General features: G+C 43.7%; 2 protein-coding genes across 6 annotated transcripts in view; both read left to right on the top strand.

The window, feature by feature from the left end:
• eif1 (eukaryotic translation initiation factor 1) overlaps positions 1 to 1,018 on the top strand; it is a 2,723-nt gene extending 1,705 nt beyond the window's left edge. Inside the window, exons 2-4 of the mRNA XM_010874682.5 lie at positions 1 to 30; positions 115 to 216; positions 384 to 1,018. The exon at positions 1 to 30 is cut by the window's left edge and continues 134 nt beyond it. Of these exons, the coding sequence (XP_010872984.1) occupies positions 1 to 30; positions 115 to 216; positions 384 to 428 (177 nt within the window). The 3' untranslated portion in view covers positions 429 to 1,018. The remainder of the gene's footprint in view (positions 31 to 114; positions 217 to 383) is intronic.
• A 49,634-nt stretch (positions 1,019 to 50,652) lies between these two features.
• Positions 50,653 to 140,384, top strand: jupb (junction plakoglobin b). 5 transcript variants are annotated; one of them, XM_010874677.5, is made up of 16 exons: positions 50,653 to 50,781; positions 105,256 to 105,310; positions 107,317 to 107,481; positions 109,643 to 109,896; positions 111,271 to 111,509; positions 114,649 to 114,850; positions 117,500 to 117,644; positions 117,742 to 117,845; positions 117,958 to 118,296; positions 126,069 to 126,221; positions 131,126 to 131,245; positions 131,412 to 131,562; positions 132,454 to 132,575; positions 133,333 to 133,375; positions 138,408 to 138,557; positions 138,722 to 140,384. In XM_010874677.5, exons 2-15 carry the CDS (start codon positions 105,295 to 105,297, stop codon positions 138,542 to 138,544), a joined length of 2,190 nt encoding a protein of 729 aa, XP_010872979.1. In that variant the 5' UTR covers positions 50,653 to 50,781; positions 105,256 to 105,294; the 3' UTR covers positions 138,545 to 138,557; positions 138,722 to 140,384. The 5 variants fall into 5 exon arrangements, with proteins under 5 accessions (XP_010872979.1, XP_019906634.1, XP_010872980.1 ...); XM_010874678.5 differs by lacking the exon at positions 50,653 to 50,781 and adding an exon at positions 60,785 to 60,835; XM_010874679.5 differs by lacking the exon at positions 50,653 to 50,781 and adding an exon at positions 103,855 to 105,143.
• The last annotated feature ends 3,795 nt before the right edge of the window (positions 140,385 to 144,179 follow it).

The following is a 144,179-nucleotide window of genomic DNA, read 5'->3' as shown; positions in this document are numbered from 1 at the left end:
AAGAAGAAGCTAGTCAAGGCCTTCAAGAAGGTATGTTGAGGTTGCCCACCTTTACTGGTATACATAACACCACTGTTTGGGCCTTTTCTATAACACATTTTTATCTCTGAGCAGAAATTTGCCTGCAATGGGACAGTGATTGAGCACCCAGAGTATGGTGAAGTGATCCAGCTGCAAGGTGACCAGCGCAAGAATATCTGCACATTTCTGATTGAGGTATGTCTGACTCCCTGCCCTGACTCTGTATAATTCTTAGGGTGTGTGCCTGAGGGCCAAAGCCCCTTTCTTGTGAAGATCCCAGTTGACTTGGTAGTTAATGGTCTTGGTGACTGTTGTGCCAAATTCCTTTCTCAAATCTCTCTTTACCATCCCCCCGCTCACAGATTGGCCTGGCGAAGGAGGAGCAGCTCAAGGTCCACGGATTCTAGAAGCTGTCGGCAGCCCTACCCCCCACCCCCTCCTCCCCTGGTCCCGACACTTCCGGCCCCACCCCCGCGCGCTGCCATCACTGCAGCCCCTCTAAACTAATGATAATGAATACCTCTGAATTGAGACTCTTTGCTACCAGTATAACTCCCCCTCATACGGGAGAAGTCCAGTGCAAACATGGACACACGGCTCAACAGATGACGCGGGATGAATGGTGATTTTGTTTTCTTCACTTCCTTTTTTTTTTAAGTTCACCGTGTGCCACGTGAAGGGCACGATTTCATGTAACTTTGTTTTGTACAACATGTTTCAATAAAAATGATCAGCCCCCCACCCCCAGGATCCTGTTCTGGTGGGGTGGGATTTAGGCAGTTGTGGTTTGGTTGGTGGAGCCCTCAACTGCAGTTCCAACGCGTTGCAGGGCTGCCTGCTTCAAAGTTACAGAGTGCAACTGATGTTCTAAGCATTGCAGCCTCCCGTCTAAGGTGGTGCCTAACATTTGTTTTAACAATATGCATGATTTTCTAAAGCTGTAATACTATGATTTTTATTTTGACTGGAATAAAACACAATGTCCAATATCTCCTGATTGCGCGGTTGTCTGGGTTACTAGGCGGGGGAGCGCGCTTGCTTAAAGCCATGTTACGGATGACACTGAGCTCCTGGTAGTGGAGGTGGGAATTGTTTTGCAAATTCCACGTTTTATTCAATAAATATTTAAAATTGACCTTGTTGTTTGTGTTAACTGGGATTTTAGCAATTGGGTGGGAGGAGGGTTTGCACAGAAGGCAGTTAATAAATAAATGGTATGTTTTAGGTGTACTTCAGTTTGCTTTATCAATGTTTTGGAAGCACTAAGATACAAACTGACCTAAAATAAATAGCATTGCAGTCAAAGTGAGTTGTTGGTGAAGAGGTTCAGTTAGGATCTCAAGCTTGAGAAGTGCAATCTAGCGGCTGCAGGGTTTGGACTTGTAATTCAAAAACATTAATGGGACCTTTCATTATAAGGAATGTGGTACTGAAACAGCCACAAAAGCTGGAAATAAGAACCCAACATGATTTAAGGGGAAATTGTGTTACCTGGTGTATTTTCTTTGGGGAGGTTAGGAAATACTCCATCACTACTGGAATTATTTCTGAAGCAGTGCTGATACCTTCGTCAGTTAATTTGAAGCTGTCTAACGAGGTCTACCCGGCCTGTCCTTAACTTCAATCCATAAGGGTGTTTTTATGATTAACAACCAGGCAATTCACTGGTTAGCGCTGCTTGAAATCAGCTATTTGTCTCCTGTATCATGTGTTTTATTATAGTAGTTTGTCACGTCTGGAAATACAAATGGCGCAATCATAACCTGGGCACACAGAAGAGGGTTTTTATGACGGAAATTCCCATTAGCCAAATATACCAAAACAATATGTCAAAATGAGTTGCCGAAACATGGCTATTACCTTACTGCCGTTACTCATGGTATGTAGTGTAATTCCCGAAAAGATTATCTGCATTTTTTACTGTTGATACTTCTGCACCTACAATAACAATTGTTTTATTGTACACACCATGGGTAACAGCAATAGGGATGGTATTGCTCTGCACAACCGTCATCAGAATCTCTTCTGCCCAGGTTCTTGTTAAAGACTCAAGGGAAACAATTTGGGCCATGGGTTTTCCTTGCCTTTCTTTACTGGCCAAAGTAAATTTTTCTCGACTTACAAATGAATGATATACCCATTAACTCTTGAACAATGTAACTCAGTATGCCTCATTTGCTCAGTTCAACTGTCAGTTAGAACCCAACTGCACAAGCTTGTTCAATTCCAATGTTTGTAAAAATTTAATAAAAATCTATATTATACGTCTTCTCTCATGCAGAAAAAAAACATCAAAAACAAACAGAATCCGAATAATAACACTATATGTAGAACGGGTGTGTAGTCATCAAAATGTATATATACTTCAGTTATTTCCTGCTGGTTGGACCTCCTGGAGTCCAACTGTGACACAGCTGAAATAGATAAAAAAGTATACTTCACATTTTCGCTAGGGGGCACTACAACAACAAAGTTGTTTTTAATCCAACCGTGAAATGGACTGTATTTAAAGCACAAATGTTCTTTTTCTCTTAAGAGTGTGCAGTGTTGGAGGGGATTGTATCTATGTATGGGAGAGTCTGACATGTCGCCATGCTTAAATGTGATTCAATTTGCTTATTTGTTTTAATAACCAAAAAAAACCAAAGGCCAATACTCAGTGGGACATTTCTATAACCTTTATCGGACTCAAAACCCAGTGTTTCAAATTATCTTGAATTGGTGTTTCTGCAGTTTTTAAACTGCAGACTATTCCCGCAATTCCTTTCCAGTATATGAAGCAGCGACGGATAGGGGAACCAACAGGCTTTTTTGTTTTCAAAAACAAAAGGTATGCGTTATATGAAAGCGTTTAATTCATCTGAAACGGGGCACACAAGCTATGGACGATTCAACGACCGGTTTACGTCCCGGTTTGCTCTCCGGTTTACGTCCCGGCAGTGCAACAACATTGTGGTTTGAGAGCAGAGATGACAGCATTGTGCAGTAGTGACGGTGACAGAGTCCGAGCGTTGATGAATAATACGGGGGACTCGTGACAGCAGTCAGGAAGTGTGTGTGTGTGTGTTGTTATGGAAATTCTTGATCAAATGTTTTGCCTCTGTACTGACTTCCATTAAGAGTTCCTATCGATAGAATTACCATCACCGTGTGTATTGTAACGGAGAGACACAACGAACGGATACAGGAAAAGTGTTCTGGGCCCCGGAGGGCGTTTCATTAAAGCAAAACAGGTCGAGGGGAGGTGAGGGTAAAAAAATCTAAAGCAGACGACAAACATCTCTCCGGGGGTGACTGTGCTGTCTGAGGTGCTACCACCGCCCCCCAGTTTGGGAGGAATGGGTGCGGGCGGTTATCGTATGGCCGTCCATCCACACTCCTTCTCCTGGCTCTTGAGTCGTTGGTGCAGGGCAGCGTCGTGGGCAGTGTAACTTGGCAAATAGAAGTCATCAATGAGCCTGCTGGTATTGGACTCGTGCTCCAATACAGACCAGTATGAGTGTGAGCTTGGCACTAGTGAGGTATTATACAGCCTTTACTACCCGCTGGGAGGCCTTGCGGCCATTGGCGTGGCAGTTTACGTACCAGGCCATGATGCTGCCATCCAGGCTGCTATCGATGGTGCAGCAGTGGCATTTGGAGGGAACCATGAATGCCGTACTTCATCTGTGTCTGATGTGTCTGTGTTGACAAAACCCTTCTTGAAGTGATGACTCATAGCTTTTCAGACATTTGACAATGCAAACGTAAACAGTTAGGTCATCCTTACTGTTTACAACAAGAAGTTGTTGTCCTTTCTTTTGCAATGAGTGACATTCTGTAGGCAGTGGCAGTATATCATGTATAGGATTGGTTGGACAGAGGAAGAAACAGTTCTGTTAAACACAATTTAAACCCATTTAAGGCTTACGATAAGAATCCTGGGTGACAGACTGTCATATTGGAATGGCTAATCATCTTCTTCCAAACCTAGTGTTGCACATTTCCCACCAAAGGAGCATTGCCGTTTTTGTGCCGCTAAAACCAAACATGGGACAAAACATCTGGACATCTGGGACAGCTGAAAGTCTTGATCACTAGACCTCAGTTTGGTCTAACTTAAAACCACCCACAACCTCAAAGTAAAAATAAGTTTCACACAACACTCTTTTTGTATTGTAACAATATACATGTTTTAGCACTTCGCAGTCATAAATGGCACAGTAGAAATGATGATTACGATCACACATAACACTAACGATTGCAAGCCAGTGTTTAGAAGCAGGGATATGAACATTGCCTCTTCAGCAAGTTTTGTTGGCAGAGTCAGTGCGATGCAGGGCTGTGGGCCAGGAGGTGGAGAGCGTGTCTGCCTGTGTTGCCACACTGTGATCCAATCCCAAACGACCAGTTAGGGGAAATCACATTTGCAATGTAAACTAAGGGGGAAAAAAAAACACACTACAATGAACCCAATAAAATAACAAACAAAAATAAACATTTGACAACTCTTCCATATACTGGACCAAAAACACTATACCACCAAATGTTCAACTGTCCCTCGTATTCAATGTGACAATGTGATTGTGAAAATAATTTCACTGTAGATTTACCAACACTGTAGATTTTCATGCCTCCGAACCAGTCGCCCTGCTGTTGTTCTGCCAACTCAGGGGTTGTTGACTGCTACAAAGTGTTTGTGTAAGCCAGTAAGATTGTTTCTGAAAACTGCTGACTCGTTTTGGTGTGTGGAGAGAGGCTGTTAGTCACAGTAGAGACATACATACCAATGATTTGGCTGGTTTCCTGAGGCCACTGCCAGTCACTGGGTGCTTGGTACTGTGCACGGGGCCCCGGGGCCCCAGTCCTCTGGTCAGAGAGGGCCATCATTGGGGTGGGCAGAATCGCCTAGAGCTGTGAAACGGGAGTCACTGGGAGTGTGACTAAACAGTTGTGACTCAATCTGGTCAGTCTCACCAATTCGCAGTGACAGAGTTCAGTGTTTATTGCCAATATTCAGGCGTTGAAACACGGACCGAGCAGTGGCGGCTCCTGATTGGTTGTGCGGTGAGGGGCGGTGCCACTCAGCAATGCTTTATTCAAGTCCAATAAAGATTCTATCTTTCCAGGTTATTATGAGCATATTGCTTTCCTCTGTCTTCTGTAATTTGATGCTCCAGCTTGTTTGATGCAAATGTGCTGTTTATCTTGTCCGACCTCTAGTTTTCTAGACCTGTCGTAATTGCCACAATTACCGTGACCATATTGCTTGTTCTTTAGGGCCATCTAGGCAATATCTGGTACAGAGACCTACCTTCATGAATACATACAGAACCAACCTGGTCATTAATTTCAACTCTCCAGTAGTTCATTTACACTGTGTTGTAAAATGTAATGTGATGAAATCCCTAGTATCTCATTAGTGCAGACTTCACTCACAGGCAAATAACTGATATGCAATATGCAATCCGCCGGTTCTGTTCGTAATTTTTATGGACAGAATTTCTAGGCGCAGCCAGGGGCCGGAGGGTGTCAGGTTTGGGGACCACACGATTTCGTCTCTGCTCTTTGCGGATGATGTTGTCGTGTTGGCCCCTTCAAACCAGGACCTTCAGCATGCACTGGGACGGTTTGCAGCCGAGTGTGAAGCGGTGGGGATGAGAATCAGTACCTCCAAATCCAAGGCCATGGTCCTCAGTCGGAATAGGGTGGCTTGCCCACTTCAGGTTGGTGGAGAGTGCCTGCCTCAAGTGGAGGAGTTTAAGTATCTAGGGGTCTTGTTCACGAGTGAGGGAAGGATGGAACGGGAGATTGACAGACGGATCGGTGCAGCTTCTGCAGTAATGCGGTCGATGTATCGGTCTGTCGTGGTGAAGAAAGATTGACTCGTTTTACCGGTCAATCTACGTTCCTACTCTCACCTATGGTCATGAGCTTTGGGTCATGACCGAAAGGACAAGATCCCAGATACAGGCGGCCGAAATGAGCTTTCTCCGCAGGGTGGCCGGGCGATCCCTTAGAGATAGGGTGAGAAGCTCGGTCACCCGGGAGGAGCTCAGAGTAGAGCCGCTTCTTCTCCACATCTAGAGGGGTCAGCTGAGGTGGCTTGGGCATCTGTTCCGGATGCCTCCGGAACGCCTTCCTGGGAAGGTGTTCCGGTCCTGTCCCACTGGGAGGAGACCCCGGGGAAGACCTAGGACACGCTGGAGGGACTATGTCTCCCGGCTGGCCTGGGAACGCCTCGGTGTCCCCCCAGAAGAGCTGGAGGAAGTGTCTAGGGAGAGGGAAGTCTGGGCATCTCTGCTTAGACTGCTGCCCCCGCGACCCGGCCCCGGATAAGCGGAAGATGATGATGCAATCCCATATAAATAATTTTGTGTTTTTCTATTTAGAAAGAATTCCAGAATTTATTATTCACTTCGACATCATTAACTTTTTTATGATGATCAGTTTTTCATGTTGCAACACAAGAAAAGGTGGAAAAGTCCAAGGGTTGCAAACATTTTTGATCCAGTGCAATATTGTGGTCATATTGTTCTTACATCTACTATGTTGTGACATTATGCACATACAGGGTAATTGGATTATAAAGTATTTATCTGTAACGGAAACAGTTTCTAGGTCTTATGGGCTTGATCACAGTAGGCGCAAAAGGCAGACTGGTTTTCAGAGCGCAGAATGTAGTCTGGCGACTGTCCTAATAGCTTTTCTACTGAATATTATCAAAGTCCGGCACACTGCAGAACTGTGGCTGCCGGGTTCAAATCAGAGGTAATTGGTTTGAAAAAGGTCAGCCATCTGGTATTTAAATGTCACAGATAAAATGTGTCCTTTTAGGTGGCTTATGCCGGTGATCTCGTGGTGTAATCCAGAGTGTATCTGATCTACTTTCGGCTGTATAGATCTTATCTGAATGCTGGGCGAGCAAAGCAGAAAACACTTGTAGATTCTACAGAAAACAGAAATACACTTGACACTGATACTAACACTACACTAACAGGGATTTGACTGAGGAGGAGTCTTGGAGGCGGATTTTGATGACAAACCAGTGGTGCTGCTCTGATACAGTAGAGTTAGTGTGGAGAACAAGTATTTGATACACTGACGATTTTGCAGGTTTTCCCACTTACAAAGCGTGTAGAAGTCTATAATTTTTATCGTAGGTACTCTTCAACTGTGAGTGACGGAATCTAAAACATAAATCCAGAAAATCACATTGTTTGATTTTTAAGTAATTAATTTGCATTTTATTGCATGACCTAAGTATTTGATACATCATAAAAGCAGAACTTAATATTTGGTACAGAAACCTTTGTTTGCAATTACAGAGATCATACGTTTCCTGTAGTTCTTGACCAGGTTTGCACACACTGCAGCAGGGATTTTGACCCACTCCTCCATACAGACCTTCTCCAGATCCTTCAGGTTTTGGGGCTGTCGCTGGGCAATACGGACTTTCAGCTCTCTCCAAAGATTTTCTATTGGGTTCAGGTCTGGAGACTGGCTAGGCCACTCCAGGACCTTGAGATGCTTCTTACGGAGCCACTCCTTAGGTTCCCTGGCTGTGTGTTTCGGGTCGTTATCATGCTGGAAGACCCAGCCAAGACCCATTTTCAATGCTATTACTGAGGGAAGGAGGTTGTTGGTCAAGATCTCGCGATTCATGGCCCCATCCATCATCCACTCCATACGGTGCAGTTGTCCTGTCCCCTTTGCAGAAAAGCATCCCCAAAGAATGATGTTTCCACCTCCATGCTTCACGGTTGGGATGGTGTTCTTGGGGTTGTACTCATCCTTCTTCTTCCTCCAAACACGGCAAGTGGAGTTTAGACCAAAAGGCTCTATTTTTGTCTCATCAGACCACATGACCTTCTCCCATTCCTCCTCTGGATCATCCAGATGGTCATTGGCAAACTTCAGAGGGGCCTGGACATGCGATGGCTTGAGCAGGAGGACCTTGCGTGTCCTGCAGGATTTTAATCCATGACGGCGTAGTGTGTTACTAATGGTTTTCTTTGAGACTGTGGTCCCAGCTCTTTTCAGGTCATTGACCAAGTCCTGCTGTGTAGTTCTGGGCTGATCCCTCACCTTCATCATGATCATTGATGCCTCACGAGGAGAGATCATGCATGGAGCCCCAGACCAAGGGAGATTGACCGTCATCTTGAACCTCTTCCATTTTCTAAAAATTGTTGCCTTCTCACCAAGCTGCTTGCCGATTGTCCTGTAGCCCATCCCAGCCTTGTGCAAGTCTACAATTTTATCCCTGATGTCCTTACACAGCTCTGTGGTCATGGCCATTGTGGAGAGGTTGGAGTCTGTTTGATTGAGTGTGTGGACAGGCGTCTTTTATACAGGTAACGAGTTCAAACAGGTGCAGTTAATACAGGTAATGAGTGGAGAACAGGAGGGCTTCTTAAAGAAAAACTAACCGGTCTGTGAGAGCAGGAATTCTTACTGGTTGGTAGGTGATCAAATACTTATGTCATGCAATAAAATGCAAATTAATTATTTAAAATTCATACAATGTGATTTTCTGGATTTCTCTCACCGTTGAAGTGTACCTATGATAAAAAATTACAGACCTCTACATGCTTTGTAAGTAGGAAAACCTGCAAAATCAATGTATCAAATACTTGTTCTCCCCTCTGTAACTCTGACAGACAGATCTCGGGGTGCCGACATCTCAGCTGCTACGATCTTCTCCGATCCTTCACGTCTCGCGATTATGCGGATGGGAAAATATCCTGTATCAGCAGCCTTGGCCATTAAACAGCCAATGAACGGATGAGGCCTAGACAAAAAGAGAGAGTGTGAGAAACGGCAGACTCCAGGAACACAGCCGACAGAGTGATTGTGCTCTTTCATGTCTTGCCCTATTATTTTCCCTTCAAGTTCATCAGAACCCTTTTCTCACAGAAAAGCATTTGGCATCGCGCATAATCTTGTCATCACAATAAAGCTGTCCCTCTGTTGGGAATATTGTGGCAGGGCCAAATTGCCAGCCACATTCGGAATTCCCTAACATCACCGTGCAAAGCCTCTTAGCGCCATGGCAACTCAAGAGGCTTTGATTTGGGCAGCGTTCAATACGTGGATACACTTTGTAGCCTTTCCTTTGATGAATGGGATCACCTCCTGAAAGGTCCCACAGTATTGGGCTACAGCCTCCGTTGCTGGCGGAGTGCTGAAATCAAAAGGTCTGCAGTTATTTTTACATGACTGCATTGCAACAGGACGAACACTTATGGGTCATGGGACACATTAGTGTACATTAACACACACATACACAATAATGGGTATTAACCACTGCTGTGCTGTACACACCCACACACACACAGAGCAGGAGACAAAGTGAGAGCGAAGTGAGATATATGGCCAGGACAGGAGTCTGTTCCATCTGTTTCCGACCCTGCCAGACCAACCCGGGGGGGTGAGGGGTGGGGTATGGTGAGTCCAGACAGAGCCCCGTCTGCAGCCTCCCCAGAGATACTTAATTAACTCCCCAAGGTAACAATTAGGCCCCAGCCCTCCCCCTTCTCTCTATCCTCTCCACTGGCACTCTCCCCTGGAGGGATGGGTGACAGCAACACCTGGGTTTTGATGGGTGCATGGCAGAGCCGATGGGCCGAGGTGATACCTGACACAGGCTGGGTACTACAAGCGCACGGTGGATTTAGGAAGTTCCCCAGAGAGAAGTCCATTCTAGTTGTCTGGCATTATTATGCATATGACAGGATGTCCGTGAACAGTGAAAGAGAGGCACATCCGGTCCGTTGGCAGGTCCGGAGTGGTGTGTGCTGGCGCTGGGATTTGTTTTCACGTTTGCTGGGCAAAGGACAGTTTAAAGAAGACAGCTTGATTGAGTGCAAATACGCCCTCAGAGTTTCTACAGTTTCAGAGCTCTTCTGGGTTTGTGACCTGTTTTCATGTTGACAAAGTATTGTATGACACTGCAATAAACCACTGCTGAGGAAGATGGATGGATGTGCGTGCCCTGCTAATTGTTTTTAATGGAACATAATCAGAATGACTGGTATGAATCACAACCCTCTGACACAAATGGCATTGAGGTGGAAATTAGTTTATGGATGAAATTTTATGTAATTATTTCATGATTTTAATATTTCAAAATGTAATTTATGAGGGGACTTGAGTTTCAATGTTTGTCGGAGGGTTGAACAGTACACTAGACCAAAAATGTCATGTTAAAGCTACACTAGGTAGGCTTTTCAGTGAAAAACAATTACAGCACCTTGAAATTACACACTGGTCAGAAAGCAGTTCTGCACCAATGCCTGATAGAGAATGAATAAGTTCTGAATAATAATATGAAAAATAGAATTACTTGCTCCAAAAAAAAAAAGCACTCACTCAGAGTTCTATGTTCTTTTTAGCTTTGCAAACGTTAGCATAGGGTTCCTATTGCTAGCTATAGAGAGCTAGTCTAAGCCTTCTTTCACTTCCTTGCAGTTTTCGTAGTGTATGCTGTAGTAGACAAGGGAGGAATTGTCAGTTTGTTGTCCTGTACTCTCTAGCTGCCATTATAGTTTCTTACAGTAAGTGAACTTCGCTCCCTACTGCGTACTTATGCTATATATATCTTCCATGGAAGGCCCGCCTCGCAGAAGGCGATTGGCTGGAACAGGATTGCTGGAACAGAATTGACTGGAAAATAGTGGCACACACTGCAAGTGGAATGTCAAATTATAAATTGACATTCCACTTGCACTGGGATGTCAGTGTTACTAAACAACTCTTAGAGGGTCTCGTTAGCTTACGCAACAGGTTTACAGGGGACAAAATCCTACCTAGAGCAGCATTAAGATCACAATTGTCAATTTTGTGGTTTAACTTAAAAAGTGCATTTATCAAGCCATTTAACAAATTAGTAAAACTCTTAAGCAAATTAAAGGTAAATATCAGATTCTGAGAAATATTTATCACAACTGAAAATGGATGATGAATTTGACCATGTTAAGGGACTATAAAGAAAATTCATAGATTGTCTGTCTTGTCATGCAAGATAGTGAATGAAAACAAGAAATCTAGTAAAAAAAAATGTTTACAACAAAGCTATGGCTTGTTTGTTGAAACAGGGTAAATTGGTAGGCCATTGAGTTTCTTTTGATTGAATACATTTTATTCATTTTATTATTGAGCTAATATTCTGAATCTGAAAAACATCACTGGCCTAACTATTCTCTGTCTAGTGTTTTGTCATCGGTGTCTTTTAGCAAGGATTATGGACTGTTATATTTTATTTAAATTCTGTGTCCTTGTGAAACAGAAGGATGAACATACTGATTTCCAAGTGATCATAAGAGCACAGCAGCATAGCGGATCATTGCACAGAATAGAAAAATACCCATCATCCTACTTAAATAAAACAACACTTTAGAATTGAATGACATGAAAACAAAGGAAATATCCACTTTTCCAGATTATGATAATGGTCGCAGTGACTATGCAGAGCAGAAAGCTTACTGTTGCATCACTATCCATTCCAATCTCTCACCAAATAAGCTGTTCAACAAAAGGCAGCCAAAGCTGGCAACCATATAGCAGTAGCCCTGGACTGCAAATGTACTGGCAACCCTTCTATCTAGGTCTCAAAGCCTTATACCAGCGTAATAATCAGAGAGATTTCCTTCTCTGTTTCTGCTCATATTTACTGTAAACAATGGATGGACCGGGGATTCACCAGGCAGCTGTGGGACAACTTCGCACAGTTTAAATCCATAAACCAGTGGCAGTCTTGCCGTCACCGAGCCCTCCGGACCTCAATGGACGCGGAGTCACTGAAGCGGCCCCTTCCTTACAGTTTCCATTCAACTAAACCTCTTACGTTTAATCCCAATTAATTAGCCTCTCTTTGAATTAATTTTACGAGAGAGACGGCTATTCTCAGGGAACCGCGGCGCCCTTCATCTCGCGAAACAGAGCTGACGCGTAGGAGGCAGAGCGGTGGACGTATTATGCGGTGTGTAGTAGGAAATACCATACATTATGCATCAAAGCGTTCATTATTTAGGATCGCTCATGTAATATAAAGCCCTGGAGGTCACGTGAATGCATATGCTAATCTGAAGAGTTACCATACTTAGGCAGTGCAGATAGTATTGAATGGATTTGACTTGAATATGTTCTTGGATTATGTACCTATTTAGATATGTGCATTTCTCATAAGGGGATTGTCTGTCTATTTGGCTTAATAATAAACCTTCCCACCACACACCTTTTTTCACTTTCTCTTTCTGTCCCTTGTTTGTCTTTCACTGTTTATCTTGATTCTTTTTTTATGGAGGCATTGCTCTCTTGCTGGCTTGTCACAGACCAATAAATGTTCATAGTCTGTCCAATAGACTGGTCATGGCTCCTTCGTCCTTGAGGTGAACTTAACCAGTGAGGACTTAATAAGACACGCACACACACTACTGTATCCTGCAAACACGCATGCACACACACATGCACACACACCCTAATCTTAACCCTAAACCTAACCCCAAACCTTACCCTAACCTTAACCTAGCCCTAATCTAAACCTAACCCTAACCTTAACCTCAATAAAGTAACATTTATGCCTGAAATTTACCTAGATGTAATGCCTAACCTTAACCCTAAACATAACCTACAATGCCTGGACCTTAACGAAACCCCAATTCTAACTCTGAAATGAATTGTAAGTTTGACCCTAAACCTTTTCAAAAAATTTCTGGTTTTACTATATTCATTGGGACATTTGGTCCCCATGAGTATAATTAGACCTAAACACACACACTCACACATAAAGACAGAAATAGAAGAGACACCATTTTAGCAGTATGCAAAAGCATTTTGGCAGTTCTACATTAGAATTTCTTAATTTTGATTTAAAGGGATAGTTTTGGATTTTGCTAATAATGCCATTTATCTTCTTCCCCCGTGTTGGGTTACCTTTGATCCCATTTTGTCTCTGTGTGCAGTTTGAAATAAATTGCTAACATGCTTTTTGCTAACTAGGTTCTGCAACGACTGGAAACAAATAGGTGCACAATCTTAATGCTAAATTAGTTAGCATATTCTTGCAAAACTTTCTCTAACTTCCTCAATAATAGACACAGACAATATATTTTTATTAATCCAGAAGCACATGTGGCCCAAGGTTAACAGTGAAGGTCTTCATTGACAAAATCCCCAACAATCCCTTTAAAGGTATAAGACATTATGCTCTTAGTTACTTTGACAGCCTAGGAAGCCACTGATTGGTCACAGCAATTAGTCACTAGAAGCATGTTTAGACTACAACAGTTGTCCCAATGACAAATTAATTTAAATAACATTTGCATCATGTGTAAATACTATTTTCTATTCACACAATGTAACGAGAAACTCTCGCTGGGCCACAGCTATGGGGTAAGGGCTCAACACATGCAAGGGCGTATATACTCTGGAAGGTGTATAAACTCTGGAAGGTGTATACACTCTGGAAGGTGTATAAACTCTGGAAGGTGTATAAACTCTGGAAGGTGTATAAACTCTGGAAGGTGTATGCACTCTGGAAGGTGTATAAACTCTGGAAGGTGTATAAACTCTGGAAGGTGTATACACTCTGGAAGGTGTATAAACTCACCGGCTATGCTGTTTGCTTGGTAATTAACGTGGTGCTCTCCATTGAACAAGTGCTGTTAATGCTGAGTAAAATTTTTTAGATTTCTTCAGTCATAATATTTTTTTTCTGATTCCGTTTATACATGGAACGGAGACAAACTTGATCTCCGATAAATCCACTCCAATACAGACAAGACATATGTCTTTAGACCTTAGCAGCCGCAGGAAGCACCTGTCAGGAAAGTAAAACCTTTAGAAAGCAGCATGAAATAATTGATTTTCAAACAAATGTACCTTAGACACAAATCTAGCCATAAGTTTTTTTCATGCCTGTGCCACGCCGGTCTACACTCACCTAAAGGATTATTAGGAACACCTGTTCAATTTCTCATTAATGCAATTATCTAATCAACCGATCACATGGCAGTTCCTTCAATGCATTTAGGGGTGTGCTCCAAACTGAATGTCAGAATGGGAAAGAAAGGTGATTTAAGCAATTTTGAGCGTGGCATGGTTGTTGGTGCCAGACGGGCCGGTCTGAGTATTTCACAATCTGCTCAGTTACTGGGATTTTCACGCACAACCATTTCTAGGGTTTACAAAGAATGGTGTGAAAAGGGAAAAACATCCAGTATGCGGCAGTCCTGTGGGCGAAAATGCCTTGTTAATGCTAGAGGTCAGATGAGAATGGGCTGACTGATTCAAGCTGATAGAAGAGCAACTTTGACTGAAATAACCACTCGTTACAACCGAGGTATGCAGCAAAGCATTTGTGAAGCCACAACACGCACAACCTTGAGGCGGATGGGTTACAACAGCAGAAGACCCCACCGGGTACCACTCATCTCCACTACAAATAGGAAAAAGAGGCTACTTCACAAGCTCACCAAAATTGGACAGTTGAAGACTGGAAGAATGTTGCCTGGTCTGATGAGTCTTGATTTCTGTTGAGACATTCAGATGGTAGAGTCAGAATTTGGCGTAAACAGAATGAGAACATGATCCATCATGCCTTGTTACCACTGTGCAGGCTGGTGGTGGTGGTGTAATGGTGTGGGGGATGTTTTCTTGGCACACTTTAGGCCCCTTAGTGCCAATTGGGCATGGTTTAAATGCCACGGCCTACCTGAGCATTGTTTCTGACCATGTCCATCCCTTTATGACCACCATGTACCCATCCTCTGATGGCTACTTCCAGCAGGATAATGCACCATGTCACAAAGCTCGAATCATTTCAAATAGGTTTCTTGAACATGACAATGAGTTCACTGTACTGAAATGGCCCCCACAGTCACCAGATCTCAACCCAATAGAGCATCTTTGGGATGTGGTGGAACGGGAGCTTTGTGCCCTGAATGTGCATCCCACAAATCTCCATCAACTGCAAGATGCTATCCTATCAATATGGGCCAACATTTCTAAAGAATGCTTTGAGCACCTTGTTGAATCATCCTGGTACAGACCTGGCAGCCACATTTACTGGCCATGCCAGGCAATAGCCAGACACCACTGACAAAATCCAATTAGTATAAAATCCCATTAATGTTTCCTTAAAGCAATTTGACAAAATGGCTGGTTATCTAGCTTCCAAACATTGAATAGGTGCAGAACTATCTGTGGTGAACTGAAGAGAACTGGGCTGTGGCCATGCCAGCCTCTGAAGGGGGTGTTCCTGAAATAAAGATGCAGCATCTATTTTGCCTGTAACTGTAATTTTGTCCCCTCTCATGGCAAAAACTCCATAGCATCCGGGAGAGTTGAAGATCGCAGAAATCTTTCCTACTGGGCATCTACTTGCCAAGCCATTCTGCTGTTTTTCCACACTGCGACAAACCGGTAAATTGCCGCTCAATCACCTAACAACCTTGGTTAGATTTGCAAGCGCAAGAGGAGCCTGAGAAATCTACTAAAGCCTGAAGGGAGCAAAAAAAATTATTGTGAAAATGCCTCCTTCTCCCTGGGTCGGGAATCTACATCGCCTGTGGGGCTTCCCAGCCCCTTGTCACCTAGCTGCAGTCAAGGCTTGCTTTCGAAGCCTGTCAAAATGTTTATCTGAAATCCGAAACAAAGTTTGACTCACTTCAGAAATTTAAAAAAAAAATCCAGCAAATTCTTTTATAATATAGACATAATATGAATAATACAACATTATTCCACTCTTCCAATCAGAGTGGGGAAACAGAAAAGGGATGTTTGTCAGTTTACACACAAGGTTTCGACTGATATTTCCCTTTCGCATCTGACCCAACCCCTTTGAGAGATGCTGGGAGCTGACACAGTTAGGGGCTGGGAAGCAATCAAGTTTAACTGCCTTGTTCAGGGATAGAACTACGGATTTCTCAAACATCAACAAAAAAGAATAATGCTGGCTCTAAAACTTGAACTAGCCACTTTTTAGTACACTGGTCAAATGCTCCAACTGCTTGGCTACCTACTGCTCCATGTTGTACATACTGTAAATAATCCTAGAATGAACTTTCCATAAATCTTTTGGTTGAGTCTGGGAGGACCGTGGTGGGTGGGACTGGGAGGGCCATCCATTCTGATTGGGTGAATCCATGTGCCAGTAATAGGTGGCCTGGTCCCATTCAGCATTCACTCCTCTCCCCATGTCAACAACTTTGATTTAATGTTAACAAAGTGCCATTTGTTTTCTTTTATCCATGTTTTATCTCCCTTTTTGTTGTCACGGCTTAAGAGCTGAGTTGTGACAAGGTCAAGCATTGATCATCTTTTCTTTTTTTTCCAAGACCCCCCTTGGCGTGCTTCACAGAAGTGTTTCCAGTCTTAAATGGTCTGGACAGGAGACAGTTGTTAGTTGAACAAGGCCTCGTCTGATTGGTGGTTGAGGGGCTCCTGCTATCTCCATATCTGACAGCATGCTAATGCTGAATAATATATGTGCACGAGCAAGAGCCAAACTGCATATAAATCAATTATTCAAACTGCCTCTGTGCTTCCCTTCTCCTCCCCTCCTTCCTATTCATTTCACCCTCCGTTCCCCCTCCTCCTCCTCACTCTCTTCCTCCCCCTTCCTGCCCTCTCTTCCCCTTCTCTTTCCTCCCTCCTTTTATTCCCTCACTCCTCCCATGTCGGCTATGATATGGTCCCCCCCTTTTCATTTCTTTACTTCTCTCAACGTTTGTCACTTGTTTCTGCATGAGCGATAGCAGCGACCCGTCCCTGCGGAGGAATTTGAATATTAGCTTTCTTATCGAGCTGTGAGGGAGCCTGTCATCACTTTCTTTCCTTCTCCTCCAGTTGGCCCATGGTCTCGCTTATCTGGGACTTCCACACACCGAACAGTGGGGACGTGCATCCTCTCCCGGAGACATGCTTGCACCAACTTGCCCTCGCCACACTCCCCGGCGCTCCCTCCCTCTCTCTTTCTCTCCCACTCTTCCTCCCAAGTCCCCTTTCTCGGTTTTTCTTGTCACAAATCCATCGTCCCTGTCTTTCTCTCTTCGTTTCCTTCCTCCTCTCCCTCCCCTCCCCGTTGTCTCATCCGTCCTGAAGTGTATCCATCCGTTTGTCCCGCACTCGCTGGCAGTTTTGGCCCGGTATCCTCATCCATTTCCCCAGGCTTCTTCTGTCGCCGTGTCTCCTCCAGGCCCGACACATTCCCCCCGTGCCAGTGCCCCTGTCGAGTGTCACCACGTTAGCAATGTAATGTACACAACACAGTCCGTGTCTAGAAATGACCCACTGCTCCTGTGGCTGACTGACACCGGACAGGAAGTATGGGTCAGGTCATGACCTAACGATAACCTGCAACCTGAACCTCCCACCCATGTTGCGACCCCAGCTAGCGGCCACCTGTCCACAGAGGCTGACGGGACTTCGTCCACCACATGACGCCGTCCACAGACGGTTGCATGTTAATCAAACAAAGGCACAGTGTTGTGCTCAAGACCCAGCTCATGAAAAGATTTGTCCACCAGATGTGCTTGTGTGTGTGTCCACTGTGAAAGCTTGTAAAGGACGTACGCTCTCCCGTTGTAAATAAACTGTCAGCTTTGCGTGGGATTGTGTGTGTATTCTGTCCCTGTAAGTTGCTGACCACCAGCAGCAACGTCACACTAAATGTAAATGTGTGAATGTAGTTGATTCTGATGGTCAATCGGTTGACTGAGGCGTGGCGACCAATAAGGGGCAGGTTTGTACAGTTATTGGAGATAATGCAATGCAACAGAGGAAGGGGAAACTTCAGATTTATTTACACAGTCAGTACATTTCACAGTGGAATATCCCTCTTTTTGAAATCAGCAGAAAGGCCTCAACCGACACTAGTAAACTAACTTTGCTGTGTTTTGGGCACTAGTCATGCTAGTGATGCTGACATGCTGTTAACTAAGATGGTCCATGGTTGGACAGTTCTGGCCTGGTCTGGTTTGGGAATAGGCATCTTTGGGGATTGGGGGCCGTAGAAATTATTTGAAATGTATCATGAGGAGGTGCAGAGACCCACTGGTCTGTGTACCTCCATTACTTTTCATTCAGTTAGAGCAGGCCCAGGCCTTTTGGGGGGCCCTAAGGACATTTTGTGGATGGCAGCTAGCTAGTATCGCTAAGCGAACAAAACAAATTATATCCATAAATTTGTCAGACTTTGGTTAGGTAGGAAAAGTTAGGTATTTTATGTATTGTCAGTTCGTGACTCAATGTTGTTGCTAGCAAATCCCACTTACATTGATTGCACAACTTACGACCGTACATCACACTTTTATTTTTGATAAATCATAATGTATGAAAAAAAGCATGTGTCATGTGCAAGCATGTGCCATCAAGTGCAAATATGTGCAAATATAATAAAGGGGAAAAAGTGTGTACCAGTTTTTTGTTTTCTTTTAAAGAATTATTTGCTCAGAAATCTTTTCTCATTTGGATGGAAACCTTGCCTCTGACTTCCGTAAAAAGAGAAAAACAAATTAAATGTGGACATTGCACCAATGCACGATACGTGTTCTAACTCCCCAACGGTATGGAAACCCTTTTCTATCTTCAAGCAGGACTTTCAGACCAGGCTTATTCCCCAGTCGGTGCTTGTTCACAACTTTTGGATGAAAATAGATATGATTTCTGACTAAAAGATTCAGAACTCGTCACAGACTTACAACTTAGTATTCCGCGTCTAAGTGATATTGCAATTGTTTGATGGCTCCGCAATGGGGATTCAAAAGGAGACAAATACATAGGCAGACAGAGTTTCAGAGTGGAAAAGTAAAAGGGAGAGTCTTTACCCTTGGAGCTCACACAAAGAGACACACGCACGCACATTGGGCCAAAGGCAATAACAGAGCTTTATGATCCGTGAAAGAGGCCTTATCAACAGGTGAGTTATCATCTGAATGACCAGGTAGTGTCCTAGGAGACCCCCTCCACTTGCCCGCGTCCCTCTGATCATGCAAGGGAAACAGACCCAGGTTAGAGGTCATCTCCATTTGTGAAGCCTGCTAATGTCCGTTGCATTGTCCTTTGGTTGATAGATGACATATCCAAGCTTCAATAGAGCCTTGATTACTGGAGCAATTTTTCCAACTGGTTTCACCCCAAGAGGTACCCAGTAATATGTTATATCATACCGTTAGGGCCAATATCTAACAAAAGTAGATTATGTCATAAAGTAATATATAAAGTAATATTTGAATGGTACATAAGGTAATGTACAAAAGGCAGACAGGTCAGAACCATGGAGATTAGACATAGGCTGCACCAACTTCTTCAGAATAGCAAGAAAGTAAACAAAAAACCATAAATAATTCAAGAGCAGATAGACAGTTATTTTCAACAAAACTAGACAGCAAACAAATGAATACATATCATATTGCGTGTCAGGTACATCAAAGATTTTTTTCGGGCATTCCTGTGTGCTTTATTGAATAGAGAACGTAAGGAAACACAGAGGAGACAGTCTCTTCTGAAACAGCAGAGTAATAGATTCAAATCAATATTACAGCAGCATGTGCTTCCGAGCCAGGGGCTACTGGACCCCCCCATGCCCAGTCCAGAGCAAAGCTTAAGACATTATTGTTCACATATTTGCAAAAATTAACATGCCTGACATAATTCAAATCTTATAATCCAGTGTAGAAGTGCATTTGGCAACTTTTGCCTGCCGATGCCATCTATAAAAATTTAAGGGAAAAACATTAAACCATACTTCATCTTACTTCTCATTCCCCAGTGGGGATGACACCAATAACGCTGGTGTTGAATGCACCATGCTCTACAGTTGAACTACAAAGGACCCCAATAAACTACAAAAGACCCCTATGCATTGCTCACACATTCTTAGACATAAAACTCTGAAAACAACAGTTATGGACTGGACAGATATCTTAGGAGAGTGGGCATGGATCAGATAAGGATATTATATTATGTTGTGAATCATTCTGCTTTCGGTCATGTTCTATAGGCCATTGGGTATAGCCTATGTTTGATATCTCCACATTTTCATTTGTCTTTTGTCCATTATAACAAATATATAATAATATGCTGTAATCCATTGCAGATAGAGGGACAAAGGTGGTAGGTATGATATACTGCTTTCACAAAATATGATATGAAACAAAACACATTGCTGATTTGTTTCCTCATACAGAACACAACCCACTGTCCCGAAAATACTATTAAACTAAATAAAATGTGATCCTGCGATTCAGTTACACACAAGATAGAAACACTAAAATGTGATTGAACAGTATAATCAAAACTGGCACCAACTGTACAGCACGTGCCTCACTCTCAGCCTAGACACTCATTGCCCTTTTCCCACTCCTACACATTTCCACCCCTTCAATTAGAGGGGGCTGACCTTTAGGCCTCCTCTGAAGGCCAATTTGACGCTTTCTGGATGGAGCCACTTAAATCACCTCACCCGTCTCCATCCCCATGTCATTGCACGTGGAGGAAAAAGGGTTTTGCGTTTTCGGTCAGCGCGTTGTGAAGCCTTTATTTAGGAGTATGTAGGTGAATGCTTCTGAGGAGGACGTGGGGAGGAGCGGCTGTTCCAAAGCCACGGGTTTATCCCGGCTGACACGCACCTTGTAAAAGGACTAATTGTTCAAATGCATTCAGTTTAATCAGTGTGATAGGGAATGGGTTGAGAGTGACAAAAAGATACACACACACACACAGTATATATTTGTGTCCGAATACTTATGTATAATTTTATAAATGAGCAAGAAATTCCAACTCTATTTGGCTTGGTCATTTTTGGGTATGGTGTGCAGATTGTTGTTATATTTGTTCACCAGATTGGTGACATGATAACATGTGGAAAAAGTGCCAAGGCATCTGAGTACTTTGTGAATACACACAACTCACACATACTCACACACACACCTCACACATACACACAACTGATACACACCACACACACGCCTCACACATACTCACACACACACCTCACACACTGGGCCACAAAGTCTTTGTAGTACAAGCTATGATATGTCAATGTACTGAAAATGTATTGGAACTAGAGGAGACCATGCTACTGAATGTATAATTGCACTTTAATTAAGTCTACTACTTATTAACGTAGAGGGACAACAATCCACTCATAGCAATGAAGGGGGACAATGATCTATTCCATTACACTGCTTATGCAAGATGTTTAATTAGGTTCCCCGAACTTCTGGAGTCAAAAACTGGCGCTTGAATAACAATATATTTGCTGCGTGACAGTTGGTAATGTATGCTGCCAGGATCACCCTTGTTCAGCTGAGAAAAACGGCACTGCCAGTCTGCAGCAAGTGCACCTGGAGCCAAGTGTAGTGCTGGTTGGCATCTCATGGGTTTTGCAGTACAATGCCAACATACCGTGGCAAAGTGCTGCATCCAGACATTCCGCGACACGTCTTGCCAAAGAATAGATATTTGCCATGGTATGTTGGTCGCATACTACACCCCCTCCGAGCCCATTGCTCACATCTAACCCAGAGAACAATTAGATAAGGTATGCTCACAGATGTGTGTGTGTGTGTGTGAGAGAGAGAGTTTGCTTGTCATGTTCAAGATTCCCTAAGTAAAGAACTGTCTGCCCAAGCAAAATCTACGTCCAAGATAATACATCACTCCCGAGTGTGCAGAAGAGATGGGCCGATAAGATCTGTCTCTCCTTCAATAATAACCGTCGTCTGAGTGATCCTGAACAAAGGCCTGTAGAGACTAAAGTCTGTCCTAGGGCTCCTTGAGGAAATATACACTGCATTATAATCATCCTATTATATAATATAATCACCATTATGGTGTACATGATAATTCACCTTTACACAGGCGTGAGGGAGCGGCGTTTAACATCTGAATATCGTGTGGGTTCCAAATGTCCTCCTCTTTCTGCAGGTAGCTCAGCTTCCCAGGCCACGCTGTGTCCGACAAACAGACCAACACAATAATAAAAACATAGACGCCAAGGTCCTGCAGGTAACCTGGTCAAAAGAGCCAGGGCATGTCTCTTTGGTTCTTGTCTGTTCCCTGGGTTACTAGGGTAAATGAGAGGAAAATAAAAAACTGATATGCCTAGTTTCTCCAGATTTCTATTGAAAATGACCTATAATTACAGTATTATTTCCAAAAAATGCTAATTAATTATGTTAAATAGTACACATTTACTGGCTATCAAACATCTGATGATGTGAGCTTTGATAGCCCAGCACATTGTTTTATAGACTAATGATTTGCCAACATAAACCGGATACTGTCATTCTCCTTAGCATTCTTCAAATGCACTTCCATCTCTTTGATATATATATTTTTAAATACTTTTTAAAAACTCTTATTCAGGATTTGGCTATAAATTAATAAATTACTTGAAAAATATGCATTTTTAAGACAAAGAAACAGATAAAATGGTTTGAAGTTTGTGTTTGATTTAAAACATTTTAGTTCAACCCTCAAAGAATTACTGTAATTTATTTCATAACATTGAGACAGGCAACATACATTTTCTTTTCTCTATAGAAATAATAAAAAATGTATATACATGAGTAGGTTCTATTCATTAAATATGTATTATTTCTGTTAATTCACTAAACAGATTCTGGTCCACATTTAACTAAAATTGTATTGACAGAAGGCATTAATATTTCTATAGATTGAGTGAAAAAGGCAGAACAGTTGCTTCTACAATTGATATTATGAAAAGAATCAAGAGAGATACAGCTCTGCTGTTAAGTATTATTTCTGTTGACTTGAATGGCAGAGAAACTAAAAGTTGATACAGAACTGATGTCAAAACATCACATTCCTGTCAGTTTCCAATGATTCTGTCTCCCATAGCAGGATCCTGCAGCTGTCTTGTCAAGCTGTTACCTTCTATTCTATTTATACTTCCTGTCTACTTTTTTGACTGAGGAAGCCGCCCGCCGCTCCTCTACCCCCAGGAAATGACAGAGACAAACCAATCAGGAGGAGCACATCTGTGACCTCAGCTCTTGTCTCTGTCTCTTCAGTAGAACCGTGTGGTAATTGGAAATATTCCATGAAAAAAAGTCCCCTTACCATTTGGACGATATGCATAGTTCGCCTCATTGTAAAAATAAACGCGTTTGATTCTGAGCTAATTTTAAACATAGTCTAGGAAGGATGTCACCAGAATAGGCACAGGAGATGAAAGACTTGTCTCTCACACGTGACAGCCACAGGGCCTCAACAGTGAAGAAGGATACCATCCTGTATTGACCATACATGGATACAAACAAAGCCAACAATGACGTCAGCTTATGGTTGCCTCAGTAAATGCTCAGATGCAATATAATTTGATTTTAAGGCAACTTGTTATGCACGCTGAATGCGTTGGATACGAAATACCTATGTGAGACAAGATTGCATGTCCAAAGTAATTATATAAATAAAAATCAAACAGGAATGCATATAATGACTACAGCATTGTAATATTATTAAGGGGTTTCTTTCTCTCCCCTTGCAGGGGATTAGCTAGATGAACCAGATGCCCAAGCTTTTAAAATCTGAAACATGTGGAGGCGTTTGTCATTTATTAAATGTTAACATTTTCAAGGCTTTTCATGTGTCTATGCATGAGTCCTTTGAACCTAATCCATTGTACAAAATTAGTAATTTCCAAGTGAGGGAAGTGAAAGCGATTAACCTCCAATATTTATAAGCTGGTTAAGTACATGAAGACAAAGGTAGTCAGACATTTGTTTCTACAATGACAGGAGTTCATAGGAAGTTTGTTCTGGCCCTTCACTGGTACCTCACTGAACCAATTGTGGTCTAAATGAAAAACAATACATTCCCTGGGATAGAAATGTCTATTAAATGAGTTTGCCTGCGAGACAGCAAGATTCTAGCTCAAAATATCTTTTTTGTTTTGGGGAAATATTGAGCACATGGGCTCTAATCAAAGCAAAACATCTTTCAACCAGCTAGCTGTGGTCTGTGTGTCTTTAATTTGAACTAGCTAGCTGTAGTCTGTGTCTTTCATTAACATATTTTTAGGGACAAGGTGAATATTGACAGCAAGCGGTTTACCAAGCACACCGAAGATTAGTGCCTTTACTTAATTTCTATGCACTTTAACAGAAATCTCCCCTTCCACTGTAATTTCCAATTAGTTTCACACAACAAAAACTGTGTTGGCTGCCTGTTTGCTTGTCTGTCTGTGAGTCCACCTGTCTGTGTTAGAGTACATGTCTCTGTCTGTGAGTCCACCTGTCTGTACCTGTCTGTGTTAGAGTACATGTCTCTGTCTGTGAGTCCACCTGTCTGTACCTGTCTGTGTTAGAGTACATGTCTCTGTCTGTGAGTCCACTTGTCTGTACCTGTCTGTGTTAGAGTACATGTCTCTGTCTGTGAGTCCACCTGTCTGTACCTGTCTGTGTTAGAGTACATGTCTCTGTCTGTGAGTCCACCTGTCTGTGTTAAAGTACATGTCTCTATCTGTGAGTATGTCTTTATCTCTGTACATCTACAGTGAGTTTTGAAAGTCTAAAACCCTGTTGAACTTTTTCACATTTTGTCATGTCAGTGCCATAGAGTTTCATGTATATAAATTAGGATTTTTTTCCTTTTATTTACACACCAAGCTCCACACTTTTAAGGTAACTTTTTTTTGTGTATTAGAAACCAAATATAATAATTGGACAAACCACCCACCATAAGAGCAATCTTTAATTAGCTCAAAGAAACCAATAAATCACACACCAAGTTAACTGGCCCTCAACTAAGCCCTGAATGTATTGTGATCCTAGCAACGCCTCTGAGTGTGTCTGATGTGTCTGTAGAATAACATACTAGTAGTTACACATAGACTAACAGTCGGGTGCCTCTTTCACTAGGCGGTTTGTGATTCATCGTCTTGACTGGCGTACTCCTCAAACTGAATCTGTGCACTTGTTTTAGATGGGACAGGGATTGAGGCAGTTATTCCTGCAGGTGTCCCCAGTTGTATCTGATTGGCCCAAACTCACGAGGCAGGCGGGACTGGGTCCCAAATCCACCCCACCTCAGACCTACCACAGGGTAGATGAAGTGTCTCTCTAGGTAGTGGGAAAGATTTCACTTTTCCACATTTTATTGTGTTACAACAAGAAATCAAAATGGTTTTAATCAGGAGTTTCTGACCCAGATCAACGCAAGAACAAAGTCCATAATGTCAAAGCGAAAAATTAAATCAGATTTCTAAATCAATTACAAATATAAAACAGAAAATAATTGATTGCCTAAGGGTTCACCCCTTTTGCCGTGACAGACCTGAATAAGCTTTTGTGGAAGTCACGTAAATAGTTGCAAATCGGTGTGCAATTAAGTCCTTTCACATGATTTCAGGTTAAATACACCTGTCCTGGAAGGTCCCACAGTTGGTTAGTACAATTCCTGACATAAACAACATCGTGAAGATGAAAGAACATTCAAAGAAAATCCAGATTGTTGAAGGTTCTTCAAAAGCACCAATCAGGGGTAGGATATAAGGACATTTCCAAGGCACCGAATTTTCCCTGGAGCTCAGTAAGGTCCATTATTAAGAAATAGAGAATATGGCACTAATGTGAATGTGTCTGGAACACGCCGTCCTGATAAACTGAGTATACAGGCAAGAAAGGCACTCATCAGAGAGGACACAAAGATGCCTATGGCCACTCTAAAGAACTTACAGTCCTTTAAAGCTGAGCTAGCTCATCCTGAGAACACCATCCCTACCATGATGCATAGTTGTGGTTGTATCATGCTAGGAGGTTTCCTCTCCAAGTCAGGGCTTGGGAAGTTTGTGAAGATGTAAGGCAAAAATTGATGCAGCAAAGTACCAAGACATCCAGGAATGAAAACCTGCCATCAATGAATGTACCTCAATCCACTTCAGAATCTATGGAAAGAGTTGAAAATTACTTAGAAATGAGCGTTAGACATTTTTGCAAAATACAGGCAAAAATGTCAGTGTCCAGATGTGCAAAGCTGGAGGAGACTAATTCAAATAGACATTGGCTGTTATTTCTGCCAAAGATGCCTCTACCAAATATTGACTCAAGAGGGTGAATGCATCATGTAACATAATAAAATGCGGAAATGGGGGGTGATTACTTTTTTACATTTAGAAAAAATTTATATATATTTAATTTCTATACTTTAATGGGATTACATTGTTATTCTGAATGTCCCCCTGTGAAATTATGAGCTCAATCATAAAAGTGTTAATGGAACGCCACGACAACAATGGAAATGTCATGGCAACGCATGGGGAAGGTTGCCATGGGGAAAGCTTGTGAATCTCCTTGTTGACCACCAGCTACATGAGTCAGCATTCAGGTTATTATTTGTATTCACTCAAAACCTTCCTTTTCGACTTTTTAAGAAAGGAAAGAAAAAGGTGTAGTGGTCTCTTAATTTTTTCTGGAGCTGTATAAATATATATATATATATATATATATATATATATATATATATATATATATATATATATATATATATATATATATATATATATATATATATATATATATGTATATATACATATATATATATATATATATATATGTGTTTGTATATATATACACAAACAAACCAAAAATAATACACACACACTCACACTAAAAAACAGCATCTATAAATCTTCTGATTTTACAGGGAGAGACAGAGGAAATGGACACAGGTGTTCAGGGCCCTGGAGGGCCTTCTATTCATTGAAGGGAGGAGGTAATGGGGAATGAATCAGAACTTGAAGCTATACACTGGGGCTGGGTTAGGTTTAACATCTTGGCATTGCCTGACACAACCTCACAGGGGCCCAATCCCAATGTCCACACTCACAGACACACAGACTTTGAACCGCGTTCTCGCTTTCGCAGACATTTTAAACCCTTCATGCATCCTTTTCGTAAGTCCGCATTTCTGCAGTCTTGAGGGAATTGCCCACAGTTCATAGCATTGTGACGTGAAACATGGGGGTTACCAGGGGAAGCCCGGATGCGAGAGAAAAATCCCAGTAAACCCGCTTTATAAGAGAAGTACGGTAAACTGCACTACAAAGGATTCAAGATGTCACATAGAACACCTGAAATCAGAGGAGTGTAATCACCTTACAGACCTAGTATATTAAATTATTTTTTTTAGTTTTTGATTAACAATGCTGTTTTGACCAAAAATAGTACATTGATTATTGACAAATATAGATTATTATTGACAATGACCTCTTGTCCACTCTGTAGGGCAAGAGCCTGCAAGACATAAATCAGGCAGTTGGTCTATTAAGTGCCTTGACCGCGAAGAAAGTAAAAAACTTTAAATATAAAGTCCCAAACCCACAATAGTGTGCAACATGTTTCAGCGTCGTCAAGGTAACATAATGAAGTCGCAAATTGCTGTCCCATCACTATTTATAGCATTTCGAGCCCTAGCAGCCTCTTGCACTCAATCACTTACCAGGTGATGTCAGTTAAGTCTGTGAGGGTTCAGGGCTTGGGGTTTAGGGGGGACATTGGGATTGGGCCAGGGGCCTTTTTGGAGTTGTGGGTGCTGATAGTCACCCTCCATCTCTTGGTTTTCTCCTGGCCTTCCTCTCCTTCTCCTGGCCTTCCTTTTTTCATTCTCCTTTCCTCCTTTCCTTCTCCGGGCCTTCTTCTAGTCTTCCTCCTCTCTTCATCCTGGCCTTCTCCTGTCTTCCTCCTGGCCTTCCTCCTGTCTTCCTCCTGGCTTTCCTTCTGGCCTTCATCCTGGCCTTCATCCTCCTATGGCTTCTGCATCTCTGTAGTTCAGTGGAGCAGTAAAGGCTGTGTGACTCGACATTCTGGCTCCTGCCTTCTTGGTCTTCTTTTCCTCCGGCATCTTTCTCTGCCTTAAATACCTTTCCTGACAGGGAACTGATGTGTGGCAGCTGTGCAGGGGATGCATTGGCCCTGCCAACTGCATCTGGAATTTTCCGGAACTTTCCAAATTCTTCTCTTGGTGCGACCCTGATTCAGGAGTGGGCGCCCCACTTTTGAATTAGAACACAGAACAGAAATGTCTCTTGCCAATCAAAAGTATAAGTCATATGCATTTCAATATATTCAAAGTCTTTCTCATATTCATTCATTGCTATGTCCCTTGAATTATATATTGTTAGTTCTGTATTAAAAAAAAATCAGACTGGCTACTCGCCCTGGTATGTTGCCAGTGTTATTCCGCTCACTGACAACAAGGAGTTGACACCTCTTGCTTGTCCATAGAGACTGCATGGATATGCATATTGAAATACAGATTAAATGTGGCTCCTGGGATGTGGCGTCAACACTGTATCAACCCTGAGAACCAGGCTCAGTGGAATATTGTACCTGCGTTAACAGCAACGTGTGTTTACACTGAAAGAACTTAATTGACCTTAAAGCCATGAAATTGTTGTATAGTTTATTTGGGTGACATTTTGAGGCATTCATTACGCTTTGTCCAGCAGCTGTGGTATATGGATCGTGGACACATCTAGAAAGCCAAAGAAATCTCAGAAATGGAACTTTGACCAAAACAACTGTCTGGGGGAAGCTTCAACACAAAAAGTATGTGAGAAATGAGCTCTCTCTTGATTATTACATTCACTGCCTCAACCCTGTCAATCCCCCTGCAAACGTACTTACCACAGTTTATCTGGATAGACAACATGACGACAGGGATGGTAGGAGGGACTCTAAGATAGGCTGCAAAGGCAAGCTACAAAATTCTTGACCAACTGTTGGGAAAGGCATCAGTTACAGCAGAACATAAGGGTGTCTTTGTTCTCAGAGAAAAATGGCTGACAAAAAACACCCCTGACAAATCCTTCCAGGCAGATGCTTGTTCAATCTTCTTCTGCCAGATCCAGTGCATTGCAAGGTACAGATCACATGACCTATGTCACATTTCCACTGATGCTTTATCCCGAAACCTGGGCTACACTGGTGATTTATGCTAATGTTGCCTCTAGACTTTCCTGTTTCGACTATACTTTTGATACCAAGGACTTAAGGAGGGGCTCATGTGGGGAGGGAAACTATCAACGCAATTTGGTTTTCCGGTGACAAAAAATAAAAGGCAATATTTTTCTTGTAGTAAAATAAAATAAACAATTACGCCATGCTCAGTTTGTTTATAATATGGAGTTTGAAGTTGAGTAATTAAACTAAACCTCAAACTCCTGCGACCGGCTCCTTCTCTACCTACACTTGTGACACTGCAACTGTAAGCCAGTGTATTCATTATTTAGTTTAATAAGTATTTTGTCACAACTAGCTACCTATAATAGAAGAATTTTGGAGAGTTCTGAGGTAATTTTGTGTTGTTTTATGTTCTGCAGCTATGCCTCGGTCTCAGCGCACTTTCTATTGAGTCAATGGCATGGCATATCACCTTCGGTCATTCCAACTCTGTCCGTTTTGAGTCTTTACTTCCCTGTACTGTTGCTTCATTTTCTTTATTTTATCAGGGATCTGTTTGTTAGATGATGAAATCTGTAATGGATGAAAAACCATTACGAGAAGACTAAAGACTAAGCAAATGACACACATCACGATTCATATAGCACAACATGCGTTTTCGCAACATCCGTTTTCACATCGTAATGCATCAACCCGCAAACCCCGCCCAAAGTCCTAAAGTCCGGGACCAAGTGAGAGCCGGGCTACTCGGCCATGGCCTAGTTGCCGACTGGCGCTGGCCTGTGTCAATGGAAACAGAAACATTTCTGGACTTGAGGGTAAAACATCAGTGTTTGGCAGGGGAAACGAGGCACTGGAGTACTTCAAACTAAACTGTCGTCCTCACCACTGGCGGAGGGAGTTAACCTAACGTTAGCTTATCACTCAGAATACGAAACTGCACTTCAGTGCAGCTTCTATCATTGCAGGAAATTGTAATCACAAAAAGGTAAATACATTTGACTAGTGCATCCCCAACTTGCAATATGCCCATATAAGTGACAAAAACTCTCTAAACCATATACAGATATTTGCAATGTCTGTGAGCCACCCGCCATTTGGAGAAATCAGATCATGTCTCCCCGTTCCTACACCCTGCGTGTAACTCAGTAGGGAGCCACCTAAACTTCACACAGTGAAACGGTGGACAGAAGAGGCTGACCTTATTCTTCAAGATTGCTTTGAGAATACAGGCCGGGTGATGTTTTGAGGTTCATCCACCTACCTAGGACACCATCACCACAACAATATCCCTTTGGATAAGGTGTGTCCTAATGGAAGACCTTGGATGAAAAGGGTGACCCGGAACTTTCTGAAAGCCTGAGGGGCTTGCCTTCAAAGTCCCCATAAACCACCCCAAATGACCAGTGACGCGCAACATGCGCAAGACGAGTAAATACAACATTCTCCATGTATCCATACGGTTTGTGTAGCACCCATGTGTTTAGCACTATTGTTCCATCCAATACTCATAGGCAAGCTCAGAGCACTGCTTCTGGACATCCCCATGTGCAACTGGATAGTGGACTTTCTGAAGGGCAGATGGTGAACAGTGAGGACTGGCAACGAATCATATTTCTCACCAGCTCTTAAAACTGAGGCCTCCCGGAGGGTGTGTCCTCAGCGGATGTCGTGGCTCTGAACAAATCCATCGACCAAAATCCATCATTAAGTTAAAACCTGGAAAGGTCCAAGGGGGTGAACCGTTTTGAGAGCCACACTGTAAGTGAGAATTAATTGGTTTACGTTATGACTTTTTGCAAATACGTGCTGGGATAACGTTTTAGGGTTGATAATGAACTGAAATTATTCATGCTTAAAATGCAGTTCCTTGCTCCTGACATTTTGTCAAAGGTGCAGTATACTCAAGGCTACCTCTGTCCTCTTGGCTGTTATTCTGTCTGTATCTCTTCATTTCTACCGATCCATCTTTCTCTATTTATCGATCAATCAGTCTGTCAATCTGTCTGGGTTTTTGTTATCATCTTCCTGACTATTTTCCTTTTTGTCCCTGTCTGTATATTCCCCTGTCTGTCTACATGTTTATTTACCTGTCTGTCTGCTTTTACATTTGCCTGTCTGTCTCCCTGTCTATTCACCTGTCTATCAGCGTTTCTAATCACCTGTCTGTCTCACTGTCTTTATGTCAGTCTCTCTGTCTATCTTTTCGTCTGTCTGTCTCACTATTCACCTGTCTGTCTGTCTGTCTATATGCCTGTCTGTCTATTCACTAGTATGTCTGTCTGCCTGTCAATTCACCTGTCTGTCTACCTGTTTGTGTCTGTCTACCTGTCTTTTCACCTGCTTATGTCTGTCTGCCTGTCTTGTCACCTGTCCGTTAGTCTATATGCCAGTCTGTCATTTTGCATGTCTGTCTGCCTATATGCCTGACTGTCTACTGTCACCTGTATGTCTGTCTGTCCCCCTGCCAATCCCTCAGTCTGTCTCTATCTATTTCTCGGCACATGGATGCCTGTTTATCTGCCTGCAAATATGTGGCCTAGTTGTCTCACCATGGCCTGGTCTGTTCATATGTTTCCCTGTTTGCCCCCATTTGCTTTCCCAGGCTGACTGCCCTCTCACAGTGAACATACACATATTCCACTGCTGATGCTGTACTTTGGCTGGCTTCTTTCCTCCCCATAGAATCATTTCTGTTTGTCTCATTCCTCTCTCTCCCTCTCTCTCTCTCCCTCTCTCTCTCTCTATGGTATTCATTATTCCCGGTCACCCCGCTCTCTCTCTGTATCCTTTTCTCTCTCGTCCCTTTCCATCTCTGTCTCTAATTCTTTTTCTTTCACTTTTTTTCCTCTTGCTCTCTTTTTTTACTCTAGCTCTTGCACTCTCTTGTGAATCTCTCTCTCTCTCTCACTCTCTTTCACTCATTCCCCCTCTCCCTATTCGGTACCCTTTCTTCTTTCTCTCTCTCGTTCTCTCTCCCTCTCCTGCACTCTCTTTCACTCATTCTCCGCCTGGCTCTCCTCTCTCAATGTTTCTCTCTCTTCGTGTACCTCTCTGTCTCAGGGTGCATTTCGCTGCCAGGCAGATTAAACCAGCTGTCAGTCAGCGAAGGAAAGGGGAGGGGAGGTTGGTGTCAGCTGGAGGGCTGGGAGATAGTAGAATTGTGTGTATCTGTGTGTGCGTCCACATGCATGTGTGTGTGTATGTTACAGGTGAGGGCATTTCAGTGTTTTGAAAATATATGGTTTATCTATATGCATGTACGTGTTGATGGCTCGTGTTTGGAAGTTGATTGTGTGATTCTGGGCATGTTTCTGTTCACATGTGTATGTGTCAGAGCTAATGTACAGTGTGTTCAAAGTGTGTGTGTGCGTGTGTGTGTGTGTGCATTGGACTAGAGGCTGTGGTTCCACTCCTCCTGTCTGTTTATTGGATCAGATAACACTGCCTGCATGGCACACCACAACGCAATTCCTGTTATAATTACGCCACTCTTTGACTGAAGCGGCAAGCTTTGCCAAGAGCACTCTGACATGACACTGTGTGAAGTGTGTTTGGGTGGATGGGATATATTTTTAACCCTAATGCAAGAACAAATGACTGCCCACGCCCATTAAACAGATACTGAAAGAGGCCCTGGTGCTCCCTCTACTGTAGCACAAAGTCATAGTGATGCTACAGTAGGCATTCTTCCCTGCGTTCTTTGCCTGCTGCCTGCGAGACAATTTGAAAGACCCCCATCGCCTCCATTTTCCCCTATAGTGAATCATTTAAGTAATAGAAATAAAAGCATATGTCTTTGCCCGTAACCATGGTGACGAATGAAATTGTCAGGAGCTGTAGAAGGGAGATGGGGAGTAATGGGGAATCAAAACATTTATCTTCACTAGAACTGCGAAAGTAATTGCCAGGGATTCTTGTGAATTTCATCTTGAGGCCTATGTTCGGGACAACAGCAAGACAACCTGACTGCATGATGGCAGGAAGAAGCAGGACTGCGTCTACATGGAGACGCTGCAAACATTTTTCTTCCTGTGTGTCATTTTCTACTTCATAATTGTGTGTGAGTGTGCGTGTATGAGTGTGTGCGTGCGTATGTGAGTGCCTGTGTGGGTGCACGTGTGTGTGAGTGAGGGAGTGCATGCGTAAGTGCATGCATGTGTGAATGCCTGAATGCACGTGCTTATGGGAAACACATTCTAAAAGTCTGGGTCTGGTGCCAATAGAGGAACCGTGTGTCCATGGCAGACATTGTCCAGACACACTTATCAGCCCCTTCATCTCCCCTTGCCGCCATCCATCACGCTAGCACAGATCTCATGGCTACCCAGACAAAAACAGCCACTGTACCGGGCTTAACCGGCCCCTGTTGTGTTGGAAACTGTAGCTGGGTCAGGGATGGCTGGTGACTGGTGGAGAGTGGAAGGCTTCATTGTCAGCCAGCCATCCAACTGCAAAAAGCTGGTTCTCAGATCAGCCTCCCGGGGCCGGTCCACAGACAGCTCCTGATCCCCCTACCTCCTCCAGTGCCGGACCACAAACAGCTTCCAAACCTCCACCTCCCCCCACCTCCTCCAGTGCCCAGGGCCGGACCATAGACAGCTTCTGATCCCCTACCTCCCCCCACCTCCTCCCAGTTCCCAGGGCTGAACCACAGACAGCTTCTGATACACCCCCACACCACCTTCCAGTGTCTAGGGCTAGGGCAGAGGGCCTGGGGCAGAGGGCCTGGGGCAGAGGGCCTGGGGCAGAGGGCCTGGGGCAGAAGGCCTGGGGCAGAGAGCCTGGGGCGTGTCAGGGAAGGAATGTAGAGCTGGTATGGGGAGAGTTCAGAATACAGTGGTGACGGAGAGGCATACTGTCACTGCTCTAATGCCGTGCATCATGGGGGAGAGGCGTAACATGGACACTCCGATGCCGTGCATCATGGGGGAGAGGCGTAACATGGACACTCCGATGCCGTGCATCATGGGGGAGAGGCGTAACATGGACACTCCGATGCCGTGCATCATGGGGGAGAGGCGTAACATGGACACTCCGATGCCGTGCATCATGGGGGAGAGGCGTAACATGGACACTCCGACACTGTGCATCATGGGGGTGAGGCGTAACGTGGATGCTCCAACACCGTGCATCATAGTGGAGAGGTGAAATGTGGACGTTCTGAAGCCATGCATCTCGGATTGTTTGCAACAGGGATGGACAGAGGGCGTGTTTAATCATTGCATCATCGAGATGTAACGTTCATCACAACAACAACACAGGGAGACAACAAAGAAACGGGTGTCTGGGGGGGACGTTCCGACGCCATCAGAGCGTCCACGTTACGCCTCTCCCCCAGTGTCCAACACATAAACCTGTGAATGAAGTTGCTCACAGGATGTAGAAAAGAGTATCTCTGTGCTTATTATACCTTTTGTGCACACAGCCATTGCCAGGTCCTCTGTTGATGAATAGTAAGCTTCCCTCTCAACAGAGACACTCATGCTGCATTTCCACTGGTGCCAAACACTGTTGTTTTACCCTAAAGTCCAGAATTTTTTTCTGTTTCCAATGACACGGGCCAGGGCCAGTCGGTGACTAGGCCATGGCTGAGTAGCCTGGATCTCACTTGGTGCCAAGCCCCAGACTTTAGGACTTGAGGCAGGGTTTGCAGATTGGCACGTTGTGGTGTGAAAACGCGGCATGTTGTTCTATTTGAATGGCGATGTGTAGCCTCTCATTTGCTTAGTCTTTAGGCTTCTCGTAATGGTTTTCATCCGATCCAACAAACAGATCCCTGAAAAAATTAATTAAATAAAGCAACAGTACAGGGCAGCAAAGCCTCACAACGGAAAGAGTTGGAACGACCGAAAGGTGTTACGATGCCATTGACTCAATTGAAAAAACGGATCGCTAAGAAGTATCCTGCAGAATTTATAACAACGCAAAATTACCTAAGAAGTTAGTTAGCTAGCTGACAAAAGCCAGTCTGCTGTGGTGATGATTCAGAAAACCTGCCTTTGGGTTCTATACTTTTAGAAGGAAAGATTTCAACACACAGTATGTTTTTCGCTGTGTGGCAAAGAGAAGAAAGGAGGCACAGTGTTTTCTTTGGATTTCCCCCGAAAGGGTTGCATTTTAATAGAGGCAGCACATGGTACCAAACATAGCATAAAAGGAAAACTAACTTCTACCCAAAAATAACTGACACATCTGGGACGGCGCCAAACAAAACAATTTAAAAGAAAGTACAACCCCCGGAACGGTCAGCGTCTGTCCTTGTCGTCTTGGCGCGGCCTCCTCTTAACATTATCCTACTGATGGGACACATGAAGCCAAGGCTCGAAGGCCTGCTTCATAATTTCAACCCAGTTTTTGCTCGAAGCAAAAGGGCTGCAGCTTGTTTCTGAGAAAAAACACCACGTAATGGCGGACGTCACAAATTTCGGAACATCTTTCCAACTAGTAGGCTGTAGGGCGTTCTAAGCCTTTTCGGCGAGCATGGTCGTTGAAGGTGAAAGGAAGAAAGGAAGAAAGAACATTTGCCTCGCGTTAAGCAATTTTGGGGAGATTGCAGGCTTTGCGTTAAATAGTATGATTAACCTTCAAATCACAGGGATTGTATTTTTATGGTTTTTAATTCCTCACGTCAGGAAGACAAATTTGTTATCGAACGGCTACTAGAATAATGTCCGTGTCTTTTCAATGAGACATCTCTTTTGGCTGTGTTCATTTAAAAGATGGCTAATATATTACACTTTGAAATAATACACTGTGGCTTGTCTGATTGGGTAAATTAGCATGGAAATACATGAAACAGCATTTGGAAATAAAATATCCTCCTGAGGCAGGATACGAACGCACTTACATAGAGCATCTAATATATGCTCAACCCACTCTGCAACCAAATCTTAACAGTAGTTACGGTACGCACAAACACGAAGCTCGGAAGCTTGCTCTGAAATTTCAATCCATTCAGCTCCAAGCAAAAGGGCTGAGGCGTGTATCCGAGCAACAATGTCATGTGATTGATGACGTGTGAAGCGTCACGACGTCACGCCACCATCTAATGTATTTTTTTTAAACATGGCGCATTCCAACCGTGCTTTAAAACATATGAAACTAAATTAGTCTACAGCCTAATTATCAATAACTAATGAAATTCACAAGCCGGTGAATGTCAAAACATATTTCATTATCTATAGCTATCTAATCTAGACTATTCTTAGAATTGTCTTGTAATTTCGGGAGGAACATTACCTTGCCGATAGCACAATGTGTCGACCTGTGGATGGCTACAAAGTTGTTTTACAAAGCCTGGTTCGAGTCCCAGTGATTATTTTCTCATATATGGTTTTGATGATAACACTGGCAACACTACATTTGTAATTCCTACATCGGGAATATTTGCTTGTCAATTTTAATATCACATCTTAAATCAAGCATTGAGTTTATGAATGTTTTAACACCAGCATTTCTCTCACAGAGATGTATAATTCAGATTTATGATCACCAGGTGATTGATGACATCCAAAGCTTTGTTTGATCTCTACTGACAGGCACCAAGGCTATCCTCCATGCTCAGTTATTTACAAGTGCTTCTCATACACTCACCTAAAGGATTATTAGGAACACCATACTAATACTGTGTTTGACCCCCTTTAGCCTTCAGAACTGCCTTAATTCTACGTGGAATTGATTCAACAAGGTGCTGAAAGCATTCTTTAGAAATGTTGGCCCATATTGATAGGATAGCATCTTGCAGTTGATGGAGATTTGTGGGATGCACATCCAGGGCACGAAGCTCCCTTTCCACCACATCCCAAAGATGCTCTATTGGTTTGAGATCTGGTGACTGTGGGGACCATTTCAGTACAGTGAATTCACTGTCATGTTCAAGAAACCAATTTGAAATGATTCAAGCTTTGTGACATGGTGCATTATCCTGCTGGAAGTAGCCATCAGAGGATGGGTACATGATGGTCATAAAGGGATGGACATGGTCAGAAACAATGCTCAGGTAGGCCGTGGCATTTAAACAATGCCCAATTGGCACTAAGGGGCCTAAAGTGTGCCAAGAAAACATCCCCCACACCATTACACCACCACCACCAGCCTGCACAGTGGTAACAAGGCATGATGGATCCATGTTCTCATTCTGTTTACGCCAAATTCTGACTCTACCATCTGAATGTCTCAACAGAAATCGAGACTCATTAGACCAGGCAACATTCTTCCAGTCTTCAACTGTCCAATTTTGGTGAGCTCGTGCAAATTGTAGCCTCTTTTTCCTATTTGTGGAGATGAGTGGTACCCGATGGGGTCTTCTGCTGTTATAGCCCATCCGCCTCAAGGTTGTGCGTGTTGTGGCTTCACAAATGCTTTGCTGCATACCTCGGTTGTAACGAGTGGTTATTTCAGTCAACGTTTCTCTTCTATCAGCTTGAATCAGTCGGCCCAATCTCCTCTGACCTCTAGCATCAACAAGGCATTTTCGCCCACAGGACTGCCGCATACTGGATGTTTTTCCCTTTTCACACCATTCTTTGTAAACCCTAGAAATGGTTGTGCGTGAAAATCCCAGTAACTGAGCAGATTGTGAAATACTTAGACCAGCCCGTCTGGCACCAACAACCATGCCACTTTTCAGGAGATTGTCTTGACCAGGACCACACCCCTAAATGCATTGAAGCATTGGTTGTGATTGGTTGATTAGATAATTGCATTAATGAGAAATTGAACAGGTGTTCCTAATAATCCTTTAGGTGAGTGATAACTAAGTAGCCTATGTAAAGTAGGTAATTAAATAATCTGGCATCACTGTCATAGTATTGAATCCAGTTTTAGTTTAGGTTTTATGTGCCAGCACACTTATTGAAATTATTATATTTATTTTCGTAATGTTAATATTTTCTCTTCCGCAGCCTCAATAATACCAAGGATGCAAACGTTTTCAAATTATTATTGATCAGGAGATTGGAAATTTCAACCCATTCTAATCCATGCGAAAGGGCAGATGCTTGCGTCGGTGTAATACCACGTGATTGATGATGTTCAAAGCCTCGTTTAATCACATGCTTTTTCCAAAGCCTCTTTAGAAAATGCAGGCCTCTAAGGTTGTTCGGTGCGGTTTGGTACACATCCACTACGGCGGCGCGAATTCGCATGCAAATGCACTGCCTTGCCCCATACGGTTGCTTATGGGCGTATCCGCTATGGGTGTTTGTTTTTCTGCGGGGGAGGGCTGTGTTGACATCCGAGGGCTCTGTTGACATCTTTTTTTAATTTAACAAGAAAACAAACCCCCAAAAAAATCTCACTCATGGGCTAAATAAAAACTCTCGTTATAATGAGCACTATGCTAGCAGGCAACGTATTTCTACGGTGCTGCCATATAAAACAAACAACTCAATGCTAAATAAACACAGCACATTTAGCAACATATAGCTAAATTATAAAACTGACCTGAATAACCAATAATCTCCACCATCCTCCAAGCATTATTGCGCTTGTCCCCCACTATAATTAGCTTTTCCTCCAGTTGGTAGCAGAACGTTTCACATGTTCCTTTACAATACAACAATGGACCAACTAGAAAGACCGTCTCTTGTTTATGAAAGACTCTACTTAAACTCCTTGCGTTAGCCGGATTCGTTTGCATAATATTGACCGTGGTCCAACTTCTTGACGCGCCGGAACAGCTCAAAAGGTCACGCTGCCATCCCAAGATGCTTTGCCCAACTGTCTACAACGCATTGACGCTATTCATAAAAAAAAAGATTGTATCCGTCCGAGGCAGTGGGCATGCAGGTCCAGTGGATGTCCACCGTGAGACTTTCTGACAGCAATCTCTACTGGTCACCATAGTTAGTCATTTATTTCAAAAAGTTGTTAGCATTACAAATCCAGCAATGGCGCAGTTGGTAGTGTCGTTCACTCCCACTTCCTTAATTGTTATGGTGTGAGATCGAATCCAGGTCATGTTTGACTTTTTGAGTGCAAAGAATACTGTTTATTGTTGTTTAAATAATTCGTTTTATTTTATTTATCTTATGAGACTTAGCTTATCAATACAAAACTAGATGAAATTAGAATGGATACAGAGTTGAAAAATGCTGGCTGGGAAGGCAAGAAGAACACGGAATACGAACCGGGCATTTTCCAATTTCCCTTCAGAAGGAGCATGCCTAACCACTGTGCTAAGAAGTTTTGTTGGATGGTGTGGAAAACATTCAACATTGGATATTTATTCCTGACCTATAGGTGACACCACTGTGCAGTGTGTTTCAAAGCCTTGAGAAATCAAACCGATTTTCGAACCATTTTGATGAAAGCCTCAAATGCTTCAGAAAGCCTCAGTTGCCCATCACTAACTCTAGGCTAAGGCCAGAATAGACAAGAAACAACAAACATTACCTCCAGTGTTACCAGCCCCGAACTGTTCTCCCCTCAACTCTTTTACAGCATGGCCGACGAGCCTCAATCCGATGCAGGTGTGTTTGCTCATTAGTGCTCGCCACCCATGCCCTGTGCTTGAGGGTTGTGAGGAGGGAGCTGTCCATGGTCCTGACCGGTGCACCTTTAGTTTTTCCTCTGTTTGTTTTCCTCTCACTGGACCCAGGCTTATTCTGTACCTGGTGGTGACGTACTGTCACAGCTGATAGGAACATCACTGAAAGAAGTCCAATGAGGCATCCAACGAGAACAGCCGTGACCACGCACAACCGGACTTCTAACAACATCAGGAAAGCAAAACATGTCTGCATTCGTTTTTCATATCTCGCACGGCCTTCTGTACATGTTCTGACATACCAGAGTGTGATGTTTAGTGCGCGAATCCCATTCCTGCACTCTTTCTGGCAAGTTACGTGTGAAACAAGCCTCACTGACGTGGAAACCTCTCAAACATGATACAAACAACCAAAGGGTCCTGCGGGGTTGAAATGCCCTTTTAAGAGAGTGCCCCCGCTTGTCGCAGGATTTACAGTGACAACAGGGACTTACTCTGATATAAAGTTGTTGTTTTTACACGTTGCTGGGTTGTCATGTGTTTATATAACTTAGGTTGCAACAACCTCAGCAGCATTACTAAACGTCTATTAGATCAAGTAAGCAAAGTGTTAATTTTTTTAACTAACCCCAGATGAAAAATGGACAGATTTTTTGCTGAAGTTAGAAACTCTCTTAGCTACTCTGGGCTGATCATAATAATGATTTTTTCCTGTGAAATCTGTCTGCTGCTGGGGACAACAAATCTCCCCCGTTTGGGCGGAGATATTATGATCTTGTCATAACATCCAATATTTCTGCTAAGGCCCCCTTGGAAGCCTGGTTTCCTTGAAACTAATAAATGAAAGACCATAGGTAATGGATTTGCCATGTTTCCTGTGTAGGGTAGGATGAGTCCCATGGGACATCATTGCCCTTGATGTTCCTGTTACTTGTTTTTCAGTCAGAGAACTACACAGCAACATTGGGAGTGTCTTAGTGGTCATTTAACCCATTTATGGTGTGTGTATTTCCATCAACTCTCATGATGGTGGACTTTACATATTCAAAAGTGTTCAGATGTTAGCCAACCATGTTTCTGTGACCCCTCACAGAGCAGAACATTAACACTGGCTGTGTGAAAGTCACATTACACCGGTGTGAAATATTTAATCAATGAATGAATGCTGTATCGTGAATTCAGTCACTGGTGAATGGCGTCATTCAGCTTACAGCAATAGTGGAGACCAGTCAACCCATTTTCCCTGCAGACAGCACCACCTTGGCTGTCTGCTTCCTATTACAAAACAATACCAGCAATGCATCTGTTTCAAATGTTGTACTTTCGTGAAAACCCTATTTGGACAGGTCAAATCAAACAATTCACAGCAACAACAAGATCGATGAAACATTTTGCCTGGCTTAGTTGTCTTATCTGCACCACACACAAACTGTTCACTCGTCGCTCACTGATCCAGGCAAGGGATTTCACATTTCAAACGTGAAACTAATCTTACATGGTCAGACCAACACACTGTTAAGCTTCAATTAATCAGTACTAGGCTAGAAACAAGGAGACTTAGTAAATGAATGGATAACTACCAATAGATGCAATTCAGACAGGAACATGTCCTCTGTATGGAAACGCAACGACTGTCTTCAGCGATGAAATCGTCGTCAGGCAGAGGTGTGTCTGTGACAGCCAATTGAACAGGGCTTTGAACACCGCTCATCCAATCAGCGTCCAATATCCAAACAACCTGTTTGATAACAAGGATTTCAACACAACAAGAATGGCATTTCAAAGTCATCCCAACATACACCAAGTCTGCATTCTCAAGCCAGAGTAGTTGTCTGCATTTTGTTCAGTCAATTTAGCAAATGGCAAATGGTTTGGCTAAAACACCATGTCATTGCTGTAACACATGGTATACTATTATCTGAATATGTATGTATGTATTCTAATGAAGAAAGCACTGTCATTTTTTCTATTTCCCACTCACAAACGCACACATGCACACACACAGTCCAGTGTTATTAACCTTGTGTTTATGCAAAAACAAAACATTTCATGTTCCCCAAACCTAACCCTAAGTATAAACCTAACCTCTATACCCTAACCTTTAGACCTACACTTAACTGTGCCCTAATCACTAACCCTTAACCTAACTTGTAATGCCTAAACCTAACTTAGGCCTAATTGCCTAACCCCGATTTAAAGTTTCACCTTAAACCTAACTACAAAGCCAAAAAAGGAAGCGTTTCCTAGTGCCGACGTCCCGACATGGTACATTTTTCATGTTTTACTTATCTGACGTTTTGTCCCCAGAGGGTAAGTAAAACATGCACATATACAGATTCTCACAAACACACATACACCCGCACAAACATGCATACTCCCACACAAACATACACCCACAGATACACACACACACACATCATAAGAGACAACCAATCATTTGTTGTGAGGATTGACGGGAATGTCAGTGAAAAGAGACAAAACAGACATTTTATTAATGACCTGCCTCAGAGGAACTCATCACCTATCCCAAACTCATTCACAGAAAAGCAATGATTATTCTGGGGAGCGGCTTTTGAGATTAGGTTTTCCACTACTGTCCATGCGCCACGTCTCGGGGAAGGTCATTCTCACCTTGTGCTGACAAGTTGTGTTTGGGATGATTTCTATGCCTGGCACAGAGTCAGTGCTCTGAACGGCTCTCAAAAATAACTGCAGGGTTGTTGGCATTTCTTCTGGAGAGTCAGGTGTTAAACTCCACACTCAGCTCAGCTCTAAGCCGACAAAGATAAGTGATTTCTCAACCCGGTGGGCTAGACTGAAGAATAGAAAGCGTGTGGAAAAGTTAAAATAATAATTGCGATGAAAGACATGTAAGAACCTTGCTTCTGAATTTGTTAGAACTTTATGTTCTTTTCCAATTATTTTTAGTGAACTATAAGAACACAGTGTTTTTTTTTCTTCTTGCCACCGTATCTGAATAAATACACACAAGGGTTTGTTAAGTGTAAGTCACCGCAGTGGTGATCGGTCTCAATCTGGCATCAGTCAGACTCTGGCTCCGTGTACCGAGACGCAGTCTGCCATCATAGAGGTCTGACACTTTACACTGAGCAGTTCATGTTCCACTGTGTCAACTCTCCCTTTGTTCTGTGAAGGATCGAACAGCTACACTCCTTTGAATCCCTTTTTGGAGATAGAAGGCGTTGTGTGTAGTTTGGCTGTGGCGGGTAAAAACATTCTTCTGTTCTAAATAAGGGATGTTTTGAGATGTGATAACACATTAGGCAGTGGTTCGTAAACCTTTCTGTGACGGGCCCTCCAAACTAACACGACGAATTCACCTGTAAGGGCTTTTATGCTCAGTTGACAATTGGCATCAGGTGTGCCAGCTCTGGGATGGATTCAGTCTGAGAGGAGGAGATTCAACTTTGGACTCAACAAAACATGCACAACCTCATAAAATATCACGCTTGTTTTTTGTAATATCATATCATTTAGGAATGGTGATATAATGTACTTTTGGGAAGAAGAAAGAAGGTTCTCAACTCATACTTTGACTGTCTAGAAGGGCTTTCTATTATCTTAGCAACATGAAGCAATACAGTGATAGTCTGTTACCAATCGTTCACCGCTGAGATTCCTATCTATCTACTAATTTATGAGTTTGTGAACAATGATCCCTATTGTTAGGTCGGAGACAAAAGTATCATCATTATATCCAGTACCTCTGATTGAATAAACCGCAAAGCTGGGGGTCCCTGAGGAGAGAGTTTGAAAAGCATTGACCTGCAGAGATATTGATTGTCTGGTGATGATACAAATTCCCAAGAACCTGAGGCGTAATTTTACCCTGCTCCAAGACCTAGTGAATATCCTCTATAAAGACCCACTGTGTTCAGAGTTTCTCTGGCTTTCCTCCAATCAATTTAATCTGAAAGTAATTCTCTATTACAAAATTGTTAAAGCTGCACTAATCTTTTTAAATGTCCAATCAAGATGAACCAGAGCCTTGAGTGGAGCACACCGTGCTTCTAACTGACCCTCTGAAATACCACGGGCCATCTAGGGTGCCTGGGTTTGGGTGCTCTTGTCAATTTAATAAGGAAGATTCCTTAAACAATATAATGTATTATTATGTTACGTAAGTGATTTTTATTTTCACCAGGCAATGTAGCTACTTCAATGAGCCAATAGAAAAGGTCCGCCTTCCCCTTTAAGGCATTTATACCTGTCCTGCAGGGCAGAGTCAGCCAGATGGAACGTGAAGTGTGGCCAGCGTCAAATTTAAACAAGGAGTAAGAGATTGTGCTAATTGGGTAGGAGGAAAGCGTAAAGAGTAGCCACGTCTGAAAGGCCTGTAACATCAGCGACTTTCATAACTGTAAAAAATGTGTGTGTGTGTGTGTGTGTGTGCGCGGGTTCAGTGGCATGTCTGTGTTGGCCTCAGTGTGTGTGTGCGTCTGTGTGTGTGTGTGTAGATCGTTTCAGTGATTGAGGAAATGTATGCGTGAAAGCACCTGAGCGTGACTCTTTAGTCACAGGAGGATGTGTACCTGACAGACATTGACAGGATCCTTCTCCCTGCCTCCTGTTTTATGGGCGCAGGTGTACATCAGTCAGAGGAAAGGTGAGGAGAGGCAGAGCAGCAAGCCAGGAGGGAGGCGCTCTTGTTTGTCTGTTTGTGTCAGAGAAGCAAAATAACAGCATTGTGCGCGTGCGTGTGTGCACGCTGAGAATTTAAACAAGTCAGATTGGGGTTTGTGAGGGTGGTATTTTTGTGGACTCTCTCCCCTCCTTTCTCCTTACACCTTGTTATTGTCTTCTTCCAATTAAGTGAATTAGTAAATAATCAAAGACACACAGCCAGGATCAACAAGGCCTGTAATTATCACCAGCTGTAATCCATTGTCACGCAACAGCACAGGTGAGACACACGGGGAACCGAGGAATTATGGAAATGCATTTGGTGGTTGAATGGTGTTTCAGTTGCACTGGTTTGAAAGGGTGTGGGTGGAATTCTCCTTTAAACATAACGAGAAAAAATATCTGTTTCATGCAGGGATGTGGCCCATTCAGCTGTAATGAAAATGTATTGTTTGAATTTAATTAAACTCTGAAATTCTGAATTATCCCCAACCCTGGTATATACTGAGTGTGTGTGTGTGTGTGTGTGTGAAAGGGAAGGACTTAACAAAAGGTCATTGAGAGTAAAGGCAGCTAGAAGATGATAAGCCCTGAGGCACTTAAAGCTCACCAGCTTTATCTTAGAGTGGTATCAGAGATGGTAGGCTTCTGCTGGGTTACAGGACTGTAGAGCTACAACGCTTATGACAGATTCACACACACATTGACACACACACACACACACACAAATGAATGCATGATGTGTAATTGATTTTCTTTGTATTTTCTTGTTTCATCCCTTCATTTTTTATCAGGATATAACTAATGAGATCTCTCTTGTCAGTGCATCAACACTTGCTTGTCCGCGTACATGCAAACACACACACAAACAAACATAAACTTGTGCATGAATAAGCAAACACACACAGGCATGCTTGGACGGCTCTCAGGAGATTTAACAGGAGTACAATCTTCTGGCCGATAAATTTAGCAACGATGCACATTCTCAATACCCCCAGGGTTAGACAAACACAAGCCAACCGAGTGAGAAAAGGAGCAAGGCTTCATTTTCTACAGCCTACAACCACAAACAGGCTCAAATGAGATTTCCCAACACATGTGCAACCAATGACTTGTTGTAAGGACTTTTTGTTTTCATTCCGCTATCAGCCACTGGGGGGGAATTAGACGGAGTCTGTGTGGATGGGGTCAGGGGTCAGAGTTCAAGTGGTGGTGGGGAGAACTGGAAGGCAACGTGGCTCACTAAAGGCACAAAGCATTACTGTATGTTGCAGTCCATCCTCCCAAGTGACCGTTATCACCCAGGTGAATTACAGAGGGACAAGCAGTGGTAACAGAAAGGACTGGAAATTAGGACGACACAAAAGACGGTTTACTCAGGTTGCTTCGTACCCAATCAGTAACGCACTAACCACACAGCACCAACTTTAATCGTCTTCATGAGAGTCAACTGTGTCATTGGGACACAGATATTTTGAATAGTTTCTGGTCGTTTTTCCAGATGTGGGAATGAACTCTTCACATCGCCTGTTCTGGTAACACTTACCACAGTACATTCACTCCTGTGGAAGAGGCGCAGTCAGAATGGAACACGCTGTTGTTTTGTCCTAACAACCAGAAAACCAAAGAGAAAAACAAACCTGCCGACCTTTATTTAACCTTGCATTTGGAATAAATGACTATCGAGCAATCAATATGCGTTCACCATCACTATTGCAGTTATTTTATAACATGGAAAATTGCCCACGGTGGGAGGCGGGGCATGGGCACATAATCGTAATTAATGCACTGTGTTTTCAGATGTGCATAATGGCAGTGATATGAGCAATTGCTCCTCCTGTGGTTATTTTTTTCCTGACTGAAAACAACCGTGAGTCTCTCTCCACTGTGGCTGAATGTTAATTACACTGATAATGGCTCCTATCTGCCGGCTGCAAAGCCACAGCCTGGTTTTTCATTTCTCTTTTTCCCCCCCGTTTGTTTGCTTTTTTTGTCGCGGGCGTAGGAGTACACGCTCGTCGCGGTAGTTGTTGTCATTTTCCTACGCTGACAAGCACTGCGATGATAAGAATAAGTCCTAATTGAAACACTTTTATTATTTATGCAAATTGCCACCGCCTCAAATGTAATGCTGGTTTCCCGCACCGCCGGCAGGGACAACGGCCGTTGCCCAGCTCCCCTCAGGCCTCTTGACAACAGGAGCCTGCAGACGTGGTCGCGACGGGCCAAAGTGCCAGGGCAGCTTTGCGCGCCTTCAATCGTTAAGGGATTGGTGGTCGCTGAATGCAGCAGAGGTGTTCTCTAGCCGCCTAGACGGGTGATAATAATGGATGAATAGCATTTATGGCCAAGCACTTTCCGCTGGGTCCGCAAAGCACTTAAACACTGGGGGGGGGGGACTCTCAGGGTCCACCAACTGGCTGGAACGGCTCGACAAATCACCAGCGGTAGCTCTGTAACAACGCCAAAGGCTCTTTGGCGTAAAACTGTGCTTGTAGCAAGGAATAGTTGGACAGTGGACTGTGCCTGGTGGTTGAATAACTGCAGCACAGTTTCACTCGTTGATTCGCAATGTCAAATCTCGCTGACTCGCTGTCCTCTGTCGTCTCACTCTTCTCCCGTGAAAACCCTGAACTATCGAAAAGGCCCTCAGAACCTTCTACAACCCGCCCGCCCACATTCACATTAAACCGAGCACACTGATATCACTTTGGGCAGAGCACATCACATTTTCTAACGCAGGTCCCCAACAATGGCCCCCGCTCTTGCCGACGCTAATATGTCTTTGATAGATATGTCTTAAAAAGCCTCACCCGCTGCACAAATCCAGACACAATTAAAAAGTAATGGTCTCAAGGCCTGGCAAATGGAACAGCCCCGCTCCGGAAATGAAGCTATTTTCAAGGGTATAAAGGAATAGAGAGAGTCTTCATAAGGCACTCGTGGCTATCTCCCCGCCGGCAGGGGAGTAACAGTCCTCACCATGGCAACAAAATGGAGGCCTTTCGTCATGCTAAAAGGGGGGGGGGGGGGGTTCCAGTCGAGACATCAGTAATCAAAGGGGAAATTTAGCTGACATTTTGTGCTGTCGTGTGAACTGCACAGACAGTTGATATGATTGTGTTGAGTCCTTGAGTGGGCTGAATGAGGGAGCTAGTCTTTTACTGTCTGGTTTGGGAATTGCCTCGTTCACCACTGGGTTTAACTGTAAAGACCTCGCTGCTGACAGAAAGAAATTGCTCAATCTGTTCTAAAAAAGAAGAGCAGTGAGTCTGATTGAGTGTGCACCAAGATACACAGCCATTGGGACTATTGTCGGTTCTGGTCTAAAAGCAGAACCAGTGTTTGTCTTCGTTCCAACCTGGGAGGATTTAGGCGGTCTCTGTTGGTGCTAGAAACATAAGCCACAATCTTCTTTATTCTCTGTGACTTTCTACCACCCTGCCTCCAGAGTAGTGGATGAAGGTTAACTTCTTTCTCATTACTTTTTTACTACCAGACCGTCTGAGTGTTTGCTATTCCCATATCATTATGTAAATTATCCTATAGTTATCGTTTTTTATTTTATTTTTGTCTATTTGAAAAATTTTACTGTTAGTCTACTTGCTGTTTTCAAATCTGACCTACAAATCTCCTGTGTAGCTCAGTTGGTAAATACCCACAGGATAGTGTGTTTGATTATGCCGGCAGTCACTACAGAAAGTATACACTAACTACTGTAAGTTGTAAAGTTCTAAATTACTTTAATGTAAAAGAAACCCCATATTTTTGCAGCATTTTCTCACCGCGGTGGACCTTGATCTTCCGTGGGTCTGTTTGTGTCTCACAGAGGTCGGGATGAAGGCTGAAGACAAATCTCTGTGACAGTTGGCCATAATGCTCTTCTTCATTCCTATCTCACATGGCCCTTTTGATGACTTCAGTCTGGAAGAGTGGCCTGAAGCCTTGAACTATGACCACATTGGCCCAAGGCTGAGCAATGAACAGGTCTAAGCAGACACTGCAGATCAAGGAAATTCACCCTCACTTCACCCAATTGAAACCCCTTTTGTAGATAAAAACTAGAAATGGGTTTGAACCTTTAAAAAAATTATGCTTGTGGACAGAGATATGAACAAAATAATTTGTTTTATTCTGAGTGACACTCGTTTGTGGTATTTCTGGCACTGTTAATTTTGAACATATTTTGAGATGCATACCATCTCACCTTAACACCTATATAAACCCTTTTTATCATGCTTATTTATTTAGAGATACGTGACTAGTAGCATTACAGCCATTGGCTCAGCAAATAACTGCCAATTAAACAGGACCTTTCAGACTACAGTGGAAGGAAGTCACTTGGAAAGGGACAGATGCTTGCCTCTCACAGCTCTTAGACGGGCAGCCCGGTGTGAAATTGTTTGAGTTAATTTTCTCAATTCAAGCCGGAGTCATGGACCAACACACAGAAATATGTTCTCACAGATTGTGGGTTTCCTTCCCATCACAGAAGCCGGCAAAACATGCTCCCCCCCCTCCCCCCAAATCCAAATTCTTCTTCATACTGGCCACATGAAAGACTCATGTCTTCCCGGAAAACCGTGACTCACAGTCGTTTTGTGATTAGATATGAGTTGTTGTGTAAAAAAATAATAAAACAGCTTGCTCGTATTTTGAAGGGTCACAGATTCCCGCTGTACTTCTGACTGATGTGTACAGATGAATGCACTTATTCACAGAGCCAGAAATAGAGACATCCAAATGTCATACCAGATGCCTGATAAGCAAACTGAAATGGTTAGCGACTCGTACATCACGTGACCAAGCCTCAAGTCGGCAGAGGACTGAACCCGGACGCTCAGATAAAACCGATGCCCCAGACCGAGGGAGATTGACCGTCATCTTGAACTTCTTCCATTTTCTAATAATTGCGCCATCAGTTGTTGCCTTCTCACCAAGCTGCTTGCCGATTGTCCTGTAGCCCATCCCAGCCTTGTGCAGGTCTACAATTTTATCCCTAATGTCCTTACACAGCTCTCTGGTCTTGGCCATTGTGGAGAAGTTGGAGTCTGTTTGATTGAGTGTGTGGACAGGTGTCTTTTATACAGGTAACAAGTTCAAACAGGTGCAGTTAATACAGGTAATGAGTGGAGAACAGGAGGGCTTCTTAAAGGAAAATTAAGAGGTCTGTGAGAGCTGGAATTCTTACTGGTTGGTAGGTGATCAAATACTTATGTCATGCAATAAAATGCTAATTAATTACTTAAAAATTCCGTCTCTCACAGTTGAAGAGTACCTATGATATAATTTACAGACTTCTACATGCTTTGTAAGTGGGAAAACCTGCTAAATCTGCAGTGTATCAAATACTTGTTCTCCCCGCTGTATTTAAATATGTATCTGTGGTTTAGATATCTGACCTCTGTAAAATACATTTTACCTTCCAATCAAAGTCTCTACATCAAGTTCACATGTCTCTTCCTTCAGATGCAAGTGGAACAGAGTTGACAGCCAGTGATCAAAGGTTGGACATCCAGGTCGCCAGAATGAGTAAGCCATCTGATTGGTCCTGAAACGAATGGGTTTCCAGAGCCATAACCTAGTAAACCCAAGTTTAGAAATATGATATTGGCTTTGACATTGACACTCTGACTGGGCTCTGAAGATGACAGAAACACATCAATTTCAATGAGTGTTCAAAACATGAGGCCATGGACTGATCCAAACTTTTTTGTAACACAAAATGATACTATGAATGTGTGATAAAAAGCGTAGGCTACATACTTATTTTGTGGAATTTAAACTAGTTTATTAATCATAACCATTATCCTAACCCTGAACCTAAACCCTAATGCCCAAACCAAACTATCAGCCCAATTCTGACCCTAAATTCAAATATAATTACCACAAATCTTACACATAAATTAGTATAGGAGAAATGCATTATTCATTGGACACTACAGTCCAAGGAAATGTTCGTCCCCATGAATAAAGTGAATCCGGAGGACACAACATTCTCTACAAGGCACAAGATCATAAATTACTTTCACAATGATTCAGTTGCCTTAGTGACAATCACCCATCCCGATCTTCGAGAGGAAAGGCTGGCAGTGCAGAGGATTTAAGAGGGATTATTTTGGTCATAATATCTAATGAGGACACTGGAAGTTTAATAAGATTACATTTACATAAGAGAGGAAGAGTTATTAAATGATATTGCCAACATATTTCCTTTGGCTGTAATTACGGTGGCAGGTTCTGAAGATGTTTATGGGTGATATGCAAGCAAATAGGAGACTAGCAGTCTCAGCGAGTAAATGAAATCAAAACAATTCAATTGCTGCATTTGGAAAATGTTGTTTGCATCGTTTTAAATTGTTCCTTGATGTCTGTCCTGTGTCACAATGATTTCAATAATGCGTAGGGCGAAACATAAAGCAAACACGTTGGCTATTCCTCACGCAAGAAAATGCGTGACACTAAAGTGTTAGTGATATTTTAAACGAGAAGCCTTTTTTGGCCAATGACCGTTTCAACGACCCGCCTATTGTATCGTTCCGGGTGCGGTGGGTGGAGACTCGGCGAAATCGACTCTGCCACTGAACGGTTGCTCAACACATTCCAGACTTGTTTGGAACGGAGAGATCGAGTACGCGAACACGGGATTTGAGAAAAGTTTACCGGAGTGCTGCGCGCAAGGAGGTCCTGAAACCTGCGATTTAGTTGCGCAAGGTAATCAACCTGTCAACTCGTTGGGGCTCTGCGGCGTCCCTTCAGTCGCATGCTCTTCCATAGTAGAGTTTATTTCAAAGGATGTCATGTTTTTTTCCGTGTTGATCGAAAAGATGATTTTATTCCAGCAACAGGGTCTGCGGTGGTCAGCCTGATGGATAGGTTATAGTATTGATCGGATTGGGTTTATGGCATTATCAATAGCGGCGTACATTATTTTTACATCTACTGTATCCTGCAAAAAATAGATACGCTGACGTTTTTTGTCTGACATTTTTTTTAACGTGTCGGTGAAAGTACCAGCCCACCTTCCTGGCATTCCTATGATACAGGCAGATGAGCGTTTCATTCTTGCCAGATGTGGGACATTTTGTTTCGGTCGTGAGTGCCGAGTTATATAATTGTTACCAGAATTGTATCACACTTCTACAATGTTGCCGTCGCTCTTGACTCGACATTCTTTGCATGTGATCGCGGGTGAATAAAGCCAGCAACTCATCGGTGTGAGTTTCTGATAGGAACTCAGGAATAACGGTGCATTTGACTCCATCTCCAAATAGGGATGCAAATATAATAGCCTAGGCATGACTATCGTTGGTCTGAGTGCAGGTAGCACATCCTATTGTTTTAGATTATTCTTTATCCACGAATCTTTGTTTTCGAGCGGGTATTCGTATATGCTACAGTTATGATGTCCCTTCTGCGTGGCAACCCGGGAATTGCGGTCACGGTGATAACTTGACAGTTGAAGTTGTTTTGTGGTGAGGTTCGTTCTGAAAATCGTTTCGTGTGAGTCCCCAGTGCCACACCTATATCAAATTTTCTCAGGGGAGGATTCGTTGTGAGCGACAGTCATGCATTCTGATTCTAGCAGCTTGGTGTAACAATTGAGGTTGGAGTTGTTGCTGTTGGGAAAATCTATATTTAAGTTTCATGTTGTCAGTGCATTTGGATGAATGGAACTGGATTAGATTTTTGCTGTGTACTGGAGGTAGTATGTTTAAGGTTAATTCTGGGTTCTAAATGAAAGTTTAAAAGCTTCTTTTTTTCAGGTGTGGAATAGATTTCTATGGACGTAAGATGTATTTTCACATAGTTCAGAGAATTCTTATTTTCCCGATGTTGAAAATATATATTTTTTGGACATTCAAATAAGGTTATTTTCAGTTGAAAATATGTTTAGCATGTTGATGTTCAAAGTATGTTTTGGGGTAATCAATTATTTTGCCAAATTTGAACTGCAGATGCATTCCCAGTCAAGTGGGCCAAATCTAATTATAATGACAGTCTACGGTAATATTGGAAAGCAGGGTTAACTGAAGATTGCAACATAGACTTTCTCCCATCTGTACAAAAACGAGCTGCAGAATGCATCTCTCAGGCATCTGTCAACCATCTATTCTGCCACCTACTGAGATCTCATCTCTCAAACACCTCAGCTCTCAGTCCCATCAAGTATGGGTAACTGTATATTTGGAGTGTGTTGGAAGGTGGCCATTACCTCACAAGTAGGTTAGTATTAGTTAGTTTAGGATAATTAACGAGGCAGGTTCGGATAATCATTTTGGTTGTTTGGCTAAATAATGTGTCAGGTTAAGAGAGGTCTGGAAAACGTTAAGGGTTAACTACATTTTTATATTAGTAAGCATAACCATCTTCTCCAGTAATACATTAGGATCGCTTTGGGTCTGACCAATAACAGCTAGGCTCTGTAGCAAGACAAAAGCACCTGAGAGATGAGGTCCCAGTAGGTGGCAGTAGGGAGGAGCCTGAGAGTTGAAGTCTACAACTGGACCGTTCTCAAACTGTCATGCGCTTGATGTTTGCTATTTCAAAAGCTTAAAACCTGGCTGCGATGATATTGATGGTATTGATTGTATTCCAAACTACAGCAAAATCAATAGGCCACTTCAGCCGAACATTATTCAACAACACTTACCTAAATATAGATTTCTTGCTATGAACGTGATACATTGGTTATCTAGAACTGATGGTTGATTGTCCTGGATGACAGCATCTGCTGAATGACCAAAATATAAATATCAAAACAAACACCAGCAAACCATGCCAAGTATTATCCAATGATCTCCGCCCCCAAAACAAGTACAACATTTGGTCAGTCCAGACCAGAATATATCCGAACAGATGATCTAGAGCAGGGGTGTCAAACCGGATCCACGGAGGGCCGAGTGTCTGCAGGTTTTTGGTTTTTCCTTTAAATTGGTTCCCAGTTCAGACCTAAACAACCAGGTGAGGGTAGAAACCAACCAATTAGTGATCTAATTAATCAATCAACTACAACATGAAAGTGAAAACCTGCAGACACTCGGCCCTCCGTGGAACCGGTTTGACACCTCTGATTTAGAGGTCTAGACTGTTTGGCAAGTTTTAACGACACATTATGCAGTGACAGAAATGTTCCACGGTGCTGCTATGGCACTTACACCATTGTATATTCTGAATCAAGGGTGAGCTTCTAAGTGGGGATGTTGCTATCGTGCACTTAAAGAGTACAGCATGCTTGTACCAAAATGTACCATGGCACTACAATTGTACTGTGTTTTCTACCGTAGTACTACTGTGGTACTCTCATATTATACGATTTTCCTACTTGGGTACTTGTACTCATACCATGGTATGAATTCATGTTCCACGGTTTCTGTCTTGAAGTATTTTGGTTCCAGTATGCAAGGGTGTGGTTGGGGGAGGAAGGCAAGTAAAGAGATTTGGGATCTAATTAGGGATGCACCAATATACTGACCAGTTACCGGTATTGGCAAATTGCTTTGAAATGGCCAATGATTTCTGAACAATTATGCTTTTGTTGTTGTTCTTTTTTTGCTTGAGTCATGTGTCCTATTGTTTTGTTGTTGTTATGCATTCTCTTTTGCAGTTTTGTTGATATAGTCCAATACTAAATGTATTTCCAGGCATTATAACATTGTCCAATTACATTAAGTGTAATGTATGTACTTCATTATCATTATAATGTTTCAATTCATTATGCTTCTTTTTGTTATCATATTATACAGAAAGATAACTTTTTCATGACTGAATTTGCATTTGTTGCAATCAGAAGCGCAATCAGAAGCTACCGGCACACAGGCCCGAAAATGACAAAACAGCAGTATCGACATGTGTTCAAAGAAAATTGGCAATTGGTATCGGCCAATCATTTTGTTATCTGTGCATCCGTAGTGCTAACTTTTCCTGTTTACACACTGCCTGCCTAACCTAAATCTGCAATGAATGACCCTTCTGACTGAAATACTGGCTAAACAACATGGTGAAACAACATTCACTGGAAGATTTTAGTTTGAGCTGTCAGGCTAGTCTACAAGCCCACATCATGCAGCTATCAGCTCAGACCTGCTGCTGCCACTTCAGTCCTTAATAATTAAACCCCTCTGTTAAATGGTCTATTATAATTTTATTGTCTTGCTGTAAAAATGCAGGCTTCCATTACTCTTGTCTTTTCCCTTGGTATTTTGTATCTTAGAGACATGCAGGGTTTTCCCCCGAAAAAACTGTTTTCTTCCTATCTCTCCAAAGACATTTCCAAGACACAAATGAGCCCTTCTTGGAATAATTAGGTTTCAAATCATGATTTTCCTACTTTCCCCCTTAATGCATCATCAGTTTTAACTAAATCTGAAATCTCGACAATCGTATTCATCCTGAATGCTTTGGGTGCTAATACACTCACATTTCCAACCTTGTCGGTGGGCAATGGACGTCAGGCATGGGCAGTAGATCACGTTCTCAAACACATGAAGGTTCTCAGGTAACCCAGTGAACATCTGCATTTCAGTGTCCATTTGCCTTTTGGGAAGTGTCCAGCCCAGCACACCACATCATGGATTGTGTCTGGGGACTGGCTGAGCTGACTGAAGCCCATCACCAGGTTTTACTCCGGTGTCTGACAAAAGTTTTGGGCCTGACACACAAGACAACCCACTGGAAAAGAAGTGCAGCAGGCAATGTTATATAAAAATCAAAGCTGCTACCACCTCCATCATCTGTCCTTGGCCAATTACATTACTGCAGTCATTTATTTATTTTAACAATAAAGTATCAGAAACATGCCAGTAGCTACATCTTGGGCGTTTGCTAAGTTAGATGGAGTTTCCGCCTCATGGACATCAAACGCATGGATTTCTTATCTGGTCAGTGGTACAAGCGCCTGTCATTGATTCCCAAACTGTGGGTGGTGGTCCTTTCTACAGCACGTCTTCTCTTGGCCTGCAGCGTTTGTTGACATGCGTTTGAAGCCATTAGAAACGTGACTTCAGTTGTGTGTGGCGTCTTGTCCACGTGCCATAGATCATCCAGACCAATGCCAGGGCCCTGAGTTCATATAAAGCCCCAGGGACTGTCAGGGGATAGCATGTCAATGAGGCAGGAAGTGTGTGTGTGTGTGTGTGTGTGTGTGTGTGTTAGCGTGACATGTCTCTGTGTTTGGGGTAGTCATAAATGCACAAATATGTTTGTGGTATTCTTTTGGTTTTTTATGGTGTGTGTATCGCCTGTCTCGCACGTGCCAACTGCTTTGAGTCGTGCCACGGGTCTACCGGCAACATCTGTACATCCGGTGGGATTGAGTGGTCGTGTGGGTGTGTACGCTTCTGTGGATTATGCAAATGACGGGTTTGATACCAAGCTTCTACATTGGTGGAGACCTGTGATACAGCATGTGGTTGGACGGATGGAGTACCCCACCCTCCCCTGCCTTCCCAGCTCTCCCTGCTTTGTACATGTTGACTGTGGCCAGCAGCTGTGGATGGGCAAGACAGCCCAGCAGCTCTGACATTGCCAACTTGTTTCACACCGAACAAAAATGACTTAAAATTGACAAGTGCCCCAGGTCACTGTGTGGGCGGACACGGCCGGTCGAAGTCAAGATAAGTAGGATAGTGACCCAGTGAGGATCCAGAGAGGGCCCAGAGAGGATCCAGAGAGGACCCAGTAAGGACCCAGAGAGGACACAGAGAGGACACAGACAGGACTGAAGCTGTGCATCCAACAACAATTTTCTCAATAGCGGTTGAGGTATTATCACTGGTGGAACAGCTTCAAATCGATGGCCGAGAGGCTCAAAAAACTGTAAACCAGACAGTGGTTGTGAGTGACATTCCTCAAAGGTCAAAAAAGATTCACTGGGTCAGGTTTTCAAGCCGAGTCAAGAAAAACAATACAAGGAATAAAACGAACGCATCACACAGGCTGTCACCTCAACGGATAATGTCCATATGATCACAGCTTTAGCCTTTTAAATACTGCTCTGTAACGGTCCTTTGGGAATTGTTCAATTCAGGGGCTCAGTCACTGGTTTTAAGGCAGCTGAATGTCAGGAGCAAACTAATTGCTTCGAATAGGAAGAGCGGGCCCGGTGTGAGACGAGACCTGAATACGCCTCAGTGCCTCTGTCGAAAGACTGTACTTAGTCAAGGAAACCGTACATTGTGGAGACGCTTTTAAGACATGCTGCCATTCAAGATCAAAAAGAAAGTGTCTTCTTCCAATAGCCTGCCTGAAATGATAAACCCCCAGATTTTAAAGGACTAGTGTCACCGGTTGCCATGGAGAAGTTCGGCACGTTCCAGCCGCAGGTGTGAGTGAACGTGATTGAAATTGAACCGCTCAGAATTGCTTAGAAGTGAGACCCTTCAAAGAAATGTACTCACAAAACTCACGTCCTTTGCCCCTCGACCACCACCCCCCAACCCCCAACCCCCAACCCCTCCACTTCCCTGCCCTAGACACACTCCGTCCAACTATTCAGTGTCTGGGGAGTGCCAGCCAGCATTATCTTCCTCTCTTCCTGTTGCCCGCGTTCTCGGAAAAACCCTACAGACGGAGCCTGACACACTGAAGGCGCTTCCCCTGTGGAGCCTTTCCGCTTATCTCCCACCACCTGCTCACGTCGCGATATCGCCTCCCCCCACCCACCCACCTCCTCCCCGTTACACGCTCCTCTGTGAAGCTTCGGGGATATTCCAGCCCCACTAATGTCCGCCCGACGCACCCCCTTCTCCGCCACCGACCCGTCCTCCCGCCATCCTCACCTTCCCATTACAACGCCCCTGACTCCCTGTGATTCCGCAGAGTGCTTCAGTTCCCTCCCGGATCAAAGGGGGGCATAATCGTGAGCCGCAGACGCGTGACAGCGTCGATTTAATAAGCATGGTCTCGTCGCGGGGGCCAGTGCCGTGACGGTGACAGTTTGATAGGTGTGTGTGTGTCGGCTGAAAGGAAACGGGATTGTGCGTACCCGAGCAGAGAGAGGTTTGCTATGCGTGGCAGAGGGGCTTTAGAGACTGAGTGTCTGTGAGATGTTCCGGGCTAACCGTCAGGGGTGTTTGGCAGAGGTATCAGGTTTGACGTTCCGCAGGGCTCGGCCTGCCAGCGCGGCAGAGTCTGGTCCTTTCAAACGGAGGCTGGTTTGAGGCTGTTGCTGTGCCTGTGTTCCTGACGCTACAGAGAGCCTGGCTAATCTCATTCCCCCACCATCATGAAAGTCCAGACTCTTTCTTTTCTTTCTCTCCGTCTGTCTCCCTTTCTCTTTTTTCTTTCTCAACATCTCTCCCCTCTTACCAATCCATCACCAGTGCCTGGTGTATTCCTCCTTTCTCCCCCTACGACTCTCTCTCCCCATCCTTCTGTCTCTCCTTCTATCACGCCATCTCTCTCTCCCTCCTTTTTTCTCCGTCACTATCTCCATCCCCTCCTCCCTCTGTCAATCCAGCTCTTTCCCCCTCCTCTCTCTCCCACACCTCCCTCTCCCTATATCACTACACGTCTCCCCTCCTCCCTCTCCCTATATAACTCCATCTCTCTCCCCCTGGAACTCTCTCTCCCCATCTTTCCTCTCCCCCTATCTCTCCACCTGTTCATCCCATCCCTCTTCTCCCCCTCCATTCTCTCCTTCTCTTGCTCTCTCCCACTTTATCTCTCTAACACTCTATTTCCCTATTTTCGCCTCTCCCTCCATCACTTTGTCACTCTCCCCTCTTGTCCCAGACTCCCGCCAAGAGCGGGTTCTGATCCGATCCACTTTACACACGTGTGTATGTGTGTATTTGGGCATGTGTAGGTATATTTGGGTACATACGTGTGATAGAGGGGATCTCGTGGTGTTCACATGCATTCCACAATGCATCGGTCTGGTTTTTCCCATTTGTGCGTGTGCTGATCAGTATCAGCACTTGCAGTGGATACTGGATACTAAGACCTCCGCTGTCAAAGCAGGTATATTCACCCCGTGGTTATGTAACATCTCATTATTATACAACCTGTCAGTTTGGTGTATTCTATTTCATCCAGGACCCCCCCCCCTCCGTACGCTCAGAGTAGCATTGTCCGATTTAGTCTATGGTACTCTGAGCACTACACTACAATGCCCTCAATAGTATGACCCAAATACTGTATGTAGAATCAAACTGGCACTGTTGTTTGAACGGCTACCAGAGGGGAACGTTCTAGTTTTACTGACTAACCACTCACAGTGGGCAGAGCCCATCACTGGATGCCTAGTAGGCACTGTTTGTTACCGACTGACAGTTCCTGTACACGCAGAGTAGGTGTCTATCACTGGTTAAGATTTGGTCCAGCTTAGTGAGTTTACAAAGACAAAACATGGAATTATGTATTTGGATAGATGATCATTTATGAAAACAAAACATGGAATTATTTGATATGGATAGACAATTGGCAAGACAAAAAGAAATGCAGATGTCTTTTTATAATTAAAAGGTGGGTGAAGCGTTTGCTTTGTTGTATTTTCTTCAGCATTAAAGTTGTGGGTGTAGTGCACATTGGTTTAGCCCACAGAGAAAGATATTCAAAGACAGAAATGGCTTCTGACAATAGTCCTGGTAAAAGGTGTTGCTGTTGGGGGGACGTGTCTGATGTGTGTTGAATGCTGCGGGTGTCTTCACGGGAGCAGTTTCATCAACCCACAGCCGCTGGGGAATGTGTGGCAAGGCAACGTTTTCCATTGCACTTCAATGAGTGCAAGCAAGTTCAGCCAGGGAACCAGAGTGGGCATTGTCTTAGCAACGCATCAGCTGACGTCGCCATCGCTCCTACCACAGTAGCAAGATTTCCCAATCTAATTTTAAGGTCAATTGGTTTGTTGTTCCGCAGGACATCTTAGCATGTGTTTGCTAAATCCACCCACCACCCGTTGGTTTCTGCTTCCATCCGTGCTCAATGCCATCGGTATTGCTATTATAAAATTACAGTGTTAATATAATTAGTAGTATTATATAAACGATCACGCGAGGGCTGTGAGTTAACGAAAAGAAACAGAACCTAACGCCAAGAAATCGTATATGTTTGTTGTGCATTGCTTCTTTAATAAATCACAATCACTAAAGGTAAGTTGGGGGGTGGGGGGTTTAGAGAAAAGAACACCGTGCCAACTGTTAAGTACGGGGGTGGATCTGTAATGCTTTAGGGTTGCGTGGCAGCGGCTGGCACAGGAGGTATTGTGCAGGTAGGGGGAAGATCAGGCCTGGCAAGAGGGGGATTTTCTGCCCACCCAGTTAAAGTTTTAATCTTTCCACGCGTACGTTTCTAATTACACTGAACTCCCCCATGAGCGTGAGTTTTTTTTTTTTGCATGATTTCAGTACTCCAGTTCCAGAATGTGCCATCACAATACATTTCTTCCACCGCTTCTCCAAAACACAATGCTGCTATGCATTTTTTTTTTATTATTTAATTTATATTAGGAAACTACTACCGGTATTAATAGGCTACTGTTAGAAAAGGTACATTGAATAATTATTGATCAACCGTAAAAAATGCTGTCATTTTTCTAAAGATTGCGGCGCCAAATATACTTACAGGCTTCACCTATTGTATCAATAAAACATACGCTATCTATCTAGATGGTGTGTAAATAATTTGTTTGACAATTATTAATTGTTGATTCTTGCATATTTAGTAATGGACAAATACGATCAGTGAAAAAAATAGATTTTTGAAGTTGAGCTTTTTTCTCAAGAACAATTCCTGAGGGGGACGCCAAAAGTATTACAGTAATACTCTTTTAGTTTGCCCCATCGGTTTGCTCTCTACTGTAGATCTGCAAATTCAGCTATTGTGTGTGTGAACCCGACCAACATAAAAAACGGACTGGATTAACCCCATGTCAGCTATGTGCATTGAGTGCCTTTCGGACGGTTGACACTGTCACCTTGCCAGGTAAGGCTACATACATTGCAAGCTTCTCGTTGACTCGAATTCAAACAGCTGCAAACACTGGTAAATGCTACTGTAGTTAGCTAACCGCTAGCAAACAATGTGTTACCTGTAATTCAATGCAGCGAAAATGAAGATTGGTGACGATTATGTGTCCTACTGTATTGAGCGGTAGTAGTAAAGAAATCCTTTGTTTGATGTAATTACTGAAAGTCAACCACCACACACTCCCTCAGATTCCCACACACGGACTATAGTTAGTACCTGCATGATGTGCCACTGCTGAGGAAAGGACCGAAACATTGTTAGGCAATGGGAGGCAGTCGCAATCTTTTCAAACTTAAAAACGCGTTAGTACGTGTCTTTAATCAGCGTGCTATAATCAAGTGCTTTCATTGTGTGTTATCAATATTATTGAAATTACATAGTTATGTTTACAGTGATTTATTTGGGAGGGACAAATAGTATTCACATTATGGAAAATGTGTCTGGAAGACGAGCAAATGTAAATAATCATCCGGAGTTAGTCATCACCTTATCTTTGGTTGATGAACAAACATAGCAGCGCCCACAAACGTGTAAAGTAACTTCTAGAACAGTGGTTCCCAACTACGGTCCTCAAGTACCCCCAACAGTACACATTTTCATTGTAGCCCCAGCCAAGCACAGCTGATTCAACTTGTCAACTAATTATCAGGCTCTCATTGAGTTGAATTGGGTGTGCTTGTCCAGGGCTACAACAAAAATGTGTACTGTTGGGGGTACTCGAGGATCGGAGTTGGGAACCACTGTTCTAGAAAGTTTTTACACAACGATTTTGACCGTTTGTCAACTTTCCCATGATATGGTAAGATGTTCTAGTCGCTAATATAATTCGTTTTTGTGTCAGACCAGACTTCCCGATTTGAACTCTTGCTACCTCGTTAATATCATAGTTCTTAGATCTTCAAACAATTACAATGAGGAAATAAAGTTGTACACAGTGAGCTAAATGTGAGTAAATAAAAGCGCAGTCTGACCATAAATAAAATACGCTTTAGGGACCACTCTAGATCGTATGCGTCCAATTGTTAAATACACTATAGAAAAATAGCAAAAAAAAAAGATTAGCCCCCTCCATTTTTTACAGCCCCCTCAGTTACCTCGTCCTGGCGCAGGGCCTGGGGAAGATTGGATTCTGCTAAGTATCAACAAATCCCACTGCACAGGCAGCTGACGGAAGAGGTTGGGTAATAAAACAAGACAATGAATGAACATACCTGAAAAAAAAATCCTAAACATACCTCAAAATCAACCATGAACTACTAAAGAAATTAAAGATTAGGGTTTTGGAATGGACCCCACAGTCCCCAGACTAGAATATTATTGAAAATCTGTGGGTAGATCACAAAGATGCACTATAACCTGGTAAATCTGTTAACTAATTTTAACTTAGAAAATCACCAAAACATGTTGTTTGGCCAGGGTGCATACACATGTAAATGTCATGTCCCACAATTGGTTATCCTTTCTGAATAAATTATATTTGCTGCCACAACAAGTATTAGATTTTTTTTATATTCAGTTTTTTCAACAAAGTTGTGTTTATCACTGCAGTGAGAGGGTAGGGGTGTATAACTTCATGACTTAGCACACCCTGTCACTCTACCTTGTTCTTAGGTAAGAGAGGTACGGACTATGATAGACAGTCAAACAGTTGTCAGAGTAGGTTTAGGCACAGTATAATTTATTCAGTTGAACTCAACTGTTTGAATACCCTTGGAGAACTGGTAATAAATGTACCATTTAGAAAGAAAACATGAGTGAGCATGCAAAACACATGTCTTTTATTTCTTATGGGATTCACATTCATCTGTAGGTCATAACAGAATGATGCAATCATACAAATAAACATGGCATCCATCCATCCATCCATCTTCTCCCGCTTTATCCGGGGCCGGGTCGCGGGGGCAGCAGTCTAAGCAGGGATGCCCAGACTTCCCTCTCCCCAGACACTTCCTCTAGCTCTTCCGGGGGGACACCGAGGCGTTCCCAGGCCAGCCGGGAGACATAGTCCCTCCAGCGTGTCCTAGGTCTTCCCCGGGGTCTCTTCCCGGTGGGACGGGACCGGAACACCTTCCCAGGAAGGCGTTCCGGAGGCATCCGAAAAAGATGCCCAAGCCACCTCAGCTGACCCCTCTCGATGTGGAGGAGCAGCGGCTCTACTCTGAGCTCCTCCCGGGTGACCGAGCTTCTCACCCTATCTCTAAGGGATCGCCCGGCCACCCTGCGGAGAAAGCTCATTTCGGCCGCCTGTATCCGGGATCTTGTCCTTTCGGTCATGACCCAAAGCTCATGACCATAGGTGAGAGTAGGAACGTAGATTGACTGGTAAATCGAGAGCTTCGCCTTGCGGCTCAGCTCTTTCTTCACCACGACAGACCGATACATCGACTGCATTACTGCAGAAGCTGCACCGATCCGTCTGTCAATCTCCCGTTCCATCCTTCCCTCACTCGTGAACAAGACCCCTAGATACTTAAACTCCTCCACTTGAGGCAGGCACTCTCCACCAACCTGAAGTGGGCAAGCCACCCTTTTCCGACTGAGGACCATGGCCTCAGATTTGGAGGTACTGATTTTCATCCCCACCGCTTCACACTCGGCTGCAAACCGTCCCAGTGCATGCTGAAGGTCCTGGTTAGAAGGGGCCAACACGACAACATCATCTGCAAAGAGCAGAGACGAAATTGTGTGGTCCCCAAACCTGACACCCTCCGGCCCCTGGCTGCGCCTAGAAATTCTGTCCATAAAAATTACGAACAGAACCGGTGACAAAGGGCAGCCCTGCCGGAGTCCAACATGCACTGGGAACAAGTCTGACTTACTGCCGGCAATGCGGACCAAGCTCCTGCTTCGGTTGTACAGGGACCTGACAGCCCTTAGCAAAGGACCCAGGACCCCATATTCCCCAAGCACCCTCCACAAGATGCCGCGAGGGACACAGTCGAATGCTTTCTCCAAATCCACAAAACACATGTGGATTGGTTGGGCAAACTCCCATGAACCCTCCAACACCCCGTAGAGGGTATAGAGCTGGTCCAGTGTTCCACGGCCCGGACGAAAACCACACTGTTCCTCCTGAATCCGAGGTTCTACTATCGGCCGTATTCTCCTCTCCAGAACCCTGGCATAGACTTTCCCGGGGAGGCTGAGAAGTGTGATCCCCCTATAGTTGGAACACACCCTCCGGTCCCCCTTCTTATAAAGAGGGACCACCACCCCGGTCTGCCATCCCAGAGGCACTGTCCCCGACCGCCACGCGATGTTGCACAGGCGTGTCAACCAAGACAGCCCCACAACATCCAGAGACTTGAGGTACTCAGGGCGGATCTCATCCACCCCCGGTGCCTTGCCACCGAGGAGTTTCTTGACCACCTCAGTGACTTCAGCCCGGGTGATGGACGAGTCCACCTCTGAGCCCTCATCCTCTGCTTCCTCAATGGAAGACGTGTCAGCGGGATTGAGGAGATCCTCGAAGTACTCCTTCCACCGCCCGACGACATCCTCAGTTGAGGTCAACAGCTGCCCACCTCTACTGTAAACAGCGTTGGTAGGGCACTGTTTCCCTCTCCTGAGGCGCCGGATGGTTTGCCAGAATCTCTTCGAGGGCAGCCGATAGTCCTTCTCCATGGCCTCACTGAACTCCTCCCAGGCCCGAGTTTTTGCCTCCACAACCACCCGGGCTGCAGCCCGCTTGGCCTGTCGGTACCCGTCAGCTGCCTCAGGAGTCCCACAAGCCAACCAGGCCTGATAGGACTCCTTCTTCAGCTTGACGGCATCCCTTACTTCCGGTGTCCACCACCGGGTTCGGGGATTGCCGCCTCGACAGGCACCGGAGACCTTACGGCCACAGCTCCGAGCGGCCGCTTCGACAATGGCGGTGGAGAACATGGTCCACTCGGACTCAATATCTCCAACCTCCCTCGGGATCCAGTCGAAACTCTGCCGGAGGTGGGAGTTAAAGATCTCTCTGACAGGAGACTCGGCCAGACGTTCCCAGCAGACCCTTACAGTACGCTTGGGCCTGCCGAGTCTGTCCAGCTTCCTCCCCCGCCATCGGATCCAACTCACCACCAGGTGGTGATCAGTTGACAGCTCCGCCCCTCTCTTCACCCGAGTGTCCAAGACATACGGCCGCAGGTCAGATGAGACGACAACAAAGTCGATCATCGACCTGCGGCCTAGGGTGTCCTGGTGCCACGTGCACTGATGGACACCCTTATGCTTGAACATGGTGTTCGTTATGGACAAACTGTGACTAGCACAGAAGTCCAATAATTGAACACCACTCGGGTTCAGATCCGGGGGGCCGTTCCTCCCAATCACGCCCCTCCAGGTGTCACTGTCGTTGCCCACGTGGGCGTTGAAGTCCCCCAGTAGAACAATAGAGTCCCCAGTCGGAGCACTTTCCAGCACCCCTCCCAGAGACTCCAAGAAGGTCGGGTACTCTGCACTGCCGTTCGGCCCGTAGGCACAAACAACAGTGAGAGACCTATCCCCGACCCGTAGGCGCAGGGAAACGACCCTCTCGTTCACCGGGGTAAACTCCAACACATGGCGGCAGAGCTGGGGAGCTATGAGCAAACCCACACCAGCCCGCCGCCTCTCACCATGGGCAACTCCAGAGTGGTGAAGAGTCCATCCTCTCTCAAGGAGTGTGGTTCCAGAGCCCAAGCCGTGTGTAGAGGTGATCCCGATTACCTCTAATCGGAACCTCTCAACCTCACGCACCAACTCAGGCTCCTTCCCCGCCAGCGAGGTGACATTCCACGTCCCTAGAGCCAGTTTCCGTGTCCAGAGATCGGGTTGTCTAGGCCCCTGCCTTCGACTGCCGCCCGATCCTCTTCGCACCGGCCCCTTATGGTCCCTCCTGTGGGTGGTGAGCCCACGGGAGGGCGGCCCCACGTCGCCCGTTCGGGCTGAGCCCGGCCGGGCCCCATGGGGGAAGGCCCGGCCACCAGGCGCTCGCATACGAGCCCCAACCCCGGGCCTGGCTCCAGGGTGGGGCCCCGGCTGCGCCATACCGGGCGACGTCACGGTACTCAAAATGTTTTTCTTCATTAAGGGGGTTTTGAACCGCTCTTAGTCTGACCCGTCGCCTAAGACCTGTTTGCCTTGGGAGACCCTACCAGGGGCATATAGCCCCAGACAACATAGCTCCTAGGGTCACTCGGGTACTCAAACCCCTCCACCACGTTAAGGTGGCAGTTCTTGGAGGAACATAAACATGGCAACAAAGATTATTTTTTGACTGACACCTGTTCAAAATCTGCATACCCTTAGTTCTTAATACCTTTAGCATCAATGACAGCGTGCAGTCTTTTGTAATAGTTGTCTATGAGGCCCCGAATTCTTGCAGGTGGTATAGCTGCCCATTCGTCTTGGGAAAATGCCTCCAGGTCATGCAAAGTCTTTGGTCGTCTAGCATGAACCGCACGTTTGAAATCTCCCCAGAGTGGCTCAATGATATTAAGGTCAAGAGACTGTGATGGCCACTCCAGATCCTTCACCTTTTTCTGTTGTAACCACTGGAGGGTCAACTTGGCCTTGTGCTTAGGGTCATTGTCGTGCTGGAAAGTCCAAGAGCGTCCCATGCGCCACTTTTGTGCAGAACAATGCAAATTGGGTGCCAGTATTTTCTGATAACATGCTGCATTAATCTTGCCACCATTTTTCACAAGAGAATTTGTGGCATTGGCCCAGTAAAGGCTTCTTTCTGGCAACTCGACTATGCAGCTCATTTTTGTTCAAGTATCATCGTATTTTGCTCCTTGAAACAACCACACCATCGTTTTCCAGGTCTACCTGACCTTGGGTTTTGATCTTGGTCTACCTGACTCATACTTTTTATATCCTTTTCCATCTTTGTGGAGTTCCATTACCTTGTTACGCAGGTCTTTTGACAATTGTTTTCTGCTCCCCATGGTTCAGTATCTAGCCTGCTCAATGCATCCTCGTGAGAGCTAACAAACTCATTGACTATTTATACACAGACACTAACTGCATTTTAAAAAGCCACAGGTGTGGGAAATCCACATTTTAATTACCATTTTCACCTGTGGGTGTCACTTTGTGTATCTGTAACGAGGCCAAACATTCAAGGGTATGTAAACTTTTGACCAGGGCCATTTGGGTGATTTCTGTTATTTTTTTGATTTAAAATGGAGCCAAACAACTATGTGATAATAAATGGCTTCATATAATCACTATCCTTAAATAAAATACTTTTTTTTGCAGGATCTTCAAAATCAAATGGCAGAGTTTCACAATTTAATTAAAATTATGAGCACAACTCTATGTTTTGTTTGCCTGTGTTAACATTTAATTGTATTTATTTGCTGTGGGCATACAATAAGTAATAAGCCTTTTTGAAATAGAGTTCAGCATATTGTACTTGTTTGAGTGGCAAGGCTCTGTCTAACATGAATAACTGGTTGGTCTTCTCTTCAGTATGTTATTTATTTATTTATTTATTTATTTACTCAAATGAACAGGACTATGTTATGGCGCCATAGTATGTCTATGTTGGGGTGGGAAAGTATTTATCAGAAGCAAAGCAGCTGCTGTTATTTGTTAGCAATCTCTGAAACACAGTGCAAGGCTCCTGTAAACCTGCAGAAAGCCTATATAAAAGCTTACCTTTGAGATTGGGATAAGGAAGTAGGACTCCAGTTTAGGCTGAACCGAGATAGCCCACAATCTGGCGTTACCAAAGGAAGGCCAAGCGTGAGCTAGCAACATTTAATTTTACAATACTGATGGTACAATTGGCAAAACTCAGAGGCCACAATAATTGCTACAAAACAGGACTCCCAAAGTGCAACACTATAATGCAACATTTTGTCTGAAACACCCCTCAGGTAATCAGAATGATAAATACTTTTTTCCCTTGAAGTCCTGAAGTACATCTTAGCCTGAACACCAAAAGACACAGACTCAAACTGAAGGCAAGAAATCTGGACACTTGACATCTCACAGCAGTCAAAACCAACACATTATCATGTGTTCATGAAATAGACAGAAATTACTTATTAGATTAGTAAAAAAGTATTTTTTTCCAGAGCTACACTGAAGGAAGAAATATATATCCAGTTGTATCCAACATGTTTGCAGATGCCCTGAAGGAATAAATACATTTAATTAATGTTGGTTAAGGGTTAGATTAAGGATTTAGACAAAAGGTAAGAGCATGGTCTAATGTTCTTCCTAGTTGTTTTCAATGTAATAACCTGGTTGTAATGCAATTTGATTGAACCAATCTCCCTCCTTTCTCCTTTCTTCCAACACCTGAAGAACATGTTGTCCAGGACATAAAATATCCATTCCACAAATTTCTAACCAGGTCAAAACACTGCAGCTCTTTGAACCAGTAAAAATATTTAGTAATGCTTAATTTACAGTGGCTTTTAAGTATTGGACTTTAATTGTATTGTTTTCCAACATGAAAGGTAAATGGGTTTAATTAAGCGTCATTGTCAATGATTAACACAAAAATGTCCATAATAAAATTAAAATTAATTAATCTTCAAATTGCCCTACATTAATTATAAATATAAAAAAGAGGCCAAGGAGTCTACCTGTGTGCAGGTAAGGGGTTTCACATGATTTACGGTTAAATCCACCTGTGTCTGGGATGTCCCACAGTGAAGTCCATTATTGAGAAATGGTGAGAATTTAACTCAACTGTCTTTAAAAACTTTAGCTGAGAAGTCCACCAAGAGGCCTATGGCAACTCTAAAGGAGTTAGTCTTCCACAGTTGAGCTGGGAGACTCTGTGCATGCTGCAACAATAGCTCAGATGCTTCACAAAAGTGACCTTTATGGGAGAGTGGCAGAATGAAAACAACTCACATTAAATATTATCTATAGTGTGGCAGAAGGCATGTGGGAGACTGAGGCCAAGTGGATAAAGATTGTATGCTATGATGAAGCCAAAATAGAGCTTTTAAGACTAGATGCTAAGCACTATTTTTGGTGCAGGACACCACCACACATCAGGCCTATCACTGCACATCCCTACCAATGAAGAAGGGTAGTGGCAGCATCATGATATGGTGATGCTTCTCTGTATCACTTTCTCGGAAAGCTTAAAAGAGGGCAAAATGGATGAAGTACAGAGAAGAAAACCCGCTCAAATATGCAAGAAACCTAGGACTTCGGAGAAGATGAGTGGTCCGGCATGAAATTACCCCAAACATACAGCCAAAGCCACACCAAAGTGGCTTTACAACAGAACGGTCAATGTGCTGGAGTTGTTCAGATAAAGACCTAATCTCAATCAATAGAGAATATGTGGAAGGAAGAATGGGCAAAAGTTGTGTCCAGATGTGCAAATCTGGTTGAGACTTATTCAAATAGAATCATGGCTGTAATTGCTGCCAAAGGTGCTTCTACCAATTATTGACTCAAGGCAGTGAATAAACTCGTTATGGACTTTTTGTGTGTTCATCAGTGGCAAAAATTCCCAATTAAAGAAATTGAGAGACAACCCTCCTTGCACTGTCTGGAACGTAGGTCCCATCAGCCATTCTAGTTGATTTCCACCTTCAATCAAAAGTACTTATCAAAGTAACTCCCGTTGTCTATTCACATGGTTTTCAGTTGTTTCCCTGCTGTTCCATCACTCCTCCATTTTCTCTTCATACAGTACACCCCCGTTTGATATCAGGCTTCTTTTATTTGGATAAAAAGGGGATGCCAGCCCAATTTAATTTGCACATTGTCGCACAATGGCATCAGCTCAAGGAACAGAACGCGGAACAATGTTCCTGTCAACCGGCATTGATCAGAACACACGAAAAATGTCAGCCTGACTGAGTCATGAGCAACCAGCTGTAGCCTTAAACGACCACACCCCTTCCTGGCCTATGTCAGTGGGCACGCTTCTGCCCACTTAGTGCAGAAGCATGTGTTTCGGTCTTCTCTGCGTCTTCATCTTTCAGAGCAGGTGTTTTCTTTCTTCCTCCACAGCTCTGGGCAGTTTGATCTGCTGGGTCTCACAGGGCTTAACTGTACTGCTCCTCTGACAGCGTGCAGAGGAGGAGTTTGCTCACTGTGCAGATTGTTTCTTCTGTGAGGGGCGCAAGGGGAGGGGGGGGCTACCTGTCAGATCTGCCCACACTTCCTCACGGTTACCTTGCCAACCCCCTGGGTCGCATGGTGGGAGTGGAGCATGGGTGTCATCGGGCTAACTGGTCTCTGCCCAGACCAGACCGGCTACAGCTGCAGTACAGCTGAACATTGTTTTCTGCTCATTCAAATATGGTGGTCAAGTCCAGTGATTCCCAAACCTCTCCTGAGCCCCACCCCCAGCCATTCCATCTATTAGATGTATCCCAGAGCTAGCACACCTGAATCAACTTATTAACTAATTAACAAACGCTTACCTGTTGAATCAGGTGAGCTAGTTCAGGGCAAAAACTAAACTGTGAGAGGTTTGGGAACCACTGGTCTAGTCCACTGAACACACTTATGTAATCGCTCTTATGTGTGTGTGTGTGTGTGTGTGTATAAATAAAAAACAACATTTAGGAAATCTATCAGGCTCTTTTATACAGAGCAGTGCAGAAAGTCCAGATATTTCAATACTTTTATCATAGAAGACCCACGTGGGAGTCGAACCTGCCACCTTGATATTGAAACTGCCATGCTCTACCAACTGAGCTCCACAGTGTCTGTGTGGGTGTTGCCCTGTTGCGCTCTGCAGCATGTTGTTGGCTTCTATGTTGCTCCTGGGTGACGACCACCAGGCCCAGGTTTGGCCTGGATGGCTCGTGTGAAACCGAAAGTTACTCTCCCCCTTTTTTATTTTTTCCCTCGTCTCCATTCTCAAAGTAAACATCCCCTAAACCCTACACCCTCAGCCCTTGAATGAGACATTTTACCTAATCTCATCTGAGTGTACCTGCAATTACACTTGCCCAATCAAGGGTGAGTACACTAACTAACAAACCTCAAGTGGAGTGGGACCAATGAGGTTCGAGACTGACACAAACCTTTTTTTCATGTAGGCTAAATTTGACCCTTCACGACCACCAATGTCAGAGGCGAGACTGTAGTTTGCATTAAATTGTGGGTGAAAATAACCCTGCAAGTGAATTAAGTTGTTCACTCGTCACCTCCTAATGTTATGCCAAGGGCCGAAGAGGTAGCTTTTGAAAAATGGACCTGCAATTCAGATAGGATGCAGTTTTGATTGCTATATAGATAGGGAATCCCCCAAGGCAAAGTGGCTTGGGCATCTCCGCGGGAAGAGGTTTTGATCTACCTCAACATTGGTTTTTCAAGAAATATCAGTTACTGTTCAATATCAATCACTGAAAAGCTTCAGATTTTCAAATTCTGAGATTACTGTTAAGGCTTCTGTGTATCGCACTCCTCTAAATACCTCAACCTTTATTTAAACATTTTAATCTTGCCATTTGAATTCCCTCATGAGACATCAGGGCCATTGCCTTCCCCACTTCCACGTTCACCTTGTCTGACATACAGGAGACATTCTGCAACGAAGAGGAATCCAAGTTCACGCCATTGACTCATAACCGCTTCGCTGCCTAAGTGCTTCACTTATCCAACATCAAAGGCATCCACCTAAGTGCACCACCCCTGTACCATGCGTGGCAGTCGGTGCCCTTGGGTTACCACTTTCCCTGCGCAACTCATTGACCTACAGACCTCCAACCTCAAGGCCTGCTTTGGTTCACCCGACTCAGAAGACCGCCCCTGGGCATATGGAGATGCATCTGGAATGATGTTTCACCTCAGATCACTTTAAGACCCACTGCGGCACATAGAACATGGGCTGCGATTTATTCTGTGAGTCACCCTGCAACACGGAATCCAGCTGCCTTCCATTTTGGCTGTCCGAGCACGTAGGAGACTCTTTTACTTATGTTGCTCAGGGTAACGCCCCAGCTAGCCTAAAATCAGGTAACACACTTTGCGTAGGCCATCTGCTTAGCGTTCATCCTAGCGTGAATCAGCCTGGACCAGAGACAACCAAACTAGTTTGGACTTTTGTAGCACCCCACACCATTCCAGCATTGCAGAATGGATGTTCAGGCCATTTGCAATGACAGATCAATAATTCCCTCAACTTAGAATATGTATTGACAGTCTGACTCGACACGCTCGAAACTCAGAACGTGGAAGAGACACCATCACAAAATTGTGTTCTGAAACACACATCACAAATCCTGGGAGCACTGCCTTGATGCAGGCTTGGGTGGTAGTGTGGTCTGGCCCCTTAATAGTGACTCCCTCCCAGGCCATAAAGAATGTCTATGGATGTGCAGTTAATTGGACTCAACTCGACTCATAAAACCTGTTAAGATTGAAAACGAAAAGCTGGTTCATACTCCAACTTCAGTGACTCGCCACTAGAGACAATTCTGGACGCGGCAAAGAAAGTGGAAGTGTGTTGCCGGTTCACGACCAGAGACACGGCTCCCCAGACGCAAGGGCTAATCAGACCTTATGCCACAGTTATGGATCTGATCGCCCACTTCCCTTATGCACATTGTTAAAAACATGGCAGAGGCCGATCACAGTGTAGATTTGCTGCAGATAGGGATATGGCTTGGAGCGAGTCTGACAGCCTTTCCGGCAGATTTATCAAGGCCCAGGCCTCATGCCAGCTTCTCTGGGATCGGCCACGTTACTACATGTCCGCCAAGTAAACGTCTCCTTTAGCCAATGCAATTCCGTCCCGAATGTTCATTAATTCCCTAAGTGCTGTTGGAGCACAAGTTGTTGCGCGTTAGAAAGTTTGCGAGTTCGATTAAAAAGGTCCCTGTGTTGTGATCACCCGCAGCTGAAGCTGATCATTTCATTTTGGCGATGGGTGTTTATATTTTTTGACTCAATGGGGCAGACTTTGAAAGTCAAGCGCAACAACAGACTGTATATGACTTCTGATAGCACAGGCAGCTAATGGTGTTTTGAGTGCGGGATATTGGCCTTAAGCAGCGTGCATGAATGCCCGCACAGAGTTACGGCAGAGGGCGGGACGAACGCAGTCCTTGCAACGTTTGTACCCACTGATCTAGGGAGATGTGAGCTGACAGTGGCCACCAGCACCTATTGCTGATGGACAGGCTGTCCCAGAGGCAAACATGGTGCCTAATGACCCACCGACAAAGATTGTTGTAGGCAGTAAGGATGAATCCAGTGAGCCTGTTTTCCAGGCTGTGTAGGAGATGCCGAGTATGAGCGGTGGAGTGAAGGAGGGGAGAAATGAGAGGGATTTGGCAGGAGGTGTCAGGGAGTCTGGAAACGGTGGTCTCTGTTGATGTGGATCAGAAGGAGGTGTCAGGGAGTCTGGAAACGGTGCTCTCTGTTGATGTGGATCAGAAGGAGGTGTCAGGGAGTCGGAAAGCGGTGGCCTCTGCTGATGAGGATCAGAAGGAGGTGTCAGGGCATCAGGAAGCGGAGGCCTCTGTTGATGAGGATCAGAAGGAGGTGTCAGGACGTCAGGAAGCGGTGGCCTCTGTTGATGAGGATCAGAAGGAGGTGTCAGGGAGTCAGGAAGCGGTGGCCTCTGTTGATGAGGCTCAGAAGGAGGTGTTGGATTCACGACGCGGTGGCCTCTTGATGAGATCAGGAGGAGGTGTCAGAGAGTCAGGAAGGGGTGGCCTCTGCTGATGAGGATCAGAAGGAGCTGTCAGGGAGTCAGGAAGCGGTGGCCTCTGTTGATGAGGCTCAGAAGGAGGTGTCAGGGAGTCAGGAAGCGGTGTCCTCTGTTGATGAGGCTCAGAAGGAGGTGTCAGGGAGTCAGGAAGCGGTGGCCTCTGTTGATGAGGCTCAGAAGGAGATGTCAGGGAGTCAGGAAGCGGTGGCCTCTGTTGATGAGGCTCAGAAGGAGATGTCAGGGAGTCAGGAAGCGGTGGCCTTTGTTGATGAGGATCATAAGGAAATAGACATTTCTGACATCTCTGGTGACATGAGAGCAGCTGGTGACATCTGACTGCACACTCTAGAGGAGGTAAACAGATTCTTAGATCAGCCTATTTTGGGACATCTGTTAAAGTCACAGATTGTTTTGAGGTAAGTTTGGGAGGTCATCAGTATTTCTACAGATGACAGTTGGGCTCAGTGAGTTGTGTGTGAAAAGGCTGTAGACCTTGGGGACACTTGTTGCTGCTGTCATGTCAATAAAATATATTGGGAAATGTGGTAAGGTCAAGAGAATATTTCAACAGTGATGGCTATCATAGGGTGCAGGTATTTTTCTTTGTCTGTTCTTCTGTTTTTCCTCTCACTGTTCTATATGAAGGCATGTAGGGTAGACCCTCTTAATATTAACTAGGGAAGGAATAAGAATGAGACAGCTTGGCCATTGAAAGTAATTACACAGAAAAAGCTTAATATGCATTTTCTACAGGAGACACACGGCGATGAGGCTAATGAGGTTCACTGGGGTTTGTCGTGGGAGGGGCTATATGTGGTGGGAAGGCCTACATACACTTAGTCTGTTTTGTCCTTCCTTGGGGTTAAGGGTGACTGTTTTCTACACCAGAGATTGTCAAGGGTCAGTTTTTATTGGGCAGATGTTATGTATTCTTTTGTCTTATTTTCAGAATACGTTATGCTCTGAACGAGGGTACCGAGCGTATTTATTAAAAGGTCTTTGTATTTTAGTGTTATATTGTTACAAGAAAGTGAACTTTGAGTCTTTGAGGCGATGGTGTAATGTAGGGAAGGCCCAAACAAGGTTTTTCAACCGTATACTTCTCTGTCTAATATTGAAGATAAAGAGGCAATCAGAGCCCTTGAACAAGATATCAACTCTATTGAATTGAAACTGAAAAAGGACCATGTACTTGTCATAACCGGGAAGAGTGACACAGACTGAGGTCTTTGGAGAGTGAAGGGTGCCTTGATTAGTTCTCACTCTGCTAACCTCCAGGATCTGCATTCTCCCAGCACATCTTTAAATCCATGGCGGTCAACTTCACAACGCAATCAGGTGGTCTTCCTTCGATTCCCTGATGGGGAACTGAACGCGGACAGTGTTGAGGCAGTCCCGTGGATTTCCACTCTGCCTTCTGTGAGGTGGAGGATTGCGATCCTCTCTGTGCTGCCTAATTGCTACAGGGATCACAGCAAGTGGGCCTCGAGCAGAGAGCTGCTCCGCACTCTGACATCACTCTGCAGCAGAGGCGGAGCTTTAAGTGGGCCCTGAGCAGAGAGCTGCTCCGCACTCTGACATCACTCTGCAGCAGAGGCGGAGCTTTAAGTGGGCCCTGAGCTGAGAGCTGTTCTGGACTCTGACATCACTCTGCAGCAGAGGCGGAGCTTTGAGTGGGCCCTGAGCAGAGAACTGCTCTGGACTCTGACATCCCTCAACAGCAGAGGCGGAGCTTTAAGTGGGCCCTGAGCAGAAAGCTGCTCTGGACTGACATCACTCTGCAGCAGAGGCGGAGCTTTAATGGGTGAGATGGATGCATGGAGCCCATGGCAGCCAATCGTAGGAGCCCACAAGAAGTTCCTCTTGTGGTTGAGAAAAGCATTGCAGGAAAAATAAACATGTTGTTGATTTGCAAGCTACTATTTAGTTAAGAGAATACTTATCTTGACATTGAAGTGCTGAACAACTATATTTGTTTTATAATTCCATAATGCGTTTTTATGATCGGTCAGTCTGTGACCGTGGGAGTGCAACGTCGGATCTTGTCGGCTTGTTTGCTAAAGATCTGAGGTGTGGAGGAAAGCTAGGTTAAGTACAAAACATAAAAAGGAAATGTAGATACAGTATCTCACAGAAGTGAGTACACCCCTCACATTTTTGTAAATATTTGAGTATATCTTTTCATGTGACAACACTGAAGAAATGACAGTTTGTATAACAGTGTAAATTTGCTGTCCCCTCAAAATAACTTAACACACAGCCATTAATGTCTAAACCGCTGGCAACAAAAGGGAGTACACCCCTACGTGAAAATGTCAGAATTGGGCCCAATTAGCCATTTTCCCTCCCCGGTTTCATGTGACTGGATAGTGTTACAAGGTCTCAGGTGTGAATGGTGAGCCGGTGTGTAAAATTTGGTGTCATCGCTCTCACACTCCCTCACACTGGTCACTGGAAGTTCAACATGGCACCTCATGGCAAAGAACTCTCTGAGGATCTGAAAAAAAAAATTGTTGCTCTTCATAAAGATGGCCTAAGCTATAAAAAGATTGCCAAGACCCTGAAACTGAGCTGCAGCACGGTGGCCAAGACCATACAGCGGTTTGACAGGACAGGTTCCACTCAGAACAGGCCTCGTCATGATCGACCAAAGAAGTTGAGCGCATGTGCTCAGCATCATATCCAGAGGTTGTCTTTGGGAAGTAGACGTTTGAGTGCTGCCAGCATTGCTGCAGAGGTTGAAGGGGTGGGGGGTCAGCCTGTCAGTGCTCCGACCATACGCCGCACACTGCATCAAATTGGTCTGCATGGCTGTCGTCCCAGAAGGAAGCCTCTTCTAAAGATGATGCACAAGAAAGCCCGCAAACAGTTTGCTGAAGACAAGCAGACTAAGGACATGGATTACTGGAACCATGTCCTGTGGTCTGATGAGACCAAGATAAACTTATTTGGTTCAGTTGGTGTCAAGCGTGTGTGGCGGCAACCAGGTGAGGAGTACAAAGACAAGTGTGTCTTGCCTACAGTCAAGGATGGTGGTGGGTCATGGTCTGGGACTGCATGAGTGCTGCCGGCACTGGGGAGCTACAGTTCATTGAGGGAACCATGAATGCCAACATGTACTGTGACATACTGAAGCAGAGCATGATCCCCTCCCTTTGGAGACTGGGCCGCAGGGCAGTATTCCAACATGATAATGACCCCTGACACGCCTCCAAGACAAACACTGCCTTGCTAAATAAGCTGAGGGTAAAGGTGATGGACTGGCCAAGCATGTCTCCAGACCTAAACCCTATTGAGCATCTGTGGGGCATCCTCAAACGGAAGGTGGAGGAGCGCAAGGTCTCTAACATCCACCAGCTCTGTGATGTCGTCATGCCGAAGTGGAAGAGGACTCCACTGGCAACCTGTGAAGCTCTGGTGAACTCCATGCCCAAGAGGGTTAAGACAGTGCTGGAAAATGATGGTGGCCACACAAAATATTGACATTTGGGCCCGATTTGGAAATTTTCACTTAGGGGTGTACTCACTTTTGTTGCCAGCGGTTTAGACATTAATGGCTGTGTGTTGTGACATTAATGTGAGGGGTGTACTCACTTTTGTGAGATACTGTAAGTGTTGGCATGCTTTCTTTAGGTTGGCAGAAGGATTTTACCATGCGAACCACCATTATATGTTTAAAACAATGAAATCCTTGGCTTTTGGGGATGATTCTTTTGTCATGGATGAGATGCCTATATGTTGGGGCCTCAAGCATGGTCAATGTGGGGGTAGTTTGAGCTGCCCAGACACCATCCACAGAGGTTTCATACAGGGCTTTGCAATCTCACAACAGCAAAATTGTCTTGTGACCAAACCAATGCTTTGTTTCTTACGAGCAAGACTTAATGATTTCTCTCTATCAGGGATTAAGTGTCCAGGGATGGCATGGATAGCATTGTCAGCAAATGCAGATGTATTTCAGACAAATGACTGGGAGGGCATGGCGGAGAAGGTGGTTGCTGCTACATCTGTCCTGTAGGAAAAGGATTCTGGAAACCAACTACCTTGGTTTCCACCCTCTGGCAGATTAATGGTTTCACAGCCACCTGGGGGCTTAATGCAAGATCTTCCGAGACATTGGTCCATTTCTTCTGGTCTTGATTACAATGAGGTGTGATTATCACCTTACACTCTGACCAGTGGATGCAGGGTCTAGATTACATGGTCCCTGTGACAATCGCCTTACACTCTGACCAGTGGATGCAGGGTCTAGATTACAGTGTCTCTGTGACTATCACCTCACACTCTGACCGGTGGATGCAGGGTCTAGATTACATGGTCCCTGTGACAATCGCCTTACACTCTGACCAGTGGATGCAGGGTCTAGATTACAGTGTCTCTGTGACTATCTCCTCACACTCTGACCGGTGGATGCAGGGTCTAGATTACATGGTCCCTGTGACAATCGCCTTACACTCTGACCAGTGGATGCAGGGTCTAGATTACAGTGTCTCTGTGACTATCACCTTACACTCTGACCAGTGGATGCAGGGTCTAGATTACAGTGTCTCTGTGATTATCACCTTACACTCTGACCAGTGGATGCAGGGTCTAGATTACATGGTCCCTGTGACAATCGCCTTACACTCTGACCAGTGGATGCAGGGTCTAGATTAGTGTCCCTGTGACTATCACCTCACACTCTGACCAGTGGATGCAGGGTCTAGATTACATGGTCCCTGTGACAATCGCCTTACACTCTGACCAGTGGATGCAGGGTCTAGATTACAGTGTCCCATCGCTGAATGTTAATGTTGCTGAAGGGGCATTGGTCTTCGGGTCTCCTTGGGAGTTCTCAGGGAGTTCCAGGGAAAAAAAGGCACTGTATTTAATCTGTGTGAAAGTTTCCCTTCCTTCTTGGAAGGGGCAAAATCGACAAGATGGAAATGTATGTTTGGTCTAGGCGCTTCCCCCGGAAAGGCTGCTGGCTGTCTTTATACAAACTATTGATATAAGCACAGCTGACCTCCAACGGAGGGTTGTTCTTTGAGCTAAAGCCATCTGCTCTCTGGTTCCCCTTGGATCCTAGTATTTGGAATCTGAAACACTAGCACGTCGGTTTTTGCATTGCGCCAAATTGGTGGGTCTGTTTGACTTGACAACTAGTTGGTCCTCCACTCTGAGTTGAATCATTTCTTCCCAACAGATAATATTTGGACAAAAGTATAGTTTTAGGTGACAGGGTGAAGTAGTCTTACTTAACTTTGTGTCAGGGGGCGTTGTTGTTGTGCTCAGTTAATGATTAGGAAGATTTTATGTTGTGTTTATAAAGAAGAAATTGCTAAGTTCCTCCCTCTAGCAATGAAGGAATAGCAGCATCAACTCTAGATAGCCTTAGCAGCAAATTATGTGACAACTATCTAGCTACTACGTTTGTTTCAGAACGGCTGTTTTCTATACCCTATCCTGCCAGTGGTGTAACAATAACTGAGCAAACGAGGCTTTGTATATAGCTACATGTCTACGGTACAGCCTCAGGAAAGACAGAGCTTCCTATATTTAGACTATGGGAGCTAACAAGATAACAGCTAGCTAGCCTGGCATTATGGCTAACCTTTTACAATGTCTGGTTCAGTATTCCCTTTTTATAGGCTGTCCTGCACACAGTAGAACTAAAACTGAACAAACAAAGCTTTTTGTAAGCTTGTCGCAGGCTAGAGGCGCCAAACAGATGTATGGATAGTTGACTACTGCTGCTGCTGGGTAGCCAATCCGATCTATTTGTGTACTCACCTTCTAATAACATCTTTCCTTACTACTCTTTATATTATATTTGGCAATAGTCTGCGTTTGTATGGTGGACATTCTTCCAAATGGCTCCTTTAATTTATCTTGTACCCTCATTTTAAGTATTTGTGTATTCTGGCCTCAAATACCCATTAAAGGGATTTCTCCTGTCTCTTTCTCTCCCTCTCTCTACTCTCTAACTCTCCCTCTTCTTCGACATCTCTGATCCCCGTCACGGATGGACTCTCCTTCCTTTTGTCTTCCAGTCCATTTATCTTTGACTTTTCTCTGTTCCTCTTTCCTGGCTTTTACAATGGAAATGGCCTTGTGAATAGCTAAAGGCTATGCTGTCTCTGTATCTTCAGCATAGTGTGTGGGGACATTAGCCAATCATGTGGGTGGCCGATATCCAAGCAGTTAGAGAATCTGACCAATAACTGAAAGCTAACTGTTTAAAATCCTGAGCCAGCAATCCTCAAGCCACAAAGGTGAAAAATCTGTTGTTCTGTCCTTGAGCAACGCAGTTTCTCTCAACACTCTCGGGTCAATGTTGTAAATGAACATTTCTCAAATAAATGAAAAATACACATATCATGCTTCATGTTTCTGCATGAATTAGTTCTATTTTTATTTTGTATTTGAGTGTGAGTGTCTCGTGTGTTTTCGCATGTGCGCATGAGAACAAAAAAGCACTGATAGTGGTTGAAAGAAATCTCTCTGTTGTCCAGCGCCGTGTTTCATGTACATATCAGGGGCTTCTGCAGAGCAGGGTGACGTATGACTGTCTACAACGCCATCCGCTGAGACTGTCTATACACACAAAGTTGCAAACACACACTTGTATCTCTATCAGACAGAGCTTGTTTGTCTCTGCTCAGGCTTTCCAGGTCGGTCAAGGAACGGCAATACCTCCCACATGATCTGAGGGGAACAGAGAGCTGGAGGGAGAGATGAGTGGAGGAGAGGAGGACTGGAAGAGAGAGAGACCCCTCCAGACATACGTAGAGAATGGTAGTCTTGTGGGTGGAGAGATAGAGATGAGGAGAGAGCTTCGGACTTCTCTGAAAGGGAGAAATTAGGTGGTTGCCAAGGGATGAAGGGAACAAAGGAAGAAACAATGTTTTGTTCAGAAATGTTTTGTTTGAAAAACGTTTTGTTCGGGGAAAACGTTTTGTCCCCCAAAAATATTTTGTGGACGCACTGTCGGTGGGGAGGGTTACAGTTAGATGAGCGCTGTTTAATTCGCTGCATTGTGGCTGCGGAAGAAAAGAAGCGGGTGAATGTTGTGTGTGTGTGTGTGTGTGTGTGTGTGTGTTCAGACAGCCCCCAGTAGCATAACCAGTGTGTGTCTCCAGTGAGAGGATGTGTTCGGAGCCAGGCCCCTCCAGTGAGCCAGTCGTCTCCTTTCAATTGACGCCTCTCTTGGAATATTGAAAGGCCCGTCTTCTCCAATTACCGTCCCCCCTTCCTTTCCCACCTCCCACTCATCTCTTCACGTTTGCTTTCTCTTCCCTCTCCCCCTTACTTGTTGTTCAAGTCCTTTGCTGTGCCCGCCGTTTTCCTTGCCTTCCTTTTTATCAACATTTATTCAGATTTTATACGCTGCTGCCTCCTCCGTCTCACCTCGTTTGCCTCCGTCCTTGCCTCCTTTTGAACCTCTTCCCCTCTCTTAATGTCTTTCGGTGGCTTTGTCACAGGTCCGTCAGCAGCACGGTAGGAATTGGCCGTGTCGCTTCTGACATCATGCGACGCTTCGGTGTGCAAAGCTGAGAAACTGTCTGGGCCTTCACAAAGCAGCGCAATGTCCTCCTGGCGCCAGCAGATGAGTGGTTAAGTAGTCCCAGTTAGCAAACCAAGCGAAGTCTTTTGGAAAGCAAACTCTAGCACCTTGTAGGAATGGCTGGGTTTTTTGCAATAGTTGATTGCTTTATATATTTTGTTGTGCAGTTAGAAGGGCTGATGCACTTGGATGATGGAGGGGGATTCTCAGCCTCTCCCTCTGTCTCACTTTCTCTCATTCTGTCTCTCACTTTATCTTGCATTTTAGCAACTAATTTACTTCTGGCAGGGCAGTCTATTATCTACAAATGCCCCCCCCACCCCCCGCAGATTATCTTATTTCCAGACTAGCTCCCTATAGGGAATTTGTTGGATTTCCTCTGCTGCCTTCAAACGGAGGGGAAGTAAATCCTATATCCACAGATACACAGTGGGGAATTGGATAATGTTGCCTGTAAACACGGGCTCAACCCCCTGCCTCCCCCATATTCCCTCTGCCTTCACTATTTATGTCCCCACTCCAATCTCACTCTGTTTCTGTCACTTTTGTGTCCACATCCTCCTATCTTTAACCTCCTAAGACCTCAGCTTTGATAATGTGACGCATTTTGAATTTCTCTTAGCTATTTGGGATTAGTAGGACCTGATAAGTATAATATCTAAGCATGGCGCAGACAACTGTCCTCTAATAAGGACAATAGGTTTAAGTTAAGCAGAATGAAGTCCGTGGTGCAGGAAGCCTTATGTACTTCATATGACATGCGGTCATATGCGGACGCAGGGTCTCGGGAGGTTAATGATAGCATCCCTCCTTCTTTCCTCCCTCTCTCCTTCTCACCGTTCAACTACTCTGTTTCTTTCCCTCTCACTTTTCCTCTCTCCTCCCTCTTTCTCTCTCTGTATTTATGTATGTCCCACTGTGTCTACCCCCCCCCCCCCCCGTGGTCTCTGTAGCCTGACTACCCTCTGTCCCGTGGGCACGGTTCCAAAGTGAGCTGTTTATGCGCCCGGCTGATATATTTAACGCCTAGTGTGTAATCGCCACAAATTCGCCTCGCTCCCCACAAGCCTGCACTTTTTTCCTGCTCCTTTTTTTTCGGATTTCTCAGTCCCCCTAATCTCTTCATCTCTCCCTTTCTCGCTCTCTCCTCCTGTGCTCATTTCTGAGCCTCGCTCCCTGGTAGTCGTGGCTGAGGCCGGCTGTGATTGGTGGGTCTTATCGGTTTATCTGTTCCTGGGGGCCCCCGGTGGCGGGGAGGGACCAAAGCAAGCCCGTGTCGACTCAGTCACTGGATCTTTTTTGGGGCTGGTGTGATGGAGGACTAGATGGCGTCTAATCAGAGTGTGGAGCGTGGATAAAGGGTTCATCTACAAAGAGGATGTTATCTGCTGGGTGAAACGGTCGTCCTCCATATCAGAGTATCAACATGAGCGCCAACCGTTGTGGGCACGGCATGGGAGGGGTGGGGGCGGGTAGCAGAATGAAACCCGGGGACAGAACTTGAGACGGAACTTAAAAGTCCTGGTTGGAGGGCGGTTATAAAACTCACACCACACTACATTCCTTGAGATGATCACAGTGTTCTTTCCCTCCTCTGCATCCTTCCATTGGGAGTCAGAACGGGAATTTCTATTCAACTCCGTTGAAAGTGACTGAGTTGATTTTGGCTGGCTGCTCGGGGCGTGCTTAGTAGGTGGTCTGGGCAGTGTTGCCAACAGAACGCAGTTTGTGAACCCTGCAGTGTTTCTGGATGGATTTTATAGGCGGCCTGTGTCGAAGTTATCGATAGAAGGCAATTAAAATCGGTAAGGTGGAAGTCTGGTATAAAGGTCCCCAGTCAGTGGGTGTATAGCAGGGTGCACCCACACACCCCCACTGTCCTGCAGGCATTCAGGAAATGCAATGGACCATTTTGATTATATGTTGTTGATGATGTACCTTCAGCGGAGCGACGCAAACGGCCTGCTCCTTTAACTTTCAGTTAGCACACTGCTTCTTCTTTAACGGTCCTAGAGGAGATGGGTGTCCGTAAATGTTATCATCATGGTCTCCTCTGTTCTATTTGCCCAGGCCATGTGTCTTTTGGCCGTGTTCATGTTACCCCTCCCTCATTGTGGGTTTCATCAACACACACGCGCGCGCACACACACACACACAGGACTGGCTTGCCATCAGTGCGTGCACCAGAGGATCGTTCTGCCCCCATTATCATGTCTTATTGCGCTTTGTCTCTGCTGTTCAGTCACAAGGCCCTAGGTTGAACTGGGATTTCCTGTAGGCAGTTCTTGACACAAACCTTGCACCCCCCCTCCCCCAAAGCTGAGATTACCACTGTTACTGCTGAACTCGCTGTTTCTACTGTGCTTTGACACCCCCCACCCCACCCCGCCCACCAGCGTGTCCAGGCTTTTGGCCTGCGGAGCTCTATCCTGGAGGGTACCCACTGGTGGTTTCACCCCCAGTATCTAACATTGACTCCCTTCAGTTTGCCCACCGTCTGTCTCCACCCATCGTTCTTTTCCTCCCTCCTCAGCGTTTCTCAGGCTACAGTGAGACACCACCCCTCCCACGCCGTTCAAAGCCCTCCTTCTCCGACTTGGGGTCTCTCCACGTTTTACTCACAGAAGAGGAAGACGTGCCAAAACGGATAATGGATCAGATGAGTGAAGATAGCTCAAACTCCCCGCCGGCTTCCGCTCTCTGAAGGCCTCGCTCTTTGATCATTCTCCTCTGTCAGCTCTGAGCCCGAACCTCCTGGGCTTTCCGAACACGCTTCTCCCCTTTCACTCATTAGCCAGCGTGTTCACCCGCATGGACATATCTGCAAGTGTGACAACTGAGACACGCATAGCAGATATGCACGCACACAACTAACACACACACTCGCGCGCACACCCATGAACACTTTTATGGAGCCATTAGGTAAGACAATAGACAACACAAACACAATAGATACGCAAACAAAAGTGGGAGTTGCAGAAAGGCCCCAGTCATTGGCTGAGATTTGACTGTCAGTGAACTTGCTGCTAGCTGCTAATGGCACACGGCATCCGTATCAGTGCGGGATATCCGACCATTGTTATTGTTGGCTGGATAGCCCCAGCGCGGTCTCGCAGAGACGAAGAGCCCGAAAAAGAGAGGGCCACAGGAAAAAAACTGGAGAAAAAGAGGGTAAAGACACAGAGAGGACAGAGTTGTAACCGTATTTACGGTGGTGATTCGGTTCGTGCCCCTGATACTCTGTGTTTAGCTGTAATCCCAGGACGACAGTGGAGGAGGTTAGGAATGTAGGGAGATTCCTTCCTATCTACTTTTAACACACAGCACCACAGCACAGATGCAGTGTCAGCCCATTGTGGAAGGAGGGGTATTTGAGGCATGAGAGACCAGGGAAGTGTGGTACTGGTTAGACAAGAGATTTGTTTTGTAACCAGGGACTTTTTAAGCGATAAGGCACAAAGGCAGTTTGGGGTTTATGGCCAGTGCTACGCAGCTACAGTCTGATCTCAGGCACGCTGCATCTCGGAGTGCCTGGACCCGGGCCCTAGCCATGTACCATTAGAAACACCCTGAGGGGCCTTATTGCTTTTATCAACATGTTGAAATTGTAATTAGAATAGTAAAAAGTGCTGTAATATCATACCCGTGGTGTATTGTCTGATATCCTGTAGGGCTTTCAGCCAGTCAGCATTCAGGGATGAGGCCAGTCAGTTTACAATACAGGATAAGCTTACGGTCCCAGAGGAAGTGGGTACAGGCCTTGTATGTTATGGTTATGGTGACTTTGTGAGGATAGCCCATTGGATGGAAAGAGACCGGTGAGAAGGCCGAGGTAGCTGGCCCGCCCGCTTTTTGGTGGTTTGTGTGCAGTTGGTCGGAATTGTTTCTTCTTTTTCATTGCTGTTACTGCTTTCTGAGTCTGACGTGGGACACAGTGCTGCTTTCAACCCTTTGAATGATAAGCTTTTCAAACAGAATGCTTAACCCACCACCGTTTATTTTTATTTTTTATATTTGCTCTCTTTAAGTCTCAACGGGGAAACCTTCCTCCCTCCTTTAACCTTTCCAAAACCACTTGATATGAGCTATTGAACTGGCAAATCACATCCAAAGAAAAGCTTCAGCTCATCCATTACAATGTCAACAAAAATATGAGACTGCCCTAGCCAGCGTTAGAGAACTTCAGCGCAATAGGCACTTCAGAGGAAGTAGAAGCTTCAGGGTCTTCCTCCATGATTTCCACTTAGTATCCTCTGATCAAAAGGCAGGACAGCTCTTCTCTCTCTCTGTATGTGTGTGTGTGTGTGTGTGTGTGTGTGTGTATGTGTGTAGGCTCTTTAACGACATAAACACTATTTTCATTTCACTACAGTTCTACAGTGTACACATGGGAGAAGGATTTAATTTTCCTCCACCTTATTTGTTTAAACACAGTTGGTTGCCTTTGCTTTGGCGTGTTGATCACTTTGGAGCAAAACGTTTTTCTACTAAATTATTACGCAGCTCAAGGAGGAGCAGCACAAAGGACTGGGGGGTGGGGGGACTGAATGTTTATTTATTAAAAAGAAAAAATATAGAAAATGTGTTAAGTAAACAAAAAAACGTGAAAACAATGAAATGTAACAAAAACATGTGTTTTTGCCACTTAGGCATCTCCCACCGTGAGATTCAACACAATTTTTCTTTTGGCGGCTCTTTGTCCTTTCTCCTGTCCAAGTTGTCCCACACAGCTTCAGTCATGTTGCGGTCTGGACTCTGAGGTGGCCAGTCTTTGTGTGTTCCATCTGTAGACTTCCACTCCATGTAGGTCTTGATCCTTAATGCAGTGTTTAGGGTCATTGTCATGTTGAAAGACAACATTTTACCAATCGTTTGAGGATGGCATTCTTTTAGATAAGATTCAACCTTATTGTCTTTGAACAAGTACAAGCAAGCAAGTTTATTTATATACCACATTTCATACATAGAAACAATTCAATGTGCTTTACAATGAAAAGAAAAATATAAAAATGCAATAGAATAAAACACAGAATAAGAAAATAGAAATACAATACAAAACAGAATAAAATAAGCAATTCAATGTGCTTTACAAAGAAAAAGAGACATTTTGAAAATACAATAAAACATCATAATAATAAAACAGAATTGTGGTTAACTTTAAGCGCTCAGTCATAGGCGTGTGAAAATAAGTGTTTTTAACCTGTATTTCAAAATTGATATGTTTGGGGCACGTCTAAGACCTTCTGGTAGTTTATTCCACTTGTGTGCAGCATAACTGTTAAACCCAGCTTCGCCATTTTTAGTTTGGACTCTGGGCTCTATTAGCTGACCTGAGTTCATGGATCTAAGAGCGCTGCTCGGTTTATACTCTTCAAACATATCAGAAATGTATTCGGGGCCTAAACCGTTCAGTGATTTATAGACTAAAAGCACCAAGTACAAGTACAGTACAATGAAATGCAGTAAGCATCAAACCAGAAGTACAAATAGAAGATTGTTCTTAATTGTTTCACATGGACATTTTCTCATCAGTGTTCTCTTGCAGCCCTTCAAGACATTAATTGTCTCACAAGAAATGCTTTCTACCTTTTATTCATTTATGTTTATATATTCTTATGTTATGTAGTGTTTTTACAAGGAAATAAAAAACACCCAGGTAAATAGCTTATAAAAAATGTTCAGGTGGCCCAAGACTTTTGAGCAGTACTTTTTACGTGTTACACCAAGACAAGGGAAGCAATACAGTATTGCCTATGTTCTTGAATCTTATACTGGATCTGTAGGCTATATCATCTGGCTTTAGTTAGGTGGTGATTGAATGCTTCTACCAGTATTCATTTGTGTAAGTATTACTGAGATTGACTGTGTGCTATGTGTGTAAATTGTATTTCCACTATGTACAACTGACACCTTTACAGCGTTGATTCGTAACCTGTCGTAGGCTTTTTCTGAGATCTCCTCTGGGGAATTATGTAACACATTATTCTCCTCACTCCTTGTATTTATGGAGCAATTTCATATTTCAAGTGCTATGGCACTTCCGCATGGTCCCTTCTGACAGTAAAGGGTTTGAGGTTTGACTGTCTCCTATGTGAATCAAATTAATCACGTCTTGGTCAAGACTACAATCTTGTCTCAACCATTTAAAGGCCCAGTGTGGTCAAAACTGGATTTCCCCGTTTGCTTGATGATATTTCAACACTGTGCGGTTGAATATGAATGAAGATACAAAGACAAACCCCTTTTTTGCATATGAACTTTCTGAACAAGAAAAAAACCCAAGCATTTTAAAACAGACACAGATTTAAATACTCATGGTCTCTTCATGCACCCCTATGTTGATCCATTAGTTAAAACGCCAGACAGCTTCTCAATCAATCTGCTTTCCAACCAATCAGAGACATTCATCTTCCGCCAACTTGCCACTGGTCCGATCCATAGCCAGTGAGATGCGACAAAGACAGACAAAGGACAGTTTTTCCAAGTTCTCCTCAGACACTTCAGGACTATCAAGAGTTACGAGCGGCACAGTGTGTCTGGCAGTGTCTGTGTGTATGCAACAGGCGCGTATTATCAATGCGTAATGTGCAGTGTGTTTCACGCTGGATGAATACCATTAGGAATGAATACCATTAGGGAAGGCCGGCATAATTGGTAAAGATAATCAGGCGCGTTGTCATAGCTGTTTATGTAGCCAGATAGCCTGGCCTATTTATCAAGCCCTGTGTATTTCAGTTACGTTGTGCCGATAAGAATGACATTCATTGCTTGTTGTAGCGGTTGCATTCTATTCCAAACTTGTGTTATTCAGTTCGCTATTGAGGAAGCTTTTTTTGTTGCGTGTGGCGCCTTAAGGACGCATGCCAGGAACTTTAGTGAATAAATAAGAATTCGTTTTAAACTCCACTTTATGGGCTGGATGTGTGACTGTCTTTTAATTCTGTTCTTGGTTTATACAGCTCCGGAGACCACTGAACCTTTTTTCCTTCCTTTCCAAAAAAAGTTGAAAAGGAAAATTTTGAGCGAGGAACAGAAGCATTCAATCTGCATTGGTCTCTTAATATTAACCCTTCTGTTCCTCACTCAAAACCTTCCTTTTCGACATTTTGGAAAGGAAAGAAAAAGGTGCAGTGGTCTCTTAATTTTTTCCAGAGCTGTACATTTGTGCTCCAAAGTTTGCATACCCTTGGAGAATTGGTAATATATGTACCATTTGTAAAGGAAACATGAGTGAGCAGGCAAAACGCATATATTTTATTTCTTATGGGATTCACATTGAACTGTAGGTCATAACAGAATGGCACAATCATAAAACAAAACATTAACTGACCCTTAGTTCTTAATACTTTGTATTGCCCCATTTAGCATCAATAACAGCGTGCAGTCTTTTGTAATAATTGTCTATGAGACCCCGAATTCTTGCAGGTGGTATAGTTGCCCATTCGTCTTGGCAAAAGGCTAAATCTTTGATCGTCTTGCATGAACCGCACATTTGAGATCTCCCCAGATTGGCAAAAATATATTAAGGTCAGGAGACTGTGATGGCCACTCCAGAACCTTCACCATTTTCGGCTGTAACCACTGGAGGGTCAACTTGGCCTTGTGCTTAGGGTCATTGTCGTGCTGGAAAGTCCAAGAGCGTCCCATGCTTTCTTGCTGAAGAATGCAAATTGTCTGCCAGAATATTCTGATAACATGCTGCATTCATCTTGCCATATATTTTCACCAGATTCCCCATGCCGTTAGAGCTCACACACCCCCAAAACATCAGTGAACCACCACCATGCTTCATAGTGGGGATGATCTGTTCACTATAGGCCTTGTTTTATGGTTGTGACCATAAAACTCTATTTTGGTCTTGTTACTCCAAATTACAGTGTGCCAGAAGCTGTAAGGCGTGTCAAGGTGTTGTTGGGCATATTGTAATCAGGATTTTTTGTGGCATTGGTGCAGTGAAGGCTTCTTTCTGGCAACTCGACCATGCAGCTCATTTTTGTTCAAGTATTGTCGTATTGTGCTCCTTGAAACAACCACACTGTCTTTTTCCACAGCAGCCTGTATTTCTCCTGAGGTTAACTGTGGGTTTTTCTTTGTATCCCGAACAATTCTTCTGGCAGTTTTGGCTGACATATGTCTTGGTCTAGCTGACCTTGGCTTGGTATCAAGAGATTCCCGAATTTTCCACTTCTTAATAAGTGATTGAACAGTACTGACTGGCATTTGCAAGGCTTTGGATCTTTTTATATCCTTTTCCATCTTTATGAAGTTCCATTACCTTGTTACCCAGGTCTTTGGACTGTTCTTTTCTGCTCCCCATGGCTCAGTATCTAACCTGCTCAGTGCATCCACATGAGAGCTAACAAACTCATTCACTATTTATACACAGACACCAATTGCAATTCAAAAAGCCACAGGTGTTGGAAATTCACCTTTAATTGCCATTTGCACCTGTGTGTGTCACCTTGTGTGTCTGTAACAAGGCCAAACATTTAAGGGTATGTAAACTTTTGACCAGGGCCATTTGGGTGATTTCTGTTTTCATTATGATTCAAAGGAGCCAAACAACTATGTGACAATAAATGGCTTCATATGATCACAATCCTTAAATAAAAGACAACCCTTAAATTTTTTCATGATCAGTCACATTTTCAAAATCAATGCTAAAATGTCACAATTTCTGCCAGGGTATGCAAACTTATGAGAACAACTGTATGTGCATAATCTGTAAGTAGAATAACGAAACATACTTCCGCTAGCCGGGAAATCCCAAGTCTGAAAGTTTGTTGTTTTGATGACATGGGGCACATATCCTAGTACACAATTATTCTGTGAGGTCAGTGAGCACTCCCACTCTGTCCTTCTTCGTGAGGGGGTCGCATGTTTTTGCAGGCCACAGTATTGTTCATGTCAATGTGATGTTGGTAGTCAATAGTACTGGACACATGTAGCTCAGTCAGTCGAGCACAGCTCTTGCAACGTCAGAGTTCAATTCCTACATGGTGCCAGGACAGAATATTCAGAACATGTATGCACTCATCACTATACATCGCTGTGCATGAGAGCATCTGTTAATTACCGAATTATAAATGTTTCATATGCGGCTACATTCTGTTGCTGTAATTAACTCCTGGCAGTGTAAGCCTATCACACGTAGCACATCTTTTTAAGGACGTATTGTTTTAACATCTGCGAAGCGTGTACTTTCTTATCCTTACTTTACACTGTAGTATGCAAAGCGGATTCAGTCTTTCCACGGTGGCTGCACCTCACATTCATAATTGCATATAATGGTGTCCTCTGTCCAGTAATACGTTCTGTTTATCTATTCCTTGTACAACAAGTTGTTCATTAAAGAACCCTGAAGAATAGCAATGTGTGGTTTGTGAGGTTTTAAGCCAATTAAATCAGCATCCAGCCCACTTCAGCACTGCCTTGTGGGGATTTGGTCTGTCCGGCCCAGCTACAACCTAGCTTAGTTTTCAGAACACAGGTTCTCCCTACCCTATTTTACTCTGTGATTTGGATGTGGGGGTTTCACTGCGCTTGTCAGAACAAACAGACAGACATTGGATAGGATGCAGACAGCGCAGTAAATGTCATCCAACGCCCAGTCTGATACAGTGGACATAACAGCCAGACTCCTACGTGACCTTTAACCCAGGTTTACTTGCAATGCAGGTAAACCCCCTGAGGGGCTTTGCAATTATATGCATGGTGGAAAACCACAGTACGCCGTAGAAATACTGTACACAAAACGAGACCCGCTGTGTCACTTAGAGACTCCATCAGTGGAATTGGCGGGGGGTTTATCTCTCTGGTGTTTACGTTTCACCATGCTCACATCATTCCCCCGGGATGCCGACTCCCTGTGGTCATCACTCCTGGCCCCCCACATTGGTTCACCTGAGCCGCTTTTAGGCAAGACAGCACTTTCCGGGTCTCATGGATTCTGCGGGATGCCATTCAGGTTTTTGCTAGCCGACACCGCTGCATATCTAATGAAGTCCACCTACAAGGAACTGTGAAATGTGGGGAGAGAGAAAAAAACACCTGTACTGAATACATTTGAATCTATCAATGGTGGCACTCTTGCACCAAGCTGAGATGTATTTATTTCCTTTTGTAATGACGTCTGATGAAATAGCCCGGGGATGTCTCCATAAAAATACAAAATCTGTCAGTGTTGGTCTCTCAGCGGCACAGCTACAGCCTTGCTAGAAATGGAGAAATTCAACATAATCAATTTCCTCTCTACCACTCTCCCACTCAGCATTCTATTCAGAGGAGTTTATTGACAATTGTGTTTATTTACTCCTATATCAGACTTTCAAGGTTCTATCTTTTTTTTTTTTTTTGCGATAAACTTGTTTCAGTAGACGGTAAATTCAGTATGACGCTAGTGTTTTGAAAAGGTCACGGTCAGTTGAATAAATTCCATTAGTCTGACATCAACTCCTTCAAGACACTTCGCTCCGTAATTTGCATTTTAAGTTTCACAATTCACACGGTCTCAGGTTTATCCATCTGGATTTTGTAATTGTTGAGTGTGCGTCATTCCGTTTCCAAAACAAGAATCATGCCACCAGACCACACACACAAACGCACGGTGTCATTCGGCGTTCATTCGTTCGTGTTCTAGTCATCATCCCCCGCACACATTCCTCTGAAACCTACGACTGGCTTAGCTTGGCCGAGGGAGCGGGGGGGTTGATAAGGCAACGATAATGGGAAGTCTTGTTGGGTTCAAATGAGTTCTGCGCTCATTAATTAGCGAGCTTCCCGGGGATTAATTCCCTGTCCGTGTTCCATGTGTGCGGCTTGGCGAGATGAGAGCTCAGCTTTCCTCTCAGGATCACCAGATACAGCCGTTCTGACACATATCCGTCATACCAGGGCCGCTGCTCGACTCCATCCCTCTGCTCAGCGCTGCTAATAGCAGGGGATTACTGAAGACTGGAGATGAAAAGGCTTTCATTTCCCGTAGAGACGTGTGTGTGTGTGTGTGTGTGTGTGTGTGTGTGTGTGTGTGTGTGCGTGCGTGTCTGCACGCGTTGCAAGACAGGGTTGTCCTTCTGTATTGAAACTGTTGCGCTGGGAGACAGGCAGGAGATAAGAGAAGCTCTTTCTTTCAACTTCCCCTCCCCACACATCATTAACAAACAACCCTCCCGGAGGACATCAAAGGAGCAGCTATAACAACAACAACAACAACAACAGAAAAACACATCAAGATTTCAGACGTTTTTTTTTATGGTCTAAATTTAGCTTTAAAAAAAAAAACGCTGCTGAATTGACGCCATCCATCATTCCACAACAGTTTTTGAGAAGCTAATGATAATAGGATTTTTCCCTTTCAACGATCATCCCCGTAGCTCTGTTTTTCTTAAATCTTTGGCGGCCGTTTGAAGTTGCTGGCTGCTTAAAGCCTCACTGCCTGTCAGTCTGTCTGTTTGCCTGCCTGCCATGCTGCCTGTCTGGTGTCTGAACCACCAGCTTCAAGCCGCGTTAAGTAACCCGTAGAGTGACATTAGGAAGACAATTATGTCCATGGCACACTACACAGCAGCACAGCCCTGTCGCCTATTCATTTTTATTGGAAAGAGATGGCAGTGACAATCAGGATGGTCAGGTGACCAACGAGGGGGGGGGGGGGGGGCGAGCAAGAGGGCACGACGAATGTCTGTCCGAGCTGAACTTCAACGTGTCTGCTCTCACAGCAGACTGACTAATGTGGCCAAAGCGTCTCGCTTATGTAGTGTATTTGGGCTTGCCTTAATTCTCACGTCGTCCACCAGAGGAAAATAGTCGTAAATAGTTTTTCGGCCTTCATTAAAAAGTTTGGAAGTCCCTCCTTGACGTTCCCCACATGCTTGTGGCACTCAGACTGTCTGTGGACTGGAACGGGCGGGGGGGGGTGTTTTGAAGAATGGCCATTTAATGCATTTGTGAACGCCATTGTGACAGGAACCATTTGTTACCTGGCTTTGAAGCGTCTGCTTGTCGTCTCTCCTTATCTCTGCAGGGCACAGCACTTGCCAGTGCAATTTGAGATTAGGAGAGAGAGAGAGAGAGAGAGAGAGAAAGGGAGGGAGAGAGAGAGAGAGAGAAAGAGAGGTTTTTCCTCATTAGGAGCATGTGAGGGAAGGCATGCCCTCTTTGTCTGCCCGAAAAAGCAGTTTTGGGTCTCTGCTTTGACCTGTATCCTTCCATCCCCTGTGCGTAGCTTCTTGCCCACTTAATGTGTGTAGGAGAGGAGCTAATTAGCCAGGCATGTGAGCCTGTGCTTCTGTTGTATTCGTGTTCTCCAATTACTGCAACAAAGTCTTTGTAGATACACAGACTAGAAAGAAATGACTATCCTTTTAGTCCCCCAGATGTGTTTTTTTTGTAACATTAAGCTAGCTAGCTGTGTTGTTTGTAGCTCAAACCTTCTCGCCAACATCACAACGTTATGTAAATGTAAAGGGTACTGGGTGTAATGTCCCAGTGTCCATAAAAATAGACACAAGTATTAATGAATGTTTCACTCTTAGCTGAGTTAAATGTTTTCTGTCTGTCACCCCTTGCAACTCATTTGGAAACTTTGTGTAGGACATCTGGCCATTGGTGGGTCAATGCTGCTGTCTGTCTCATTGCAGCGTGAGCGCATTGGCGCTATATCGGCATTGTCTAATTCCCAGTGTCCTCCACCCTGTCCCAGGAGTCCATTGAGTTTAATCGCCAGATCGATCTCCGTTAATACATAAGTGGCATCATTTTGGTAAATGATCACCTGCGTGATCATTTACGGTGATCAGTCCATATTGATTGGTAATTATTCATATTAGACCGTCCACCTGAGTACTGTAGTGAAGCACTAGCTGACGATAATGGGATTCAGCCTGGCAGATGCGCAATAATAACAGTTATCACTGGGAATATTTCTGAATGATAATTCCAAGCAATTTGTTATCTTCAGTCAACAGTCCCCCCACCACCCCCCCCCCCCCCGCCTCCCCCCTACTGCATAAGAGTCACACCCCACCTGTCCACCCCTACATCCTGGGCAACAGCGCCTGTCCTATTTCAGTGTCTGCCATGCAGGGTACCATCCTCCCCCCGTAGGACATACCAGGGAACTTCCTGCTGAGCGTGGTGAGTAGCCGCGGATTAACCAAAGGCTCTTCCGATCCGTGAGCGGCAGTCAATAACACAGCGTTCCCACCGCAAATACCTCATGGAAAGATAAGGGTCTACCGGGAGGCTGAGGGGGAGACGGGAAGAGGAGGGGCACTGGGGGGGGGGGGGGGGGTTGGAGGAGGAGAAAAGGGCATGGAAAAAGGTGAGGTGTGGCAGAGGGTGATACTGCAGAGGTTTTGTCGGTTTGACTCAGCACATTCTGGATGTGAAGGGGGTTTTGATGGGGGAGGGACAAAAGGGGAGGTGGGAACATTGTGTTTCCTAGGTAGCGTTCCCTCCGTTCTGTTGACATTACCAGGTAAACATCGTCGTCATTACGAGTCTGTTGTACAAAAGATTAATATGGGATATGATGGGATTTGTTTAAATCGGGTCACATATATTTTGTTTAAATTCCTAGCAAAACTGTTGGCTTGGATGAAAAAACCTGGTGAAACTGAAGCAACCTTGTACTCTAAGTTGACTTATATTAATTATATGTCATTAGACAGACTAATAGAGCAAGCAAAATCATAATTAAACAATGACACTTGCAGGGCAGAGATTGCCTGGTGCAGATCTGAATCGTGTAGTCCCAATGTAACTGTCTACAAAAAAAGATATATATATATATTTCAAGGTAACGAATAATAGGCTACATTTGTTGTGTTTTTTGTCAACTTACCGATAGTTTTGTCACCAACTGTAACCACTCTAGTCCTGCCATTGAAAAGAGATCCAGCTATACTAGGCAGTTCATAGCTGAAGTTGAAGAGAGACCTAGCTATACTACGTAGCTGTGGTTGGCTTGCCCGCGTTTGTCCTGACAGTAACATCCTCTAGTTCCATGCATATCTCTGATCTTAAAGTCGACAAATGAAGGCTGTTACACGCAGCTGCCCTCAGAAATTATTCACACCCCTTTATCCACATTTTGATGTCTTAAACACTTCACTTATAACTGATTACATACAACTTTTGGCCAACAATCTACATAGAATGCCCCATAATGACAAAATGTAAATGCATTTTTGGAAATGTGAGCCAATTACAGGAAAATTAAAAAATGAAGACTCAATGCGACCACGGCATTGAGTCTTCATGGGAATTCACACCTGGATTCTTCTTTGTAGATAATTTCAAGCTATCAGTTAGGATGTGTAGAGTCGTTGAACTGCGATCTGCAGGTCTCCCTACAGAGGTTCAAAAGGATTCAGGTGTGGACTGGGTCACTGAAGGACATTCACAGACTTGTCCTAAAGCCACTCCAGCGTTGTTGTGGCTTCATAAAATATTACTCTTTGTCCCAGTCTGAGGCCCTGGGCTCTCTTGGTCAAGTTTCTTCAAGGACCTCTTTATTTTGTTTCATTCATTCTTTCCTTAATCCTGACCAGTCTCCCAGTTCCTACCTGAGAGAAGCATCCCCATTGCATGATGTTCCCGCCACCATATTTTACTGTATGGGCGGTATGTGCCAGGTTATGAGCCGTACCTTGTTTTTGTCAGATATAGAGCTTGACATTCAGAGTTAATTGTTTGATCTCATAGGAATATTCTTCTTTGGTTTCACAATGATGGAGCCCAATGTGGTCCTGGGAGATTTCAAAACTTTAGCACAATTCAAGTGTCTGAATACCTATTTACATATTTCAATTATTCCTTTTAAATACATTGGGGAAAAAATTGGCAAATAATTTTTTGGGCTTTGTTATTGTGAAGCAACAAAACAATGTAATGTTTAATCCATTATAAATGCAGTCAATGGCACAAAACATTGTGGGGAACGTGAAGGCATCTGAATACTTTCCCGAAAGCACTGCATGTAAGAGATTTTTCTCGTCTCCGTCAGGAGTGATGTGTTCTCACGCTTGATAAATAAATAGGCTGCTGAAGTAAAGTGGATAGCATGCCTTGAGCTTTGTGCATTATGTCCGCCCCGCATGATCTACAATATCTGGTCAAGCTGATTGGTCAGGACACGCGTAGTTGCCGCAGAGCCTAATGTAGCATTCTGATGTGGGTCTGACACATTGTGCACAAGCTGACATGAGGCGAATCATTCCAGAAAACATTATTTTACCTCTCATTTTAAAGGGCTTTGCTGTCTTGCTCAGGAACAGGACGACAGGGGTTTTTCACCTTTTTGGCTTGGGGGGATTAGAACTGGCGTCTTTTCCTTTACCAACCCTACGCCCTTGACCACTAGGTGAGCCCCTGAATTACCCTGATGGCCTTTATTATTGCCTGTAAAGAACTTGACAAATGAAAGACACAGGATATGCATTCCTCCAGTATGGATACTTACAGTAGCAACATGTACTTTATATATATATTACCTTTCATTGTGCAGTACAATGTTGCTACACAATGCTAATGTTGTTGTTCTCTAACTAACACCTTTTAGGTGGTACCAAGGAACACAATTTGAGCGTATACTTTAAACAGACTTGCCCTCGAAAAACAGATCTTTAGCCAGTTTTAAATTTCCGCTCCTGATAGTGACAGTTAAGACCGGGCAAATGCCAGCTGCTCCTATGCCCAGTTTTAAAACTTCCTCTCCTGATAGTTAACATTGGGGAGGGGTGAGCTGGTGCTAAATTGGTGCCAGAGGACTGTGATGTGACCTTTGACCTACCGGTTGTCACCACGTGAGGAAGGCTCCACTAAAAACCTACATTATTTAGGCACAAAGGACAAAAGCAGTCCGTGGCACAGTGTCCACTGCTCCAAACTAATTTACAACGCTGTGTGAGAGGTTCTGTCTCCACTGGAACCCCCAGGCCAGCCGGACGTATCGGAAGTGCTACGCGTCACTCCGACTTACATCCCAGCAGCACATCACAGCAGTACGACTAGACCTGTCAGTCTCCAAACAAGGTGCCAGTCGGGACCAAAAAAAGTCCCTTGCAGGTCTAGGAACAAAGAGAATATCATCAGGGAGCCTACAACACCAATCAGAACAAACAGCAGCAATGCCTTTCCGTGAGTCTACGGAAACAGTTGGAGAGGAGGGCTCCTGAGGAGGAACTGTATAAGCATTAGCACCATTTTCCCAGGTCTGAGATCAGCCATAGAGCGTCTGAGAGCTTAGGAAGTAAAAAAAATAAAAATAAACTTTTCACAGGTACGTGAGGAATCCATAACACTGGAACAGATTGAGCCAGAGCCAACGGTAAGCTTTTGGCAGGTCTTGAAACAGTAGCCCAGCGGGGGGAGGGGGGGGGGGGCCTGGAAACACAGGCTGGGTTTGTAATTGGAGGCCGACCAGGGGGGGAGTGACAGTGTCATCAGATACGCTCCAGGAGTTTGGCAAAGACGGCGTGAACGCAGCCGACTGTGATGCCAAATTAATGGCCCACTGCTTTCATCTGTGTGCATAGCGGTTTGGGAGGAAGCAGTAGAAGGGGAGGGGGGAGTGAGGGGGGAGCGAGGGGGGAGCGAGGGGGGAGGGAGAGAGAGAGAGAGACCGACTGTCATCTATACTATTGGATCCTAGAGATGAGTCAGCCACAGAGAGATAGGTTTGGTCAAAGGTCACCCCATCTGCACGCACACACACACACACACACACACACACACATTAGGATTGACAGTGAAGTGCAGTGAGTGCCCGGGACCGTCAGTCCTGTCGTCATCAATAGTTGATGTCTTACACACATACAAACAGCTCACACCCAATCTGTTGACCTACTACCTATACACACAGGTGTATGAAAGACCCACACACCCTGTAGCATCCAAGTATATTGTAGAGGCGCGTGCGCACACATGCACACACACATGCACGCACACACACAAACACGCACGCATACACACCCGCGCACGCACACACATACAGACTGCCAAACTTGCACAGACCTTCAAGGTCAGATAGAAGAAGACAGATCTGCTGGTGTAGCACTGTTCCTGCACTGATACAGCATGTCCAGCCCTGCTCCTCAGAGGCCTGACAACGTCCTGTCCCAGCCCCTACTACAGCAGCCTTGAAGGCCCGTGTGCGTCAGCCAGGGGGACTAAATAAGGATATATAGGGGGAGAGAATAACAAGAAAGAAAAACTAGGCAGACCTATTTCAGCCAGGCCACCAGCGAGTAGAAGTGATTGTGGTGGACAATGGAGGGGGGATTTGAAGTGCAGCTATTTATGTGCCAGTGCCAGCTTTGTTGTGTGAAGTGGCCAGTACTCCTGTACTAATCCAAAACCTAGTGTATGGAATGCCATTTGCATATAGAAGATGTACATTTAATACATGTACATAGTGTAGAAATGTATGATGAGATACTTAACTTTACATACCATGTTTTTAATCAATGAACAAGAAAGCTAATCCAGCTGTTGAGCTACGTAACTTTACAATATCAGAATTCTGTTCGTTTTTTTAATTAACGGTCTCAGCTAGCTTGCTACAGCAAAGTATGAATTAATGTTGCACACAACTTATGTGAAAATAACGCGTTTTTGTTGAAAACATTTAATTACTGTATATAATCAGCAGATGGCGATGTTGGGTCCACAAAAAAGTAGCCTTGTTACCTCTATTTCTGTCCTCTGATTACTATGCTACTGTTAGCATACCACATTCAGTGAGCTAGCTTGCTCTGTTTAGCGTACTGATACTTAAATAGTGATTTCTACAGTGAAATGAAATTATAATATATGTATACAATACATGCATATATTATAATTTAAAATCACAGTTAATTGTTGTCTTTGGAAATAAAGAAATGTTGCACCACCGAGGGGATTTTGGCCGGATTTCACTGCTTGGACATTTTGGGTCCTAGATTAATTTCTATAACAGATATCATGCAGTATTGCATATCCTGGTATTCATCCCACCCTCAGCTACAATAATAACACATAAAAACAGACTTCTGGGTCACCATTTAGAAAACCCATCAGTTGGAAAGGCAAACAATTATAAATCTGAAAATATTTCTGCCATTCAGCATGATAACATTTGATTTAAAGCATTATGAAGTTTTGTCTCAATGGTATTCCCTGATAGTTCCATGCCTTTACTGTTATATTACTTTGCTTTGGGTTGAAACTAATGAACAAAGTAAATAATAGAAGGTCAAAAATATAGGCACCCCAAAAAAATCTGGTTCATCTACCTAGAAATAAATTAGAAAAAGTCTAAATAATTTCCGTTCTCTATGTAATGACGCCAGACGCACAAGATTGGTAGTGCAGTTTGGACTTCTATTATTTATAAAATCTGAGTTTTTACCAACTTTTTCCCAAAAGCCCCAAAACATCCTCATACTATTTTGACAGAAAAATGTTTTTATATCATATTTATAATACAAACAGTGTATTACGTTTGTATTATAATTCAATACATTATTGTATTCAGTACATCATATATAGCGAAGTACACCCTTGTAATCCCTATAGTCTGTACACACTAGCCTTTCTAAGATGCATGGTCAATGTCGTTGCCTGGTGACAAGTTTTCCTCCTGCAGGCTGTGGTCCCCATAGCAACCCAAACAATACACGGAACGCTTCACGAAGGTGGCATGCATTGAAACCAGACAATTATAGTGATAAAGTTTTCATTAATATTTATGCAAATGAGCATGAGTGCTGCATCCGCGGATCCGCGGATTGAGATCTGGAAGTACTATCCTGTATCTAATTTCCTACATTAGACCATAGCCATTTTGTACTCCAAAATTAATTAATTATTGAAAACGACTTCAAATGGATTTGTTTGTTAATTTTCTGAAAAGTACAGTCATTTTATGCATTATGCTATGCATGACAGTGGCTATTTATATATTATTAAGGAAATGTCACTGTTAACTGGAATGCCACTTCTACCATGTGTTTGCATTGTAGATTGTTTAGAACAGGTCCCAGGTAAGATGGCTGTCAAATTGCTCCATTCTGATTCATAGGGGCCCCATGACATCAGCCCATCTACTGTTCTATTATCTATGGTCCAACACTATGGTCCAACACGGTTTATGATGTCAGACTGTTGCAGTTCGTCCATAGCAAAGTAACCATGAACTGTTTTACTTTTGGCTTAGTATAGGTAGCTACTGAAGCTTGTACTCAGTGAAGTTTTAGTTTATCCTCAACTAATCCTGATTTGTTTTGTCCCTGGTCGGATTCAATACCTGGTTGCCTGTGTGGCAGACCGTCTCTAACCACTACGCTACTATGGGTTCTCATGCAGTCTGGCAAAAAAAGAAGTGAGAGAGAGGAGTTGCGAGGCCAGACACAGGGGACTTAAAAAAGGGAAAGATGTTTCCACGTAAAAGACAAAGCAGCAGGTACATGTTTAGAGTGCTTGGTAAGTCTAGTTGGATGGTTGTCAGTTGAACTGTAGGCGTTATGCTATCTCTTGCACGAGATGTTAAGACGTCTGACAACTCCCTCTACTGTATACATGGACAGACTGGAAGTTAATCAGGGCTTTTTCTGTCAGATAATCATCAAGAAGTTAAAGGGATAATTTTATTAATATAACCATGACCTTAACCTTCACAATAGACAGAAAACAGGAATTTCCTCTATTTTTTTCTATCTCTTTCCTGTCTCTTTCCTGGCGTCCTTGATCTGACAAGGAAACACCTACAAAACATACACTCTCTAAGAATATTACAACAACCGACTAATATTAGAACTGAACAATATTACCAAATGTCTTTGCCCCTGTTATCTTTAGCAAAATGTATTACATTAACAAATGTAATTGCTTAGTAATGGCGATACCATGGATCATTTAGCAATTTGAGTTTTAGGATCCCCCCAAAACTTTCTGTATTTTTGTTTTGATTTATTACATTGGGGTCTTTACTGCTGTTCTGCACTGTACCAAAAAGGTAGCTCAAATGTTTTGGGGTGCATAACAAAAATGTATACGAAATATGTTTAAAAAAAAAAGAAACTAGTTTCTACTACAAATAAGTGTGTTTATGTCACACCGTATCTCCAGCTAAAGCCACAACTGGTTTGCAGTAGCACTCTCTCTTTGTGTGTGTGTGTGTGTTCTCCATGGCTGTGTTTGCAAATTCAGGCTGCCAAAATGGAAAAGTTACACAGTCACTCACTCTCCAAATGACTTGAAACAGTCCAACAAGGTCTTTTGTCTGGAAGTAGCCTGGGATATAGATTGCCTCCACTGGGGAACTTCTTTCACCAATTAGCTTCAGTCAGCTGGTCTGGGTATTTGATATGTACTGCAAAACAAACTAAGAAACATATTTTGTACTACATGTTCAGCAAAGCACAATGGCAGAAGGCCAAAGTCACAGTGCTGTCAGTACTAAGAGGGAGCTAGTAAAATGATTCTACCCCTCTAAGATGGTCCATCCATCATCCACTGGTACTCCTCAGTCTTAGACTGACAAGGAATAATACCAATCAGATTATTGACAATATTAAAAAAAATGTATTAATGCTGGCACACGAATTCATGTTTATTCAACAATATATACAGTATCTCACAAAAGTGAGTACACCCCTCACATTTTGGTAAATATTTGATTATATCTTTTCATGTGACAACACTGAAGAAATGACACTTTGCTACAATGTAAAGTAGTGAGTGTACAGCTTGTATAACAGTGTACATTTGCACACTTGAGGTTTCTTGAGGTTTCAATAAGCTCGACCCTTTAACTAATGTACATTTGGGAAGTTGGTAGGTCACACCTGGTACCCCGATGGAAGTAGGGCGACTATAAAGTAAGCTAGAAGGACATGGCTTGTGAATGTTCTTTACGTTACAGCTTAGTTTATTTGGTTGGTATGTGTTTCATCAGTGTAATGTTTTCATCAGTGTGATGTTATTGCATTGTATTGATGAAAATGAAACAGTTTTTCCTGGGATGTTTAACGTGTTTTTGGAATGGGATGGGGTAGGCTAATCGACAGATTAGAGACTTTAGACCTTAGAACCGCTAGACACAAGCCTACTTTGCCTTATGCGTTTCCTGCTGCACTGTGCATTTAAATGTTTATCTGCATGTGTTGTTGAAATGTTGTCCGGAAATGTTCAGTAGATGTTCAGTGGGACAAATTATCCAATTTATACCCTGTGTTCTGTTTTGACACCAGAATAATTTTTTACCTACAGCGATGCCATATTGGTCATTTTCAAAGGGCAAAGTTGATATTCTGGTTAAGGTGGTCTTTTAAATTAGAATTACTATACAAAAAGTGTACGTTTAATTCTATTGTATAAACAAGATGAAAAGATACTTCACTGAGTCACAGAGCTGGAGCAACTGATAATTTTTTTTTGCCCTTCAAATCTACCAGATAAACTGATTAAACAGGCAGATTGTATTAATTAATGAAGAAGGATCCACCGAGAGCAATATGCTAACAGTGTATTATTTCATTATGTCAAAGCAGCTCTGTCATAGGCCATTTTGAATTCCACCACAGAGTTTTTAAGAGCTTTTTAATGAACTAAATATCATCCCTGGCCGCCGTTGGCCAGACAGCCTGGCTCGTGCGTTTGTCCGTGTGTGTTGGGTATAGAGATGACATGAGAAGCTCTGTGGCCAGTTGATTAATGACTCAGGGAAAACGGCTCTGTGGCGTCATAACAACAACAATTAAAAAAGCAATTTCCCAGAAGCCTTGTGTGTCCCCCAGCGACAGTGAAAGAGTGGAGTTTTTTTTTTTATCCTCCCTAGGATAAACAAAGAGGGATGGTGAGGGATGGAGAGGGATGGAGAGGGATGGTGAGAGGGAGAGACTAGAGTGGTTCAGACATTTGGAAAGCATAAAAAAGGGTGAATAAGCTTGTGAAGGAAAAGTCGTTTCTTAATAGATGATTGATGGTGCAAAGGAGTAAAGGGAATTTTGAAAATATCGTACAGAGATACAATCCTGTTTCCAAAAATGTCGAGACGCTGCCTGAAGTGTAAATAAAAACAGAATGTGATGATTTGCAAATCATTTAAACCCTATATTCAATAGAAAATAGTAGAAAGAGAAAATATCAAAGGTTGAAACTAAGACATGTTATTGTTTCTTGAAAAATATATGCCCACTTTGAATTTGATGCCAGCAACATGTTTCCAACGAGTTGGGACAGAGGCAAAGATTGGAAAAGTTGTGTAATGCTAACAAACTAATTCTGGTGGAATATCACACAACTAATTAGGTCAATTGGGAACAGGTCAGTAACATGATTGGGTATTAAAAGATCATTCCGGAGAGGATGGGTCTGTCAGAAGTGAGGATGGGGAGGGGTTCACCAATCTGTGAAAGACTGCGCAGGCGAATAATGCTAAATATTAAGAATAATGTTTCTCAAAGTGAAATTGCAAAGAGTTTGGGAATCTCATCTTCTATGGTTCATAATATCATTAAAAGATTCAGAAAATCCAGAGAAATCTCTGTGTATGCAAGGGACAAGGCTGAAAACCAGATCTTCGGGCCCTCAGGCGGCACAGCATTAAAAACAGACACGATTCTGTAGTGGAAATCACTGCATGGGCTTAGGAACACTTCTGAAAACCATTGTCTGTGAACACAGTATGTCCCTGCTTCCACAAATGCAAGTTAAAACTCTACCATGCAAAGAAGAAACCAGTTATAAACCAAAGATTCAGAACTGCCTTCTCTGAGCCAAAGTTCATTTAAGATGGACTGAGGCAAAGTGACAAAAGTCCTTTGGTCTGACAAATAAAATATTCCGTGATGGTTTGGGGGTGCATTAGTGCACATGGCATGGGTGACTTGCACATCTGTGAAGTCACCATTAATGCTGAACAATATATACAGGTTTTGGAGCAAATTTGCTGCCATCCAGACAATGTCTTTTTCAGGGAAGGCCTTGCTTATTTCAGCAGGACAATGCCAAACCACATTCTGCACATATTACAACAGCATGGATCTGTAGTAAAAGAGTCTGGGTGCTAAACTGGCCTGCCTGCAGTCCAGACCTGTCACCCACTGAAAACATTTGGCACATTATAAAACAAAAAATACAACAAAGGAGACCCCAAACTTTTGAGCAGCCGAAATTCTATATCAAGCAAGAAAAGGAATACATTTAATTTTCAAAACTACAGCAATTGATCTCCTCAGTTCCCTAACACAGATTATTATACAGAGTATTGTTAAAAGTAGAGGTGATGCAATACAGTGTTAAACATGCCCCTGTCCCAACATATTTGAAACGTGTTGCTGGGACCAAATTCAAACTGGACATGTATTTTTCAACATTTGATACGTTGTCTTTGAACTATTTTCAATTAAATATAGGGAATAATGATTTCCATTCTGTTTTTATTCACACTTTACACAGCGTCCCATCTACAGGGGCTGTAGAATAAATGTCCTCATAGAGAGAAAATCAGGATATTACATCTTTAAAAATGACAGGACCAACTGCATGTCAGACTTTACCTGGTGCTAAAGAGGATTGCCAGTTTGCCAGGATGTCTTAAGATCGTGGGGGAATTTAAATGTGTCACATCAAGAATAACACTCTAAGGTGTTGTTGAAGTAAAAAACATCCACCCTGTAAACCCAAAATAATGTTCTCCGAAAGCCTGTTATGAGAAATGTGCTTCTTATGAGGTATTTTTCTGTTTTAATGTCACTCTTCCATTTTGTGTCAGACAGGCACATTGTCTCTAAGTCGGGAGGCGGATCGAGGCGCTCACTCAGTAACAGCAGCTCTATGGAAGATTGTGTGTTGATGTGGAAACCGGGGTCTTTCATCTAGATGTCACTCACACAGAACATTTTATTACTTTGTGAAGTGGGTGACGGTGAAATGTATGATTTACATGCCTGGAGAAAAACAGTAATGCATTGCTTATTTGTTTTGTTCTCTGCCATACAGTTAAATTAAGTCCAGTTAAAGAGAGCGTATTTAGTCTGTGATTTCTTTATTGCATCTCATTCAGTATGAAGAAAATTAGGTTTGCATAGGCTAGTTTATTGAATTTTAGATTTCCTGCTCCCGACAAGATTAGTGCAGGATACAAATGCATGGATATTGGACACAGACACGCACACACACACACACACAAAGACGCTCATTTTAAGGCCCCTATATCACTAATTTAACACTTATTGCCACACTTGAACCCTAGAAAACACTTGTTTTATGAGCAGTGTAGTACACTGTTGGCAAATAAATCTGAGCTCTTTGGCAGAATGTCAAATTCATTAGACATTCATTAGCTCAGTGGGGAGCAGAAATCTTTTTTTTCTCCTCAAATTAGGGTCAATAATTGATTTAGCTCCTTCCACTGAGTACTTTGCAGTTATTTACTTCGGTGACAAAGTCAAGAGAGGTCTCCGTTGTCTCTCGATTGTCTCCTATGGACTTTTTGTCACTAACAGCAGGGGGCAAGTCTTTTTCCCAGAATGCATTTAGATTATTCATTCGCACCCTCACGAGACACCCTCCCTTCCCTTGGTTGCAAATCTCCACCACTGGCCTAATTATACTCATGAATTAAGCATCGTTCGGGGGCAAAATAGAAACGAGAAACCTTTTCAGGGAGAGTCGCTCACCGCTGTTTAAATGTCAACATCTCAAACCTCCCCCGTCCCCCCCCGTCGTTGGGCTGGGCTCGTACCATAGGGACCGGAGATGGAGTCTGTCCCATTTACGCCACTCTCAGATTCTACTACCATGCGGCACAGACCTCCTTAGACTGTATGGGTACACTTAGCATTACATTGACATTCCCATGACATTTCAGTACTTGCTGTAAAGCACGTTTTTTAGTTGTGTCTCGCTTGTATGCAATCGTTCAACTCAACGAATGAACTAAACATCCAAAAGGTATTTTAAGAACAAACGTTTATGTTGTATACTAGATACTTTGTTTTCTTCATTTTCCATGATGTTCTAATGTTAATTTATTCTCCTCATTTCTTTTTTCCCTCTCTGACAGAAACTTTTCTCCAAAGGACGGTTTTGAGACTGGACAGTGATGATGTCCATGCAAAGTAAGTTTTTTTTTTTAAAGACTCACATTGTATTATTATTTAAACATTTTTGCCCCTGGGGAATCATGAGCTCAGATTTACAGCATGTGCAGTGTTAGATATGGTGGGTCGGATGTGCAAAACACAACCACTAATATAATTACACCCCCCCAATAAAAATACTCCCCCAAAAAGTGCAAAACATAACCACAAATACAATTACACACCCCTAGTAAAAATGCTCCCCCCAATAGCGCAAAACATAACCACAAATATAATTACACCCCCCCAAAAAAATACTCCCTACAATAGCGCAAAACACAACCACTAAGACAATTACACCCCCCCCCCCCCCCCCCCCCAATAAAAATAAAAACCCCAAAAGTGTAAAACACAACTACTAATACAATGAAACACTCCCAATACAATACACCTTCCCAAACATAAACGCATTCCCCCAAAAGACGAAACAACATTACATTAAGTCAAAACGGAAAGATAGGTAGAAGACTGATTGGATGCGCAGCCTGTTATTCAAGGTAAGTTGGAAATTACAGTTTTTAGTAGCTAGCTGTTTACGGTTTCAAAGAGGAAAATATGTGATATAACAAGGAACGTGCATTGCCCTTACTGTAGCAATAATTTTAATGAACGCACAGTTTCAGTGGGTGTGCCTAATATGACCTTGGTAACAACAATACTCTTCTATATTAATTAGCCATCCCTGTTTGTGGTAGCGGGTAGTGCTCCTGATTGTATTTCGGAAAGTCCTGGTTTCGAGATGGCACCCGTCATTTTTATTTTTACGCATTTTAGTTTTATGAAAAGTTGACGACATATCTAAAAATATCTCAGAATCTAGCTCTGTCTGGTGCTGTACATGCATTGCTGATGGGTACAGGGTGAGAGAGTTGATCGCGTTCACAAATGAATGATTCAGGTGGTATTTAAGCATTTACCACAAATGCAGCATTTGATGGCTGATTTATTTTTATTTTAGTATTTATTTTAAATAACTGGACATATAGACAGCAAGCTGGTTAATTACATCTCTGTATATTATCTAATTCCACTTCACGATAGCCGACCCAAAGCTTCTGTCACCGTTAAGTCATTCCATTAGATCTACGCGCAAAGCGGAACTCGCGATGTTATACATGGAATACAATCCAGTCAATCTTTGATACGCAAAGCTGACCTTTCTACGTTCTAAATGCAAATACGATGTCTCGATCTAAGGTCGACATTGGCAAGAAGACGAATGGGTGTTATCTGGGGATGACCATATAAATGTCCCTGATAATAATAATATACGAATTAAGTTAGGTGAATTGTTATACTTATTCTTCTTCCTTATTAAATTTAGATTAGATTCAACTTGTCGTTGAACAAGTACAAGTAGGCCTACAGTACAACGAAATGCAACGAACACCAACATTAATAAAAATGTATTTACAAAAAATGAAGTTAATAAAAAATTCCTGTCCCGTTCACTCAGAATAACAGACTGTGCATCCAATCAGCGACGAGAGTATTGTACCTACCCTTTCCGTTTTGACTTAATGTAATGTTTCGTATTCGGGGGGAGGTGTATGGTGTTGCCAGTGTGTCGTCGTAATAGTGGTTGTGTTTTACGTTGTGTGGGGGGGGGGGGTTATATTGGGGGTGTGTAATTGTATTTGTGGTTATGTTTTGCACTTTCCGGGGAGTATTTTTATTGGGGGTGTGTAATTGTATTAGTGGTTGTGTTTTGCGCTATTGTGGGGAGTATTTCAATTGGGGGTGTGTAATTGTCTTAATGGTTGTGTTTTGCACTATTTGGGGGAGTATTTTTATTGAGGGTGTGTAATTATATTACTGGATGTGTTTTGCGCTGTTGGGGGATGTATTTTTATTGGGGGGGTGTAATTGTATTAGTGGTTGTGTTTTTGCACTACTGGGCCACCGTAGTTAAACAACACCCAGCGCTCCATCTCTACATCTGGCCTCTTGACTTCACTCCCTTTCTTCTCCACCTTTCTTCCCAGTGAACGAGGCCGAGGGCACGGTGAAGGTGGCCGAGTGGCAGCAGACGTACTACACCTCCGACTCTGGCATTCAGTCAGGCGCCACCACCGTGAGGGAGGACGAGGGCACAGAGTACAGCACCAAGAACTACAATGTCACCAACACGATGGTGGAAAGCTCGACAGGTACGCTGAAACTAATATGCTGCATAGGGCGCACTCAGAATGTACTCAAACCCGGTTCCGGCGCTAGCCTTTTGGGGGCCCTAAGCAAAATGCTTCCCCTGTTGGTCAGGGGCTCGCTAGCAGTCGGTGGCCCCCTAGCCCTAGGTGACCACATATTTCGCTTATGCCAGGAGCCGGCCCTGCTCAAACCCGTTTTACCTCCTCCACGTTTTGTTTTCGTTATGGAGTTCATTTATTATTGCTGACGTATTTTTATGTACACACAATAACACACAATAACCCATAATGACATAGCAAAAAACATATATATTTTTTATTTTGTGCCAATTTGTTGAAAATGAAAAACAGAAATACCTCATGTACATAGGTATTCAAATCCTTGATTCAGTACTTTGTATAAGCGTCTTTGACAGGGATCCCGACTTCGAGTCTTCTTGGGTATGCCTCTACTAGCTTTCCACACCTAAATTTGGGGATTAGGGGTTAGTTTCTACCATTCTCCCTTTTGGATCTGCTCAAGCTTTGTCAGATTGAATGGGAAGTGTCTGTGAACTGTTATCTTCAGGTGTCCCCACAAATTTTAATTGTGGTTCAAGTCCAGGCTTTGGCTGGGCTACTCAGACATTCACAGATTTGTCCTTAAGCCAATGTTGTCTTGGCTGTGTCCTTCATGTCATTTTTGTGCTGATTGTCTGAGATTCTGTGCATTCTAGATCAGGTTTTCTTCAAGAGCCTCTCTTTATTTTTCTCTGTTCATTCTTTCTTTAATACTGACCAGTCTCCCAGTCTTTACTGCTGAGAAGCATCCCCATTGCTTGATGCTCCCACCACCATGCTTCACTGTAGTGATGTTATTAGCCAGATGATGAGCGGTACCTTGTTTTCACCAGACGTAGTGCTTGGCATTCAGGCCTAATGGTTTCATTTTGGTCTCATCAGAACAACAAATAATTTTCCTTATGCCCTCAAAGTCCTTCAGGTGGGCTTGTCATATGTCTTTTACTCAGGAGTGGTTTTTGCCTTGCCACTCTAACATGAAGGCCTGATTGATGAAGTGCTGCAGAGATGATTGTCCTTCTGGGGTTGTTAGAGTGGCCATTGGGCATTGTTCACCTGCCTGACCAAGGCCTTTCTTGCCCAGTTATTCCGTTTGTCCAGACAGCCAAATCGAGGAAGAGTGTTGGTTCTTCCTGACGTCTTCCTTTTCACTATGATGGAACCCACTGTGCTCTTGTGAACTTTCATTACTTTAACTTTTTTTTTTACCTTCCCCAGATCAATGCCTCAACTATCTCAGAGGTCTATGAAGAGTTCCTTGGACTTCAAGACTGTATTTTTGTTCTGACATGCGCTGTGAAGTGTGTGACCTTATATAGACAGGTGTGTGCCTTTCTAAATCATGTCCAATCAATTTAATTTTTTGGACTCAAATGAAGTTCTAGAGACATCAAAGGACACAGGAAGCATTTAAGGTCAATTTGGAGTGTCATAGCAAAGAGTCTGAATACTTATGAACATGAGATATTTCAACTTTTTGTTTTTAATAGATAAAAAATATCCTAAAAACATGGTTATGCTTTGTCATTATGCCCAAACTATTGAATGTAAATTGATGGCAACAAAACGACTAAATGTTTTTACCAGCTATTAATTAAGCCAATAACCCAACAATATGTGAAGAAAGTTAAGGGGTCTGAATACTTTCCGAAGTGCATCCATTTCTCGTTCAGTGGTTCCTGCTCTCTAGTTCTTTCAGTCTCCCTATCCTCCCTTTCCTCTCTCTCTTTCTATCCCTTTCCCTCTTATTCTGTCCTAGTATCTCTACAACCCATTCACTTTCTGTACACATCGGTCAAAACGTACTCATTCAATGTCATAATCATCCTGTGATTCACTCAGACACACTATCACACCCGCACACAGGCAAGTTCTTACTGACTTCATGTCTAAAAATAGGCACGCTCGTTCTGAAAAACATAGGCTGTGTTTTAGACGTCACTCTCAACAGTTACAGACTATAACATTTATCAGTCCTATTTGTTCCTTCTCCTTTCCCCTCTCTTCCACTGTCCTTTCCCCTCACTTTTCTCCATCTCTCCTCCATTTCTCCTCTCTCCCTCTTTCTCTCACCTCTCTCTCCTATCTGCCTCCTCCCCTCCAGATATGGAGGCCCAGTATACACTGACCCGTGCTCAGAGGGTGAGAGCGGCCATGTTCCCGGAGACCCTGGTGGAAGGTGAGGCGGTGCTGGCCGCCCAAAAGGACCCTGGCCAGCAGACTAACGTTCAGCAGCTGGCCGAACCCTCGCAGCTCCTCAAGACCGCCATCGTTCACCTCATCAACTACCAGGACGATGCAGAGTTGGCTACTCGTGCCGTTCCGGAACTCACCAAGCTCCTAGCTGACGAAGACGCGGTAACTAACCTCCAAAGCTATTCGTGAAATAGTTTCCCCGAATCATTTTTTTGACGAGGGGGGGGGGCTGTCGAACCTAACCCAGAATGTGACACGTGAAATGCGTTAAAACAAAGCTTGTTTCCACAGTGTGCTCCTATTAAGCGTGATCTGAACCAATGCCTGTGTATTCGTGGTGTAGCCAATCAAACAGAATGCGTGGCCTTTGACGTCAACATTAAAGCCTTTCCAACGGGTGACCTTGTCTCTCCATGTCCTCCTTAACGGCGTCATGCCGACAGCCCGGAGCAATACTTGATTAGCTCAATTAAACAAATCGACCGCTTTGAAAGTTATTCAGCCAGTAATTCTGGCCGGATGAGAAAGGGTCCGCCGTGCGTGTACATGAAGAGACTGCTCAACTGTACTGCAACGGTGCCCCCATGTCGCCCGACTGTGACATTGTGTCCGTCCTCACACTTCGGCGCCGTTCTGCTGACTTGATCCGGTTCCATGCTCGACGGGCCCGCGGCTCGTTTTGGCTGTGTGGTGCTTGTCAAGGTCGTGACGGAACCCGTTAGATTGGACAAAGATTAGGTCAATGTGGAAAACACCTCCCTGTGAAAGAACTGCCTCTTCCTTATCATACTCCCCTAATGTATTGAATGGGAGACTGAAGCTTAACATTAAGCCAAAAATGGTTTTACTGTATGTATACAGTTATATGTTCCTTTTTATTCATTTACCTCTGCCGCATGTTTTTTATGAATGTCCATTTTATGAATACACAAGTTTCTGCCCAGGTTTTATGGCTCAAAAAGCCTACTTCTGAGGAAACAACACACTGAATGAATACAGCATAAGATTTCTATGCAATTCAACAAAACTATCCTTGTAGGATTTAGTCTACGATATTGTTTAAGGCCTATGTGGTTTTATAATTACTGAAAGTCAGGATTGACCCTGTGCTGCTTCATCTACTACCGATAATTCAACATGTTGGTCTTGCCATGACATGGCGGGTTTGGCATGGCGGGTTTGGCATGGCGGGTTTGGCATGGCGGGTTTGGCATGCCAGTGCGATTCAACGCCCTCTTTCCCTCAATTTGAGCTGGTCATTGTTGGTATCATGTTCTGTGGCTGTGTTCCTTCTTAAGTCCTATTTTGTTCCTTTGGAGTTTCTTAAGTGAAGTCCTCCATTCTCCCGGTGCCCTGTCACCCTTCTCTACATGTTACAAAGTTGTTTGTTTCTATGCTTAGTGTCACTGACAATATTCAATGGTCCAATTAGCTGCCGTAGCATGGAAAACGAATGCAAACACCTTAAATCATCCTAAAAGACATAGACAGTACCAACGACGCATCCCAGTGCCACCAACGTGTCCCTCACCACAGGTGGTCGTCAACAAGGCGGCCATGATCGTGAATCAGCTGACGCGGAAGGAGGCGTCTCGCCGGGTGCTGATGTCGTCTCCCCAGATGGTGGCAGCGGTGATCCGGGCCATGCAGAACACCGGGGACATGGAGACGGCCCGCTGTGCCGCCAGCGTCCTCCACAGCCTGTCCCACCAGAGGGAGGGCCTGCTCGCCATATTCAAGTCCGGGGGCATCCCCGCCCTGGTCCGCATGCTCAGGTACAGGGGGGCGGGGCTGAGGGGGGCGGGGGGGCGGGGCAGAGCTGGGGGGGTGGATTAATGGAAGGGGGTGGATTCAAATGAATAGATGGAGGGAGAGAACTGTGGATGTTTTCCTCATTGTTGTTGTTGTTGGTACACGTTTTTTGAATTGAGCGAGTGAGGATGGATTATTGGGACGAACAGAAGGATTAATGGCTGGAAAAGACTTGATTAAAGTCCTTGAATGGACTGGTACATACAGTATCTCACAAAAGTGAGTACACCCCTCACAGTTTTGTAAATATTTCATATCTTTTCATGTAACAACACTGAAGAAAGGACACTTTGCTACAATGTAAAGTAGTAAGTGTACAGCTTGTAGAACAGTGTAAATTTGCTTTCCCCTCAAAATAACACAACACACAGCCATTAATGTCTATAACGCTGGCAACAAAAGTGAGTACACCCCTATGTGAAAATGTCCAAATTGGGCCCAAAGTGTCAATATTTTGTGTGGCCACCATTATTTTCCAACACTTTACCAGAGCTTCACAGGTTGCCACTGGAGTCCTCTTCCACACCTCCATGACGACATCACAGAGCTGGTAGATGTTAGAGACCTTGCACTCCTCCACCTTCCGTTAGAGGATGCCCCACAGATGCTCAATAGGGTTTAGGTCTGGAGACATGCTTGGCCAGTCCATCACCTTTACCCTCAGCTTCTTCAGCAAGGCAGTGGTCGTCTTGGAGGTGTGTTTGGGGTCATAATCATGTTGGAATACTGCCCTGCAACCTAGTCTCTGAAGGGAGGGGATCATGCTCTGCTTCAGTGTGTCACAGTACATGTTGGCATTCATGGTTCCCTCAATGAACTGTAGCTCCCCAGTGACGGCAGCACTCATGCAGCCCCAGACCATGACACTCCCACCACCATGCTTGACTGTAGGCAAGAAACACTTGTCTTTGTACTCCTCACCTGGTTGCCGCCACAAACGCACCATCTTAACCAAATAAGTTTATCTTGGTCCCATCAGACCACAAGACATGGTTCCAGTAATCCATGTCCTTAGTCTGCTTGTCTTCAGCAAGCTGTTTGCGGGCTTTCTTGTTCATCATCTTTAGAAGAGGCTTCCTTCTGGGACGACAGCCATGCAGACCAATTTGATGCAGTGTGTGGCGTATATGACACTGAGCACGTGCACTCAATTTGTTTGGTCGACCGTGGCAAGGCCTGTTCTGAGTGGAACCTGTCCTGTTAAACCGCTGTATGGTCTTGGCCACTGTGCTTCAGCTCAATTTCAGGGTCTTGGCAGTCTTCCTGTAGTCCAGGCCATCTTTAGGTAGAGCAACAATTATTTTTTTCAGATCCCCAGAGAGTTCTTTGCCATGAGGCGTCATGTTGAACTTCCAGTGACCAGTATGAGGGAGTGTGAGAGCGATAACACCAAATTTAACACACTTGCTCCCCATTCACACCTGAGACTTTGTAACACTAACGAGTCACATGACACTGGGGAGAGAAAATGGCTAATTGGGCCCAATTTGGACATTTTCACTTAAGGGTGTACTCACTTTAGTTGCCAGCGGTTTAGACATGAATGCCTGTGTGTTGAGTTATTTTGATGGGACAGCAAATTTACACTGTTATACAAGCTGTACACTCACCACTTTACATTGTAGCAAAGTGTCATTTCTTCAGTCTTGTCACATGAACAGATATAATCAAGAATCTTCAAAAATGTGAGGTGTATACAAACTTTTGTGAGATACTGTAGGTACAGATGGATGGAAAGATGGACTGATTGAGGGAAAGATGTACTGATGGGTGAATTGATGCAAGTGAATTGGAGAAGGAAGGACAGAAAGCGAGGGAGTTAGACAGAGGAATATAAACATGAAAATAGATTTCAGGGAATAGAAATATAAAAATAGAGTTCAGTGTTAGAAATATGTCTAAGTGAAGTAGACAAACAGTGCTCTGGCTTGTCTCTGTGCGTTTGTGTGCGTGTGTGTATGTGTACTCAAATTCCTATGATGAAGACTGGTTTCTTTTTCAAGAATTCGGTTTAGCTTTACAATTAGGGTTTGATGAGGGTTAAGGTTTGAGATAGGCTTACTTTATTGTTAGGAGTTTTGGGGGGGAAACTGTACTCCATTTTGGGTCTTCACTTTGATAGAAATGCAAGTGTGTTTTCTCTCTTCCTACTATCAGGGGAAGAGAACATTTCGCCAGTCACAATTTATGGCTTGGGGTAAGATGAGGGTTAGAATTAAGGTTAGGGTTAGAATCAAGGTTCGGTTATGGTTACACTTGGGGTTAGGTTTAGGTTTAAGGTCACTGGTTAGGTTAATTTTATATTTTAATGGTACTACATTTCTGGTCCTCTCTTTGATAGAAATTCAAGATTCTGCGTGTGTGTCCCACCTCCATGACCGCTTCTGCCTACAGGCTAACACATTAGCATATCACATTATTAACCGTCAGAAAGAAGTTGTCATGCTGTGCTCATTAACTTGGCCACACTGGTCTGCACAGCATATCAACCCAACCACCAAGCGCATTTTAACCTACTGTAAGTGGCAGCCATTTTTCATAAGCCATCCTCACAGAGGAAGAGAGCATCTTTATCTCCGTTCACTAAGTGTAAACCCCCACATCCAGGTAGAACAGTCTGGGAGACATCAAACAGAAACTAAATTGAGAAATTCCTTCAGGAACAAAATAAAGATACATACAAATGGAAAAGCCTGCTTGAACAAGGCTGTCAAAGGGGGCTTAGATGTTCCACACATTGAGTCTTAAGGCAGATTCGTGATCAAGAAATATGTGCTTTTTTAACAACACAGAGTAGCCAGGGCAAAACTCTGAAACGAATTGAAGTAAATATGAAATTCAGAGGGAACTAATTAAGGGTGGAACGGTCACGCTCATTTCTGTCATAACCCCCATCCGCTCTCTTCTATCTCAAATCTGCCTGGCTCATTTATTTTTCATCTTTCTCACTTCTCTCTCTCTCCTCTTTTCTCCGTTGGCTTGCTCTCCTTTTCTGTTTTTCTTCCTCTGTCTCCTACTCCCTCCTCTTTCTCTCTCCCCTCTCCCCCCTGCGTGTTCTCCTCTCTCTGCTCCCTCTCCCTCTGCTTGTCTCCCTCCGGTAAGTTCCCCCATGGAGTCGGTGCTGTTCTACGCCATCACCACCCTCCATAACCTGCTGCTGCACCAGGAGGGGGCCAAGATGGCCGTTCGCCTGGCGGATGGTCTGCAGAGGATGGTGCCCCTGCTGAAGAAGAGCAACCCCAAATTCCTGGCCATCACCACTGACTGCCTGCAGCTGCTCTCCTATGGAAACCAGGAGAGCAAGGTGTGTGTGAGGGCTGGGTGGGGTGTGGGGTTAGTGTAGGGTTAGTTTTTAGGGGTTAGGGTTTGGGTTGGAGGGAAGCTGGTAAGGGGTGTGGTGTGTGTGTGTGTAAATGCTTGAGTCATGATTAAGCTGCTTTACTGCAGCCATGGAAGTGTGTGTGTGTGTGTGTGTGTGTGTGTGTGTGTGTGTGTGTGTGTGTGTGTGTGTGTGTGTGTGTGTGTGTGTGTGTGTGTGTGTGTGTGTGTGTGTGTGTGTGTGTGTGTGTGTGTGTGTGTGTGTGTGTGTGTGTGTGTGTGTGTGTGTGTGTGTGTGTGTGTGTGTGTGTGTGTGTGTGTGTGTGTGTGTGAGAGAGAGAGAGAGAGAGTCTACATTTATCAGTAATTTAGACTCTGGCCCAATTACTGATGAAAAATAAGGAATCGCTGATGCATTTAACAGCAACTTCATTGCTGCAGGTTTTTATCTTCTTGAAATAACATCAATGCCTACTCCTTGTATGGCTAAATATTTATAGAGGAATTACGTAAAATAACTCAGAAAGTAAGGCCAAATCCCAAATGACGCCCCTCCCCTTGGCCCTCAACTCTCCGTTCTCACATTTACCCAGACCTCCACCATTTGCACAAGCTGAGGAAGTAAAAATCACAGAGGGTGAGGGGCTAATAAGACCCTGCAGTGACTTGACATATGTAAAAGATAATACCTTTCTAAATGAAACATTTAACTGTCACAGAGATTTGTGTCTTGTGTAATGACTCAAGGGATTTGGTTGTTTGAAGTGGCACACGAATTGCATCATTCAAGTTGCGGGTGTGTCGCAAGCAAGTTTGTAAGGGGTGTGTCACTGGTTTTACATTCCGTGGAATATTTGTTCCACGGAATGTACATCGTGTTTGTCAACAAAAAATAAATCCACAGGGGCAACCAACTAGTGCAAGGCCTGTTTTAATGCTCCGCACCTGTTATCACTGGCTTTCCCACATTTAAAATGTAACACTGGCTTCGGGAGTTGTTCCTGAAGTTTGGAAAGCTGCTTATGTGTTCACTCCATAAGGGCAGGGATGCAAGTAACATTGACAACTGTCGCAATGTTTCTAAGCTGTCTCGTTTAGCGTGGAAACTCTGGCAAATCAACAGCTATGGTTATTTGAATTTTATTCCAAATCTCCATAAATCCTGTTTTATTCTGGATTATAGCCCTTTTCTGGCTTCCTGGCTGGTTATAAATGACATGGTCAGTGCTTCGGATGGTGCGTTGGACTAAGTGTGATTCATTGTTTGTAAACCATTTGGCCCGGTTGTTGATTAATCATTTCTAGCAGTACATTAAGGGGTACCCCTTTTTGGGTCCACCACTGTTTAAACTGTATATACACTACTGTTCAAAAGTTTGAGGTCACTTAGAAATGTTTTGTCCTTTGAAGTAACATACAATTGTTTTGAAATGAAGTGTAGACATTGTTACTGTCGTTAATGACTATTACAAGCTGGAAACAGCTTCATTTTAATGGAGTATCTACATGGGTGCAAAGAGGTGCATTATCAGCAACCATCACTCCTGTGTTCCAATGGCTCTGTGTGTTTGCTAATCCAAGATCATAATATTAAAAAGCTAATTGATCCTTAGACTAGTTGAGTATCTAGAGAATCAAACTTTCTTCAGAAACAGTCTATTCTTGTTCTGAGAAATTAAGGCTATTCCTTGTGAGAAATTGCCAAGAAACTGGAGATCTCGTACAACGATGTATACTAGTCCTTTTACAGAACAGCACAAACTGGCTATATTTCAGTACAGAAAGAGGTGTGGTAGGGCCTGGTGCACCACTTAGCAAGAAGACAAATACATTAGAGTTTCTAGTTCAAGAAACAGACACCTCACAGGTCCTCAACTGGCTGCTTCATTAAATAGAAGCCACAAAACACTAGTCTCACCATCAACAGGCGACTCTGAGATGCAGAGTTCTTCCTCTGTGTCCAGTGTCTGTTTTCTTTTGCCCCTCTTAATCTTTTCTTTTTATTGGCCAGCCTGAGATATGGCTTTTTCTTTGCAACTCGGTTTTGGGTAAATGGATCAAGGGTGTATATGCATGTGATTGGTTGCTGCTATGTTGCATTCTGAAAATGGATGAAGTCTGGTAAGGAGAGTGTGTGACACACACAAACACACGTTTGTGTGTGTCACACACTCTCCTTACCAGACTTCATCCATTTTCAGTTAGAAATACATTTCTGTGGGCAGATCTTTTCGCAAGCAAAGACATTTTATAGTATTACCAGTTTACTGATTTTGAACCCCCTCAAAACGTTTACATTTAAAACAGTATGGGTTTAAGTCAGGTTTAGGTAAGGGTCATATTTGAAGTTAGTGTTAGGGTAGGGTTTAGTGTAGGGACAAGTGCTAACCTTGGACAAAATGTTGGATAAAAAACAGAGCATGCAGCCTGTTTAGAATGCAACATAGCAGCAACCAATCACATAATATTTGCCTTGGGGGAAGAGCAGCAATATTCCAAGTATAATGTAAATGCAAATAATAAAAAAATACATACACTGATATTTCTATTCTAGGACTTACTTACACAATTTGTAATGCAAAAGAATTGTCCAGAATCTGTAATGAAATGTTAATTGTACTTTTCTTCCTGTCAGCTTATCATCCTAGCCAACGGGGGCCCAGAGGGGCTGGTCTTCATCATGAGGAACTATAACTATGAGAAGCTGCTGTGGACCACCAGCCGTGTGCTCAAAGTGCTCTCTGTGTGCCCTAGCAACAAGCCCGCCATCGTGGAAGCTGGTGAGTGTGTGTGCATGTCTGTGCGCCTGTGTGTTTTTGTGTATTTGTGCTTGTCCACATAAATAAGCATATCTGACCTCTTCTCGTGTTCTTCCAGGAGGCATGCAAGCCCTGGGACAGCACCTGACCGGATCCAGCCAGCGCCTGACACAGAACTGTCTCTGGACCCTGAGGAACCTATCTGATGCCGCCACTAAACAGGTAAGATGCCCAGTAACTATTGAGTACATTTTGAATCAGATGGGGGCATTGTACAGTATAGAGCCAGCAGAGAACAAACGCAACAGAAAATCCCACCCCTTCATGTGTGCAGGAGGGCCTGGACGGTCTGCTGCAGGTGCTGGTGAGCCAGCTGGGTTCTGACGACGTCAACATGCTGACATGTGCCACCGGGATCCTGTCCAACCTCACCTGCAACAACTCCCGTAACAAGGCCCTGGTCACACAGTGCGGTGGTGTCGAGGCCCTCATCCACGCCGTGCTGAGGGCCGGGGAGAAGGAGGACGTGGCGGAGCCCGCCGTGTGCGCCCTGCGTCACCTGACGTCACGCCACCAGGACGCGGAGCTGGCCCAGAATGCTGTGCGGCTGCATTACGGCATTCCAGCCATTGTCAAACTGCTTGGGCAGCCTCACTACTGGCCTGTGGTGAAGGTGAGGCCGAGGGAGGGCAGTGGTGAGCTCAGGGGTCATGGGGTCGGACAGAGAAAGTTGGGGGGGCAGTGGGGGTGTAAGGAAGCTGGGGGACAGTGAATGGAAGAAACTAGGGTTGTGGAAAAGTATTTCTGAGTTGCAGATATTTTGTGGTTGTTTGTCTGTTCCATATTGTAGTCTAGCTGGTTGCTCCGTTGCTCTGTTAGCCCATTATGATTCAATTGAAGGTGAGGGGTGAAAGGTCAGTGGTTAGGGGTTTCTAACTGGGCGTGGTTGTTATGACTGACCGAGTGATCCTTTGATGGTTATGTTTGGATTGCTGATTTGTCTGTGGTTGTTTAGTTTTCTTAAACTAGTCGCGGTGAATCAATGTATCTTAGGTGCCTCAGTCATTAAGCAGCTGCAGTCTGTCTTTAATGATTTCTCATTTAATTGGTTGCCTTAGTGAGGTTAAAATCATTGCCTACTGTATAGCCACTATTCATTTTCCCATTCCTTTCCTTGAGGCTTTAGTTGGAAGAAAAATTTTAGTAATATTGAACTTACTTGGAACAGTTGTATACATTATATTAATGATGTAATTAGGTAGAAGCCTATATTTGTCCTATTTTACACATGTACAAGGTGTATTTTACTCATGTGAATTGAATGTGTTTTTTTGCATATTTCCCTCTCCCTGAGGCAGCCACAGAGCACTTACTTACATCGACTCTGGAAACATTTCTGAAATGTCTGCCTTAACTGCTCTAGGATTCGATCCAACGTCCTTTGTGTTGCTGGTCCGATGCTCTGTAGGTTAGTTTCACAGGCTAGGGCGTCACGGGAGAAACTGGTGGGGAAAAACTGCTTGTTACATCGGACATGGGTCACAGTCAAACTACACAATACAAATGGCAGGCCCCTGGCCACGTTGTCCGGTTTTTGCAAGAGCAAGCAAGCTTACAGTACAAGCAGGCTAGCTAGTGGATGTCCTGTACAAGCAGGCTAGCTAGTGGATGTCCTGTACAAGCAGGCTAGATAGTGAATGTCCTGTACAAGCAGGCTAGATAGTGGATGTCATAAACAGCCATTGTCAGCCATTCCAGTAGGAGTTAAAAGCTAAGATGAGCTTTCATTGGTTGCTGACACAAATACATTTATTTGCATTAGCTGTGACAAACTTTAGTCCCACACTTTTGCGTGCCTGACAGTTCTCGGCCCAAGCAGCTTCTCATCACTTTCCCTTTAATGGAATCGAAATAGAGGTGTTTCACCGCATGATCCTGTGGTCTAGTATAATTAGACCACGTAATAATCTAGTGTAATTAATTTGTCATTAGGACAATTGTTGTAGTCTAAAAATACTCTTTGTCCTGACTTGTTAAGCTAGCAGGAAGTACCTTGTCTGAAAGCCATAGCAACTTGGGCAGAGTGTAAACTGTTACACAGTTATATTAAGAACATGGATGAGTGATTTGAGAGAGAAATGTTAATGTCGGACTTGAAGTAAGTATGTATTTACCTGAAGTCCATAGGAGACCCATCTGGATGGTGTAATGTCCCTGTAAGGAGTCTGTTGTTTGGGTGCAGCTGTAGTAAGCTGTTCTGAGAGGCTTGATTGAAGAATCTGTTGTCTTCAGACGAGGTCTACACTTTATGTATGTTCTGGCCTGGACGTTGCTGATTGTGGCTCAGATAAAGAAAAACGCTTTGTGGCTTTGTCCTTTTGTCCCGGCCTTTAAGCACGTGGCTGAGATGGGAAAGATTGCTTCTCAAAATCAATTTGGAGGATAAGCCGTGCACAGCCTAACCTCACTTGACTCCAAATCGTTTTTTGTGTGTTGTTGGTTATATATACCTGGACGGAAGAGGTGTCAAGTGACCAGATAGGGGGACTGATTCATCCGTTAGATGTGTGAGCCCCTCCCTTTATTAACACTTTATTACTCTGGACTGCCCCAAGATAAACGCTTATCAGGCATCATTCTCAGCACGGCCAATTGACCCTCCTCTGTCTCTGGGATTAAAGTGCAGAGAGAGTCAGAGATTTCAAGGGACATTCATCTCTGATTTATGATGTAAATGAAAGGGTTTCTTAGTGCCAGTCCCCTCCATCTCTGTTTGTGTTTTCTTTGGGGGGTGATCGTAAATCTAGAAATAGGAGAGTGTTATTTTACTGTCTGTTTATAATTCTAAAGGAGGATGTTCTAACAGTGATGTATATAAGCACTCTGTGGCTGATCTTAATGTTAAAAGGGCTTTGTAAAACAGATGTGATTGATTCATTTATGAGTAACCTCAGATTGCCACAAAATGCTGTTGTTTTAAACAGAGGAGCTTCTATTTTACTCCTACAAATATTATTAACCTACACAATACCATGACCCCATTCCTGACACAAGACACTCGGTTTCCTTCAGAGGAATAAAAAAATGTTTTGTCACAGGCCAAAAAGGTTTAGGAGCCCCTAAAGCCTGTCCAAACCTGTTCCTGGAGATCTACTGTCCTGCAGGTTTTCTCTTCCAACTTATTTGTGACTAACCCAGTAAAGCTAAATTAGAGTTTGAGAGAAAACCTACAGGACAGTTGAGCTCCAGGATCAGGTTTGGGAAGCCCTGCCCTAACATTAAATACTTTAATAATAAAGGATGAATTGTAAATGAAACTAGGTCGGAGTTGATGTTTTAAAAAGAGTGCGGCCTGTAGAGGAAAAGGATTTGTTCACTATGTGAGAGGTAAAACTGGCAGCACACTGAGCTGAACCTCAAGGCAGGACACAGGCCATGCTTCCCATAATCCTGCTGTGTTGCTCTGGAGACCATTGCTTTGGACAAAACCCACTGGCTTCTATTGTCCCTCATTCTGGCTTTTGTTTTTGTTTTAGAGAGGAAGAGAGAAAGAAAAGGAGGGAGAGGAACCATAGAGATTGAGTAAGATAGAGATAGATTGTGAGTGAGAGAAAAAATAGCAAGGCCTGTTTACAGCTCTCTGCTGTCGTTCCTAAGCAATGAGAACAGGATTGGTTTGGTTTTCACTCTGAATCCAGTGGATTCATTCTAGAGGTGTGTCACTGAAGGATATTTGAATTTGAAAGTAACAAACATCAAGGAATTCGCTTCCCACCCATCTGTATCTGTACTTCTGTTTTGTAGTATGGCTAAGAACTTACTATTTTTTTATTTTACCACAGAATTTCAGTAGAGTTGGGATTTATTAGTGAGAGTTATGCTAACAGCATGTAGTATTTACACAAGTTTCACAAGACACAGTGTTTCCCAAACCAAGGGTCATAAGATTTGAACTTGGGGTCGAGACAGAAACTGGAGAAAAACATTGAGCTTGGTACATGGAGCTGATTTACATGAGTTACTTGGGTTCAGACAGAAAACACCACATATTAGTTTAACCACGTAGTAGAGAACCTATGTACATGCAGTGTTTTATCATTAGGTTCTCCTACTCTGGGATTACTCACTGCCATCACATGATTGTGTACGCAATACAACCAACATTAACATCACCATAATGTTATTAATGGCAGTCCCCATAGGCAATGAGCAAGGTGAGCTGTCCCAATCCCCCCCATTAGGGAAACACAGAACCAAACAGGTGGAGGCTGGTGGAGGCAGGGCTGGTGTGTGGATTTTAACCAGCATGCTAGGACGACCATCAGCATATCAGACTGAGTGAGTAACCTGACATTTAAATAGACAGGTATAAAATCTGACATTGTGATTGGAGGGATCTACATCAGCTGATGCGTCGCTGACCAATGACCACTCAGGTTTCCTGGCTGAACTGGCGATGCTAATGTAGCTGTAAAGTGCTTTAAATACAGTACTGTATTAAGTTACAATATACTATGACCCCATTCCTGATAGATCGGAATCTCAGGGAAAAGTATATATCTTTAATTTTTCATTTCCTTGAGAACAGTTTAGAATGGATTAGTAATTGGTACAATAAGGACATATAGGTAGACTGAACTACAAGAACAAAGTGACATTTTAAAATCTCCAACCATTTTCAAAATGTTGCATTTATTACAGTGGATTTTAACCCCTTTCAACATTTGAGGTGACAGTTGAGAATGAAAAAACATACTCAGTGCTATTTGTAGCATCTAGGCTACAGTATACCGTTGTGCTTATAAGTTTGCATACCCTGGCAGAAATGTGACATTTTTGCATTGATTCTGAAAATATGACTGATCATCCAAAAGAAAAAATCGTTCATTTAAGGATAGTGATCCTATGAAACCATCTATTATCACATAGTTGTTGGCTCCTTTTAAAATCATAATGATAACAGAAAATCACCCAAATGGCCCTGATCAAAAGTTTAAATTAATGTTTCGCCTTGTTACAGACACACAAGGTGACACACACAATTGGAAAAGGCAATTAAAGTTGAATTTCCCACACCTGGGGCTTTTTAAATTACAGTTAGTGTCTGTGTATGAATAGTCAATGAGTTTGTTAGCTCTCACGTGGATGCACTGAGCAGGTTAGATACTGAGCCATGGGGAGCAGAAAAGAACTGTCAAATTTGAGACAGGGTTAGTTTTTCCCTCATCTATGCTGACCCAGACTGATCAACTGATATAACAGCGAAGGTTTCCGTCCAGCGCAAGTCCTCTGCTTCGTCTGATCGGTTTAGAGATGCTCCTCTGAGTCGCCCCGAGAATGCAGCATCCATGAACCACGCATGAGTTCATGCCGATAGGATCACAACAGTTCAGTGGACGAGCGTCTGTGTGTGTGCTTATTTTTATTACCTTGTGGGGCCATTTCGTCCCCATAACTATAGTAAAACTTGAAGAACATAACTCGTGGGGAAATGTTTTTAGGGCCCCATGAGGGGAAAGTAAATTCGGGCTCAGGGTTTAGGGTCAAACTTACAATACATTTTAGAGTTGGGGGTTCTTTAAAGTCCAGGTGTTGTTGGCTAAGTTTAGGGTTAAGGTTAGGCATTACATCTAGTTAAAGTTTAGGCATACATTGTACTTTATTGTGGTTAAGGTTAGGGTTAGTGTTGGGTTTAGGTTAGGGTTAGGTTAAGGTTAGGGTAAGGGTTAGGTTTAGGGTTAAGATTAGGGCAAGGGAGCATGCAATTTCGTTTTTTCAGGGCCCCATGAAGATATAAAGAAAACGTGTGTGTGTGTGCGTGTGTGTCTGTGTGTGTATGTGCATACGTGTGTGTGTGCTGCTCTGTCGTTTTACTGTGCGCTGGTCCACAAGACCAGCCCCTTATTCTTTACCTCCATGTGTATGTCCCCTCTGTGGGTCCGTTCTTTGTCCCATCGGTCTGTGTTTAATCGTGTCCTGTCCTTCAATGGCCTGAATGTACGTGAGTGAGATCACACTCGCCTCGTCCTTGGAATCTTCTCTTGGTCTAAAAATTAATGAAAGTATATTTGTTCACACAGTGTGCATGCAGACCATCTGCACTTGGTAAGTGTGCGTGTGTGGTTGCGTGCATGCGTGCGTGTGTGCGTGCGTGTGTCTGTGTGCGTGTTTGTGGCTACACTGACTCACATTTCACTGGTCTGTAGTGGCACATCAATATTCATGTGACTATCGTCCTCTACTCCAACTGACAGAAATATGTTATACCGTTATAAGATCTGTTGCCAGCTTGTTGGCGATTACTTGACCATGCATACAACACAATCAGGGGATATTAGGCTTTCAATTAGCTCTGATTGACTAGTATTTAGTTCCCAGATAAAGAACATAAATCACCCGCGTGCACACATTCACACACGCCAGCTATTGTCTCCATAACACACACAGAGATGCGCACACACACACACGATCATACACACTCCTCTATCTCAGCCTCCTTCTGGTCCACATCAGCCAGGAGGTCTTTCTGCACCAAGCTGTGCCTAATCACTCATACACGCCTTCTGAATTTAAATATCATACAGTGAAAGAGTGGACGAATCTGAGTTTAAATAATATTCTTTGAAAGAGTGTATGAATCTGAATTTAAATATCCTTTGAAAGAGTCAATTAATCTGAATTGAAATATCATCCTTTGAAGGAGTGTATGAATCTGAATTTAAATATCATCCTTTGAAGGAGTGTATGAATCTGAATTTAAATATCATCCTTTGAAGGAGTGTATGAATCTGAATTTAAATATCATCCTTTGAAGGAGTGTATGAATCTGAATTTAAATGTCATCCTTTGAAGGAGTCTATGAATCTGAATTTAAATGTCATACAGTGGCAGAATCTGAATTTAAATATCATCCTTTGAAAGAGTGTATGAATCGGAATTTAAATATCATCCTTTGAAGGAGTGTATGAATCTGAATTTAAATATCATCCTTTGAAGGAGTGTATGAATCTGAATTTAAATGTCATACAGTGGCAGAATCAGAATTTAAATATCATCCTTTGAAAGAGTGTATGAATCTGAATTTAAATATCATCCTTTGAAGGTGTGTATGAATCTGAATTTAAATATCATCCTTTGAAGGAGTGTATGAATCTGAATTTAAATATCATAGAGTGGAAGGGTTGAAGAATTTGTGTGTACGTGTGTACTTGTATGTGTGTTTATTCAGATTCATTATACATTAGGAGAAAGCTGTATGAATGGTTATTTTTGAATGCTGTTTGTGACATTTTGTGTGTGACTCTGTGTGTGTGTTTGTGTGTGTGTGTATATTCTGGAATGCACATGCGAATGTGTGTAGGTGCATCTGTCATTGCGCACAAATACGTGTCTAAATGCAACCTGGATTAAAGAATTAATTTACTCCATCTTTGTGCATTACTGAGGCGGGCACTGCTGGCCACGGCTGAATACCCCGCAAAGCATTAAAGCCTGAAATTCAGAGGGATATTTTTTCCTCCTGATCTGCACTTCTCGCTAACAGACAGCAGGGAGTGTGTGTGTGTGTGTGTGTGTGTCTGTGTGTGTGTGTGGAGGATTAGGCTACCAGCACTTCATCACAGCAAGCATTCTAAATCTAGCTGTAGCTATTTTAACAAGTAGGATATTGTTCTTTAATTATGTTAAATGGCTGATGTGAGCTTGAAAGGAAACTTTATGTACGATGTTATTGGGCCATGTTGGGGCTAACCATCAGGGAGAATCGAAGAAACCAGAAAGGCTGCCGCTTGTACTGCTTAAATCACGTGCATATATAGACCTTTACCTTAAACTAGCACTGTACGATCTTTGACATGAGCTCCGTACTGCAGGGTCAACTACTTAATTACATTGCTTTCTGATCAAAGCCATTTACAGCTCTGGAAAAAATTAAGAGACCACTGCACCTTTTTCTTTCCTTTCCAAAAAAGTTTTGAGTGAGGAACAGAAGCGTTCAATTTGCAGTGGTCTCTTCATTTTAACCCTCACTCAAAACCTTCCTTTCCAACTTTTTTGGAAAGGAAAGAAAAAGGTGCTTTGGTCTCATAATTTTTCCAGAGCTGTATATCCAATACAAAACACTATGGTCAAATATAGGTCAAAACTGTGACACTTTTACACTACAAAACATATAAAATGTATGTATGAAACTTCCATAAATGTAAAATTTAAATAAATGTGTAGGCAAATATCTTCGTCAGAGGCTTTGATCAGAATGCTGTTGTTCTTTATGCTTTCGTAAATACACTGTCATAATAATGTTTAAGTGCAATAATGCTTTAGTTGATAAACATTTAATGTAATAATGCCTTAGTGTAATAATGCTTTAGTGTACTGGTAAACGGTATTGTAGCAGTAAGGAAGGTTCGATTGGTGCTAACCTGCTCTCTCTCCCCTCTCTGATAGGCCACGGTTGGTTTGATCCGTAACCTGGCACTGTGCCCAGTAAACCAGGCCCCGTTGAGAGATGCCGGAGCCATCCCCCGATTGGTCAACCTGTTGCTGAAGGCTCACCAAGACACCCAGAGACACGCCTCCAGCGCTCAGCAGACATACCAGGTTGGCCACTCCCACCCGTCAACACGTACAACTCAGCGTCCGCCTTACAGGCATCGTCATGGCAGCACAGAGCAGCCGTCACCGTTACCCGGCAGCCTAGCAGTTGAAGCATCTGACCAGTAAGGCAGCTAGATGGGACCCGCCGAGGCACTAAGGTGGAAAATCTGTCCTTGAGCAAGGCAGTTAACAAGAATTGCTCCCACTGGGCGGATCCTTGCCCCTTTTCGAGGACATTTTCAGTTGGTGCAGTGGTCTCTTAATTTTTTCCAGAGCTGTATATTCAAAATGATTCTATTGAATCCTCACAGGATCATTTGTAGAATTAAAAGTCTAAATCAGGACAGTGACGCCATAACTTAATCAAGCAGCAACAAAAGATTTAAATGGAATTCAAATGAACACTACATGAATGCCAAATGTTTTGTTTGTCATGCCTTGAGGCCATATCTGTTTGTGCTTTTCTAACAGGTACAGCTATGCTAAACATTCCTGGAGAATTAAAAACATAAAAGCATAATATCCCAATATAAATTAATACAATGAGTTCTGTCAAGAGGCAATCACTGACAATTAATAGAAGTCAATAATGAAATTAATATAATCCGTAAAACCTATAAGCCATTCAACCCTCTCTTTGAAAGGGCACTGGAGACAGAGGAGGGGACCCTTCTCTCCTTTAACCCAACTTGCTTTGTGAGGAAGGTGAAAAAGTCTAAATAGGTTGAGACAAGTCAAGGATATACTGTGCAGTCGTGACTCTGCCAAAGGCAGGTGTAGCTAGCGTTTCACAGCCATTAAAATGTTTACACAGGGCCAGATTGATGTGAGTGAGGGAACAAACTGACCCGGAACGACCCAGAGAAACCAACCGAGCACACTACAATAACACCCATGGCCTGTTCAGAAACAACTCCCTGACCCTGGCCTCCAGAGTGTAAACACTTTTGGAGATCTGAGTGGGGCTGATGGGTGGTGACATGATCAGAGCGTCAACTAACTCTCTTGACAGGCTGGCTGGAATTTTGACTGTATTTCTTACGCTTGTTACAAGTACGTATATACAATTTTCTATTGACTATAAGCAGCCGTCTCTCCTGAGCGTTTAACGTGGACTGAACTGGTTGAAGTGCAGACTGTCCATTTTAATTTGAGGGTATTTTTGAATCCATATCGGATGATCCACCACAGCACATTTAGTGTGTGTGCAATGGAGCAAAGGATTATGGGATAGTGGGGTAGCTGTCAAAAATTATTTGGCAGTCTTGTTAACAGTCTTATGTCTGTGGGGGAAAAAGCTGTACAGGATCTTGTTTAACAGTCTTATCAGGGGCGGAGTCAAAGGAGGGGCACAGAGTGGCACGTGCCACCACTGAAATTTGATTGGTTCCCAGCCCCCCCCCCTTCCCTTTTCTTTGGCTCTATCAATCACAATAAGAAATAAAGCAACATCCTTTATAGAAATATGGCTTAACAGTTTATTTCCGCCAAACTGCACCTTGCAGAATCAAATAAAAAAAATCTTACGTGCGAAATGGTAGTATATCCACAGACTTAGACTGTATAAAAATGTATATATTCTCCAGGAGTTATTCTCATTTGGTTAATTTGAGTCAGTCCCCCCCCCCCTCCTGTCCCGGTGCCACGTCACCCCCTTAGGGAAGTCTAGCACTCCCTCAAATAACCATATTAGTCAGGCTACACTTGTTATAAAGATGGGAATAGGAAGGAACCGTAGTACTCCAACTAAGAGTAAATGCTACACAACCTCATGCTTTAGAGCCAACACCAAAACCATGTTCATTGTGTTTATTATTAGAAGATTTAAATATGTATTACTGTACAAAAAACACACAAACGCAACTCGTTGTCCAGAGTCAGAATCAAGAGGCAAGATCAGGGATCAATTTAGATCTAAAGAAATCATTAGAAAATTGTTATAAAAGTGCATTTTCAACGTAATTATATTTATCCTATCATTAGAACTTTTAAAATGTATTAATACTACTATTTTAATCAAACAGATGATACAAGACCAAATACCTTTTTTGGTCTATTAGGCTGATGATAAATGAGTCATATCCTTCCTTCCGGTGATCGCGGATTGAAAAGGACCATAAGAAAAAGTTTATTAATAAATCTGATCAGTTTATTCGAGTCAGTTACAGTATTACCAATAGACAAGTACATAACAATCACTTGACAGCTGTATAACAGCATACTGTCCTAATATTTATTGTAACTAACGTTTCTTTGGAACAATAAGGATGAAAATAAATGAGATACTTGGAGATCAGGAAGATTGAAAGACTTGTTTCCTCATAAGTCGTTTGCCTTCCATCGTTCTCAGGTGATCCAAAGTGCCTAAAGGTCCGTGGATCACCATTCATTTCGTTCATCGTCCCTTCTGGCGAACGAGAATCGAAGATCTGTGAATAATCATACATTTTGTTCATCATTCCTTCCGGTGAACAAGATTTGAAGATCCCGAAGATCCTACTGAGATGTATCACGTTTTACTTAAAAGATTTGTTCAAAAAGAACGAATCGTTTGCGAACAACCCGTCAGTAGTTGGTGGCAGGATGAGTTGATACTGCGTCTAGTAAAAGGCTAAGAAAATGTATCTTGAACGTTTTTGTCAACTTTTTTGTGACTTGAATAAGCATTAAGTAATAGATGTTTATATCTTATTGCTTTGATATTCTAGAGTAGTTAAGTTAAAGTGACCTTGATAGCTAACGTTAGCAAAAGTCCGAAACAGCAGGGTCACATCTGTCAAGCACGGTACTATTTAACAAAACCTTACGGAGTGCTATATATAGTTTATAGGGACAATTAAACAATGACAAGGAGTTGTGATATGATAGACTACTTTATCAAGAAAAAAAACGATATACTGCTATGTTGTTTACTCAAATGTAGAAGAGCACTTCATACTGTTTCTCAGCGAATTGAAGTCAAGCATCTGATGTAGGTATTTATTGTTATTGACTTACCAGAGACCCATTGTAGGCTTTTTTTGTTTTTGAGTTTTTATGTGGACAAACATGTCTTCTTTGTTTTTAAACAAAGGCTAGAAGGAATTAACATTCTCCTGTATGAAGAATATTTAGCATAAAAGTCTTTCTGAAAACATTAAAAAGCGTAATACGTTTTCCCAGGCATATTTTTGAGATTAACACATGAACAACAAGACATAAGTGCACATTCCAATAACGCATTTTTAGTGTTTCTATTACTCTAATGCACATAAATGACAGCATTCATCTTTCTATTCTTTGGACCCCCCCCCCTTATTGCTGCAAATATACTGGAGCCGCCCCTGAGTCTTATGTCTTGGTGGTAGAAGCTGTGCAGGGTCTTGTCTAATGTTACAATCTGTATAGTGTCCTGTTGCCCAGATAGCTGGGCTTGTTCATTATTTATTATAATACCATTTAACAGCTCAAAACAGTTGTCCGCGACAAGAAATGGAAATTAAACACCCGGAGGAAAGCGATGTCTCTGCCTTTCCGATAGCGCTTGATTTGTCACGAGCACGATACCCGCCTCAGGATTTCAGCCTCACCTACCCAAACTCGTGATTCGTCATGAGAGCCTGAAGAGACGACTAACGAAACGTGTTTTCTAAATTTCTGACTGTGTAAGAAGAACAAGCATTGTTACCGGGCGTTGTGTTGATACCCAAATATCTGCTAATGCAGGACCACTCCCTTACATGACCTCAGCCAGACTGGACAGATTGAAAATACGCTGAACCTTGCAGTGTTCTTTCAGCGCTCAAACCAGAACATCAAATCACATAGACTTTAAGTTTAGTGGGGTGACCTGCCTCTGGTGCACCTTCTGCAGGAGGGGTTCACATCTGGCCTCCTGCCACTTTGAAGAAACCAAATCACAGATTGCAAACGCGGGTGCAGAGGCCAATTAACAACAAACAGGGAATGACAATCACCACTTAAACATTAGAGTTTTCATAGCAGCATGAGGCAACTAACAGCGTTCCAAAGAGTCTGAGTAGTTGTTGCCCGAGTGCGTTACGTACACAGCAATGTACCAGGTGGGATCCTAGCAGGCCTGTCCAGCGGTTGCCAGCATGTCCCAGGATGCATTGCATGGCCCGGCTCAGATTTCTCCAGTCACACAAAGGATGAATTCAGGCCAGTCGGTCTACAGGGAGACATACCCGCAGGGTCAGCCAATCCAGTCACTGGCCCACTTTGAACTAGAAGCGTCACAGCAATGACCCCAGGCACAGAGAGGCACAGAGCTGCCAGGGAGACGCCTGGCGTGCAGTTTCTTTCCACAGAGCCTCGGCTGAAGAGTGCAGACATACGCTTCATGATGAACACACCCACACATTGGCACACATTGGCACACACGGGCCAACACACGGGCCAACACACTCGCCAACACACGGGCCAACACACTCGCCAACACATGGGCCAACACATGGGCCAACACACGGGCCAACACACTCGCCAACACATGGGCCAACACACGGGCCAACACATGGGCCAACACATGGGCCAACACATGGGCCAACACACGGGCCAACACATGGGCCAACACACTCGCCAACACATGGGCCAACACACTCGCCAACACATGGGCCAACACATGGGCCAACACATGGGCCAACACACTCGCCAACACATGGGCCAACACACTCGCCAACACATGGGCCAACACACCCTCTCCAGAAAGTGGCTCTTGTATTGGGCTTTTGAAGCTTTTGGGAACCAAAGGTGATTTCGGAATCAGGGCACCCCACGTCAAATGTAATGGCGCCCGGCTGTTGCATGGCTATAAGCCTGTGCAGCACATGCCGTTTCCCAGAGGGAGGGAAAACCAAACCTGCGCCACATAAGGCGTACTCCCTTCTAAACCCAACTCTCCCCTTCAGGATGGCGTTCGTATGGAGGAGATAGTTGAGGGCTGCACAGGGGCCCTGCACATCCTGGCCAGAGACCCCGTCAACAGGGGGGAGATCGCCAGCATGCAGACCATTCCGCTGTTTGTTCAGGTAAAACCTCTAAATCCACCTCTTGTTCTGTTGGTCGGCGGCAGAATGTTATAAATAGTTGAACGTTGGTGTTTTTAGAAGATGTTTTTTTTTTTTTACCATGAGCTAGCGTCTCTCTCTCTCTCTCTCTCTCTCTCTCTCTCTCTCTCGCTCCATCCTTTCCTAGCTGTTGTACTCGTACGTGGAGAACGTGAAGCGAGTGTCTGCCGGTGTGCTATGTGAGTTGGCCCTGGACAAGCAGTCGGCTGAGATGATCGACGCAGAGGGAGCGTCCGCCCCCCTCATGGAGCTGCTGCACTCCAGCAACGAGGGCATCGGTCAGTGACTTCCTAAACACCAGCTTCAGCGTGGTGGACCTCATCGCTTTCTCTCTCGTTTAAACTAACAAACATATTTCTCTTTTAACGATGTTGTGGCCTTTCATTACTGCATCCTGACACAAATAGGCACACACACTTAAACACACATCTGGTCCTCACAAATAAAAACACCATAAGGCACACTTTCTATTGCTCATTTTCTCTAAACAGACCAACTACAGACCTAAAAGACAAATAAATACAGTATCTCTTCCTGAGCGTTCTCCATCTGTTTATTATGTGCCGACCAATCAAATATGGTTGTCCCTTTACACCTTTGAATCTCCAGTATTTCTGCATCTTAACATCTTTCTGTAGACCATATCTCTGTCTCTCTATAGACATTATTTCTGTCTCTTTACATCTCTCTACAGACCATATCTCTGTCTCTCTCTCTACACACTATCTTTGTCTCTTTACATCTCTCCATTGGCAGAATCTCTTTAGATGGCTCTAAATACAGCATCTCTGTCTCTTTATGTCTATCTAAACACAGTGTCTCTTTTCATTGCTCTATAAATAGTATATCTGTCTCTATGTACAGTTTTTCTGTCTCTTTTCATCATCTCTCTTATCATTTCTATGTATACATAATATCTCTGCCTCCAAGTCTCTCTGCCTGTCTCCCTTTCTCAATATTGTCCTACATTATTGTACCCCATTAGCATTTTATTTAACTCATCTGGAATGCCAAAGAATAGAGGCAATGGCAAACAACCTCTGATATCTATCTTACTTCTTCTTTTGCCACCTCTCTCATCCTCTTCACCACCCCCACTCTCCCCCAACTCCCTTCCTCCCCATCTCTCTCTCCCCCAACTCCATCCCTGACCCACCTCTTCGTCTCAGCCACCTATGCAGCGGCCGTCCTTTTCCGTATCTCGGAGGACAAGAGCTCTGACTACAGGAAGCGTGTGTCTGTGGAGCTCACCCACTCACTCTTCAAACATGACCCTGTCGCCTGGGAGATGGTAAGGCCAGCCTCAGGCTCTGACGCACCCTACAGTCTGGGAGGTGTCAGTACAGGGTGTAGAAGAACAACCCTGCTCGGACGCCTGCCTTGTCCGGCTATTGTCCATTTCATTCGTTGTCTGGGAGGGCTTGACTGGCTTATGCCCTTGGGCTGCTTGAAACCAATCCAATATTTATCCAATCTGCCACTGCTTCAGGAAAGAACTGTAGCATAATCCTAACAGACACTGCACTGCTGAACAATCAATACTGCTCAGAAATCAATGTTGACCTGTCCATGCTGTCACCGCCATTTGAATACACAGCTAAAGTGATGCAGTTGTTTGTATGTGATTTCAAAGCCGGCATTCCTAAATCCTCCCTGAGCCCGCCCCCCCTGCCGGCCACCGCAGTCCCCCAAAGCCCATTGGTTAATTACAACCAGACAGGCTCGCCCATTGGATTAGTGGCAAATCCAGCCCAGGTGTTAATCAATCAAATCGAGCCAGGCCTGGCGGCATATCACAGCTTGAGGGGAGAATGGGGGGGAGTCTGGAACCCCCAAGAGGCGGATTGGAACCTGCTGATTCATCAGGTTGTCAAGCACTGGCAGAAACAGCAGACTGGTCTCCTCTTCACACTACATGCATTATGGGATAGATTTACTGCTTAGCGCCAGTGGCAACAGCCTGTCTTGTTTTTCCACCTGGTAATCGAACAACAAAAAGGGGTTTGGGTTAGAATGGAACATAATGTTTTCTCTCTCTCTCTCACCAGGCCCACAATGCTGTACCCATGGAAGCTGCATACCTGGCGGATGGTGAGTGAGGTCCAGTCCTCCTACTCGACCACATTTCCCGGTCAGGGGAATATGGCAATCTGGCCAGCTGAGAGACTTTCGGGGACTTTTATTTCCACATAATTGGGGATGTGGTTTTCTGTCTTCGCAGACCATTACTCTTGTTTACTTGGGGAGAGACGGAGGAGCTTGGCAGAAGGACAGCCAGCTGACCGGGCCCCCTAGCTGACCCTGATAACATATTATTGGCCTCGTCATAGAGGTCACTGGGAGTTTATGATCTAGTTTATGGTCCCCCGGTGTCTCTGGCCACAAAAAAAGGACTAGAGCAAGATGTGATATTTCACGAGAGAGTGACAGCAGCACTCCTGGCAGTCGGAAATTCTGTAAACCTTTTTTTAGCCGTACAACGCTACTACAGCAACGTGCCGATCGTGACTGATGACCTTTCAAAGAGTGGTGTTTCAACAGCAGCTGTCCCCTTTCAGGCTGTTTCATTCTATGCCAGAGCAGAACTGGGAAAATGATAAATGTTGCAGATTGATGTGCTACGTTTTGGTTTTATTCCGTTTGGAAAATGCGGTGTGTGTGTGTGTGTGTGTGTGTGTGTGTGTTTATATATAATTTTATTTTCTATATCTTGTTACGTGATAAATGGTAATGTAGTGTTTTAGGAGAGGATGGTCTGCACATAGACAGCAGAAAGGCTGTGCTAAGGCAGTTTGCAATTGATCAGAACTATTGCCAGTTCTGGTCACCTAGTGATGGATGTAAGTCCATTTCAGACACGGCATTTCTTTACAGACTAAGGAAACATCAGTACCGTGGCGGTTTTAAACCATCCCCACGATTTCCTGCCGGCATTTAAAAAGCCCTTGTGTGCCCTTACAGGAATACAACTATGCAGTGATTGCGCTTACAAAGCGCCACAGTCTGTACGTCTCAAAAGGGTATTACTTAGCATTAAACCAATGCATGCCTCTCTTTTACATTAGAGGTTGACACAGGAGTGAAAATTCATTAATGTCTTGTATTTCTCTGTTACTGTCCTGATCTTTCAACAATTATTTTACCCACAGTAGCTTTTCCTGTGTAGTTCTTAAACAAATCAGTCCTGTCTGGTCCAGTTCTGGGCTGCTAGCAACTTTTTTTCCTAACCTTTGTACCCTGTGATATCCATGATTAATTCATGATTCATGCCCTGTCCATGGCAGGATTAGTAACCCTCCAAACCCAGGCAGTGCTGGCGAGTGGCACCGCCCTCTGTTAGACCCATGGGCAAATCAGCTAACAGGATTCGAGCTAGACCAGTAATGGAACACTTAACTTACTTTTTGTAACTGAGAGAAGTGATAATGTTTTCCTAAAAACGGCTTATGACACAAAACTATCGGTCAGAAACAGTAGCCTATTGGGGGCCCGTGAGCGGGATTTCAGTGAGGGCCCCTGGGCGGGATTTCAGTGAGGGCCCCTGGGCGGGATTTCAGTGAGGGCCCCTGGAGTTGCAGCCCCCTAGTGGAAACATCTCTGCTGCTCATTCCTGCCATGAAACTCACTCTAGAATTCCACTCATGCACGAATCCTGCAGGTTCCCTGAGCGTCATGTTCTCATGTGGAGCTGTGTTGTACTCAACACTGGATTATACTGCTGTAACATTCCTGCACTGAACATGGTCCATTACACTACTGCATGAAAACGGAGACCAACCAGTAAACCAGGGGGCAGAGAAAGGCAGAAGAAAAAAGGCGCACACACACACATACACACTCACACATACACACGGATGGGCACGTGCACGTGCACAACCCTGAGTCCTCTTCATTTGGGTTAAGTGCCACTTGATTGGTTTCCTGTCAGTAAGCTGTAAGGCGTGTACCAGAGGGGGGTCATTAAATCAACATGCAAGCAATGTCACAGCAAAGCATGTCCTCACCTTACACACACACACACACACACATACACACATACAGGCTTGAACGTGATGAAAAACAGCATCACAAGCTCATCTTGTCTCTCCCATCACCCTTTCCAGCATTGGCAGAAACTAACAACTGGGGGTTATTCAGTGACAGTATCTTCAACCTCGTTGTTTCTTTTCGCCAGAAAACAGAACGTGGGAACGCTACTCACGAGGTTTACGTTTAGCGCTCGCTCTACGTCAGCTCACTCTGTCACACTGCGGGAGACGCGCACACAGACCCGCGAGGAGCAGGGAGGAGCAGGGAGGAGCAGGGAAGCAGAGGAAAGCGAGACACTTGTGTCCATAGGAGTCATGCTTATCAAGCAACAGTGGCGGTCCTCTGCTTTCTGTATAATAGACTTGGCCCCCTGGCCACACTGCTGTGTTCTGACGTGCGTGCGTGTGTGTGTGATGCTCCCCAGTGTGGGGTGGAGGAGGGAGGCGCTCTAGGCTGTCAGTGGGGAATGACATTGGATTCACAGAGGTCTCTATCTATTCCCCCCTCCTGGTCACATTTCCATGTCATTTACATTTCCATTAACTGGCCATCTATCATCTTCATGCAGTCTATCACTCTCTCGTTCCTCCATTCCTCTCACACACAGACACACACACGCAGACACATACTGGTGAGTTGAGATCCACTCCTTCTCTCCCTTCAGTGACTGCGAAACACTTTCTCTCTATGGAAAACATTGACCCCCACCGATTTCTCTGCTGAGCCTGTTATCTGTAGTTCTGCCCATGGCTCTCAGTCACTACTTTGTCTTTTTGCACTCAAACAGTATTTTTCTCCAGATAATCTTGGGTCTCTGTTATCATATGTCCTAGTTGTGACTCCACTGTCTTCTGCTGTATCTCATCTAGCATCCACATTCTCTCTGTCCCGGTCTCCGTCTCATCTCAACATCTTTAATTAGAGCTCTGATCCCTCATTTATCCCCCGTGTCCATTTACATGGTTTTTTTAAATTATATTATCCTTGTGGGGACTCCACAATAATAGGAAAACAAGGACAATTTGACCTACTGAGACCCTTTTCCTTGTCCCCATGACAATTCAATACATTTTTGGCTTACAGATCTGCTCAGATGTTTGCATACCCTTTCAGAATTGATAATATATGTACCATTTGTAGAGAAAACATGAGTGAGCAGGCAAAACATGTCTTTTATTTCTCATGGGAATCACATTCAACTGTAAGTCATAACAGAATGGCACAATCATCAAAACAAAACATGGCAACAAAGAAAAAAACGAATTGACCCCTGTTCAAAAGTCTGCATACCCTTATTTCTTAATACAGTGTGCAGTCTTTTGTAATAGTTGTGTATGAGGTCCCGAATTCTTGCAGGTAGTATAGGTGCCCATTTGTCTTGGAAAAATGCCTCCAGGTCATGCAAAGTCTTTGGTCGTCTGGCATGAACTGCATGTTTGAGATCTCCCCAAAGTGGCTCGATGATATTAAGGTCAAGAGACTGTGATGGCCACTCCAGAACCTTCACCTTTTTCTGTTGTAACCACTCGCCTTGTACTTAGGGTCATTGTCGTGCTGGAAAGTCCAAGAGCGTCCCATGTGCAGCTTTCGTGCAGAAGAATGCAATTTGTCTGCCAGTATTTTCTGATAACATGCTGCATTCATCTTGCCATCCATTTTCACAAGATTACACATGCCTTTAGAGCTCACACACCTCCAAAACATCAGTGAGCCCCACCATCTTCATAAGTGATTGAACAGTACTGACTGGCATTTGCAAGGCTTTGGATCTTTTTATATCCTTTTCCATCTTTATTATGTTCCATTACCTTGTTAAGCAGGTCTTTTGACAGTTGTTTTCTGCTGCCCTGCTCAGTGCATCCATATGAGAGCTAACAAATTCATTGACTATTTATACACAGACACTAATTGCAATTTAAAAAGCCACAGGTGTTGGAAATTCACCTTTAATTGCCATTTTCACCTGTGTGTGTCACCTTGTGTGTCTGTAACAAGGCGAAACATTCATGTAAAATTTTGATCAGGGCCATTTGGGTGATTTTCTGTTATCATTATAATTTAGAAAGGAGCCAAACAACTATGTGATAATAAACGGCTTCATATGATCACTATCCTTAAATAAAACAAAAAAATGTTTGGATGATCAGTCATATTTTCTAAATCAATGCAAAAAAAAAATCACAATTTCTGACAGGGTATGCAAACTTATAAGCACAACTGTAGGTGTTAGGTTTAGGGTTAATGTTATAATTAGGGTTAGGTTTTAGGTGTTTAATGTTTGGGTTAGGGATTTTAAGTGGGAATATTTTGGGTATCCACCAAAGTTATACATGTTCCTAACAATACGTGAGTGGGCCTGTGCTTGTGTGTGTGTGTGTGTGTGTGTGTGTGTGTGTGTGTGTGTGCGCGCGCACTAAGAGGAAACAACACATTCGTCACCATCCTTCCAGAGTACAGGTTGTCCTTTCACCTCTGAAACGTAATACATTGCAGTGCTCACATTATTAAACAGGCTATGAAACCGCATTAATGGAAGACAATCCAGGTTGAGTGAAGGTGAAGAGACGTCTAATTTCTGCTGTTCCGTCACAGGAAAACGTCTTCCTGACTGACTGCCTAATGATCCGGCTCCTCGCACTCTGTCTAGTGTCGATGTGCAGAATGAGCTTCCTTCTCTGTTCACCTGTCTTCTGTATTTACAATATTAACAGAAGAAGGCCATTCTTAACGTCTACACATCGTTGTCTCCTGAGAAGTAGGTCTGTGTGACCATGACAATCGCTAATCAGGACTAGCACCTATGTGTTCGAACCTTAAAAGAGAATGGGATATGCGAGCAACATACCAATTCACGTGTGTGTGTGTGTGTGTATACGACACCTTGTACCTGTGTAAAGAAGACAGACATCCTGTGCTTGTCCTAAGGTATGAGAAGCACCCACCTAAGTATATAATTATTAGCGTAATAATTATCAACGTTGCCAAAGAACGTGAAACTAAACAATCGAAATGAATGGTTTAGCAGACAGAAGTCTTCTCTCAGTCTTTCTCTCATCTCACCATCTTTCTCTCCTTACCTCTCTCTCCCTCTCAGATCTGGACGGAGCCTACCCACCCTACGGCTACACTGACCTGCCCATGGATGGCATCCCATTGGAGGCAGAAATGCATGAGCAGTACATGCCTGAGATGACCTACGACCCCCGACAGGCCTACCCAGAGCCCCTTTAACACACAGGGCTAGGTCAGTAATGTAGACACACATAGTTACACTGAGTCCCTCTAATGAACCACCTCAGCTTTGTAGTGTCTGTAGCGCGCACACAAACACACACACACACACCTACTCACTCAGAATGCCTGTAAAACACACGGATGACATTTAAATTACTGCCTCTTCCAATGCAGGCACAAAATGGAGTTAGAGAAATGAGCATGAAGACCACGGAGAGATGGCTGGATGCGGATTTCATCACAAAGGGAAACTCCAATTTCATGGGGAGACATTGGGCAATCAGGGACTGTTATGAAAAAAAAAAGAAAAAAGAAAAAAAAAGGAAAAAAAAGAATTTAGTGTTTGTCAAAATGAAGAATTGCTTTGCTACAGTTAATGTGGAGGGGGATTGAGCTTAAAACTTTTAGATGCTGTGTTGGTTTTAGACATTAACTTGCATAATTACAGTACACTTTTCAGTATTTTTTTTCTTCAGGTGTAGCCTCTGTTTTGCATGGTGGTAATGCGTAGCCACATTCAACAATAACTGATGCCACTGAGCTCAGACATTGAGAGGTCCTGGTATTTGGAACAGCAGCAGTCCCTGTGCTGCCTATTACCAAGCCCCCATTACATTACCCAGAATGCAGCTGGGTCCACAACAAGAACCCTTTCCCCTTAGGGCGTGTCCACAGAACCCTCCTCTGAGGGTGTGGCCACAACGAGAACCCTCTCCACTGAGAGTGGCCAAAACGTGAAGCCTCTCCCTGAGGGCATGGCCACAATGAGAATCATCTCTCTGAGGGCGTTGCCACAACGAGAAGCCCCCCACTGAGAGTGTGGCCACAACGAGAAGCCTCTCCCTGAGGGCGTGGCCACAACGAGAACCTTCTCCCCTGAGGTGTGTCCAGAGAATTTTCCACTGAGGGAGTGTCCAACAACAAGCACCCTCTCACCTAAGGGAGTTTCCACCAAACGATCCTCTGAGGGCGTGACCAGAGAACCCTCCTCTGAGGTCGTGTCCACAACAAGAACCATTTCCCCAGAGGATGTGTCCACAACAAGAACCATTTCCCGAGAGGATGTGTCCACAACAAGAACCATTTCCCCAGAGGATGTGTCCACAACAAGAACCATTTCCCCAGAGGGCGTGTCCAGAATGTGAACACTCTCTGTGAGGGCGTGTCCACAACCACTGCCTCACAGCACAGTGGACTCCCAAGCACACTAAACTATATGTTCGGCTGGTATTGTTGGTTTTCCTCTGGTCCTGTAGACCAGTCGTGCTCACAAACAGTTGCAGATACTCTACCGCAATCTACTTACAGCATATACATAAACGTCAAGGACTCCAATACATTTTGCTTCGACATTAAACGCGTGTACGATGTAAAACGTCATGCCTGGCTTGCCCCTTTCCTACAGCTACTACAACTGACGTTTCCACAAGTAAAGTGTGTGCATTGTTATGAAAGATATTTTTTTTAAATGTGTCTTTTTGGGCAGGGTGGGGGGGCTGTCTTTCTGAGATAAGAGGCAGAGGATGTATGCCAAAGAGATTTATTTTATGACAAGGATAATCATGTAACTTTTCCGTTGTTTTCTATTTTGATTGTGGGAATTGTGCAGGGGGGGCACAGTAATCGTGATCCTGTAGTTTGTAGTGTGTGCTATACAATCCCACTGCACATTCCTACCAAACAAGAGAGAAAAAAAATCGATGGATGATGGAATGATATAGTGGTTAAGAGATGAGTGCACCACATGAATGGAGGGAAATTAACACTATGAATATGCATTTTTACAGAACATTTTTAGTTTGAAACTTTTTTCAAATAAAACAAACTATATTAATTAGCTTGTCTCATGTGCATGTTATGGCTCAGTGGGTCTTATTTTAGTCCAGAGTACAGCATCCATATTAGGAACATTATCATTCCTAGGGCTGACGATTGACCAGTGTAGGGCTGAAGATTGACCAGGGTAGGGCTGACGATTGACCAGTGTAGGGCTGAAGATTGACCAGGGTAGGGCTGACGATTGACCAGTGGAGGGCTGACGATTGACCAGGGAAGCTTAAACGGGTGATACTTGACTAGAGGAGGGATGACGTTGAAGGAGGAAGAACAAAGTTTCTGGGAATGAATGATAATGTTCCTAATATGGATGCTGTACCAGAGGTCTCTTTTACTACTTTCACTCACAGGGTCCACTCAAAACCACTTCAGGCAGATGGAATCCAAAGGTAATTCTGTCCAACAGTGCCCCCATGAGTTACCAGGAAGCTGAGTAGGTTCTAGCTGCTGGACGTGAGACAGTACATTTAGGTTCCACCCATTTCCCATGAACCAAAAGAAAAAAACTAGTCCTCTGTGGATGTAACCACGCTTTCACTGCACCACTGTCGCTACACCACAGTCACTTCACCATTGTCACTGCAATCGCTGTCACTGCTCCATTGCCACTGCACCCCTGTCACTGCACTATGGTCAATGTGCATCAGTGTGAGGGTGGAGATCCAGCTTTTACGCCACACAACTAATTAAAGTTAGGGCATAAAACAGTTTAGTTTGTCAGTTGTTTAGTTAATCAGTCAGTTAGTTAGTGGCTTAGTCAGTTTAATATTTTTATTTGCACAAAAATAAAATTGAGGCCAATGAAAGAGCCTTTGGTGTTCAATGAAAGAACATTAAAAATAAGTAAAAAGAAAATGCACATGTGTGGTTGGATATTAAATAGAAACCACTTCAAACATATACTGCAACCCTAAGTACAAAACATTCTTAATATACTTAAGAATTGAACAACTACTAAACTAAAAGCAAAAATAGAAAGAGCAGTCCTAACCAGAATAGCAACCCAAGTAGAATTTTGACTGTTTTCGACTAGAACTTATATTGTAGATTGAATGTATACACTCACCTAAAGGATTATTAGGAACACCATACTAAAACTGTGTTTGACCCCCTTTCACCTTCAGAACTGCCTTAATTGTACTTGGCATTGATTCAACAAGGTGCTGAAAGCATTCTTTAGAAATGTTGGCCCATATTGATAGGATAGCATCTTGCAGTTTGATGGAGATTTGTGGAATGCACATCCAGGGCACGAAGCTCCCGTTCCACCACATCCCAAAGATGCCCTATTGGGTTGAGATCTGGTGACTGTGGGGGCCATTTCAGCACAGTGAACTCATTGTCATGATCAAGAAACCAATTTGAAATGATTCGAGCTTTGTGACATGATGCATTATCCTGCTGGAAGTAGCCATCAGAGGATGGGTACATGGTGGTCATAAAGGGATGGACATGGTCAGAACCAATGCTCAGGTAGGCAGTGGCATTTAAACGATGCCCAATAGGTACTAAGGGGCCTAAAGTGTGCCAAGAAAACATCCCCCACAACATTACACCACCACCACCAGCCTGCACAGTGGTAACAAGGCATGATGGATCCATGTACTCATTCTGTTTAAGCCAAATTCTGACTCTACCATCTGAATGTCTCAACAGAAATCGAGACCCATCAGACCAGGCAACTGTCCTGTTTTGGTGAGCTCGTGCAAATTGTAGCCTCTTTTTCCTATTTGTAGTGGAGATGAGTGGTACCCGGTGGAGTCTTCTGCTGTTGTAGCCCATCCGCCTCAAGGTTGTGCATGTTGTGGCATCACAAATGCTTTGCTGCATACCTCGGTTGTAACGAGTGGTTATTTCAGTCAAAGTTGCTCTTCTATCAGTCGGCCCATTCTCCTCTGACCTCTAGCATCAACAAGGCATTTTCGCCCACAGGACTGCCGCATACTGGATGTTTTTCCCTTTTCACACCATTCTTTGTAAACCCTAGAAATGGTTGTGCGTGAAAATCCCAGTAACTGAGCAGATTGTGAAACACTCAGACCGGCCCGTCTGGCACCAACAACCATGCCACGCTCAAAATTGCTTAAATCACCTTTCTTTTGGACATACATGTGCCCGATGGACAATATTGCAAAAGTTAAATATTGGTACATTTAAATGTTTTATAACAGGAAGGAATCCTGAATTACAAAACCACCTATCTTTCTGACAATAGCAATAGATTTGCTAGAAACAATCCAGCTCAATTGTCATCGATTAAAACTTCTAGGAATTTACCAGATGAAACTTGACCCATGTCAATAGAGCCAACTGAGTGGGTTGGAGTGGAACTGTCTCAAGGTCCAGGGCTGGGTTTGAAGCCTACTGAGTATCCTGGCCCCAGTAGAACATTTGCATAATGCAACTTCTTCATGATCAGAAATCTTAACTCCCTGGCCACTTGTAAATATTCATGGTATCTGTGGGGATGTGATTTATGAAGTAGTACTTCATCAAGATCCACTGCATCAAAAGCTTTTAGAGATTTCAACAATGCCAATATAGTCACTGTGGTTCATGGGTGTCAGGAAAATATATCCATACTAGTTCTCAGAAATTACAGGGTTGGTATAAAATGTTTCATTTCATTATATAGTCCAGTTTTTCTAGGATTTGAGGGAAACACAATAGAATTGGATGATAATCTGTGAAATACAGTGGGGAGAACAAGTATTTGATACACTGCCGATTTTGCAGGTTTTCCCACTTACAAAGCATGTAATTTTTTATCATAGGTACTCTTCAACTGCGGGTAACGGAATCTAAAACAGAAATCCTGAAAATCACATTGTATGATTTTTAAGTAATTAATTTGCATTTTATTGCATGACATAAGTATTTGATACATCAGAAAAGCAGAACTTAATATTTGGTACAGAAACCTTTGTTTGCAATTACAGAGATCATATGTTTCCTGTAGTTCTTGACCAGGTTTGCACACACTGCAGCAGGGATTTTGGCCCACTCCTCCATACAGACCTTCTCCAGATCCTTCAGGTTTCGGGGCTGTCGCTGGGCAATACGGACTTTCAGCTCCCTCCAAAGATTTTCTATTGGGTTCAGGTCTGGAGACTGTCTAGGTCACTCCAGGACCTTGAGATGCTTCTAACGGAGCCACTCCTTAGTTGCCCTGGCTGTGTGTTCGTTGTCATGCTGGAAGACCCAGCCACGACCCATTTCCAATGCTCTTATTGAGGGAAGGAGGTTGTTGGCCAAGATCTTGCGATACATGGCCCAATCCATCCACCCCTCAATACGGTGCAGTCATCCTATCCCCTTTGAATGATGTTTCCACCTCCATGCTTCACGGTTGGGATGGTGTTCTTGGGGTTGTACTCATCCTTCTTCTTCCTCCAAATACGACGAGTGAGGTTTAGACCAAAAAGCTCTATTTTTGTCTCATCAGACCACATGACCTTCTCCCATTCCTCCTCTGGATCATCCAGATGGTCATTGGCAAACTTCAGACGAGCCTGGACATGCGTGCGCTGCAGGATTTTAATCCATGACGGCGTAGTGTGTTACTAATGGTTTTATTTGAGACTGTGGTCCCAGCTCTCTTCAATCAAATTTATTTATAAAGCCCTTTTTACAACAGCAGTTGTCACAAAGTGCTTTACAGAGACACCCGGCCTTAAACCCCAAGGAGCAAACAACAGTAGTGTTGAATTTCAGTGGCTAGGAAAAACTCCGTAAGGTCGAATTTTAGGAAGAAACCTAGAGAGGACCTCTTCAGATCATTGACCAGGTCCTGCTG

The sequence above is a fragment of the Esox lucius genome, chromosome 11, assembly GCF_011004845.1.
Source record: "Esox lucius isolate fEsoLuc1 chromosome 11, fEsoLuc1.pri, whole genome shotgun sequence".
In the NCBI taxonomy this organism is placed as follows: domain Eukaryota; kingdom Metazoa; phylum Chordata; class Actinopteri; order Esociformes; family Esocidae; genus Esox; species Esox lucius.
This window is presented reverse-complemented; position numbering and strand designations above follow the sequence as displayed.

Bases quoted from the DNA above. Each gene is read 5' to 3' on its own strand.
- jupb (XM_010874677.5), top strand. The intron at 111,510-114,648 runs GTACAGGGGGGC...CCCTCCGGTAAG, and splicing joins GCCCTGGTCCGCATGCTCAG to TTCCCCCATGGAGTCGGTGC. The intron at 133,376-138,407 runs GTGAGTGAGGTC...TCTCCCTCTCAG, and splicing joins AGCTGCATACCTGGCGGATG to ATCTGGACGGAGCCTACCCA.